Source organism: Hemiscyllium ocellatum, assembly GCF_020745735.1.
Source record: "Hemiscyllium ocellatum isolate sHemOce1 chromosome 27 unlocalized genomic scaffold, sHemOce1.pat.X.cur. SUPER_27_unloc_15, whole genome shotgun sequence".
NCBI classification, from domain to species: domain Eukaryota; kingdom Metazoa; phylum Chordata; class Chondrichthyes; order Orectolobiformes; family Hemiscylliidae; genus Hemiscyllium; species Hemiscyllium ocellatum.
The window spans coordinates 63,463-207,641 of record NW_026867482.1 but is presented as its reverse complement, the minus strand read 5'-3'; the positions used below and the strand labels follow the sequence as shown (position 1 = coordinate 207,641).

Below are 144,179 nucleotides of genomic sequence, written 5' to 3'. Positions count from 1 at the left end.
AACTTTGAACTTGTTCCAAAGGTCTGTTATGGGAGAAATGGAAAGGTGATGTGCTATCGGGACAGACAGAAATGGACACCGGAGAGTCTTCCCTCAGGTAAATTGATACGAGTGCCTTCTTGCGCAGCCTGTTTGGTGTTCAGAATTTGCCTTGACACAGCAATCCTGCAGAAAGTATTTTGTTACACGGGCGTCTGTTACTTTACCGCAGGAAATGGACAAAAACAGCAAGTCATGTGTTTCAACTTCACCAGTTCATTACCATCCTGAGAGAAGAGGTTTCACATGAGGTCAGAACACACCGACAGAAGAGCACGAAACAACTCAGAGCTCCACAAGGGAGCCAGCGCAACAGTGGAAATCTGACCCGAACCACTCTCTGCACGAAAACGTCCTTTATAATGTCATTTTATCTTCCTTTTTCTCGGTCCCACATGACTTGGAAAACTTCGGTTCTCTGAGGAAAGCTGACCCAATTTTGCAAACTACCTTCATTGCTGACATTCCTCAAACACCGCACAGCTCACGTCAACCTGTTCAACACTATCTCCAACCATTTCACTTCCGTGTTTTCAGCCTCGTTCGTACTCCAGACAGCCCAACCTCGTTTCATCAAGGTGCTTTTTGAGAGCCCCAAGTGTCCCAGATGAAGAGAATCCGAGTGAAACCTTCACTCACTGAGAGTCATCCCCACGACCCTGAGCTGAGGGCCTGCAGGCAATCCAACACGGAAGGGAAGGTTAAAACTCGTCTCTGACACCCGAGCGGCCAGTGACAAGCATTACCCTCCTCACCATAGGATACAGAGAACAGGAGAAGACCACGCAGATCTCCACAAGTGTATCAACTCGACTGTGCACATTGGATCAGTATATCACTGTGAAATATTTATGCCCCAAGCTTTTTTCGGAAGCAGATGAGAAGGCGAGGTGCAGAACAGAGCGCTTTTATACGGGAAAGCTGCTAAAGACGACATTGAGTGAATAGGAGAGAATGGGTTATGGTCCCAACACACACCCGTTGTGCCAGGGGTTACACTTCGGGTCCACTCTTCCTTCAATCGCAACACCCCACACCCACCTCCCATTGTGCCAAGTCACTTTCGCCTGCAACCGCCGAATGTGTAACACCTGCCCATTTACCTGCCCCCTCCAGAATATCCAAGGGCTCAAACATACCTGCCAGGTGAAGCAGCACTTTTGCCACAACCTAGTCCACTGCATTCACTGCTCGCAGTGTCGTTTCCCCAATGTAGCATGAAGCATAAACTAGGTGACTGCTTCGCAGAACATCCCGGTTCTGCCCGGAGGAAAAAGGCCCTGACCTGGCGGTTGTCTGCCACTTTAACACATCACCCTGTTCCCTGGCCAACATCTCTGTCTCAGGCTTGCAGCAGTGTTCTAGCTCCAGATGAAAGAACAACACCTCATTTTCCACTTGGAGACCTTCCAGCCCTCCGGTCTTCAATATCGAGTTCCAGAACTTTAGGGCTTGAACTCCCCCATGTCCTTGACCCCTACCACACAAACGACTCCTTGTTATCACCTCGTCTGCTATGACACACTACGTATTGTTAGCCACTAACAGTCTCCATGAACAGTTATTCGCCCTCTCACGCGGATCGTTATTCACTCCTACGTCCTTCCTATTGTTCTCTCCCTGTGCTGGCGGCAAACACAGCAATGTACATTGGAGACTCTGAGCCAGCTGAAACTTGCTCAGTGTGAAGTACATTCCACATTGCTCCAAGAATTGCAAGCAGCAAAGCGTTTCCAGAAAATCTGCTTGCCATTCTGTCCCCGGGGCGCTGATGTTTGTCTCATCCCCAGGAACTGGACTATCTCCACTGGTAGATAATTAAACCAGTTTATTTCTACTTGCACGTTGTTCTGGGAGGAGGGGGGGGGGCGGATTTAGGGTTGGTGGAGGGTAGAGTCCATTCGCTCTTCTGCTCTCTCTCTCTCTCTTTCTCCCTCTCTCCCTGAAACCCTTGGGGTGAGAGGTGTCAGTTATACTAACGCGGGGAACATGAACAACTTTGATTGTGAACTTTCTCCAAAGGTCTGTTATCGGAGAGATAGAAAGATGCTGTGCTGGCAGGACAGAAAGAAATGGACACCGAGGACTCTTCGCCCAGGTAAATTCACATTGTTGTGCATCCTTGTTGGTGTTCAGAAATCGTCTTCACGCAGCAATCTTACGGAAAGTCTATTGCAAAGTGGGCATCGCTTTCTTTGTTGCTACCGCGCAGCAGTTAACATCTGAGCCCCAAGTGTCGCAGATGAAGAGAATCCGAGTGAAACCTTCACTCACTGAGAGTCCTCCCCACGGCCCTGAGCTGAGGGACTGCAGGCAGTCCAACACGGAAGGGACAGTTAAAAATGAACCAGTTTTGCTCCCTCAGCCTCTCTGTCCCAGAGACAGGCAGTGGGACGGCATAAACACGTAGCACCATTCTCGAGTAGACACAAGCCGTTCAGCCCATCGAGTCCACGGCGACTGCCTGTCTCTCTCTCTCTGAGGTTACTCACAATCGGTGGGATCCGTCCGAATCGTTGGGGAACTGTGTCTGAGTCGTGATGAGGTATTTGACATGCTTGTCATTCACGTCTGAACCAGGGTGGCGAATCACTGCAGGGAATGGACGAAAACGCAAGGCATTTGTTTCAACTTGACCAGCTGATTGGCATCGCAGAGAACTGGTTTTGCGATTCAGTTCAGAGAAAACTGCTGAAGAACAGAATGCCACTGAGACTTCTAAAACCATGCCCCTTGAATGGAGTGGAGTTGGCGAGTGCACGGATATGCTACATGCCATTCAGAAGAGAGCGCCGATCCAAAGGAAAGCAGCTCGAGGTAGCATTGAACAATAGTAGAGGACGGTTTCGATCCAACGACCACGCTCCCGCTGCGCCACTCTGCTTGTGTGACCGCTGCCCACAGAGCACTTCAGGTTTTCATCTGGCACGCGGCATGCACGTTCGAGACTGATGTCAAAGACCTCCGCTGCTGTCGTGTAAAATGCTGTTTCGCAGACGTATGGAGGCTGTGTAAATAGAAACGTTTTTACTAAATTCCCACATTCTGTTGGTCGAACTGTGATTTCACACTGAATCACAGCATGTGTCGCAGCGCAGACGGAGGCCATGCGGCCCACCTTCGCTCTGCTGGTTCTACACTTAAGTCAACGTGTGTCTCTATTCGTTTCATTCTCTCGCCTTCCCAGCGTAAATCTGCACATCTGACAAGAAACAGAGCCATCACGAACAGTTTGCTTTTGAACTGGAGAAGGTTTCTCGTGAAATTAGCTTGAGGCTCGAGGTATGCAAGGTCAACATAACTTAGGTAAAACACGCAAACACTTGCCTCTTTAGCAGACAGTGAAAGGATTACAAGACGCAAATTAAACATTTTCGACAAGTGATACAGGGGACTGGGAAGATAAGTATTATAAACTGTGAACACCAATGTTCTGGAGCACAATACTTACATTCAAAGACCGAAAACATCCAGGTCCTGACTAATCAGATTGCATTGTGGTACTTTTCTGCAAAACTTCCACTTGTAATGTCCTACAAAAGAGTGACAAAACCCATCCCTGTCAGCCCAGGATAGAAAATCCGAAGGGATGAACGTTTGCTTATTTTCTGAAGACTCACAAAGCCAAGACTGGGTTTTGGTGATTGTTTCCTTTCCACTCCCAGGAGCCGCAGTGGTTGGGGCGGTGGGTTGGGAAAAGTAAAACGTGCCCGTCAGCAGCGTGTGGGGTTATTTCAGCTTCCTCTCATCTGACAACGCTGTGACTTGACTCCGATGTTCTCAGAGATATTTATTGACGCGAGACAATGAGAAGATTCTCATTCCCGCAGATCGGGAATTCAAACCGTTTGCCGGCTTCAGGACAATGAGAAAGATTAATTGGGGTGTGTGAAGAAGCTGTGAGCTGCATTTCAAACAGTTAGGTGGACTCAGATGCGTCATCCATTGCGCCCCGGCCCTTTGCGTATCTTACGCCACCATGCTGCAGAGTTCTGACGTTAACACGGACATGCGCAGCAATGGGAACAGTCACAAGGTCAACAACCAAAGATAATCAGCGTCACTGCTTCCCTTCCACAGTCACAACTTTGTGAAGCAGTATCTTTCACTGGCAAAGGAAACACCCTTGTCCTCAGGTGCCTGCTTCATTTCGATCACGATTTCCAGCCCCTCACTGTTCTAGTCTCATTTCCAAACACTTGGCTCATAGCCTCAAAAGAAGCTCTGCGTGTATCTGCTTGTTCCACCCGAACAGGCAGTGGGTTACAGTTTCCCACCACTCCCAATGTGAGTGAAATATTTTTCCCCCTCCACTGATTTGAATCTTAAAGAAGAAGCCGGGAAGCAAGCTCCCTTTCTTTTCGACGACATTTCACATTTTGTAGTCGGCAGGGTTCACACCTGCGTGGGGAAAGCGCAATGGATTTCAAGTCCATCGCATTAACCACTCCGCCCACGAATACAGAACCACACTGACAGCTTCACTTCCCAGGTCTGTCTGCCTGTGGAGCAGAGAAAGAGTGAATTATCGCAGAGTTTGTTTGAATCCAATCATTTCACAGTGATTCGAAAGGGTTAAATATCTGCACATGGCGAGTCTAGGTGTTTCATCGCAAAAGATGAAATGAACTTTCAGTCAAAAACAAAACACGAGACTGCAGGAGGAACTGAGAAGGTCAGGCAACATCGGTGGAATGAGAATCAGAGACAGCGTTTCAGAATTCCGTTTTCTCCGACAGGTACTGTCGAGTTTCTCTTTTTGTCTCGGCTTCTCAGCATCCGCATTCCCTCACGACAGACATGCATTCAATCCAGAAACCCCTTTGGGGAAAGGATTTCTGCTTGGGGAACATTTTCCTGAGCCCGTTAAAAGCGGACGGACTCAAAGCCAAGAACGGGCAGCAAGCACGCCGCCCCTGGGTGGGCTCGAACCACCAACCTTTCGGTTAACAGCCGAACGCGCTAACCAATTGCGCCACAGAGGCAGGTGCGAGTGTGGGCTGCACCATCGCTTAGGGGAGGCTGTTAGTGAGTTCATAATTCAGCCGGCCCCGCCGAGAATTACAATTGTCGTCTATCAGTTTTACTTTTACATAATAAAGCCTGGGACATTCATTGTGGAGACACCGGGGACAGTCTGCAGACACATCCATGTCACGAGGAACTAGCTTTGTGCTCCGGGGCCGTCGCCCTTCCAGCCTTTCAGTGTTTTGCCTGTTCCCGAGTTCTCTCATTGGCTCGGAGGAGAGAAGGGGTTTGAATTCCTGATGTGCAGGAACGACAATTCTTTCAATGTCTCAGATCAGTTCATACCCCGAGAACATCAGAGTCAATCTCCCGGCCTCTACAACAAGAGGACGTTGTCTGGACTGTCTCTGGACAATCGTTAGGATGAATGTAGATTGGTAAATGTATTTGGTGACAGTTCTGTTCTAGCCCTGTGAGCGGAACGTGGATCTGAAGGAATAAAAGGGTCATTAACAACATCGATCTGAAATTGGATACGTGACAAGAAACAGAGCCATCACTAACAGTTTGCTTTTGAACTGGAGAAGGTTTCTCGTGAAATTAGCTTGAGGCTCGAGGTATGCAAGGTCAACATAACTTAGGTAAAACACGCAAACACTTGCCTCTTTAGCAGACAGTGAAAGGATTACAAGACGCAAATTAAACATTTTCGACAAGTGATACAGGGGACTGGGAAGATAAGTATTATAAACTGTGAACACCAATGTTCTGGAGCACAATACTTACATTCAAAGACCGAAAACATCCAGGTCCTGATTAATCAGATTGCATTGTGGTACTTTTCTGCAAAACTTCCACTTGTAATGTCCTACAAAAGAGTGACAAAACCCATCCCTGTCAGCCCAGGATAGAAAATCCGAAGGGATGAACGTTTGCTTATTTTCTGAAGACTCACAAAGCCAAGACTGGGTTTTGGTGATTGTTTCCTTTCCACTCCCAGGAGCCGCAGTGGTTGGGGCGGTGGGTTGGGAAAAGTAAAACGTGCCCGTCAGCAGCGTGTGGGGTTATTTCAGCTTCCTCTCATCTGACAACGCTGTGACTTGACTCCGATGTTCTCAGAGATATTTATTGACGCGAGACAATGAGAAGATTCTCATTCCCGCAGATCGGGAATTCAAACCGTTTGCCGGCTTCAGGACAATGAGAAAGATTAATTGGGGTGTGTGAAGAAGCTGTGAGCTGCATTTCAAACAGTTAGGTGGACTCAGATGCGTCATCCATTGCGCCCCGGCCCTTTGCGTATCTTACGCCACCATGCTGCAGAGTTCTGACGTTAACACGGACATGCGCAGCAATGGGAACAGTCACAAGGTCAACAACCAAAGATAATCAGCGTCACTGCTTCCCTTCCACAGTCACAACTTTGTGAAGCAGTATCTTTCACTGGCAAAGGAAACACCCTTGTCCTCAGGTGCCTGCTTCATTTCGATCACGATTTCCAGCCCCTCACTGTTCTAGTCTCATTTCCAAACACTTGGCTCATAGCCTCAAAAGAAGCTCTGCGTGTATCTGCTTGTTCCACTCGAACAGGCAGTGGGTTACAGTTTCCCACCACTCCCAATGTGAGTGAAATATTTTTCCCCCTCCACTGATTTGAATCTTAAAGAAGAAGCCGGGGAGCAAGCTCCCTTTCTTTTCGGCGACATTTCTCATTTTGTAGTCGGCAGGGTTCACACCTGCGTGGGGAAAGCGCAATGGATTTCAAGTCCATCGCATTAACCACTCCGCCCACGAATACAGAACCACACTGACAGCTTCACTTCCCAGGTCTGTCTGCCTGTGGAGCAGAGAAAGAGTGAATTATCGCAGAGTTTGTTTGAATCCAATCATTTCACAGTGATTCGAAAGGGTTAAATATCTGCACACGGCGAGTCTAGGTGTTTCATCGCAAAAGATGAAATGAACTTTCAGTCAAAAACAAAACACGAGACTGCAGGAGGAACTGAGAAGGTCAGGCAACATCGGTGGAATGAGAATCAGAGACAGCGTTTCAGAATTCCGTTTTCTCCGACAGGGACTGTCGAGTTTCTCTTTTTGTCTCGGCTTCTCAGCATCCGCATTCCCTCACGTCAGACATTAATTCAATCCAGAAACCCCTTTGGGGAAAGGATTTCTGTTTGGGGAACATTTTCCTGACCCCATTAAAAGCGGACGGTTTCAAAGCCAAGAACGGGCAGCAAACACACCGCCCCTGGGTGGGCTCGAACCACCAACCTTTCGGTTAACAGCCGAACGCGCTAACCAATTGCACCACAGAGGCAGGTGCGAGTGTGGGCCGCACCATCGCTTAGGGGAGGCTGTTAGTGAGTTCATAATTCAGCCGGCCCCACCGAGAATTACAATTGTCGTCTATCAGTTTTACTTTTACATAATAAAGCCTGGGACATTCATTGTGGAGACACCGGGGACAGTCTGCAGACACATCCATGTCACGAGGAACTAGCTTTGTGCTCCGGGGCCGTCGCCCTTCCAGCCTTTCAGTGTTTTGCCTGTTCCCGAGTTCTCTCATTGGCTCGGAGGAGAGAAGGGGTTTGAATTCCTGATGTGCAGGAACGACAATTCTTTCAATGTCTCAGATCAGTTCATACCCCGAGGACATCAGAGTCAACCTCCCGGCCTCTACAACAAGGGGTCGATGTCTGGACTGTCTCTGGACAATCGGTAGGATGAATGTAGATTGGTAAATGTATTTGGTGACAGTTCTGTTCTAGCCCTGTGAGCGAAACGTGGATCTGAAGGAATAAAAGGGTCATTAACAACATCGATCTGAAATTGGATACGTGACAAGAAACAGAGCCATCACTAACAGTTTGCTTTTGAACTGGAGAAGGTTTCTCGTGAAATTAGCTGGAGGCTCGAGGTATGCAAGGTCAACATAACTTAGGGAAAACACGCAAACACTTGCCTCTTTAGCAGACAGTGAAAGGATTACAAGACGCAAATTAAACATTTTCGACAAGTGATACAGGGGACTGGGAAGATAAGTAATATAAACTGTGAACACCAAAGTTCTGGAGTACAACACACACATTCAAAGACTGAAAACATCCAGGTCCTGATAAATCAGATTGCATTGTGGTGCTCTTCTGCAAAACTTCCACTTGTAATGTCCTACAAAAGAGTGACAAAGCTCAGGATAGAAAATCTGAAGGGATGAACGTTGGCTTATTTTCTGAAGATTCACAAAGCTAAGACTGGGTTTTAGTGATTGTTTCCTTTCCACTCCCAGGAGCCGCAGTGGGGGAGAAAAACACCATCTGATTCACTCCTGTCCCTTTTTAGTGAAGGAAACTGCCGTTGCAGGAAAGGGTCCACTCAGTCATCCCAGCTGCATGCTTTACCTGGCTGTACCAGGGATTCAGTAACAAACGGACATTTCAGCTGACCAACAAAGAAAGTGGGGTCGGGGGGCTGGGTGCACTTTGAGCTGGAGGTGTTTTCTTTTAAAAGCACTTATTGTATACCTTTTTTCCTGGGGAATTCTGAAGCTGTAATAAAATAAGGTCGTAGTAAAGGTTACCTGAACATACCGCCAGGTTCAGACTCTGCGAGGTCCAACAGGTTTTTGTTTTAAAGCTGCTCATTTCTTTCAGCCTCCAGCACTAGTGTCATGTCTCAGAAGGATCAGTGAATGAGTAGCTAATCTTGTTAGAAATTGTATATTTTTCAGGACTACAGGTTCATTGTTTCATTTGCATTGCAAAGTTTACTGGCAACAGTTTGAGGTGTGGGCTGTATTCACTGGAAATAAAGTTTTAAAATCTCACAAACACCAGGGTATAGTCCAACAGGTTTATTTGGAGGCACTGGGTTTCGAAGTGCTGCTCCTTCATCAGGTAGCTGTGGAGTAGGATCACAAGGCACAGAATATAGTGCAAAAAGATTATAGTGTCATGCAACATAAGTGATGAATTGAAGAAACCTAGATTTCTGTTAAATCATTCATCTTTCAAAATGGATTGCAGATTTCGGCTAATTAATCTGTACATTCCAGAACTTCTTTTAAGTCACGTTTTCCAGGAAACTTAATGTTTTATAAAAGGAGGTAGCACCTCACGTCAAACAATGCATGAAAGCTGTGAGGTTAGAGTCTGTCTGTAACCCAATCTTGAGTCAGACTGGTTCTACTTCCAAATATATAATCCTGCAAATGCAAATTCACTCCAAATGCGTGAGTGCGTGCATGAGAGAGAGAGTGTGTGTGTAAGTGCGTGTGCATGCTGGGTAAAGTGTGTGTGTGAGATGGAATATAATCATGTGCGAAGATGTATGCATTGGTGTGAGTGGAGGGACATATTATTGTGTGTCTGAGAGAGAGCATGTCTACCGGAAAGGCTCTGCACGAGCGTGTGAGTGTGTAAGTGTGTGTGTGTGTGTGAGTGTGAGAGAGAGAGAGCATAACAGTGAAGTGGGGTTACCTGTCATGTGACATGAACCCAAGGTCGCGGTTGAGGCCATCCTCCTGGTTTGCCAAATTGGCTATTAGCCTTTGCTGGGCCACTAAAAGTGATTAAGCAGTTACACAACACACATGGGAGAGGGCAGGGTGGGACTTGTCTTTCGATTTGCAGAAGGTGGGACGTTCTGGGTGCTGGAAACTAGGGAAAACACACACTGGAGGACCTTCGGCACAGAGAGATGGAGCTGGAAGCCAGGCTGGAGACACGTTGGGGGAATCACTGTGGATACAGGCCGTTTGGCCCACCAAGTCCATACTGACCCTCGGAAGAACATACCCCACCCCCGACCCACCCGATAACCCCCACAGCTTATCCCTGAATTTCGAACGCCCAATCCATTCTAGCCAGTACATTTTTGGAACATGGGAGGAAAACCAAGCGCCCAGAGGAAACCCACGTAGACAGGGAGTGGGGGAGGGGTAGGAAAGGGCAAAATCCACACTGTCACCATGAGGGTGGGTTCAAACCCAGGTCCCTGGCGCTGCAAGGAATCCCCTCTCCAGCACTCGGCAACCGATTGGCTTCTGCCCAATCCTGGTGACACTCCAGTCAGTTTGAGGAAATCAATTTGCTTCCATAGAGTTTCCACGGGGCAGGGGTCGTTGTTACCCGCCAGATTCAACAATCCAATGAAAGGCTCGTCTACAGCGAGAACACTAGTCCACATTTCGCCAAAGAATTAAAGTTCTCTCTGCAATTAGAGCCCTTGAGCACTCCCACGCAGGCTGCGTGTATTCATGGGGATTCTCAATGCATGTTGATATTCGAAATTCCCCAATCCTGGGAAAAAAGATTGAGTGCATTCACCCTCTCCATGCCTCTCAGGATCTCTTCACCTCTATAAGCCCGCCCCAACCCCCCGAGGCTCTTATGCTCGAAATAAAAACGTCTTAGCTTGTCCAACCTCTCCCTGTTACTCAGACCTTGAGTCCTGGTTTCTTGTAAACGTCTTCTGCACTCTTTTCAAGTTTAATAACATCTTTGTTTCGCAAGATGATCAAAACGAATCACAATACTCCAAGTGTGGCCTCACCAATATCCTGATTAACTGCAACATAACTTGTCAACTTCTATACTCAATGCCCTGACTGATGAAGGCCAGTGAGGCTTAAGCCTTCTTCACTGCCCTGTCTACCTATGTTGTTGGACATATCGGACCTGCTCCAAACTGGATAATCTAACTGATGTGACAGGAAACCGCTTCCTTTCTTGAGACAAGTCTCCCAGAGAGAAGTTGCTGGCTGACTGTCTGAACTACTGAACCTCAGTGCCCTCCTGCCCTCAGGAGGGGGGTCCACATATTTGCGTAAAGTGGTGCTCGAAATTTTTATCATCTTTGGGATGGATCTCCATTCATTCAGTGCTATGGAGTCATGTAGGCCAGAAACATACCCTTCAGACCAACCAGTCCATGATCCCCAACTAAACTAATGCCCCCTGTCTGCTCTTGGCCTATAACCAGTTTGTTAATAGTTGTGTTTATTTTTTAACTGTAACGATTGGATAAAAAAATTGCTGATAATTGATTTTAGAGTGTTGCGGATTTATTTTTATCACTAGAACAGGTTACACCACTTTTCAGGCTAATTTTACCTAATGTAGGGCAAAATGTTCCTCTGGGTGTTTCTGTTTGAGATCTTGAATGCTGCTGTGATGTCCTGCTGAATGCAATGGAGTCAATATTAATCCTAGCCTCACTGTGGCTGTGGGTGAATTGCCTTAATTTGGCTCCTGACTCAGAAACTGCGCAGAGAATCAACTGCTGAAACAATGATTTACACTTTATTGTATGTAGCAACCAAAGATAACCCCCCCGCCCTCAAGTCACCAAGTTCAACCTCACTCCCAACTTGGGGATCACCCAATTGATGGCAGAATTTAACTGACTTTCCACCGACAATATCTGTCTCTGGAAGTGTTCAGGGATTCACTGCAGTGTTGTTCTTCCAAGTACTGCTGCTGCATCTTTCTGGGTTTAAATTCTGGTGGAGATTCCTCACTTTGAAATCTGTGGTGTGATGTTTCTTTAGATTCTAACACCACCTCCCCACATTGCTAGAGACCTCCAGTGTGTAGCATACCTTCTTAGCCTTGAGGTTTAGCTGTCTGCTTGAAACAGACTGTCCTGCAATTAACCTCTTGGTGTCAAGGCCATCCTTCCACAGACAGACTAACTTGTCCTTTTGTCACGAGTTTATTAAAAACTTATCTCATCTGTCCCAGGAAACAGCTTGTTGTTATACATCCTTCTTCCCAGGAATAGTTAACTAGCAGAAATTAGGCCATTCAGCCCATTGAATCTGCTCCACCATTCAATCCTGGCTGATAACTTTCTCATCCCCATTCTCCCTGTAACCCTTGATACTTAAGAATGATTATATGGTGGAGCAGACTCAATGGGCTGAATTGCCTAATTTCTGCTTCTGAGGGCTTATGATTTTGCAGTTTCTCAGTGGCCCTTTTGTTTCTTGGTCCAGAAAGAGTTATTGCTGACTCAGGTAGTTTGGAAAGTTCTGGAGTTTACAGGACCACACCATATTCCTCTCTGCATTGTCCAGGAATAACTATTCCTTCTGAGATATTGGAAATTCCAGAGAAACCTTGGTATCCCTGAATAAAATCGGTTTGTCAGAAAATCTCTGCTGCTACTCTGGAACAGAAGGATTATGGGGAGAAAATTCAGAAATCAGATGTGCAAAGAGACGATGGAGTTCTATTCCAGGATTCTCTCAAGGTAAACTTGAAGGTTGCATCACTAGTTGGGGAGGCAAATGCAATGATGGCATTTATTTTGATCAGACTTGAATATAAAGGCAGGAATGTACTTCTGAGGCTCTGTAAGGCTCTGGTCAAGCCGCATTTGGAGTATTGAACGCAATTTTGGGCCCCATATCTCAGGAAGGATGTACTGGCCCCTTTATTATTAACTATTCAATTCAGCTCATTGAATCAATTCTGCCATTTATTCAGATCACGTTAGCTCTGGTAAACATCAACTCCACTTTCTGGCTATTTCCACATAATCCTCAATTCCCTCACCAGTTAAACAAAAACTGACAGCCTTGAATGTACTTAACGACCCAAGCTCAACAACCCCCTGTAGTAACATGTTCCACAGATTTACTGCCCCCAGTAAAAATTCCTATCTGTCTTCAACATGCAATCTCTCATTTGCAGGTTATTCCCTCTGGTGCTAGACTCACCCACAAAGGTAAACTTTTCCACATCAAGCCTGTCAAGTCTCCTCAGAATCGTTTGTGTGAAAATAAGGTTACCTCTAAATCTTCTCACTTCTAATAAGTATAGGCGCAACCAATTCACTTCTCTTCATATGATATTCTTTTCATCCAGGTCAAACTTCTCTGGACTGCCACCAAAGTCAGTATATCTTTCCTTGGGTAAAGGACCCACCCAGTGTTCAGTTTCGGCCTGACTGTTGCCTGATAGAGGTTCACTATAACCTCCCGACTTTTATACTCTATTTAAAGGTCAACCTCCCATTTGCCTTCCCTATTACTCACTGAACTTGGATGAAGAGATGCATGGGTATGGGCTTCCAAATCCCTCAATTCAACAGCTTTCTCCATTTAACATTCAACACTGTTCCTCCTGGCAAAGTGCACAACCTCTTTTCTCCAAATTCTATTCCATTTGCCATTTGCTTAACCTGTCTATATACCTCTGCAGATATTTCATGTCTTCTCACCACCTGCCTTCCCATCAACCATCTTTTCTGCAATCTTGACAATAATGCATTCACTTTACTTATCCAAGTAAATAATTGTAAATAATACATATTGTAAATAATTTTGGCCCCAGCACTGATCCCTGTGGCAAACTACTGATTACAACTTGCTATCCTGAACATGCCCCTTATCCCAATTGTATCATTGGTTAGCCAATCCTCTATCCATGCCTCTTTGCTTATTATTTCATGAGATGTGAATATCATTGGGTCTGCCAACAACCCTTCCCAAACTATCCTTGAAAATGTGGCGCTGACCTGCCACTTAAATTGCTTCACATTATGATTTGGTCTGCAATAATGTTCAGGAGCGAGTTCCAGGTTTTTGATCAATAACAAAGAAGCAATGCGATATATTTCACAGTTGGAATGCTGTGTTCACACTTACCTGCTCTTAGTAGTTGAGGTGATGGCTTGGAAGTGCTTTTGAAGAGCCACCAATTAATCAAGCCAGAATGATTGATTGTGGCCAGAGATTCTGCTTTTTGACTTTCATCATCAATCTACATTCTTTCCAGCCAAGATTTTAGTCTGAAACTGCCACACAATTCCTCCTGTTATAGCTTCAATCAACTATAATAATATGACGATTCTTGGGATGATTTTTCACACCTGAGTGCAAAATAAATACAGGTCATTGTTTCCAGCTCTGCTGGAACAAAAAAACCCAGCAAATTGGTGGATAATTACAGTTAGTGCAAACAAAGCTAGCGATCGATAAAGACTAACCCTGTTTACTTCAATGGCCAAATTACATTTTGAAAACCAAGTACACTCAGACAACTTGTAAAAGTGGTTCATAGGAGGAGAAATGGGGCATTGAAGAGGAGTGAAATGATTGCTTTTGGTCACCGCCACCATTGTCTGAAAAAGATGTTGAAAGGATTCTTAAAAGGTGGGCAACAAAGTGGAGTGGTATAACATTTCAGACTCCGCAAAGTGTAAGATCACTTTCTAGTGGAAGAAAAAGACATTTCTTAATTCTCGAAGAACGGGGGAACAAATGGGGAATAAATCTGAATTGGGAACTCTTTCTTATTAAGGATGTTCCTTCACCACAGTCTTGGTTCAGAGCATAAGTTCTTCATCAGGAATGAAGGTTGGTCCAACGGGGCTGAGAGATAATTGGGAAGGGGATGGGGATGGAGGGGAGGTAGCTGTGAATGAAATAGGTCGATGGAGGTGCTGATTTATCGTGAGAGGTAAGACAGGAGGATGGAGCGAATAGGTGGGAAGCAAGATGAAAATGTAGGACAGCTCAAGAGACCAATGCCGAGTTGGAAGGTTGGATCTGGGACAAGGCGCGTGGTGTGGGAGTGAGGGTGAGGAGAAATATGGAAACTGGTGAAATCGATATTGATCCCATGTAGTTGCTGGATCCCAAGGCGAAAGATGAAGTGTTCTTCCTACAAGCGTCAGGGAGCTAGAGCTTGGAGGGGGATGCGGCACAGGACTTGCATGCCCTTGACGGATTGGGAGGGGAAGTTAAAGTATTCAGCCACAGGGCGGTGGGGTCGTTTAGGTTTGGGGACTTGGAGCTGTATTTTGAAATGTTCTGCAAGTTGGCATCCAGTCTCCCCAATGTGGCAGAGCAATGGACATATAAATAAATCTTATAAACAAATTGTATAAATTTTAGCATGCTGGAGTTATTATCTTTAATGAAGATAACGAAAATATTAATAAAATTGGGTGACTGTTTGAAACGGTTTGTTGGTCAGGCTCAACTCATCCCCTTGAAATGAGACAATGCCATTGATAGCGGTGAACTGCTCTTTTTGCTGTAAAACCACAAGTTATTGATTTATTTTCACAACTTACTGGTATTCACACCTGCACATTCAATGTCAAACTCTGACATCAGAAATGAAATTACAGCATTAATTTTGACTGACAATATTCGAACAAACAAATTAGTAGCACACAGTGAATACCAAGCCTGATAAATATGAAATCAAATTTGACCAAAAAAATACACAATCAAGATGGGAGATAATAAATGGGGGAAGGGCAGAAGGCAAGAAATGCAGCATCAAAGAAGGTGCTCCTCCAGGGAATGTATTTTACGAACTACAACTGCTAAATATAAACAAACACTCTGACATGACCCTCCGGTTTTAATGTGAACCAAAGCCCCATACAGTAGGTACCATTTAAATAAGTTAATAGATACAAGCCTTGAGCAAATCCAGCCCCGCTTTTGGAACTCGGAGTTTTCTCCAGCTCCGGGGGGTTGTTGAGCTCCTGGGCTCTAGCTGCCACTGCTCTACTGAAGAAGCTTTGGGAAGCAGATGCAAAGGCAAGATACAGAACAGAGCACCTTTGCCAAGGAAAGCAGCTTATGGAGACATTGAGCAATAGCATCACATGGTCTTGACCCCTCGGTTATGCGCCCAGCACACTCATACTGCACTACTCTGCTTCAGTGCTCCCAGTCGCAGGATTGTGGATCAGTTTAAAGTCGATCCTATATCTCTGATATCATCGCTGCACAAGGCAGTGAAGAAAGGTTTAATCACACGAACCTTCATCAGTTAGGGAATTGAGTATAGATGTTGGCAAGATATAGTGTAGTTATATAGAACGTTGATGAGGCTGCACCTGGAATATTGTGATCAGTTTTGGTCTCCTTGGTATCGTGTGATTTCTGACATCTTCAACTCTGGGTTTGTGTTGAACTTGATAGGATATTTTGTCCAACTCAGCATGTTTAAACAGTATCGCTCGCAGGGAGTCATTTGAAATATTTGAGGAGGTGAGTTCAACAAGATTGAAGTATTCAAAGTTACTTGGACTCTCTTTTAAACTTACATCGGGACCAGGAGTCAGAGACACATACAACATGGAAACAAAGCCTTCAGTCCAACTTTTCCATGCTGACCTGATATCCTAAATTAATCTAGTCCCATTTGACAGCACCTGACCCATATACTCTGGCAGCTCATTTCATGTATGTACCACCCTCTGCATGAAGAAGTTGACCCTTTAATATATTTCGCCTCTCACCCTAAACCTATGCCCTCTAGTTCTGGACTCCTCCATCCCAGGGAAGATACCTTGAGTTTTACCCTGTCCATCCCTCTCATGAATTTGTAACCTCTATTAGGTCACTTCTCTACTTCCGATGCTCCACGGAAAACAGCCCCAGCCTATTCAGACTCTCCCTGTAGCTCAAACTCTCCAACCCCCAGCAACATTTCGTAAATCGTTTCTCATAGAGAAGTCAACGTTTCAGCCCTGAAGAAGGGTTAATACCCAAAATGCTGACTACTCCACATCCTGGTGCTGCCTGGTTTGCTGTATTCTCCCGACCTCCTGCTTGCCTACTTCGGGTTGCAATAGGTAGTGGCTCGGTGGTTACCACCGCAGCCTCACTGTGCCACAGATCCAGGTTTGATTCCAGCCTTGAGTGACTGTCTGTGAGGAGTTTGCACATTCTGCCAGTGTCTGCGTCGGTTTTCTCTGGGTGGTCCTGTCCAAAGACATGCAGGTCTGAGGTTTGATGAAGGCCTTCCTGCACTTAGAGCAACTGAACAACCTCTCCCCCATGTGGACCCACGAGTGGGCCAGCAGGTCAGAAGAAAGACAAAGCCCTTCATGCACTCGGGTCAGGAGAACGGCCTCTCCTCGGTGTGGACCCACTGGTGTCTCAGCAGGTGGGAAGAACTGCTAAAGGCCATCTCGCACTCAGGGCATGAGAACAGCCGTCCTGGGTGTGGATCAACCAGTGCGTCCGCATGGCAGAGGAATCACTAAAGGCCTTCCCGCACTCAGGGCAGCAGGAGGGCCTCTCCTCACTGTGGACTCATTGGTGCTTCAGAACCGTTTCAAATTTCACAATATCCTTCTGATAGGAGTGAGACCAGAATTGCACACAATATTCCAAATGTATTCCACAATATTCCAGTGTCCTGTCCAGCCACAACGAAACTTCCCAACTCCTATACTCAAGTTAGAGGATTGTGAAAGTTTTTAAAACTCACAAAATAAAATACGAAAAAAAGGGAAGGACAAACCGAATTTTTGAAGTCAACTTGGAAGCATCATTGAGAAATCAGCGGACTGGGTTTATTAGGTACCTGTTCTCCTTAAATACACTGTATACATCTTTCTCTTCTGCTCTTCGTAGTTCACAAAACCATGCTGAGTATCCTTGATCACATTATTCCTATCCAGATGTTCATAAATCCTATCCCTTACAATTTTCTCTAAGACTTTGCCCACAACAGAAGTGAGACTCACCGGCCTATACTTACTAGGGTTATCCGTACTCTGCTCCTTGAACAAGGAAACCACATTTGCTATCCTCCAGTCTTCTGGCACTATTCCTGTAGATAACGAGGTCATAAAAATCAAGGCCAATGGCTCTGCAATCTCTTCCCTTGCTTCCCAGAGAATCCTAGTATTAATGCCATCAGGCCCAGGGGACTTATCTATTTTCACCCTTTCCAGAAATTCCAATACCTCTTCCCTACATACTTCAAAGCCATCAATTTTCAATATTCATATCGGCAACAATGTCCTGTTCCTGAGTGAATACTGATGAAAAGTATTCATTCAGTGTCTCCCCAATCTCTTCGGCCTCCATGCGCAACTTCCCACTATTATCCTTGACTGGACCTATTCCTACCCGAGTCATTCTTTTATTCCTGACGTACCTATAGATAGCCTTTGGGTTTTCCCTAATCCTACCAACCAAGTACTTTTCGTGTCCCCTCCTTGCTGCTCTTAACTCTCTCTTTAGATCCTCCCTGGCTAACTTATAACTCTCAATCGCCCCAATTGAATTTCACGCCTCATCTTTACATAGGCCGCCCTCTTCACTTTAACAAGGGATTCCAATTCATTATTAAACCATGGCTCCCTCACATGACCCTTTCCTCCCTGCCTCACTGGTACGTACTTATCAAGGACACTCAATAGTTGCTCCTTGAACAAGCTCCACATATCAATTGTCCCCTTCCCTTGAAGCCTAGTTTTCCAAGCCACGCATCCTAAGTCATGCCTCACCGCATCATAATTTCCCAGCCCCTAGCTATAAATCTTGCCCTACAGTGCATACTTATCCCTCTTCATCACCAGAGGAAAAGTCACCCAATTGTGGTCACTGTCCCCAAAGTGCTCACCTACCTCCAATTCTAACACCTGGCCTGTTTCGTTACCCAGAACCAAATCTAGTACGGCCTCACCTCTTGTTGGCCTGTCAACATATTGTGTCATCTAACGTACTAGAGCTATAGCTTTCCCAGTCAATATCTGGAAAGTTAAAGACCCCCATAACAACCACCCTATTACTTACACTCTTCTCCTGAATCACCCCGGCAATCCTTTCTTCTGCGTCTCTAGGACTATTAGGCCTGTAGAAAACTCCTCACCTTTCCTATTTCTAACCTCAGCCCAAACTACCTCAGATGGCGAGTCTTCATTCATCGTCCTTTCCACCGCTGAAATACTATCCTTTACAAGCAATGCCACACACACCCTCTTTTACCCCTACCTCTGACCCTACTAAAACATTTAAACACTGGAACCTGCAACAGCCAATCCTGTCCCTGTTCTACCCATGTCTCCGTGATAGCCACAACATCGAAATCCCAGGTACCAACCCACACTGCAAGTTCACCTTCCTTATTTCGTATACTTCTCACATTGACGTATATACACTTCAAGCCACCTGCCTGTTTAGAGGCAACCACCTTCGAGATTGATGCCATGTTCCTAACCTCCCTACACTCAAGGTCCTGCACCCTAAAGCTGCAGTCTACATGTCCCTGCAGAGTTAGTTTAAACCCTCCCAAAGAGCACTAGCAAACCTCCCCCAAAGGATGGTGGTGCACCTCAGGCTCAGGTGGAGACCATCCTGTTTATACAGATACCACCTTCCCCAGAAAGGACCCCAGTTATCCAGATACTGGAATCCCTCCCTCCTGCACCATCCCTGTAGCCATGCATTTAACTGTTCTCTCTCACTATTCCTCGACTCTCTATCACGTGGCACGGGTAACAAACCAGAGACAACAACTCTGTTTGTTCGAACACTGCGCTTCCAACCTAGCTCCCTGAAAGCCTGCCTAACATCCTCATGCTTCTTCCTACCTATGGCGTTGCTGCCAATGTGGACCACGACTTCGGGCTGCTCCCCAACCCCCTTAAGGAACCGGAAAACACGATCAGAAACGTCACTTACCCTTGCACCTGGGAGGCAACATACCAAAAGTGAGTCTCTCTCGCCCCCACGAAACCGGCTATCTGTGCCCCAAACTATCGAGTCCCCAATAACTCTTGCTCTGCTCTTCTCCAACCTTCTCTTCTGAGCAACAGGAACAGGCTCCATGCCAGAGCCCTGAACCCCACTGCTTACCCCGGTAAGTCGTCGTACCAACAAGAATCCAAAATGGTATACTTGTTCTTGAGGGGAACGACCGCAGGATGTCTCTGCATTGGCTGCTTTCTCCAAGACCCTCACTGTCACCCATCTGTCTGCAATCTTTGGAGTTGCTACTTTCCTAAAGAACCGATCTATGACCCCCTCTGCCTCCCGAATGATTCTAAATTCATCCAACTCCAGCTCCAGTTCGCGAACATGGTCTTGGAGGAGCTGGAGATGGGTGCACTTACGGCAAGTGTAATCATCAAGGACGACCATGGCATCCCTCCCCTCAAACATGTTGCAAGAGGAACATTGCACTGTCTTCACTGCCATCCCTCTAAAAGTAACCTTTAAGAAAAACTAGGTCTGAAGAATACAACAAGCAAAATGCAGCACTGACCTGCTTACCACAATGGGTCTTATTATAAGGTTAGAGGAGGAGGGCGGGTGGGAGGCACTATCACTGTAGTGCCTCGGGATCCTCTCTTTTTTCCCTATAAAGGCGCGCAGGAGAGTCGCGGAGATGTGACTTGACTCTCTAGTCTCCCCAGTGTTCTCGAGATCGGTGGAAGTCTTCTTACTGCCGCAGCCCGGGTTCGATTCCCGGGCAGCGAGGCAATTTTCAGCACAGCTACAAGCGTGGGTTTACGTCTCCCTGGTGGTCTAGTGGTTAGGATTTGGCGCTTTCACCACCGCGGCCCGGGTTCGATTACTGGTCAGGGAAGCAGTTTTCAACGGGTCTTAATGCGCTGTACAGTTGTTTCTTGATCTTCGTTGCTCCTGGGCACTGCAATGTGAAGTAGCTCGTTGAAATAGCATCCTGATGCAGATTTGTTTGCATGTGTTGGGATGATTGCTTCTGCAGCTACAAAAGAGTGAACAATCCTCACTCTCTCGGCGGAGCAGGTCAGGGCTGTTTGGCAGTGTCTGTTTGTAGACGCGGTTATGTTTGTTTAACAGTTTAAATTTAATATTTTTGTATCCATTGCTCCCGAAGCGATCTCTATCACATTGGGAAGACTGGAGAGTCAAGTCACATCTCTGGGACTCTCCTGCGCGCCTTTATCGGGAAAAAAAACCTACCCAGGTAAGCTTGCGCTACACCAGCTTCTGGGTCCGGTCCGCGCTTTTTTCCCTATAAAGGCGCGCAGGAGAGTCGCGGAGATGTGACTTGACTCTCTAGTCTCCCCAGTGTTCTCGAGATCGGTGGAAGTCTTCTTACTGCCGCAGCCCGGGTACGATTCCCGGGCAGAGAGGAAATTTTCAGCAGAGCTGCAGGAGCCCATCTCCGTCTCCCTGGTGGTCTAGTGGTTAGGATTTGGCGCTCTCACCGCCGCGGCCCGCGTTCGATTCCCGGTCAGGGAAGCAGTTTTCAGCGGGTCGACGGGCTATCCAATCGTCTGAAATACGCTGTACGGTTGTTTATTGATCTTCGTCGTTCCTGGGTGCTGCAGAGTGAAGTAGCTCATTGAAATAGCATCCTGATGCGGATTTGTTTGCATGTGTTGGGATGATTGTTACTGCAGCTGTAAACGAGTGAACAATCCTCACTCTCTCGGCGGAGCAGGTCAGGGCTGTTTAGCAGTGTCTGTTTGTAGACGCGGTTACCTTTGTTTTACCTTGTTTTTACCTTTGGAAAAAAGCGCGGAGCGGACCTGGAAGCTGGTGTAGCGCAAGCTTACCTGGGTAGGGTTTTTTTTCCCAATAAAGGCGAGCAGGAGAGTCCCAGAGATGTGACTTGACTCTCCAGTCTCCCCAATGTTACAGAGATCGCATCGGGAGCAATGGATACATCAAAAAAATTACATTTAAACTGTTAAACAAAGGTAACCGCGTCTGCAAACAGACACTGCTAAACAGCCCTGACCTACTCCGCCGAGAGAGTGAAGATTGCTCACTCGTTTGCTACTGCAGAAGCAAACATCCCAACGCATGCAAGCAAATCTGCATCAGGATGCTATTTCAAAGAGCTATTTTACACTGCAGCACACAGGAACGACGAAGATCAACAGACAACTGTGCAGTGCGTTTAAGACGAATAAAGAGCCCTCTGACCCGCTGAAAACTGCTTCCCTGACCGGGAATCGAACCCGGGCCGCGGCGGTGAAAGCGCCAAATCCTAACCACTAGACCACCAGGGAGACATGGACGCCTCTTGGTAGCTCTGCTGAAAATTGCCTCGCTGTCCGTGAATCGAACCTGGGCTGCGGCAGAAAGAAGACTTTCACCGGTACATCCATCAATATAATTTTCTTGTATCCCTTGCTCCCGATGCGATCTCTATAACATTGGGGAGACTGGAGAGTCATGTCACATCTCCGGGACTCACCTGCGCGCCTTTATTGGAAAAAAGCGCGGAGCGGACCTGGAAGCTGGTGTAGCGCAAGCTTACCTGGGTAGGTTTTTTTTTCCCAATAAAGGCGAGCAGGAGAGTAACCCGAGGCACTACCCGGGTAGTGCCTCCCTCCCGCCCTCCTCCTCTAACCTAATAATAATAACCAATGTGGTAAGCAGGTCAGTGCTGCATTTTGCTTGTTCTGTTCTTCAGACCTAGTTTTTTTTTGAAGGTTACTTTTGGAGGGATTGCAGTGAAGACAGTGTAATGTTCCTCTTGCGACAGGTTTGAGGTGGGGGATGCCATGGTTGTCCCTGCTGATTACACTTGTTGGAAGTGTACCCATCTCCAGCTCCTCCAAGACCGTGTTCAGGAACTGGAGCTGGAGTTGGATGAATTTAGAATCATTTGGGAGGCAGAGGGGGTCATAGATCGGTGCTTCAGGAAAGTTGCAACTCCAAAGATTGCAGGCAGACGGGTGACACTGAGGAGGATTTGGAGAAAGCAGCAATGCAGAGACCCCCTGCGGTCGTTCCCCTCAAGAACAAGTAACCCTTTTGAATCCTTGTTGCGTGGAGGACTTACCAGGGGTAAGCAGTGGGGTTCAGGCCTCTGGCACGGAGCCTGTTCCTGTTGCTCAGAAGGGAAGGGTGGAGAAGAGCAGAGCAATAGTTATTGGGTACTCGATAGTTTGGGGCACAGATAGGCGGTTTTGTGGGGGCGAGAGAGTCTCACGATTGGTATGTTGCCTCCCAGGTGCAAGGGTAAGCGACGTCTCTGATCGTATTTTCCGGGTCCTTCAGGGGGTGGGGGAGCAGCCCGAAGTGGTCCACATTGGCACCAACGACATAGATAGGAAGAAGGATGAGGATGTTAGGCAGCTTTCAGGGAGCCAGGTTGGAAGTGCAGAGTTAGAACAGTCAGAGTTGTTGTCTCTGGTTTGTTACCCGTGCCACTTGATAGCGAGTCAAGGAATAGTGAGAGAGAACAGTTAAAAGCGTGGCAACAGGGATGGTGCAGGAGGGAGGGATTCCGGTATCTGGATAACTGGGATTCTTCCTGGGGAAGGTGGGACCTCTATAAACAGGAGGGTCTACACCTGAACCTGAGGGGCACCAGTATCTTTTGGGGGGACGTTTGCTAGTGCTGTTTTTGGTGGGGTTTAAACTAACTCTGCCGGGACATGGGAACCGAGACTGTAGCTTTAGGGTGCAGGACCTTGAGTGGAGGGAGGTTAGGAACATGGCATCAATTTTACAGGAGATTGCCTCTAAACAGGAATGTGACATGAAGTGTTTATACTTCAATTTGAGAAGTATACGAAATAAGGTAGGTGAACTTGCAGCGTGAGTTGATACCTGGGAGTTCGATGTTGTGGCTATTGAGGAGACATGGGTAGAATAGGGACAGAATTGGTTGTTGCAGGTTCCAGTGTTTAAATGTTTTAGTAGGGTCAGAGGTGAGGGGAAAAGAGGGGGAGGTGTGACATTGCTTGTCAAGGATCGTATTCCAGCGGTGGAAAGGACGATGGATGAAGACTCGCCATCTGAGGTAGTTTGGGCTGTGGTTAGAGATAAGAAAGGTGAGGTCACCCTGTTAGGAGTTTTCTACAGGCCTAATAGTCCTAGAGATGTAGAAGAAAGGATTGCGAGGGTGATTCAGGAGAAGAGTGAAAGTAATAGGGTGGTTGTTATGGGAGTCTTTGACTTTCCAGATGTTAACTGGGAAAGCTATAGCTCGTGTACATTAAATGGGGCGGTGTTTGTCCAATGTGTGCGGGAGGGTTTCCTGACACAATATGTTGACATGCCAACAAGAGGTGAGGCCGTACTGGATTTGGTTCTGGGTAATGAACCAGGCCTGGTGTTAGAATTGGAGGTAGGTGAGCACTTTGGGAACAGTGACCACAATTCGGTGACTTTTACTCTGGTGATGAAGAAGGATAAATGTGCACTGCAGGGCAAGAGTTAAAGCTGGGGGCAAGGAAATTATGATGCGGTGAGGCATGACTTAGGATGCGTGGCTTGGAAAAGTAGTCTTTAAGGGAAGGGCACAATCGATATGTGGAGCTTGTTCAAGGAGCAACTATTGAATGTTCTTGATAAGTATGTACCAGTCAGGCAGGGAGTAAAGGGTCGTGTGAGGGAGCCGTGGTTTAATAATGAATTGGAATCCCTTGTTAAAGTGAAGAGGGTGGCCTCTGTAAAGATGAGGCATGAAATTCAATTGGGGCGATTGAGAGTTATGTTAGCCAGGGAGGATCTAAAGAGAGAGCTAAGAGCAGAAAGGAGGGGACATGAAAAGTCCTTGATTGGTAGGTTTAGGGAAAACCCAAAGGCTTTCTATAGGTATGTCAGGAATAAAAGAATGACTCGGGTAGTAATAGGTCCAGTCAAGGATAGTAGTGGGAAGTTGCGCATGGAGGCCGAAGAGATTGGGGAAACACTGAATGAATATTTTTCATCAGTATTCACTCAGGAACAGGACATTGTTGCCGATGTGAATACTGAGTCACAATCAATTAAAATTGATGGCTTTGAGGTATGTAGGGAAGAGGTATTGGAAATTCTGGAAACGGTGAAAATAGATAAGTCCCCTGGGCCCGATGGCATATATCCTAGGATTCTCTGGGAAGCAAGGGAGGAGATTGCAGAACCATTGGCCTTGATTTTTATGACTTCGTTGTCTACAGGAATAGTGCCAGAAGACTGGAGGATAGCAAATGTAGTTCCCTTGTTCAAGAAGGGGAGTAGAGATAACCCTAGTAACTATAGGCCGGTGAGTCTCACTTTTGTTGTGGGCAAAGTCTTAGAGAAAATTGTAAGGGATAGGATTTATGAACATCTGGATAGGAATAATGTGATCAAGGATACTCAGCATGGTTTTGTGAACTACGAAGAGCAGAAGATAAAGATGTATATCGTGTATTTAAGGAGAACAGGCACCTAATAAACCCAGTCCGCCGATTTCTCAATGATGCTTCCAAGTTGACTTCAAAAATTCGGTTTGTCCTTCCATTTTTTTCCTATTTTATTTTGTGAGTTTTAAAAACTATCGCAATCCTCTAACTTGAGTATGGGAGTTGGGAAGTTTCGTTGTGGCTGGACAGGACACTGGAATATTGTGGAATACATTTGGAATATTGTGTGCAATTCTGGTCTCCCTCCTATCAGAAGGATATTGGGAAATTTGAAAGGGTTCTGAAGCACCAATGGGTCCACAGAGAGGAGAGGCCCTTCTGCTGCCCTGAGTGCAGCACCCGGGACGTCTGTTCTCAAGCCCTGAGTGCAAGATGGCTTTAAGCAGTTCTTCCCACCTGCTGAGACACAAGTGGGTCCACACCAAGGAGAGGCGGTTCTTCTGCCCCGAGTGCATGACGGGCTTTGCTCTTTCTTCTGACCTGCTGGCCCACTCGTGGGTCCACATGGGGGAGATGGTGTTCAGTTGCTCTAAGTGCAGGAAGGCCTTCATCAAACCTCAGACCTGCACGTCTTTGGACACGACCACTCAGAGAAAACACACGCAGACACTGGGAGAATATGCAAACTCCTCACAGACAGACACTCAAGGCTGGAATCAAACCTGGATCTGTGGTACAGTTAGGCTGCAGTGGTAACCACTGAGCCACTACCTATTGCAACCCGAAGTAGGCAAGCAGGAGGTCGGGAGAACACAGCAAGCCAGGCAGCATCAGGATGTGGAGTAGTCAGCATTTTGGATATTAACCCTTCTTCAGGACTGAAACGTTGACTTCTCTATGAGAAAAGATTTACGGAACGTTGCTGGGGGTTGGAGGGTTTGAGCTACAGGGAGAGTCTGAATAGGCTGGGGCTGTTTTCACAGCAGCATCGGAGGTAGAGGAGTGACCTAATAGGCGTTTAAATTCATGAGAGGGATGGACAGGGTAAAAGACAAGGTATTTTCCCTGGGCTGGAGGAGTCCAGAAATAGAGGGTATAGGTTCAGGGTGAGAGGCGAAATATATTAAAGGGACAACTTCTTCATGCAGAGGGTGGCACATACATGAAATGAGCTTCCAGAGTATATGGGTCAGGTGCTGTCAAATGGGACTAGGTTAATTTAGGATATCAGGTCAGCATGGAAAAGTTGGACCGAAGGGTCTGTTTCCATGTTGTATGTGTCTCTGACTACTGGTCTTGATGTAAGTTTAAAAGAGAGTCCAAGTAACTTTGAATAGTTCAATCTTGTTGAACTCACCTCCTCAAATGTTTCAAATGACTCCCTGCGAGCGATACTGTTTAAACATGCTGAGTTGGACAAAATATCCTATCAAGTTCAACACAAACCCAGAGTTGAAGATGTCAGAAATCACACGATACCAGGGGGACCAAAACTGATCACAATATTCCAGGTGCAGCCTTATCAACGTTCTGTATAACTACACTATATCTTGCCAACATCTATACTCAATTCCCTAACTGATGAAGGTTAGTGTGCCTAAACCTTTCTTCACTGCCTTGTGCAGCGATGTTATCAGAGATATAGGATCGACTTTAAACTGATCCACAATCCGGTGACTCGGAGCACGGAAGCAGAGTAGTGCAGCATGAGTGTGCTGGGCACATAACACAGAGGTCGATTGGTCAAAACCATGTGATGCTATTGCTCAATGTCTCCATAAGCTGCTTTCCTTGGCAAAGGTGCTCTGTTCTGTATCTTGCCTTTGCATCTGCTTCCCAAAGCTTCTTCAGTGGAGGAGTGGCAGTGGCAGCTGGATCCCAGGAGCTCAACAGCCCCCTGGAGCTGGAGGAAGCTCCGAGCTCCAAAAGGGGGGCCCAACTGGAGGCTGGATTGGCTCAAGGCTTGTATCTATTAACTTATTTAAATGGTACCTACTGTATGGGGCTTTGGTTCACATTAAAACCGGAGGGTCATGTCAGAGTGTTTGTTTATATTTAGCAGTTGTAGTTCGTAAAATACACTCCCTGGAGGAGCACCTTCTTTGATGCTGCATTTCTTGCCTTCTGCACTTCTCCCATTTATTATCTCCCATCTTGATTGTATATTTTTTGGGTCAAATTTGATTTCATATTTATCAGACTTGGTATTCACTGTGTGCTATTAATTTGTTTGTTCGAATATTGTATGTCAAAATTAATGCTGTAATTTCATTTCTGATGTCAGAGTTTGACATTGAATGTGCAGGTGTGAATACCAGTAAGTTGTGAAAATAAATCAATAACTTGTGATTTTACAGCAAAACGAGCAGTTCACCGCTATCAATAGCATTGTCTCATTTGAAGGGGATGAGTTGAGCCTGACCAACAAACCGTATCAAACAGTCACCGAATTTTATAAATATTTTCGTTATCTTCATTAAAGATAAATACTCCGGCATGCTAAAATTTATCCAATTTGTTTATAAGATTTATTTATATGTCCATTGCTCTGCCACATTGGGGAGACTGGATGCCAACTTGCAGAACATTTCAGGAAACAGCTCTAGGACTCCAAACCTAAACGACCCCACCGCCCTGTGGCTGAATACTTTAACTTCCCCTCCCACTCGGTCAAGGGCATGCAAGTCCTGTGCCGCATCCCCCTCCAAGCTCTAGCTACCTGACGCTTGTAGGAAGAATACTTCATCTTCTGCCTTGGGACCCACCAACTACAGTTTCCGTATTTCCCCTCACCCTCACTCTCACACCACGCGCCTTGTCCCAGATCCAACCTTCCAACTCGGCATTAGCCTCTTGAGCTGTCCTACATTTTCATCTTGCTTCCCACCTATTCGCTCCACCTTCCTGTCTTACCTCTCATGATAAATCAGCACCACCATCGACCTATTTCATTCACAGTTACCTCCCCTCCATCCCCATCCTCTTCCCAATTATCTCTCAGCCCCGTTGGACCAACCTTCATTCCTGATGAAGAACTTATACTCTAAGTCAAGACTGTGGTGAAGGAACATCCTTAATAAGAAAGAGTTCCCAATTCAGATTTATTTCCCATTTGTTCCCCCGTTCTTCTAGAAATAAGAAATGTCTTTTTCTTCCACTAGAAAGTGGTCTTACACTTTGCGGTGTCTGAAGTGTTATACCACTCCACCTTTTTGCCTACCTATTAAGAATCCTTTCAATATGTTTTTCGGACAATGGTGGCGGTGACCAAAAGCAATCATTTCACTCCTCTTCAATGCCCTACTTCTCCTCCTATGAACCACTTTGACATGTTGTCTGTGTGTATTTGGTTTTCAAAATGTAATTTGGCCATTGAAGTGAACAGGGTTAGTCTTTATCGATCGCTAGCTTTGTTTGCACTAACTGTAATTATCCATCAATTTGCTGTTTTTTTGTTCCATCAAAGCTGGAAAAAATTATCTGTATTTATTTTGCACTCAGGTGTGAAAAGTCATCCCAAGGGTGGTCATATTATTATAGCTGATTGAAGCTATAACAGGAGGAATTGTGTGGCAGTTTGAGACTAAAATATTGGCTGGAAAGAATGTAGATTGATGATGAAAGTCAGAAAGCAGAATCTCTGGCCACAATCAATCATTCTGGCTTGATTAATTGGTGGCTCTTCAATGGCACCTTCCAAGCCATCACCTCAACTACCAAGAGCAGGTAAGTGTGAACACAGCATTCCAACTGTGAAATATATCGCATTGCTTCTTTGTTATTGATCAAAAACCTGGAACTCGCTGCTGAACATTATTGCAGACCAAATTATAATGTGAAGCAATTTAAGAGGCAGCTCAGCACCACTTTTTCAAGGACAATTTGGGAAGGGTTGTTGGCAGACCCAATGATATTCACATCTCATGAAATAATAAGCAAAGAGGCATGGATAGAGGAATGGCTAACCAATGATACAATTGGGATAAGGGGCACATTCAGGATAGCAACTTGTAACTAGTAGTGTGCCACAGGGATCAGTGCTGGGGCCAAACTTATTTACAATATGTATTATTTACAAGTATTTACTTCGATAAGTAAAGTGAATGCACTATTGCCAAGATTGCAGAAAAGATGGTTGATGGGAAGGCAGGTGGTGAGAAGACATGAAATATCTGCACAGGGATATAGACAGATTAAGCAAATGAGCAAACCTTTCGCAGATGGAATAGAATTTGGGGAAATGAGGTTGTGCACTTTGCCAGGAGGAACAGTGCTGAATGTTAAATGGAGATAGAGGGATTTGGAAGCCCATACCCATGCATCTCTTCCTCCAAGTTCAGTGAAAAATAGGGAAGGCAAATGGGAGGTTTACCATTAAATACAGTGTAAAGGTCGGGAGGTTATAGTGAACCTCTATCAGGCACCAGTCAGGCCACAACTGAACACTGGGTGGGTCCTTTACCCAAGGAAAGATATACTGGCTTTGGAGGCAGTCCAGAGAAGGTTGACTAGAATGAAAAGAATATCATATGAAGAGAAGTGAATAGGTTGGGCCTATACTTATTAGAAGTGAGAAGATTTGGAGGTAACCTTATTTTCACATAAACGATTCTGGGGAGACTTGATAGGCTTGATGTGGAAAAGTTTACGTTTGTGGGTGAGTCTAGCACCAGAGGGAATAACCTGCAAATGAGAGATTGCATGTTGAAGACAGATAGGAATTTTTACTGGGGGCAGTAAATCTGTGGAACATGTTACTACAGAGGGTTGTTGAGCTTGGGTCGTTAAGTACATCCAAGGCTGTCAGTTTTTGTTTAACTAGTGAGGGAATTGAGGATTATGGCGAAATAGCAAGAAAGTGGAGTTGATGTTTACCAGAGCTAACGTGATCTGAATAAATGGCAGAATTGATTCAATGAGCTGAATTGAATAGTTAATAATAAAGGGGCCAGTACATCCTTCCTGAGATATGGAGCCCAAAATTGCGTTCAATACTCCAAATGCGGCTTGACCGGAGCCTTACAGAGCCTCAGAAGTACATCTCTGCCTTTATATTCACGTCTGATCAAAATAAATGCCATCATTGCATTTGCCTCCCCAACTAGTGGTTCAACCTTCAAGTTTACCTTGAGAGAATCCAGGAATAGAACTCCATCGTCTCTTTGCACATCTGATTTCTGAATTTTCTCCCCATAATCCTTCTGTTCCAGAGTAGCAGCAGAGATTTTCTGACAAACCGATTTTATTCAGGGATACCAAGGTATCTCTGGAATTTCCAATATCTCAGAAGGAATAGTTATTCCTGGACAATGCAGAGAGGAATATGGCGTGGTCCTGTAAACTCCAAAACTTTCCAAACTACCTGAGTCAGCAATAACTCTTTCTGGACCAAGAAACAAAAGGGCCACTGAGAAACTGCAAAATCATAAGCCCTCAGAAGCAGAAATTAGGCCATTCAGCCCATTGAGTCTGCTCAACCATATAATCATTCTTAAGTATCGGGGTTACGGGGAGAATGGGGATCAGGAAGTTATCAGCCAGGATTGAATGGTGGAGCAGATTCAATGGGCTGAATGGCCTAATTTCTGCTAGTTTACTATCCCTGGGAAGAAGGATGTATAACAACAAGCTGTTTCCTGGGACAGATGAGATAAGTTTTTAATAAACTCGTGACAAAAGGACAAGTTAGTCTGTCTGTGGAAGGGTGGCCTTGACACCAAGAGGTTAATTGCAGGACAGGCTGTTTCAAACAGACAGCTGAACCTCAAGGCTAAGAAGGTAAGCTACACACTGGAGGTCTCTGGCAATGTGGGGAGGTGGTGTTAGAATCTAAAGAAACATCACACCACAGATTTCAAAGTGAGGAATCTCCACCAGAATTTAAACCCAGAAAGATGCAGCAGCAGTACTTGGAAGAACAACACTGCAGTGAATCCCTGAACACTTCCAGAGACAGATATTGTCGGTGGAAAGTCAGTTAAATTCTGCCATCAATTGGGTGATCCCCAAGTTGGGAGTGAGGTTGAACTTGGTGACTTGAGAGGGGTGGGGGTGGGGGGGTTATCTTTGGTTGCTACATACAATAAAGTGTAAATCATTGTTTCAGCAGTTGATTCTCTGCGCAGTTTTTGAGTCAGGAGCCAAATTAAGGCAATTCACCCACAGCCACAGTGAGGCTAGGATTAATATTGACTCCATTGCATTCAGCAGGACATCACAGCAGCATTCAAGATCTCAAACAGAAACACCCAGAGGAACATTTTGCCCTACATTAGGTAAAATTAGCCTGAAAAGTGGTGTAACCTGTTCTACTGATAAAAATAAATCCCCAACACTTTAAAATCAATTATCAGCAATTTTTTTATCCAATCGTTGCAGTTAAAAAATAAACACAACTACTAACAAACTGGTTATAGGCCAAGAGCAGACAGGGGGCATTAGTTTAGTTGGGGATCATGGACTGGTTGGTCTGAAGGGTATGTTTCTGGCCTGCATGACTCCATAGCACTGAATGAATGGAGATCCATCCCAAAGATGATGAAAATTTCGAGCACCATTTTACGCAAATATGTGGACCCCCGCCCCCCCCCCCCCCCCCCCACCCCCTCCTGAGGGCAGTAGGGCACTGAGGTTCAGTAGTTCAGACAGTCAGCCAGCAAGTTCTCTCTGGGAGACTTGTCTCAAGAAAGGAAGCGGTTTCCTGTCACATCAGTTAGATTATCCAGTTTGGAGCAGGTCCGATATGTCCAACAAAATAGGTAGACAGGGCAGTGAAGAAGGCTTAAGCCTCACTGGCCTTCATCAGTCAGGGAATTGAGTATAGAAGTTGACAGCTGAAAATGTGTTGTGGTCAAAGCACAGCAGGCCAGGCAGCATCTCAGGAATAGAGAATTCGACGTTGACAAGTTATGTTGCAGTTAATCAGGATATTGGTGAGGCCACACTTGGAGTATTGTGATTCGTTTTGATCATCTTGCGAAACAAAGATGTTATTAAACTTGAAAAGAGTGCAGAAGACATTTACAAGAAACCAGGACTCAAGGTCTGAGTAACAGGGAGAGGTTGGACAAGCTAAGACGTTTTTATTTCGAGCATAAGAGCCTCGGGGGGTTGGGGCGGGCTTATAGAGGTGAAGACATCCTGAGAGGCATGGAGAGGGTGAATGCACTCAATCTTTTTTCCCAGGATTGGGGAATTTCGAATATCAACATGCATTGAGAATCCCCATGAATACACGCAGCCTGCGTGGGAGTGCTCAAGGGCTCTAATTGCAGAGAGAACTTTAATTCTTTGGCGAAATGTGGACTAGTGTTCTCGCTGTAGACGAGCCTTTCATTGGATTGTTGAATCTGGCGGGTAACAACGACCCCTGCCCCGTGGAAACTCTATGGAAGCAAATTGATTTCCTCAAACTGACTGGAGTGTCACCAGGATTGGGCAGAAGCCAATCGGTTGCCGAGTGCTGGAGAGGGGATTCCTTGCAGCACCAGGGACCTGGGTTTGAACCCACCCTCATGGTGACAGTGTGGATTTTGCCCTTTCCTACCCCTCCCCCACTCCCTGTCTACGTGGGTTTCCTCTGGGCGCTTGGTTTTCCTCCCATGTTCCAAACATGTACTGGCTAGAATGGATTGGGCGTTCGAAATTCAGGGATAAGCTGTGGGGGTGTATGTTCTTCCGAGGGCCAGTATGGACTTGGTGGGCCAAACGGCCTGTATCCACAGTGATTCCCCCAACGTGTCTCCAGCCTGGCTTCCAGCTCCATCTCTCTGTGCCGAAATTCCTCCAGTGTGTGTTTTCCCTAGTTTCCAGCACCCAGAACGTCCCACCTTCTGCAAATCGAAAGACAAGTCCCACCCTGCCCTCTCCCATGTGTGTTGTGTAACTGCTTAATCACTTTTAGTGGCCCAGCAAAGGCTAATAGCCAATTTGGCAAACCAGGAGGATGGCCTCAACCGCGACCTTGGGTTCATGTCACATGACAGGTAACCCCACTTCACTGTTATGCTCTCTCTCACACTTACACACTCACACGCTCGTGCAGAGCCTTTCCGGTAGACATGCTCTCTCTCAGACACACAATAATACGTCCCTACACTCACACCAATGCATACATCTTCGCACATGATTATACTCCATCTCACTTTACCCAGCATGCACACGCACTTACACACACACTCTCTCTCTCATGCACGCACTCACGCATTTGGAGTGAATTTGCATTTGCAGGATTATATATTTGGAAGTAGAACCATTCTGACTCAAGATTGGGATACAGACAGACTCTAACCTCACAGCTTTCATGCATTGTTTGACGTGAGGTGCTACCTCCTTTTATAAAACATTAAGTTTCCTGGAAAACGTGACTTAAAAGAAGTTCTGGAATGTACAGATTAATTAGCCGAAATCTGCAATCCATTTTGAAAGATGAATGATTTAACAGAAATCTAGGTTTCTTCAATTCATCACTTATGTTGCATGACACTATAATCTTTTTGCACTATATTCTGTGCCTTGTGATCCTACTCCACAGCTACCTGATGAAGGAGCAGCACTTCGAAACCCAGTGTCTCCAAATAAACCTGTTGGACTATACTCTGGTGTTTGTGAGATTTTAAAACTTTATTTCCAGTGAATACAGCCCACACCTCAAACTGTTGCCAGTAAACTTTGCAATGCCAATGAAACAATGAACCTGTAGTCCTGAAAAATATACAATTTCTAACAAGATTAGCTACTCATTCACTGATCCTTCTGAGACATGACATTAGTGCTGGAAGCTGAAAGAAATGAGCAACTTTAAAACAAAAACCTGTTGGACCTCGCAGAGTCTGAACCTGGCGGTATGTTCAGGTAACCTTTACTACGACCTTATTTTGTTACAGCTTCAGATTTCACCAGCAAAAGAGGCATACAATAAGTGCTTTTAAAAGAAAACACCTCCAGCTCAAAGTGCACCCAGCCCCCCGACCCCACTTTCTTTGTTGGTCAGCTGAGTTGTCCGTTTGTTACTGGATCCCTGGTACAGCCAGGTAAAGCATGCAGCTGGGATGACTGAGTGGACCCTTTCCTGCAACGGCAGTTTCCTTCACTAAAAAGGGACAGGAGTGAATCAGATGGTGTTTTTCTCCCCCACTGCGGCTCCTGGGAGTGGAAAGGAAACAATCACCAAAACCCAGTCTTAGCTTTGTGAATCTTCAGAAAATAAGCCAACGTTCATCCCTTCAGATTTTCCATCCTGAGCTTTGTCACTCTTTTGTAGGACATTACAAGTGGAAGTTTTGCAGAAAAGCACCACAATGCAATCTGATTAATCAGGACCTGGATGTTTTCGGTCTTTGAATGTAAGTGTTGTGCTCCAGAACATTGGTGTTCACAGTTTATAATACTTATCTTCCCAGTCCCCTGTATCACTTGTCGAAAATGTTTAATTTGCGTTTTGTAATCCTTTCACTGTCTGCTAATGAGGAAAGTGTTTGCGTGTTTTACCTAAGTTATGTTGATCTTGCATACCTCGAGCCTCAAGCTAATTTCACGAGAAACCTTCTCCAGTTCAAAAGCAAACTGTTAGTGATGGCTCTGTTTCTTGTCACGTATCCAATTTCAGATCGATGTTGTTAATGTCCCTTTTATTCCTTCAGATCCAGGTTTCGCTCACAGGGCATGAACAGAACTGTCTCTAAATACATTTACCAATCTACACTCATCCTATTGATTGTCCAGAGACAATCCAGACAACGTCCTCTTGTTGTACAGGCCGGGAGGTTGACTCTGATGATCTCGGGGTATGAACTGATCTGAGACATGGAAAGAATTGTCGTTCGTGCACACCAGGAATTCAAACCCCTTCTCTCCTCCGAGCCAATGATCATTAATCTGCCCATTCCCACCGCTTCTTCTCCCATCATTACCAACAGCCCCAGGAAATCTCCAGTTAACCTTCTTTGCTCCAAAGCGAACATTCCCAACCTTGGGAATGTCTCCCCACAATGGAAATTCCTTATCCCTGGAAATGAAGCATGGCATACACTTGGGAAGAGATTTTGGCAAAATATTGTCAGTTAGGAAATGGAAAAATGTTCATGAAGCAAAACAGAAATCCCAGTCTCCAGCTTTTTGAACGTTTAGAAAGTCTTTGGGAAGCGGATTTAGATGAGAATGAAAGATGAACCGTCCGACTGAGCAGAGACAGTCCAGACACCGTCCCCTTGTTGAAGAGGCTGGGAGATTGACTCTGATGTTCTCGGGACATGAACTGATCTGAGACATTGAAAGAATTGTCGTTCGTGCACATCAGGACTTCAAACCCCTTCTCGCCTCCGAGCCAATGAGGGAACTTGCGAACAGACAAAACACTGAAAGGCTCGAAGGGCGACGGTCCCGGAGGAAAAAAACTAATTCCTCGTGACATGGATGTGTCTGCAGAAGGTGGGATCAGACTGTCCCCGGTGTCTCCACAATGAATGTCCCAGGCATTATTAAGGAAAAGTAAAAGTGATAGACGACAATTGTAATTCTAGGCGGGGTAGGCTGAATTATGTATTTACTAACAGCCACCCCTAAATCATGGTGCAGCGAAATGGCTTGCAGCGCCTGTCTCTGTGGCGCAATTGGTCAGCGCGTTCGGCTGTTAACCGAAAGGTTGGTGGTTCGAACCCACCCAGGGACGCTTTGCTCGCTGTTCTTCCTTGACTTTGAATCAGCGTGCTTTTAAATGGGGTCAGGAAAATGATCCCCCATCGAAAACCTTCTCCACAAAGGGGTTTCTGATTAATTAATTAATGCCTGACGTCAGGGACTGCGAATGCGGAGAAGCCGAGACAAAAAGAGAAACTCGGCAGGTTTGACAGCACCTGTCAGAGAAAACGGAATTCTGAAATGCTGCGTCTGATTCTCTTTCCATAGATGTTGCCTGACCTTCTCCGTTCCTCCTGCAATTTTCCATATTTGTTTTTAACTAAAAGTTAAAAGTATTTAGGGATGAAACACCTAGACTCGCCGTGTGCAGATATTTAACCCTTTCGAATCACCGTGAAGTGAATGGATTCAAAAAAACTCTGCGATGATTCACTCTTTCTCTGCTCCACAGGCAGACAGACCGGGAAGTGAAGCTGTCAGTGTGGTTCTGTATTCGTGGGCTGAGTGGTTAATGCGATGGACTTGAAACCCATTGCGGTTTCCCCACGCAGGTGTGACCCCTGACGACTACAAAATGAGAAATGTCGTCGAAAAGAAAGGGAGCTTGCTCCCCGGCTTCTTCTTTAAGATTCACGTCAGTGGAGTGGGAAAACTATTTCACTCACATTGGGACTATGAGCCAAAGATTTTCACACAGCTGAATACAACATTGTCTGAGTATATCTCTGGACATATTTGTAAAAGTCAGTGATTCTGTATCTCACTCTAACCGTATTGCGCTCCCATCTCTGTGTTAATGTCTGTTTTTCTGTGTTGATGTGACTATCTCTGCAAGCAATAGGACACAGATTACATCGGAGAGAAGTGTGAGTGTATCTGTCTGTGTATGAATGACAAATTCTGTCTGCAGTGGCACACATTGTCCCGGACGTGTGTGTCGGAAAGTTTCTTTATATCTGTCTGTGAATCTGATTTTGTGCCTGTGCGTGTTGGTGTATGCCCAGTTCTGCCTGCAATGGGACAAACTTTGATTCAGCACGTTTATAATGCATTCTTTCAAAGTCAGAGTTTCTCTCTCTCTCTGAGAAGTACAGTAACACAATGCCGCCTTCTGCTGGCCTACCCATGTGACATCACAAGCGCCACATTTCCCTGTTCCACTGCATCTGTTTCCTGGTCCTCTGCGGCGTTGGAGGGGGTTGGAGCTCCATCAGAATTTTATTGAGAACAGCAGGAACAGCATACAGCTGCCTGAGTCAGGTGTGAACTCAGAAGGTGGGATAACTGAATGAATCCTTTCCAGAAAAGCAGCAGGTAACAGCTTCTTACCTGTGTGTTTTCGTTGGGGTTTCAGAAGGTTTTTTTTTGAATGGACAAACCGTTTCCCACACACAGAGAGGGGAATGGCCTCTCCCCAGTGTGAACGTACTCATGTATCAGCATTTCATGTTTGTGTTTAAAGCTTTTCTCTCAATGTGAGCATTTGAAAGGTCTCTCAGTGTTAATCAGCAGAGAATGCCTTGTTACACTCAAAGCAGGGGAATGGCCTCTCCCCAGTGTGATCTCACTGGTGAGTCAGCAGGTAGGATGTGTCACTGAATCTTTCCCACACTTAAGGCAGATGAATGGCCTCTCCTTACTGAGTGCATTCTTGTTTCTCAAGGACGGGTGATTGATTGAATCCCTTCCCACAAACAGTAGATGAATGACTTATCTCCAGCGTGACTGCATCAATGAATTTTCAGCATGTAGAGACATTTGTTTCCCTCCCACAGTTTGCACATTTCCATGGTTTCTGTGGTGTAGATCATGTCTCTCCATATTGGATGATCAGCTGACTCCTCACCCAGACACAGGACAGGTTTCGTAGACTTATAGAATCCCTACAGTCCACAAGTCCACACCAACCCTCTGGGGATAAAGACATCCAAACCTATTCTCCTACCCCATTACTGAACATTTACCCTTGACTAATGCACCTAACCTACACATCCCTGAACACTGTGGGCAATTTTATATGGCCAATTGACCTAACCTGCCCATCTTTGAATTGGGAGAGGAAACCGGAGTACCCAGATGGAGCTGACGCAGACCCCGGGAGAATGTGCAAACTCCACAGAGACAGTCGCCTGAGGCTGGGATTGAGCCACGGTGGTGATACAATCTCTCCCTGCTGTGAATCGCGGGATGCTATTCAATCTGTGGAAATGGTGCAAGACTTGTCCATTTGTCACTGGGTACACTGATGTTTGCAAACTTTTACCACAGATAAACATTGACAATCCAATGGTTTTCAAATCCTGATTAATTGACTCACTTTAAGATCCTGATAAGGTATTTGCTTGGAATTCTCGCTGATAAATGTGCCCCTGTGATTCTCTGTAAAACAAACTTAAATCAGGAAAAATTAGAGATTGAGAAATCGTACTGTTTAAGATACTAAAAGGAGTTAAGAATCATAAAAACCTTATAGTGTGGAAGCAGGCCGTTTGAATCCACACCCGTCCTCTGAAGAGCATCCCACATAGATCCGTCCCATATCCCTGCATTCCCCACGGTTTACCTATCCAGCCTGCACATCCCTGCACATTATGGGCAATTTAGCATGGCCAACCCACCTAATCCAGATATCATTGAATTTTGGGAGGAAACAGGAGCACCGAGAGGAAACTACACAGATATATGAAGAAATTACTTACTCCACGCAATCACCCGAATCTGGAATCAAACCCAGGTCCCCAGAGCTGAGAGGCAGCAGTGCTAACCATTGGGTCACCATGGAGTTCTTTGAATCCAGCAATTTGTGTGAAAGTCACTCAAATACTGACCGTGAAACATTACTGGATTGTTATGAAAAACTCAACTAGCTGAGAAATGTCCTTCAGGGGAAGGGCGTGTTCTGGCCCTCCACAAGACTCAGCCCTCAATGAGAGTAAAGATAGTGAGAACAATGGGATACTTACAGACAGTTTCCTCCATCTCCATCACAGGAATAACTGACAGATCCTCACTTCAAGAAGATCAAGACCAGAGTGGATGAAGAATCATCACCTATAAACTCCGCTACCAGACACACTCTGTCCTCCTGGAGATACATGGTTTTGTTTCTTTAGAGAGAGGGAGAGAAGAGAGAGAGAGAATTGCCGCTTACTGACCTACAAGAACCAGCCGCTCCGAAGCCTCTCCTTCTCAGTGCAGGAGAGAAAAACGTTCCTCTTGGTTTGAGATTGCTGTGGGGAAATTCTTCAACTCTAACCCCGTGTAAAAGAATTTCCCAGAGTTCAGTACTAACTCGAATACAAACACTTCGCAGCAGGTTGTTCCTAAATCCATCCAATCCCTCCCTCCAGCTCTGTCTCTCACTTTTCAACTCCACCAGCTCAGACACCCGCACTGCGCATGCTCCATAAACAACTTGGCGCTGCCTTTTGTTCACTCTGATTGGCCTGGAGTCCCGCAAATTCCAGAATGTCGTCCTGAGCTGCCCCACTTTCTATTGGGCAGGAAATGCGGTCCGTCACACAAGAGCTGAAGCATAAAAGAGATATGTGTTCATCTCTGAGTCGGCTTGTGTTTATTGTCCATCCCTCGTTGTCTGGAGGGCGGTGAGGAGTCAACCACAATGGAGTCACATGTAAGTCTAACCGGAGAAAGGTGAGCCCAATGGTATCTTACAATAACTGACAGTCCAGATTTTTAATAACGTAACAGAACACCTCTATTTGGCCTGGTGAGATTTGAACACCTCCCACAGAACATTAACCAGGGTGAGCTAGGACTAGACCAGTTACATTGAGACAAAACCACTGTCTCCTGAGACAAGAATTTCCAGCTTTGGTCAACAAGAGGACACAATGTTTCAGGGAAATCTATTCAGAATTTCCAACATGAACTGACAGGAATAACTGCTGTAAAACTCCCTCACAGGATTTTAGGGAGAAGATTTACATATGAAAAGAAGAATCATAACCCATAAGTCCGTGTGTGAGTAAGAATAATATTTATTGTTACGTCATGGAGATCAAACCCTGTTAATTAAACTAACCGCCCAGAAAAGCTCATCTTGCCTCTTAATCTGTTAAAATGTGAGTGACAGAATTCCTAAATTGCACTATTTAAAGAAAATATTTTTCTAACTAATAGTGAACACTAAACAAAACTTATTCACAAATCCAACACCCCTTTCTTAAACTACTTACTATCTGACCCCAACTCGACACAACTTAATATGCTATTCTAATAACGTATTTATTAATCGTTACTTTAACTTAATCTCAAGTCCACACAGTCTCCTCTTCATTGATGTTTTCACTTTTCTAACTGCTGATCTTCCTGGGTGCTCTTCTTTTTACTGTGTGTTTCACGTGAAAAGGTACCTTTGATGGAGAGTGTTTTCAATTTCTCTGAGAGCAAAGTATTAGATCGGCAGTTGCTTCCCACTAACTTTCAAAATGCCGGGTTTATATCCCCCATAGGACACATTAAATTCTTATTTGATTGATTTCCAGGGATCAAAACCATAGAATTCGAATCTCATTGTCTTCTGGTATCCTGGGCATAGATTAAATTAATTAAATTTGAATTGTTGTCAAAACATCAAACAGAACACAGGTATCCATTTAAAAACCAATTGCTACATTTGAAACAGCCCGACCTTTTGCTAGTAGCTGTGGCTGTACTTTAACTTGAGAAAAACACTCTCTATCGAAAACTGACAATACATGCTCTGGACTTCGTAACATTGCATTGATCATTTGCCCTGGATTAACACGAAGACTCCAACACCATGATGAAACCATGTAAACGTGGTGACTATGGGAAGAGATTGTAGTTCCCCTGTCTAGCTGGAAATTGATTGATACAGTCACACTGGAAATAAGCTTTTGCCTGCTCTACATGTGGAAAGAGATTCACAGTGTATTCCAGCTTCCAGAAAAATGTGCTTATCACACTGAGGAGATACCGTTTAGCTGAACCTCCTGTGGAAAGTATTTCACACAGTCAGTCAACCTCACTGTGCACCAACGAGTTCACACTGGGGACAAGCTGTTTTTGTGCCCTGTATATGGGAAGGAATTTGCACGGACATCAAACTTGTTGTGACATCAGCGAGTTCACACTGGAGATAAATTATTTACTTGCTCAGAGTTTGCAAAGGGATTCGGATAGTCCCACAACCCGCTGATACATCAACACATTCATTCTGGTGAGAGTGTGTGAAAGAATTCACTTCTGCCGACACATCAATGAGTTCACTCTAGGGAGAGATCATTCACTTGCTCCGAGTGTAATACAAACTGCATTCAGTTTTCTCAGCTCTTCAGTGCAGTTACAACATTGGTATCTACCCAACAATCTGGAAATTTGCCAGATTGCCTGTGCACAAGTAGCAGTACACATCCAACTCAGGATTAATCGTCCTATCAGTATACTCCCGATTATCGATAATGCTATGTAACATATCGAATAACATCCTCTCAGCTGTGAGCTGCTGAGTGACCAGCTTGGGGACCACCAGGCTCACTCAGGTACTGACCACATTCAAGCCTTGGTTAAAACATGGACAAAAAAGCTTAATCCTTGAGGTGAGATGAGATTGGCAACCCTTGACCTCAAGGCTACATTCGACCCAGTGTGGCATCAAGGTGCTTTGATGAGATTCCAGGATGCAATTTACTACTGCGTACGTTATTCTCTATATAAATCACAACGATCCTCTTGATTAGGTTCCAGTCTGTAATTCATTCCCGAGTATGTTATTCTATATACAAACTATCCCGAACCCCTCAATTACATTATAGCCTGTATTACACACTCAGTTTTCTGTTATACTGGATGTAATCATCCTGATTCCCTCGATCAAATTTCCGTCTGGAGCTCACTTCTGATTGTGTTATTCTGTCAGTTAACAAACCCTATCTCTTGATTAGATTCCAGTCTATAAAACCCTTCCTTGAATTTGGCTACCTTTCAGAAAATTTCCGTGTTTATTAATTTTGAACTTTTTTTCAGCGACCAATCTATAATCGCTCTGTCTGATGTAAAATCACGGTCTTCCATGGCATATAATTTACCCAACATGGCATGCGATTGTTACCGCACCCCATTCTTAATGCAGGAGTCCCACGAGCACGCGCAATGCGTGCTTACAGGCACATGGGCTGGAGTTGGGAACATGCGCACTGATGGTCCGTAAGCCTGAAGGGAGAATGATGCCAATTTCGGTCCAACACTGACAGTGATGGTTTCGAGAAACTCCTCTCACAGATTAGATTAGATTACCTACAGTGTGGAAACAGGCTATAAGGCCCAACACCAACCCTCCGAAGAGAACCCACACAGACCCATTCCCCTACATTTACCCCTGCCTAATCCACCTAACGCTATGGACAATTTAGCATGGCCAATTCACCTAACCTGCACAGTTTTGGATTGTGGGAGGAAACCCACGCAGATACGGGGAGAATGTGCAAACTCCACACAGACAGTTACCTGAGGCGGGAACCACCGCCCGAGCCACCGCGCAGCCTTAACGGGCGGGGGGCATTTCCAGGCTTTTCCTCGAGTAATGTTTGAATGTTTGACTGGAGTTATGTGGTGAGTCTTTCTGACCTCTGTGTCATTCACGTGATAATTTTGGTGGTTTGTAGTTTGCTGCGACTGTTAAGCTGCACTCCTCAATCTTACTCATACATGGGACCTGAACGTCTTTCACATCTATTTGCTATAACTAATTGTGCTGTTCTGAGATCCAGACTTCAGACCCCTGGAGTTGGATTCTAGAGTGTGGTGCTGGAAAAGCTCAGCAGGTCAGGCAGCATCCGATGAGCAATCGATGTTTCGGGCAAAAGCCCTTCATCAGGAAACCCTGGGGTTCGATGTCAGTTTGAATGAGAATGTTGGGCATTTACTGAGCTCCCTGAGTTCAGAGGTTTAGAGCCGGAGAAGATGATAGAGATAGCGAGGGACAAGACTATGGGCAAAGACTGACATTTTATAATGGATCTGCTGCATCACCAGGAACCTGTGTGCATCAGCAGGCATAGCAATCATAGATTAAACGAACTTAGCGTGAGGAAGGAGAGAAGCAGCCGTGACCTGGAACGAAAGGAGGTCACTGGACCTGAAATGTTGACTGTACTGTCTGCCCATTGATGCTACCAGACCTACTGAGGTTCTCCAGCAATTTTTGTTTTTGTTTCTGTTTCAGATTTCCAGCATCCACAGTTATTTGTTTCTTATTCAGCAATTTGGATGATCTCAGATTTATGGAGAGTAGAATGTTTCAGGCCTTCAGGTGTGTGACAGAAGAATCAAAATCAAGAGGTGACAAAGGCATAGTGTAATTTTCAGAATCAGATAAAATGAGGTGGGGCAGGGTCAGAAATTATTCCTGAGATTTGAAGAGGTGGTCCCAATGAAAGTGTGGGCATGCAGCTGGTAGCTCATCTGAGAGGTAAAGCATTTACCAAGCTTTCAAGCGGCTACTTCAGCCTCACACATTTGGCATGAGGATAGATGGAAGTGGTGCTGGAGAGTGGTGTTTGCAGCGTGATTTGGACACAATGGATTTAAACTTCTCATTATTTAATTGTGCAAGAGTTTCAAGTATCTAGAATTGGGTGTTGGGCAGATGGAGGCAGTGCGAACCTCAGAGAGAAACTTGAGGACAATGATTTTCACATTTTCACTTTACTTGTTTTATTTCCAGCCAAGTTGACTCTCTCTGTCTGATGGTTGACAGGCTGGGAGATTATGGGTTGGGCCTTGATCGACTGAATGTTTTTTTAGATTAGATTAGATTACTTACAGTGTGGAAACAGGCCCTTCCGCCCAACAAGTCCACACCGATCCGCCGAAGCGCAACCCACCCATTCCCCTACATTTCCCCCTTTACCTAACACTACGGGCAATTTAGCATGGCCAATTCACCTGGCCTGCACATCTTTGTGACTGTGGGAGGAAACCGGAGGAAACCCACGCAGATACGGGGAGAACGTGCAAACTCCACACAGTCAGTCGCCTGAGTTGGGAATTGAACACGGGTCTCTGGCGCTGTGAGGCAGCAGTGCTAACCACTGTGCCACCATACCCCCCACCGTGTTCGGGAAGGTGTAAAAGGCCGGGGCGGGGTGATGGTGTGGGGGGGGTGGGGATGCGGTTGGGCGGGTGGGATAGTTGGCGGGGGGTGTCAAAGCTTCAATAGAAATCCAGCAGAACTGAGAACAGACAACACCTAGCTCTGTGGGAACGGGAGACCAACAGAGGACAGATAAATCAGGACCTGGAATCCAAACTGACATCAGACTACCATGTTATCAGTGCTTTGATTTGCATTGCCAACCCTCTACCTTTACCAAAGGTTTGATTTGATTTGAATGTCACGTACCCTCAATATTCAGGATCTAATCCTTGTCATCCTAAAACCACGTCTCTGTACTGACCCTCTGTACACACTTATTTTCTTCAGTCAATTCGTTCACTTTTCTTACAGTGCAGCAAATATTCAGACACAGTCTTTAGTTTCAATTTTTGTGATCTTTTCAATCCAGCTTTGATTGGTAGTACATTTATTCCCCTTGTCCCTTTGTTCTCTGACATTCACTTTTCACATTACTTCATTGCTCACCTGCCTTGATTTGGATTGCCCTTAATGTCCAGGGATGTGCAGGTTAGATAGGTTAGCCATGGGAAATGCAGAGTTATCGGTTCATAGTAATAGAAGCAGGAGTCGGCTATTTGGCGTGTCGAGCCTGCTCCACCATTCATTCAGATGAAGGCTGATCTATCCATCATCTGGGCTCCTCCTACCTGTATCATTCCATCTACCCTTAATTCCCCTCCATGCAATATCCTATCCAACTGTGTCTTGAATATAATTAATGAAGCTGCCTCATCTGCTCCCTTGGGCAGAGAATTCCACAGTGTCACACGAATTACAGCATGGAAAGAGACCCTTCAGTCCAACTCATCCATGTTGACCAGTTATCCTAAACAGTCTAGTCCCATTTGGTAGCACTTGGCCCATATCCCGCTATACCCTTCCTATTCATGAACCCGTCCAGATGCCTTTTAAGTGTCGTAATTATACTAGCCTCCACGACTTCCTCAAGCAGCTAATTCCATGCCCGCAACATGCTCTGCATGAAAGAGTTGTACATTGACTTCAGTGATTCGAAAGGGTAAAATATCTGCACATGGCGAGTCTAGGTGTTTCATCGCAAAAGATGAAATGAACTTTCAGTTAAAAACAAATCAAGAATATTCAGGAGGAACGGAGAAGGTCAGGCAACATCTATGGAAAGAGAATCAGACACAGCATTTCAGAATTCCGTTTTCTCCGACAGGTGCTGTCAAACCTGCCGAGCTTCTCTTTTTTGGCTCGGGTTCTCAGCATCCGCAGTCCTTTACGTTAGACAATAATACAATTCAGCAGCTCCTTTGTGGAGAAGGGTTCCGTTTGGATATCATTTCCCTGACCCCATTAAACCGCACACAGCCGCGAAGAAAAGGTGGAGCAGCGAACTAAACGGCCCTGGGTGGGCTTGAAACACCAACCTTTCAATTAATAGCCGAACGCGCGGACCAATTGCGCCACAGAGACAAGCAATGTTGGGGGCAGCGCCATCGCTTAGGGGAGGCTATTAGTAAATTCATAATTCAGCCACCCCGCCTAGAATTACAATTGTCGTCGATCACTTTTACTTTTCCTGAATAATGCCTGGGACATTCATTGTGGAGACACCGGGGACAGTCTGATCCCACCCTCTGCAGACACATCCATGTCACGAGGAACTAGTTTTCTGACTCCGGGACCGTCGCCCTTCGAGCCTTTCAGTGTTTTGCCTGTTCCCGAGTTCCCTCATTGGCTCGGAGGCGAGAAGGGGTTTGAATTCCCGATGTGCACGAACGACAATTATTTCAATGTCTCAGATCAGTTCATGTCCCGAGAACATCAGAGTCAATCTCCCGGCCTCTTCAACAAGGGGACGGTGTCTGGACTGTCTCTGCTCAGTCGGACGGTTCATCTTTCATTCTCATCTAAATCCGCTTCCCAAAGAGTTTCTAAAGGTTCACAAAGCTGGAGACTGGGATTTCTGTTTTGTTTCATGAACATTTTTCCATTTCCTAACTGACAATATTTTGCCAAAATCTCTTCCCAAGTGTACGCCATGCCTAATTTACAGGGATGAAGAATTTCCATTGTGGGGAGACATTCCCAAGGTTGGGAATGTTCGCTTTGGAGCAAAGAAGGTTAACTGGAGATTTCCTGGGGCTGTTGGTAATGATGGGAGAAGAAGCGGTGGGAATGGGCAGATTAATGATCAGAAGAACCAATTGCCACTGACCAGAGTCAGTTACCAGAGGACAGGAATTGAAGTTCTTGAATGAAAAGCAGCACTTGCGCCTAATAAACACAGAGAATACTGCAGAAAGCCGACAGGTCGTGCATCATCTGTGGAAAGGTAAACAGAGCTGACGTTTTGAGTCTGGTACGTTGTTTGTTCCGAACTCGAATTTCCTGCATGGCAATCAATTCCCAGACATGAGAAAACGGGACTTTATTGAGACGGGTTTTGTGAAGTTTGAGCGATAATGCAACCAACAGGAAGTCATTTAAAATCGCCGGCGAAGAAAGCATAGCCAGCAGGTTACCACCCTGGGTGGGGGAGCCCCAAAGGATCTCTACGCCAGCACCTTAAGTATTCGGCCACAACTACACGCCCAAAGTTATGATCTAAAATTTCTCATGGAATTGCTCTAACAGGAAAGGTGAGTACTGGACTTGTCCTGTCCGCGCCATAGACCCAACGTATCCTGTTCCCCTGGATTTGATCAGGACAGAGGAGGCTGATGGGAGATCGATTTGAACTACACACATTGATGAGGGACAGAGCGGGTGGGAAGGATCCATTTCCGTGCGCAGAGAGATGAATAATCAGGTTCGAAACTAAGGAGCCACTTCAAGAAAATTGGTGTTAAGTCAGCAAAGCTAATGTAGAACTGTTCACAGAAAATGTGATGAAAGTCTCTCGAGTTATTTCGATGAGAAGTGTTCATGATGCTAATACAATCGAAAGGATGAAGGTAGATTGGTAAATGTATTTGGTGACAGTTCTGTTCTAGCCCTGTGAGTGAAACCTGGATCTGATGGAATAAAAGGGACATTAACAATATCGATCTGAAATTGGACACGTGACAAGAAACAGAGCCATTATTGACAGTTGGCTTTTGAACTGGAGAAGGTTTCTCGTGAAATTAGCTTGAGGCTTGAGGTATGCAAGGTCAAGATAATTTAGGTAAAATACGGAAACGCTATCCTCATTAGCAGACAGTGAAAGGATTACAAGACGCAAATTAAGCATTTTCGACAAGTGGTACAGGGGACTGGGAAGAAAAGTATTATAAACTGTGAACAACAAAGTTCTGGAGCACAACACTTACATCCAAAGACCGAAAACATCCAGGTCCTGATTAATCAGATTGCATTGTGGTGCTTTTCTGCAAAACATCCACTTGCAATATCCGACAAAAGAGTGACAAAACCCATCCCTGTCAGCCCAGGATAGAAAATCCGAAGGGATGAAGGTTTGCTTATTTTTGAAGATTCACAAAACTAAGACTGGTTTTGGGGACTGTTTCCTTTCCACTCCCAGGAGCCGCAGTGGTTGAGGCGTTGAGTTGGGGAAAGTAAAATGTGCCCGTGAGCAGGCGTGTGAGGCTATTTCAGCTTCCGCTGTGACTTGACTCCGATGTTCTGAGGGACATTTATTGACGCGAGACAGTGAAAAGATTCTCATTCCCGCAGATCGGGAATTCAAACCGTATGCCGGCTTCAGGACACTGAGAAAGATTAATTGGGGTGTGTGAAGAAGCTGTGAGCTGCATTTCAAACAGGTAGGTGGAGACATTGCGCCCCTGGCCCTGTGCGTATCTAACGCCACCATGCTGCAGAATTCCTGTCCTCTGGTAACTGACTAACACGGACATGCGCAGCAATGGGAACAGTCACAAGGTCAACAACCAAAGATAATCATCGTCACTGCTTCCCTTCCACAGTCCCAACTTTGTGAAGCAGTATCTTTCACTGGCAAAGGAAACACCCTTGTCCTCAGGTGCCTGCTTCATTTCGATCACGATTTCATGTCCCTCACTGTTCTCGTCTCATTTGCAGACACTTGTGTCAAAAGAAGCTCTGCGGATATCTGCTTGTTCCACCCGAACAGGCAGTGGGTTGCAGATTCCCACCAGTCCCAATGTGAGTGAAATAGTTTTCCCCCTCCACTGACTTGAATCTTTAAGAAGCCGGGGAGCAAGCTCCCTTTCTTTTCGACGACATTTCTCATTTTGTAGTCGGCAGGGGTCACACCTGCGTGGGGAAACCGCAATGGGTTTCAAGTCCATCGCATAAACCACTCAGCCCACGAATACAGAACCACACTGACAGCTTCACTTCCCAGGTCTGTCTGCCTGCGGAGCTGAGAAAGAGTGAATCATCGCAGAGTTTGTTTGAATCCATTCACTTCAGTGATTCGAAAGGGTTAAATATCTGGACACTGCGAGTCTAGGTGTTTCATCGCAAAAGATGAAATGAACTTTCAGTTAAAACCAAATCTAGAAATTTCAGGAGGAACGGAGAAGGTCAGGCAACATCTATGGAAAGAGAATCAGACGCAGCATTTCAGAATTCCGTTTTCTCCGACAGGTGCTGTCAAACCTGCCGAGTTTCTCGTTTTTTGTCTCGGGTTCTCAGCATCCGCAGTCCCTTACGTTAGACAATAATACAACTCAGAAACCCCTTTGTGGAGGGGTTTCCGTTTGGATATCATTCGGCTTACTTTACCCAATTACAGTTCACACAGCCGCGAAGCCAAGGAAGAGCAGCGAACTAAGCGTCCCTGGGTGGGCTCGAACCACCAACCTTTCGGTTAACAGCCGAACGCGCTGACCAATTGCGCCACAGAGACAGGCGATGTCTGAGCCTGCGCCATCGCTTAGGGGAGGCTATTAGTGAATTCATAATTCAGCCTGCCCCGCCTAGAATTACAATTGTCGTCTATCACTTTTACTTTTCCTTAATAATGCCTGGGACATTCATTGTGGAGACACCGGGGACAGTCTGATCCCACCCTCTGCAGAAAGAGAGGGGGAAGAAACAGAACAGACATGAACTGTTGATCTCCGTTGTAACTCATAACGTAAAATCCTTGTAGTGCGATCACTTCCCTTAAGCATGAAAAGAAGACGTTAGCAGCCCGTCACCTTGTGGCGAAACTGTAGCGCGTCTGACTCCAGATCAATAGGTTGCGTGTTCAAATCGCGTCAGGCTTACTAAAAGTCTGCTTCTTACATTTCAAATCAAGAATGATTACGTTCACTCCCGATATCTGTTGAGCCAAATCTTCGTTGCGGAAACTTTCGATCACACGTGAGGCTTTGCTGTCAGTTTGATTTGTGAACACTGTGTCAGGGAGGTGGTGTGCCCAGTGTTTCGGTAAATGCTCAGCTCCCCACAATGTGAGAATGAAAACACAGCCGCTTCGTTCAGTTGGTGACAGCGCGGTGTGAATAACATTATACCGATGTTTTTACAACATAATCTAGAGATTACCAGTTGTGTGTTTCAATCTATCAGGAGGTCCCAGCTCATCCTGTCATAGCAGAGTGACAGCGAGTTCAGATAGAAATGTTTACCACCAACAACAAATTCTTTCCTCTCACTGGACACTGTTAAAATTATCTTTATTCAACAGAAGGAGCGGAAACTACAGTCTGACGGCCCCTCTCCACATTAACGGTGAGCCTGAATTTTATAAACGGTGTCAGTAAAATCCAATGGACGACACTGATTTGGTTTAATAGGTTTTTTTTGCCAAGCATAATTCACCGAGAGGATGCTGCTGTGTGAAACAGTGTGGGGAATTACTGCAGGGCCTCCTGCACATGGAACACACCGAAACTGATGTGTTTCACCTTCACCAGTTTATTCCGATCTCGGAGAAGAGAGGTTTGATGATTCGGATCATAGGAGGCCGACAGAGAGCAGGAGAAGAGCACTCAGACCTTCACAAGCTTGTCACCACAGTTGGGTCATCGTGGCCCGTGTATCAGTATGGGACAGTAATCTGCATCTACTGACTGGAAGCACAGCAAATTGGAGTGCTGGTGGGACTATCACACAGGAGAAAACGGCTTCGACAGATCAACTGGAGTGGCTCCCAATGCGCAACTCCGCTCACCTCAACTGAATAACTGTAAACAACTTACTCAGTGATTCAAATGAATACTCGGTTTTGAATCTGCATTGTGGCATGGACCTTCGAGAATGATGTCAAAACACCTTCATTGCTGTGATGGAGTATCCTGTTGGGCAGAATATATCCGTTGTCAAATTTCCTACGTTCTGTTGGTCCCACTCCGGTTTCACTCAGAATCACAAAATGTGTGACAGCGCAGACTGAGGCCTGCAGCCCACCTTAGCTCTGCTGGTTCAACACAATATGTAAATAAGTGTCTCATTCTGTCGCCTTCTCCCTGTAAATCTGCACATTGTTACATTGAACATGCCCACCGAATTCCCTTTTGTGTCCATTGAATCTGCCTCTTTGTCACTGTCAGACAGCAACTTACTGACCCCACTCCCTGTGCGAAAACGGTCTTCCTAATGTCACTTTTACTTATTTTCCTGATGACTTTCAATCTCTGCCAAATCGTTCTCGATCCTTTCAGGCCTGGGAGCATTTTCACTGCATTATTGCCTCTGTCTAAAACCCTCATGACGTGGAAAACTTCAATGAGGCCAGCTTTCAGCCGTCTGTTCTCCAAAGTGAGTTGCCCCAAACTTTCCAATCTCCCTTCATTGCTGACATTCCTCAGAACGATACCATTCACGTTAACATGTTCAGCGCCGTCTGCAAACACTTCACTTCCCCGCTTCCTGAAGTATCACACTCAGAATTGAGCGTAATACAGGTGGAGGATTCATTCAGACTCGGATTGCGCCGGCGAAAAATCTGCAGTACTTGTTTTCACTTTGAACATGCGTTTCCCTTCGCTGTGTTCACTGCAATGGCAGCTTTTGCGCCGTCCCTAATTCAGGCAGTCCGATCTCATTTAACGAAGCGTCTTTTTGAGAAAATTGATCGGGTATTTTTGCTCTGGTCAATTTAAGAAAAGATGGTTCGCCTGGGATTGGAACCCGGGAACTCTCACACGTCTGCATTCGCGAGAAGACCCAAAGCTAGAATCATATGCCAGACTAACGAGCCACCAGCCATGGGTGCAGCCACCTCCTGAAGCACCTGTGACTTGCTCAGTACGAAATACATTGTACATTGCTCCCAGAATTGCAAGCAAGGAAGAGTTTCAAGAACATCTGCTTCTCAATCTGTCTCTGCTCCCAGGACGCTGCTGTTTGTCCCGTCCCCAGGGACCGGACTCTCTCCACTGGTGGATAATTGAACCATTTTATTTCTCCTTGCAAGCTGTCCTGGTGGAAGAAGGAGCCCACACGCTCTTCTGCTCTCTCTCACTAGTTGTTGAGGCAGGATAAGTCAGTTACAGAAATGCGTAGGAAATGGGGAACTTTGAGCTTGTTCCAAAGGTCCTGTTAACGGAGAGACCGAAAGATGCTGTGTTGTCGGGACCGAGAGAAATGGAGACCCTTCCCTCAGGTAAATTGATATGAGTGCATTTTTGTGCAGCCTGCTTGGTGTTCAGAATTTGTCTTGACACAGCAATCCTACAGAGAGTCTTTTATTACACGGGCGTCGGTTTCTTTACCGCAGGAAATGGACAAAAACAGCATGTGTTTCAACTTCACCGGTTCATTGCCATCTGAGAGAAGAGGTTTAACACTTGAGATCAGAACACACCGACAGAAAACTGGACAACACGACTCAGAGCTCCACAAGCGTGCCAGAATAACTGTGTAAATTTGAATTGTGTATCGATGTGACACATTGAGCTCAGATACACGAAGTTTTGGGAAGCAGATGACAAGGTAAAGGAGAGAGCAGAGCGCCGTTATAGGGAAGAGCTGCTGAAGACGACATTGAGTAAATAAGTGAAAATGGTTTCCCTTCTGGGTTGTGATCCTAACATGCACCCGCTGTGCCATTCTCCTGCATTGCACGGCAGCTTTCCCGAGTACTCAGTGAAAAGTATTCAGCTTTTCAGTTGGCGTGTGTCTTGCACGTTCGAGAATGAAATCAAAAGATCTTCACTGCTGTAGTGTCATGTGCTGTTGTGCAGACATATCGCCGATGTGCAAATATAAACTCAGGGGGTAATGTACACTGGAGACTCTGGAGACAAAGAAGAAACCATGATCTCATTCGACGTGACAGCACTGTTCACTTCAATTGACAAAACCCTAGCCAGAGAAACAATAGCCAACCTACTGGACATACATAACAGAACACAGGAGGCCGAACCTATCAACAAGGACGGCATACTTAAACTACTGGACCTGTGCCTCACTACACACTTTACATTCAACAATCAGATATGCGAACAAATCAACGGAACACCCATGGGATCACCAATCTCGGGACTCATAGCAGAGGCAGTTATGCAAAGGTTAGAACAAACAGCCCTACCACAAATCCAACCCAAACTCTGGATCAGATATGTCGATGACACCTTTGTAATCATCAAAAACACAGAAATAGAAAAAACACACAGAATCATCAACGCCACACTCACAGGAATCCGATTCACGAGAGAAGAGGAAAACGATAGCCAACTCCCATTCCTAGACGTGTTAGTAGAGAGAACACCTAACGGAGAATTCACCACAAGGGTACACAGGAAACCAACACACACAGACCAAGTCCTAAACTATGAAAGTAACCACCCCAACACACACAAACGAAGCTGCATCAGGACACTATTCAAAAGAGCCACAACACACTGCAGTACACCAGAACTGCGAAAAGAGGAAGAGGAACACCTATACAAGGTATTCGCAAAAACGGATACCCACGCAACTTTATCACCAGATGCCTAAGAGATAGACCACGGAACGAGGATATGCCACAACCAAAAGGACTAGCCACACTACCATATGTCAGGAGCGTCTCAGAACTGACAGCCAGACTACTGCGACCCTTAGGACTCATAACGGCACACAAACCAACAGCCACGCTCAGAGAACAACTCACTAGAACAAAGGACCCAATACCCAGCATGAGCCAAACTAACGTAGTTTACAAAATACCATGCAAGGACTGCACAAAACACTATATAGGACAAACAGGAAGACAGCTAACAATCCGCATCCATGAACATCAGCTAGCTACAAAACGACACGACCAGCTATCCTTAGTAGCCATACACTCAGACAACAAGCAACATGAATTCGACTGGGAAAGCACTACTATCATAGGGCAAGCCAGACAGAGAACAGCCAGAGAATTCCTAGAAGCATGGCATTCATCCCCAAACTCCATCAACAGACACATCGACCTGGACCCCATATACAAACCACTACAACGGACAGCTGAAACTGACACCTGGAAGCGGCAAGAACAAACCACTATAAATACCGGAAGAAACATCAAAGAAGCGCTTCGCAGGAGGCTCCAGAGCACTGATGATGTCTCCTAGCCAGGGGATGAAACGTTTGCAACAAAAACTTCCAGCTCGGCGAACAGAACCACAACTCTGAGCCAGTTGAAACTTGCTCAGCGTGAAATACATTGCTCCAAGAATTGCAAGCAGCAAAGCGTTTCCAGAACATCTGCTTGTCATTCTGTCCCCGGGGCGCTGATGTTTGTCTCATCCCCAGGAATTGGACTCTCTGTACTGGCAGATAATTAAACCATTTTGTTTCTACTCGCAAGCTGTTCTGGGGGTGAGGGAAGAGTCCATTCGCTCTTCTGCTGTCTCTCTCAATCACTTGAGGTGAGAGAAGTATCTGTTACACTAATGCGTGGGAAGTGAGTAACTTTGAATATGAATTTCCTCCAAAGGTCTATTATCGGAGAGATAGAAAGATGCTGTGCTGGCGAGACAGAGAGAAATGGACACCAAGCACTCTTCCCTCAAGTAAATTCACATTGTTGTACAGCCTGCTTGGTGTTCAGAAATCGTCTTCACGCAGTAATCTTACAGAAAGTCGATTGCAAAGTGGACATCGCTTTCTTTGCTGCGACTGCGCAGCAGTTAACATCTGAGTCCCAAGTGTCCCAGATGAAGAGAATCCGAGTGAAACCTTCACTCACTGAGAGTCATCCCCACGGCCCTGAGCTGAGGGACTGCAGGCAGTCCAACACGGAAGGGACGGTTAAAAATGAACCAGTTTTGCTCCCTCAGCCTCTCTGTCCCAGAGACAGGCAGTGGGACGCCATAAACACGTTGCACCATCCTCGCGCAGACACAATCCGTTCAGCCCATCGAGTCCACGGCGACTCTCTGCCACTTGCCTCTCTCTGAGGTGATTCGCAATCAGTGATATCTGTCCTCATAGGAAGGAACTGTATCTGAGTGGTGATACGGTTTCTAACATACTGATCGTCTTGTCATTCACGTCCGACCCGGCGTGGCGATTAATGCAGGGAATGGATGGAAGTACAAGGCATGCGGTTCAACTTTATCAGCTCATTGGCATTGAGAAGAAGTGGTTTTGCGAATCAGTTCATAGGAAACCGACGAAGAACAGGAGAAGACCACTCAGACTACCATAAAGCATGTTACTTGAATCGTGTGAGTTTCCCGAGAGTATCGGTATGATACAGGGTATTCAGACACTCAGGCAGTAGGTGCAAAGGCAAGATATAGAATATAGCACAGCCCCAGTTCAAAAGGAAGCCGCTCAAGGAGACATTGCACTACAGCGGAGGATGACTTCAACCCATTGACCTCGGGGCTATGAGCCCAGCACACAACCACTACGCCACTCTGCTCCTGCACGCCGAGTGTTTTCCACAGGTCCCTTCGAGACTGATGTCAAACATCTCCACTGCTGTCCTATCATATGCTGTTGCGCAGATGTATGGAAGCTGTGTAAATATAAACTTTTTCCTAACTTCCCACATTCTGTTGGTCGAATTGTGATTCCATTCTGAATCACAGCATGTGTCACAGCACAGACGGAGGCCATGCGGCCCACCTTCGCTCTGCTGGTTCGACACAGTAAGTAAACGTGGGTCTCTATTCGTATCATTCTCTTTCCTTCTCCATGTAATTCTGCACAGTGTTACTTTAAACATGACCACCGAATTCCCGTTTGCGTCTATTCAATCTGCCTCTTTGTCAGTGTCAGTTAGGGATTTACTGAATGCAACCACTCCCTGTAAGAAAGCGTTCTTTCCAATGTCACTTTTAGTTCTTTTCCTCATGACTTTAAAACTCTGCCGAATTGTTGCCGATCCTTTCAGGCGTGGGAGCATTTTGACTACATCACTTTCTCTGTCTAAACTTTGCATGACTTGGAAAGCTTCAACCAGGCCAGATTTCAAACTTCTCTTCTCCGAGGAGAGCTGTCCCAAATTTCCAATCTTGCTTCAGTGCTGACATTCCTTAAACACGGCACCACTGACGTCAATGCAATATTCCATCATTTCACTTCCTTGCCTTCTGCCCAACTTGTACTCCAAGCGGTAAAAACAATGACTGCAGATGCTGGAAACCAGATTCTGGATTAGTGGTGCTGGAAAAGCACAGCAGTTCAGGCAGCATCCGAGGAGCAGTAAAATCGACGTTTCGGGCAAAAGCCCGCACTTTAGCGAAGGTACTTTTTGAGAAAGTTAACCGGGCACTCTTGCACAAGTCAGGAAACGTGGGCTCCTCCTGGATTTCGCGCAAGTCTACGTAGTCGAAGACACAAAGCGAGAGTCATACCCCGAGACCAACGAGCCACACCGAGAGCACACAAGCACCCCCGCTCCACCTCTTTAACCAGCTGAGTCTTGCTCAGTGTGAAATACATTTGACATTGCTCTGAGAATTGCAAGCGGGAAAGAGTTTCCGGAACAGCTGCTTCTCATTCTGTCTCCCTCCTGCTGTTTGTCCCGCACCCAGAAACCGGGCTCCCTCCACTGGCAGAAAGTTAAACCGTTTTGTTTCGCAACTTTTCTCTGACACCGGAGTGAACCTTGATAAGCATTGCCTTCCGCAACATAGGGTACAGAGAACAACAGAAGACCACTCAGACCTCCACCAGTGTGTCATCTCAATTGTGCACATTGGGCCAGTGTATCAATGTGAAATATTTATGTCAAAGTTTTTTGGGAAAGAAAAGAAAAGGCGAGGTGCTGAACAGTGCGCCGTTCTACGGAAAAGCTGCTAAAGACGACATTGAGTGAATAGGAGAGATGGTTTCCCTTCTGGGTGATGCTCCCATCATGCACCCGCAGACAGATCGCCGTCCTGCAAGTATAAACTCTGTCTAAGTTGCGCCATTCTGTTTTTTTCGAACTGTGATTTCGCGCAAAAGTACAAAATGTCAACACTCACAATGTTCAAACTTTACAAAGTTCTCAGAGATATATTTAGCGAACACCTGGAAGAAATTCTCACAAAAGTACCTGGGGAATTTCGGTTTGAGGGCTGTTGAACTTTAAGTAGAATGAAGGGCCACAAGAAAAATTACATTTAAACTGTAAAACACACGTAACCGCGTCTACAAACAGACACTGCCAAGCAGCCCCGACCTGCTCCGTCGAGAGAGTGAAGACTGTTCACTCGTTTGTAGCTGCAGAAGCAATCATCCCCACACATACAAACCAATCTGCCTCAAGATGTGATTTCAACGAGCTACATCACACTGCAACACCCAGGTACGGTGAAGATCAATAAACTACTGTAAAGCGCATTTCAAAGGAATGAACAGCCCGTAGGCCAGCTGAAAACTGCTTCCCCGACCGGGAATCGAACCCGGGCCGCGGCGGTGAGAGCGCCAAATCCTAACCACTAGACCACCAGGGAGAGACAGAATCCCCCGTCTCTCTCTGCTGAAAATGGCCTCGCTGCCCGGGAATCGAACCCGGGCTGCGGCAGTAAGAAGACTTTCACCGGTACATCCATCAATGTAATTTTTTGTATCCCTTGCTCCCGATGCGATCTCTATAACATTGGAGAGACTTAGAGTCAAGTCACATCTCCGGGACGCTCCTGCGCGCCTTTATTGGAAAAAAAGCGCGGAGCGGACCCGGAAGCTGGTGTAGTGCAAGCTAACCTGGGTAGGTTTTTCTTCCTATAAATGCGCGCAGGAGAGTCCCGCAGATGTGACTTGACTCTCCAGTCTCCCCAATGTTATAGAGATCGCATCGGGAGCCATGGACACAAAAACTTACATTGATGGATAAAAAAAAATTAAATTTAAACTGTAAAACACACGTAACTGCGTCTACAAACAGACACTGCCAAGCAGCCCCGACCTGCTCCGTCGAGAGAGTGAGGACTGTTCACTCGTTTTACTGGATTTTACTGACACAGTTTATAAAATTCAGGCTCACCGTTATTGTGGAGAGGGGCCGTCAGACTGTAGTTTCCGCTCCTTCTGTTGAATAAAGATAATTTTAAAGTCTGGTTGAAGATTTGTAGCTCGGGTGTCCGTTGTTGTGGTTCTGTTCGCCGAGCTGGAAGTTTTTGCTGCAAACGTTTCGTTCCCTGGCTAGGGAACATCATCAGTGCTGTTGGAGCCTCGTGTGAAGCGCTGCTTTGATGTTTCTTCCGGTATTTATATTGGTTTGTTCTTGCCGCTTCCGGGTGTCAGTTTCAGCTGTAGTAGTTTGTATGTGGGGTCCAGGTCGATGTGTCTGTTGATGAATGTTCTTGCCGCTTCCGGGTGTCAGTTTCAGCTGTAGTGGTTTGTATATGGGGTCCAGGTCTATGTGTCTGTTGATGGAGTTTGTGGATGAATGCCATGCCTCTAGGAATTCCCTGGCTGTTCTCTGTCTGGCTTGTCCTATGATGGTCGTGTTTTCCCAGTCAAATTCATGTTCCTGGTTGTCTGAGTGTATGGCTACTAGGGATAGCTGGTCGTGTCGTTTTGTGGCTAGCTGATGTTCATGGATGCGGATTGTTAGCTGTCTTCCTGTTTGTCCTATATAGTGTTTTGTGCAGTCCTTGCATGGTATTTTGTAAACTACGTTAGTTTGGCTCGTGCTGGCTATTGGGTCCTTTATTCTAGTGAGTTGTTGTCTGAGTGTGGAAGTTGGCTTGTGTGCTGTTATGAGTCCTAAGGGTCGCAGTAGTCTGGCTGTCAGTTCTGAGACGCTCCTGACATATGGTAGTGTGGCTAGTCCTTTTGGTTGTGGCATGTCCTCGTTCCGTGGTCTATCTCTTAGGCATCTGGTGATGAAGTTGCGTGGGTATCCGTTTTTGGCGAATACCTTGTATAGGTGTTCCTCTTCCTCTTTTCGCAGTTCTGGTGTACTGTGGATGCTGTATATCAGAAACAAAAAACAGGAGTTGCATGTGACCCTTCCACAGAACTGATGGTGATTGGGAAAATGTCGGTTTATATGCAGGAGATATTGTGGGAGGAAGGCGGAGATCAGGACAGAGCCCAAAGCGAAGGAAGAACTGATGGACAGAAAAAGACGTTGATAACGATCTGCGTGGGAGGGTGAACAACTGTTAATGGAGACTGTTCGTGGCTAAGTATAGGTAGTATGTAATGACAGACTATGTGATAACAAGGCTTGGTGTGTGTGTTAGGGACGAGGATACTATGGAATTCAGGCCCTAGAATTATTGAATTCGATATTGGGACCGGAGGGATGTATGGTCCCCAAGTGGAATATTCGGTGCTCTTCGTTCTGCTGGTGCTGAGCTTCGCTGGGACAATACAGCAAACCTGAGACAGAGATGTTAGTCAGGGAACAGGGTGGGGTGTGGAATTGGCAGGCAACTGGAAGCTCAGGGTCTTTTTTGCAGGCAGAACGTAGATGTTCTGTGCAGCAGTCACCTAGTTTATGCTTAATTTTCCCCAATGTAGATAAGCCCATATTGTGAGCAGCAAATACAGTAGACTGGGTTGTGGGTAGTGCAGGTAAAATGCCGCTTCACCTGGAAGGTAAGTTTGGCCCCTTAGATAGCGAGGAGGGAATAGGTAAATGGGCTGGTGTCACACATGCGGCAGTTGCAGGCGAAAGTGCAACTCAACCTGCAAGTTTACATTGAGAAAATCCTGGACTTGAACTCCCAAGTGTCTTTGCACTTCGGATTTCTTCATTTTCTCCCCATAATTCCTCTGTTCCAACAGTGACTATCTGGTGTCAGGGCAGCACCAGTGATTTCCTGACATATGGATTGTATTTGGGGATACCAAGGAATGTCAGGAACTGCGAGTATCTCAGGAGCAATCGTTATTCCTGAGGGAGGCAGAGAGGAATGTGGTGTGGTCCTGTAAGCTCCAGAACTTTGATAACTTCATGAGTCAGCAATAACTCTTTCTGGACCAAGAAACGAAAGGGCCAATGAGAAACTGCGCCATGGAAGTTAACAAATAACATACATTAACTCGCTGTCACTCTGCTATGACAGGAGGAGCTGGGACCTCCTGATAGATTGAAACACACAACTGGTAATCTCCAGATTATGTTGTAAAAGCATCGGTATGACATTATTCACATCGCACTGTCACCAATTGAACGAAGAGGCTGTGTGTTTAAACCCCGTGATGAACAGCTTGTGTTTTCATTCTCACCCTGGGGGGAGCTGAGCATTTACCCAAACACTGGGTGGCCTCTATTCATGTTTAAGGGAAGTGATCGCACTACAATGATTTTATGTTATGAGTAACAACTGAGATCAACAGTTCATGTCTCTTCTGTCTCTCGCCCCTCTCTTTCTGTCTCTCGAAACAATTTCCAACTCTCTCTCAATAAAAATCTGAAAGAATTGCGGATGCTGTATATCAGAAACAAAAAAACAGGAGTTGCATGTGACCCTTCCACAGAACTGATGGTGACTGGGAAAATGTCGGTTTATATGCAGGAGATATTGTGGGAGGAATCAAGGACAATGAAAATGAAATGTCAAGGCTACATGAGAAAAACAAACCAGTGAAGTTGCTGAATGACTTTCTGCTGTCCTATTCAATAAAAAAAGATGATACGAAATACAGAATATAACTTCAGGGCTATATTAGAATGTGAAAAATAATAGCCACAAAGCTTTTACGAAAGTGAATAATATCATATATACACCATATGAAGCAACATATGTCTACATTTTATATCAACGTGCCAATCCCTTAGATTCTGCTCCATGAGTAATTACCCTTTTAATTCTGAACATGAGGAAAGAAGCAATCTTTTTCCATAATGCAAATTGTATTTAAATAAACGTGTCAAACTGAGGGGGAAAAAATAATATACCGTTAAGACGAACAGAGAGCATCTGACACCTTTGCAGAGTCTGCTCCCTCCCTGGATTCACTTCAGTTGCAAAAAGTGAATAGTGTTTCCTCCCTCTCTCCCTCCCTCCCAGGATGAGGAATGGAAAGGGCGAAGATATTGCTTTGCTCCCACGATTTCTCCATGATGTGGGAATCCTTGTCTCTCTCCAACTTTGACAATCGGTTGAAAGACCACTCATGTACAGAACGTGTTGCATGTATTGCTGCTGCAAATGGGGTGTTGCTATTTCAAGCTGTGTACCCGCTTAAAGTTCTTCCCACACTCAGTTCATTGGAACACTCTCACTCAGGTATGCATACCTTAGTCTCACTGATGTTTGAAACCTTGTGAAGTAGACGGGACAAGAGAGAAATTTTTAAAAATTCTACTAGATTCAAAGGTCGATGATATTCCCGTGCCAATGAATTGTTTGTCCCTATCAGACCTTGTTTTGAGATTTCTGGCTGTAAATCCTCTCTTTCCCGTATCCAGTAAAAGGAGATTATAGAAGACATTGCTGTCTACACAGTATAGAAATTCAAAACAGACAATTCTGGTTTCTGTGGAACATTCTTTCTTTTCTCCTTCCCTAAAAAATCTGAATCTTAATGCTGCAGTCTCCCTCCATTCTTACTCTGCTGTAGCTATTATCACCCTCATTCCCGTTCTCCTAAAAATGCAGAAAAATGTTGACTGACAGATCTATGCTCGCCTACTCCTGCCCTGGACACAGGCTGGAAGAGACTGGGACAGGAGTGGGCCATTCAGCTCATGGGGCTTGCTCTGCAATTCCACAAGATCATGTCTGTGCTGCTGTAGCCTTAACTCCATTTCCTGCCTGCTGTCTATAACCTTTCATATCCCTGTCACTCAAAGTTATGTTCAATTCAGCCTTGAAGACATTCCATGGGCCAGTCTCCATTATTCTCTGTGGGGAAGCAATCCACACATTAACAAGAGAATAAATCCATCATTTCTGCCTGTTATTGGGAGAGCCCTGATTTGTAATCTGTGTAAGTGAGCTCTAGACTTTCTGACTAGGAAGCATTTTATCAGAACCTGTGTTGATGAGACGACCCTGAGAGTTTTATTGGTTTAAAATGATGTTACCCCTCATTTTTCTCAAAGCCAGTGACTGCTTACCCAATCTGCTCAACCTCTCTTCATAAGACAATCCTCTTCATGCCAGGAATCAGTCGAGTGAACCTTCTCTGAACTACTTCCAATTCCCTCCTGAAGGAAATGACCCAGAAATGCACAGAATATTTGAGCTCTGGTCTCACCAATACCATGAGCAGCTGGAACAAGCCGTCTCATCCTCTAAACTCTACCCCACTTTCATCTCCTGCAAAGTCAACAAGTTAACCTCAGAATGTGAAAATAAAAGGAAAAGGAGAGGGTGAGAAAAGAGTGTGTGGTACTCACAGATATCATACAGAAGAAGGAAGTTGCAGTCTGGGGTGAAGCTCAATCTTCATTCAGAGATAGAGGCGCAGCAGCAGCAGCTTCAGGAACTCATGGTCCAACTTCTGCAATCAGACAATAGGGGGTTCTGCTTGACAGGAAGACTGAACAACCTTCCGGTCCTCCAGGAATTCCAATTGGTCAATCTCCAGTCACAGCCCACAATGGTCTTTATGATGCGAGGGCGGTTGACCAAGACGAGACAGGCAGTTTAAAATACATGGACATCACTGGCTGGCACTGAGGCTCCAAGGCCTTCAAATTTCTTCGTCTCCTGGAGTCCCCTCTAGTACCCCTCCAATGACACACTCATTCATTTGGCTGAACTGGGTCTCACCCTCAATAATTTATGCTTTGAATCCTCCCACTTCTGCCAGACCAAAGGGGTAGCCATGGGCACAGGCGTGGGCACCAGCTATACCTGTCTCTTCGTCGGGTACACAGAAAAGTCAGTCTTCCGCAGCTACATTGATGACTGTATCGGTGCCACCTCGTGCTCCCACGAGGAGGTTGAACACTTCATCAATTTCACCAACACATTCCGCCTTGACCTCAAGTTCACCTGGACCATTTCAGACACCTCCCTCCCTTTCCTTGACCTCTCCCTCTCCATTAACGGTGACCGATTCAACACGGACATCTTCTGCAAACCCACCAACTCCCACAACTACCTGGACTACACCTTCTCCCATCCTGCCTCGTGTAAAAACGCTATCCTTTATTCCCAATTCTTCCGCCTCCACCACATCTCCTCCCAGAAGGACCAGTTCCACCACAGAACACACCAGATGGCCTCTTTCTTCACAGACCATAATTTCCACTCCAATATGGTCGATGATGTCCTCCAGCGTATCCTATCCACTTCCAAACCCAACCCACTCTCCAATATTAGCACCATCTGTCACCACTGCAAGAATTGGAAAACCTGCGCCCACAGCTCCCCTCTTACCTCTGTCCAATGCCCTGGAGGAGACTTCTACATCCATCATAGATTCACCTGCACTTCCACACACATCATTTCCTGTATCCATTGCTCCTGATGCGGTCTCCACTGATGCTGGACCCACAACCCAGAGGTCGAAAGATCGAAACCATCTTCTGCTATTGTTCAATCACACGTCGAGCTGCTTTCCTTTGGATCGGTGCTCTCTTCTGCAAGCTGCATTTGCATCGACTTACCCGAATGGCATGTGGCATGTCGATGCACTCGCCAAATCCACTCCATTCAAGTGGCGTGGTTTTAGAGGTCTTAGTGGCATTCTGTTCTTCGTCGGTTTACTCTGAACTAAATCGCAAAACCAGTTCTCTGCGATGCCAATCAGCTGGTCACTGGCCGCTCGGGTGTCAAAGAAGCGTTTCAAAACAAAATGGTTGAATTATCTGCCAGTGGAGAGAGCCCGGTTCCTGGGGACGTGACAAACAGCAGCAGGGAGACTGAATGAGAAGCAACTGTTCGAGAAACCTCAAATGTATTTCATAGTGAGCACGTCTCAGGTCACTCGAGCGGTGTGGGGCATTCATCGCGCGCCGGCTCTCTGGCTCATTGGTCTAGGCGTATGATTCTTGCTTAGAGTGCTTTATTGCGATGAGTTGCGAGAGGTCCCGGGTTCAAATCCCAGAGGAGCCTGCGGTCTCTCAAAAACTAGACTTGGGCAAAACTGCCTGATTAATTTTCTCAAAAAGCACCTTGGTGAAACGAGGTTGGGCTGTCTGGAGTACGGACAAGGCAGAAAACAGGGAAGTGAAATGGTTGGAGGTAGTGTCGAACAGGTTGACGTGAGCTGTGCGGTGTTTCGGGAATGTCAGCAATCAAGGTAGATTGGAAAATTGGGACAGCTCTCCTCGGAGAAACGAAATTTTCCAAGTCATGAGGGACCTAGAAACAGGAAATAATGTTGTGAAAATGCTCCCCCACCTGAAAGGATCCACAACAATTCGGCAGAATTTTAAAGTCACCGGTGGAAGAACGTTTTCGTACAGGGAGTGACTAGGGTCAGTAAGTCCCTGTCTGACATTGACAAAGAGGAAGAGTCAATGAACACAAAAGGGAATTCGGTGGTCACGTTCAGATGTGCAGATTTACGCTGAGAAGGCGAGAGAATGAAACGAATAGAGACACACGTTGACTTAAGTATAGAACCAGCGGAACGAAGGTGGGCCGCATGGCCTCCGTCTGCTCTGCGACACATGTTGTGATTCAGCGTGAAATCACAGTTCGACCAACAGAATGTGGGAATTTAGTAAAAACGTTTCTATTTACACAGCCTCCGTACGTCTGCGAAACAGCATATCACACGACAGCAGCGGAGGTCTTTGACATCAGTCTCGAACGTGCATGCCGCGTGCCAGATGAAAACCTGAAGTGCTCTGTGGACCGCGGTCAGAGCGTGGCAGCAGAGTGGCGCAGCGGGAGCGTGCTGGGCCCATAACCCAGAGGTCGATGGATCGAAACCATCCTCTGCTATTGTTCAATGCTACCTCGAGCTGTTTTCCTTTGGATCGGCGCTGTCTTCTGAATGGCATGTAGCATATCCGTGCACTCGCCAACTCCACTCCATTCAAGGGGCGTGCTTTTAGAAGTCGCAGTGGCATTCTGTTCTTCGGCGGTTTCCTCTGAACTGAATCGCGAAACCAGTTCTCTGCGATGCCAATGAGCTGGTCAAGTTGAAACAAATGCCTTGCATTTTCGTCCATTCCCTGCAGTAATTCGCCACCCTGGTTCAGACGTGAATGACAAGCATGTCAAAAACCGCATCACGACTCAGACACAGTTCCCCCACTATTAGGACGGATACCACCGATTGTGAATAACCTCAGAGAGAGAGAGAGAGACAGGCAGTCGCCGTGGACTCGACGGGCTGAACGGCTTGTGTCTGCGCGAGGAAGGTGCTACCTGTTTATGCCGTCCCACTGCCTGTCTCTGTCTTCAGTGTTGGACTGCCTGCAGTCCCTCAGCTCAGGACCGTGGGGAGGACTCTCAGTGAGTGAAGGTTTCACTCGGATTCTCTTCATCTGCGACACTTGGGGCTCAGATGTTAACTGCTGCGCGGTCGCAGCAAAGAAAGCGATGCCCACTTTGCAATAGACTTTCCGTAAGATTGCCGCGTGAAGACGATTTCTGAACACCAACAAGGATGCACAACAATGTGAATTTACCTGGGCGAAGAGTCCTCGGTGTCCATTTCTTTCTGTCCTGCCAGCACAGCATCTTTCTATCTCTCCGATAACAGACCTTTGGAGAAAGTTCACAATCAAAGTTGTTCATGTTCCCCGCATTAATGCAACTGACACCTCTCACCCCAAGGTTTTCAGAGAGAGAGAGAGAGAGCAGAAGAGCGAATGGACTCTACCTGCCCCCCACCCTACATCCCTCCCCACCCCGCAGAACAACGTGCAAGTAGAAATAAACTGGTTTAATTATCGAGCAGTGGAGATAGTCCAGTTCCTGGGGATGAGACAAACATCAGCGCCCCGGGGACAGAATGACAAGCAGAAGTTCTGGAAACGCTTTGCTGCTTGCAATTCTTGGAGCAATGTGGAATGTACTTCACACTGAGCAAGTTTCAGCTGGCTCAGAGTCTCCAATGTACATTGCTGTGTTTGCCGCCAGCACAGGGAGAGAGAACAATAGGAAGGACGTAGGAGTGAATAACGATCCGCGTGAGAGGGCGAATAACTGCTCATGGAGACTGTTAGTGGCTAACAATACGTAGTGTGTCATAGCAGACGAGGTGATAACAAGGAGTCGTTTGTGTGGTAGGGGTCAAGGACATGGGGGAGTTCAGGCCCTAACATCATGCAACTCGATATTGAAGGCCGCAGGGCTGTAAGTTCTCCAAGTGGAAAATGAGGTGTTGTTCTTTCATCTGGAGCTAGAACACTGCTGCAAGCCTGAGACAGAGATGTTGGTCAGGGACCAGGGTGATGTGTTAAAGTGGCAGGCAACCGCAAGGTCAGGGCCTTTTTCCTGCGGGCAGAACCGGGATGTTCTGCGAAGCAGTCACCCAGTTTATGCTTCTTGCTACATTGGGGAAACGACACTGTGAGCAGCGAATGCAGTGCACTAGGTTGTGGCAAAAGTGCTGCTTCACCTGGCAGGTATGTTTGAGCCCTCGGATATTCAGGTGGGAGCAGGTAAATGGGCAGGTGTCACATATTCGGCGATTGCTGGCGAAAGCGACTTGGCACTATGGGACGTGGGTGTGGGGTGTTGCGAGTAAAGGAAAAGTGGACCCGAAGTGTAACCCCCGGCACAACGGGTGCGTGTTGGGACCATAACCCATTCTCTCCTATTCACTCAGTGTCGTCTTGAGCAGCTTTCCCGTATAACAGCGCTCTGTTCTGCACCTCGCCTTCTCATCTGCTTCCGAAAAGAGCTTGGGCATAAATATTTCACAGTGATATACTGGCCCAATGTGCACAGTCGAGTTGATACACTCGTGGAGTTCTGCGTGGTATTCTCCTGTTCTCTGTATCCTATGGTGAGGAGGGCAATGCTTGTCACTGGCCGCTCGGGTGTCATAGAAGAGTTTCAAAACAAAATGGTTGAATTATCTGCCAGTGGAGAGAGCCCGGTTCCTGGGGACGTGACAAACAGCAGCAGGGAGACTGAATGAGAAGGAGCTGTTCGAGAAACTCTTTGTTGCTTGCAATTCTTAGAGCAATCTCAAACGGATTTCATAGTGAGCAAGTTTCAGCTGGCTCAGAGTCTCCAACGTACATTGCTGTGTTTGCCGCCAGCTCAGGGAGAGAACAATAGGAAGGACGTAGGAGTGAATAACGATCCGCGTGAGAGGGCGAATAGCTGCTCATGGAGACTGTTCGTGGCTCACAATTCGTAGTGTGTCATAGCAGACGAGGTGATAACAAGGAGTCGTTTGTGTGGTAGGGGTCAAGGACATGGGGGAGTTCAGGCCCTAAAGTTATGGAACTCGATATTGAAGACCGGAGGGCTGTGAGGTCTCCAAGTGGAAATTGAGGCGTTGTTCTTTAATCTGGAGCTAGAACACTGCTGCAAGCCTGAGACAGAGATGTTGGCCCGGAAACAGGGAGGTGTGTTAAAGTGGCAGGCAACCACAAAATCAAGGCCTGTTTAGTGAAACTGACACCTCTCACCCAAGGGATTCAGAGAGAGAGACAGCAGAAGAGCAAAAGTGCTACATCACTTTTCCACAAAAGCATCTTCGTTATACGAGATAGGACTGACAGAAGTAGGGGGATGGGGCTGAATTACCAATGCAGCGAACACAGCGAAGGGAAACTCTTGTTCATAGTTAGAACAGGTATTGCAGATTGTTCGCCCACACAATCCGAGTCTGAATGAATCCTCCAGCTGCGTTATTGCTCAAATCTGAGAGTGAAATTTCAGGAAGAGGGGAATTGATGTGATTGGAGATAGCGCTGGACAGGTTGTCGTGAATTGTGCCGTGTATGAGGAATGTCAATAATGAAGGCAGATTGGAAAGTTGGGACAGTTCTCCTTGGAGAACAGAAGTTTGAAATCTGGCCCAGTTGACGTTTTCCAAGACATGAGGGATCTAGACAGAGAAAATAATACAGTGAAAATGGTACCACGTCTGAAAGGATCGCCAACAATTAGGCAGAGTCTTGAGGAAAGGAAGGTAAAATGACATTATGAAGAACGTTTTCGTGCAGGGAGTGGTTCGGGTCAGATTTACACAGTTGCGCTGACACCCTTGTGGAGCTCTGAGTTGTCTTGTCCTCTTCTGTCGGTGTGTTCTGACCTCAAGTGTGAAACCTCTTCTCTCAGATGGTAATGAACTGGTGAAGTTGAAACACATGACTTGCTGTTTTTGTCCATTTCCTGCGGTAAAGAAACAGACGCCTGTGTAATAAAATACTTTCTGCAGGATTGCTGTGTCAAGGCAAATTCTGAACACCAAACAGGCTGCACAAGAAGGCACTCGTATCAATTTACCTGAGGGAAGACTCCCCGGTGTCCATTTCTGTCTGTCCCGATAGCACATCACCTTGCCATTTCTCCGATAACAGACCTTTGGAACAAGTTCAAAGCTGTCATTTGATGCATTCGTGTCAATGACGTCTCCTCCCCCATGTGATAGTGAGAGAGAGCAGAAGAGCGAATGGGCTCTGCCTTCCACCAGCACAGCTTGCAAGTAGAAACAAAATGTGCCAGAAGACTGAGGTTGGCTAACATGGTGCCACTGTTTAAGAAGGGCAGTAAGGACAAGCCAGGGAACTATAGACCAATAAGCCTGATGTTGGTGGTGGGCAAGTTGTTGGAAGGAATCCTGAGGGACAGTATTTACACATTTGGAAAGGCAAGGACTGATTAGGGATAGTCAACATGGCTTTGCGCATGGAAAATCATGTCTCATGACCTTGATTGAGTTTTTTGAAGAAGTAACAAAAGAGGATTGATAAGGATAGAGTGGTGGACGTGATCCATGTGGACTTCAGTAAGGTGTCCGAGGTTAGATCTCATGGAACACAAGGAGAACTTGCTCAAAGCTAGAAGACAGAGGGTGGTGGTGGAGGGTAGATTTTCAGAGTTGAGGACTGTGACCAGTGGAGTGCCACAAGGATCGGTGCTGGATTCACTACTTTTCATAATTTACGTAAATTATTTTGATGTGAACATAGGAGGTATAGTTAGTGAGTTTGCAGATGACACCAAAATTGGAGGTGTAGTGGACAGCGAGCAAGGTTACCTCAAATTTACAACGGGATCTTGATCAGATGGGCCAATGGCTGAGGAGTGGCAGATTGAGTTCAATTTAGATAAATGTGAGGGGCTGCATTTTTGGAAAAGCAAATCAGAGCAGGACTTATACATTTAATGGTAAGGTCCAGGGGAGTGTTACTGAACAAAGAGACCTTGGAGTGCAGGTTCATAGCTCCTTAAAAGTGGAGTTGCAGGTAGATAGGATAGTGAAGAAGGTATGCTTTCCTTTATTGGTTAGAGTGTTGAGTATAGGAGTTGGGAGGTCACGTTCAGAAAGGATGAACAAGGATATTGCCAGGGTTGGAGGGTTTGAGCTATAGGGAGAGGCTGAAGAGAATGGAGCTATTTTCTCTGGAGCATCAGAGGCTAAGGGGTAACTGTGTAGAAGTTTATAAAATCATGGACAGGGTAAATTAGACAAAGTCTTTTCCTGGGGCGGGGGAGTCAAGAACTAGAGGACATTAGTTTAATGTGAGGGGGCAAAGATGTAAAGACCTCCACCATAACCACCGTATTATTCTTATTGATAACTGAAATCTCCTTACAAATCTGTTTCTCAATTTCCCGCTGACTCTTAGGGGGGGTATATAATACCATCCAAATAAGGTGATTATCCCTCTCATTTCAGTTCCACCCAAATAACTTTCCTGGATATATTCCCAAGAATATTCTGCTTAAATACAGCTGTAATACCAACCCTTATCAAAAACACCACTCCCCACCTCGCCTGCCCCCTTTTCTACCCTTCCTATAGCATTTGTATTGTGGAACATTAAGCTCCCAGTCCTGTCCATCACTGAGCCACGTTTCTGTGATTGCTGTCATATCCCATGCCCTGACTTCATCTGCATTTCATGTTAGGCCTCTTCCATTGAAGTAAATTCAGTTTAATTTACCAATCCTAACTTGTTCTCTGCTTTGTCCCTACCTACCCTGACTGCTTGACTCACTCCTTTTCCCAATTGTACCAGTCTCAGGTTGATCTCTTTCCTCACTATTCCCGCCTAACTAGTTTAAAACCTCATGAGCAGCTCTCACAAATCTCCCTGTCAGTATATTAGTCCCCTTCCAATTCAGGTGCAATCTGTCCTTCTTGTACACGTCACTTCTACCCCAGAAGAGATTCCAACAATCCAAAAATGTGAGCCCTTCTCCCCTGCACAAGGTCCTCAGTCATACATTCATCTTCTCTATCCTCCTATTCCTACCCTCACTAGCTCATAGCACCGAGAGTAACCCAGATATTATGACCCTCGAGGACCTTCTTATTTCAATTCCTGCGTAATTTTCTTTGACCCTTCAGAATCTCATCTTTTTCCCTTCCGATGTCGTTGGTTCCAGTGTGTACAATGACGACCTGCTTGTCCCTCTCCCCTTTCGCAGCATTCTGCATCCTCTCTGAGACATCCTTGATCCTGGCACGAGGGAGGCAACACACCATTCTGATTATTCGCTGCTGGCTGCAGAAATGTCTGTCTGTGCATCTGACTAGAGGGTCCCCTGTCACAATCGAACACTTGGACCCCAGCATGCCCCTCATTACATTAGAGCCAGTCTCAATACCAGAAACTTGGCTGTTCATGCCACGTTCCCCTGGGAGTCCATCACCCCATACATTTTCCAAACCAGTATACTTGTTTGAAACGGGGATAGCCACAGAAGATTTCTGCACTAACTGTTTACCTCTCCTACCTTTCCTGGTGTTACTCCATCTATCTGACTGTATCTGCAGCTTTTCTCCCTTCCTATAACTATCTATTACACCCCCTAGCTCTTGTAAATTCCTCATTGCCTCGAACTGTCGCTCCAACAGATCCAGTCGATCTGATAGGATTCATGATCAAGGACACTTGCTGCAGACAATCCTCAGTAACGTGGAAACTCTCCCTAATCTCTCGTTTCCGACAGGAAGGGCATATGGCTCTACTAAAGGCCATTTTTGCTCATCCAAAATCTACAGACCCAGACAACAACAATTTCTTTTTGCTCTTAAAAAGATGTGCTCCAGGCTAAGTTAGCACTTATCACTTATAATTTTAAAATTTAATCAAGAGGAATTTTAATAAAACACTATAATCAAGAATGAACCCATTCTGCTCACTTCTGAACAGGCTGAAAATTGAATTAAAAAAAACTACGTTCGAACCCAAAAGAAAACCAACTTTCAGGGGCAGGGGGCGGGCACAACTATCGCCCCGCCTCCTATTGTTTCCGAATTCTTGGAGGACTCCTCCAGCCACGCCCCCTGAATTGACGAAGACGTCACTCATCAGGACCCCGCCCCTATACGAGCTGGCGCATGTGCAGTGTAGCTCCCGCAGCGGGACGGCGGCCGAAGGAACAAGGACCGAAACCGCTGGGTCCAGCAGCGCGTTCCGGGTCCGGGGATCCTTCTTCAGAACACGGACAGGTCTCAGAGACATCCCGGGGGAGGTCACCAGGCCCAAGCGCCAAGACCTGGCTCCTGCTCCCGGGGAGAGGAGATGGCGAGACAGGGTAGGATTGGAAACCGCGGGAGGAGGGAGACTGGGGAGTTTATAAACTTCTCGGGGGAGGCCTGAGGTCTCCAATGAAAGCCGCACAGGCCCACTGTTGACTTCACCGGCGAAGGACCCCTCGGGTTGCCCGGGCAACCGACGGCCATCTTTGTGAGGGTCAGGCGGAAGTTGTCTTTGGGCCGGGCTGGCGGGCGGCCATCTTGGTGAAGGCACCGTTCGCCGTCATTTCCGGGAGGTAATTCCAACCTCGGGGCAGCCTTTGTATCAACTAAAATTTCCTCATCTCACTCTCTGGGAGACCTGGCCCTGAGCTCGGTCTGTGTGCCCTTAAAACAGGAAAAGGAAGTGGGAGACAGGTCCAGAAAAAAACAACACTTAGATGGGTTGTGAATTTGAGGTGAATTAATGTGATAATTTGTGCCACTGGAACAGAATGTGGGTGTTTCCGAGATGGCAGTGAGCAGGAGGGCATTGACGTGTTGGTGTTAGTTTCAGTTTGTAGACAAGAGAAAAGGGCGAACACCAGGAGTGGAGGAAAGACATGAGGATGGATTTGAATTTCAATGCAGGGGGAGGAATAATGTGTAGGATTCGAATTTAATACAGTCAGCAAATAGATAGGAAAAGTGTTCTGTAGAAAGTTGAACTGTCCCCTCAGTCTTTTTTCCATCTTGTGCGCACAGTGATGTCTTTTGGACATTTCTTTTACAGGATGATGCGAGTTTCAGATGGGAAACTCAAGACAAACATCATAGCATGGAAACAGACCCTTCAGTCCAACTCATCCATGCTAACCAGATATCCCAACCTAATCTAAATCCACTTGGCAGCAGCTAGCCCATATCCCTCCGAACCCTTCCTAGTCATATACCCATCCAGATGCCTTTTACATGTTGCAATTCTACTAGCCTCTACCACTTCCTCTGGCAGCTCATTCCACACATGCACCATCCTCTGAGTGAAAAAGTTGTCCCTTGGGTCTCTTTTATATCTTTCCCCTCTCACCCTAAGTCTATGCCCTTTAGTTCTGGATGTCCCCCACCCCAGGGAAAAGACTTTGTCTATTTATCCTATCCATGATTATGATTTTATAAACCTCTCTATAAGGTCAGTCTCCAATGCTTCAGGGAAAACAGCCCCAGCCTATTCAACTTCACCCTATAGCTCAAATCCTCCAAACCTAGCAACTTTTTGTAAACCTTTTCTGAACCCTTTCAAGTTTCACAACATCCTTCCGATAGGAAGGAGACCAGAATTGCATGCAATATTCCAAAAGTGGCCTAACCAATGTCCTGTACAGCTGCAACATGACGTCCTAACTCCATTAATTAATACTCCAACTAATAAAGGAAAGCATGTCAAACACCTTCACTATCCTATCTACCTGTAACTCCACTTTCAAGGAGCTATACACCTGCACTTCAAGGTCACTTTGTTCAGCAACACTCCCTGGGACCTTACCATTAAGTGTATAAGTCCTGCTAAGGTCAGCTCAAGATTTGACAGTTGGATGACTTGGGCCATAGTCTGGCGTTTGGATCACCAGGTGCTGGGGATTTGTAAACTTTTAATCCCATCAATTTCCCCCAACACCATTTATACACAACTGCTCATTTCCTTCAGTTCTGCTCTCAATGGACCATGTGTTCCCCAACATTTTGGGAATGTTACTTGTGTCCTCCTTTGTGAGGATCAGAGCAACGTATGTGGTGAATTGGTCTGCCATCTCTTTATTCCACATGAGACCTTTGCCTGTTTCTCAGTGTAATTGTTTTCACTAATGCTATTTTTGCCTCTTCACTTACCCCATTTCCCCTTTTCATCAATCCTTCTGTTGAAACCTGAACTGCTCCCAGTCTTCAAATCTGCTGCTTTATTTTTAGCCAATTCGTACGCCACTTCTTTGGATCCAGTGCGATCCTTAATGTCCCTTGTTAGCTCTGGCTAGGCCACGTTTTGTGTTTTATTTTGTCAGACAGGATGGAACAACTGTTCCTTCTGGTGCTATTTAAATGTTTGTCATTTCTTTCAATAATGTTCCCTCATTTGTTGTAGCCTGTTCTTGTTTCTGCCATTGCTTTAGATTGAAGTCCCCAGTCTCTGAATCAACTGTGTTCCTCTTCATTTTAATGGAATGTTCTCTCACTCAGTTCTTCACTCTTCTACAAGGGGCCTCTCACAGCTACATTGCTGATTATTCCCTTCTCGTGGAGGAATTAACACTTTGGAATTAAACCGCCATTATCCAACAGAACCACAGCCACTTCTGCAATATTGTGTCTCCCTCCTATTGGAAGGATGTTGTAAACATGAAAGGGTTCAGAAACGATTTGCTAGGATGTTGCCAGGGTTGGAGGATTTGTGCTATAGAAAGAGGCTCAACAGGCTGGGGCTGTTTTCCCTGGAGCGTCGGAGGCTGAAGTGTGACCTTATAGAGGTTTATAAAATCATGAAGAGCATGGATAGGGTAAATAGGCAAGGTCTTTTCCCTGGGGTGGGGTAGTCCAGAATGTGAGGGTAATTGGTTCAGGGTGGGGGAGAGGGGCAGGTGTAAAACTGACCAAAAGGGCAATTTATTAACCCAGAGGATGGCACAAGTGGTGGAGGAAAGTACAATTACAACATTTAAAAAGGCATCTGAATGGGTATATGAATAGGAAGGGTTTAAATGGAAAATGGCTAATGGGATTTGAATGATTTGTAACATAGACAATTGGTGCAGGAGTAGGCCATTCTGCCCTTTGAGCCTGCACCACCATTCAATACGATCATGGCTGATCATCCTTAATCAGTATCCTGTTCCTGCCTTATTTCCATAACCCTTGATTCCACTATCCTTGAGAGCTCTATCCAACTCTTTCTCAAATGAATCCAGAGACTGGATCTCCACTGCCCTCTGGGGCAGAGCATTCCACACAGCCACCACTCCCTGCTGAAGAAGTTTCTCCTCATCTCTGTCCTAAATGGTCTACCCTGTATTTTTAAGCTATGTCCTCTGGTTTGGCACTCACCCATCAGCGGAAACATGTTTCCTGCCTCTAGCGTGTCCAATCCTTTAATATTCTTATATGTCTCAATCAGATCCCCTCTCAGTTTTCTAAACTCTAGGGTATACAAGCTCAGTCGCTCCAGTCTTTCAGCGTAAGGTAGTCCCGCCATTCCAGGAATTGACCTCGTGAACCTATGCTGCACTTCCTCAATAGCCAGAATGTCTTTCCTCAAATTTGGAGACCAGAACTGCACACAGTACTCCAGGTGTGGTCTCACCAGGGCCCTGTACAGCTGCAGAAGAACCTCTTTGCTTCTATACTCAATCCCTCTTGTTATGAAGGCCAGCATGCTATTAGCCGCCTTCACTACCTACTGTACCTGCATGCTTACCTTCATTGACTGGTGTACAAGAACACCCAGATCTCTTTGTACTGTTTGGTACAGGCGTGTTGGACCAAAGGGTGTTTCTGTGCTTTATGTCTATGACCCTGGCTTTCCAACGATGTTTGCCACGTCTGTATGTTCAGTTTTTCTGTTGTCGGTGTTAATGCCTCGATGTCTCATTTTGTTCCCCCCTTCCCGGGTCGTTAACCATTTTGTGTCTGGTTCTTCCTCAAGAAGCTGCATTGCAGTTTCACCCTGAATTGGCACTTTTTTTTTGCTTCCCAAAATCAGACCTGCTCACTCTCCGCAATATCCCAGTGTTGTGAAAGATATTAACTTCCAGGTGGAGTTATCCAAAATGCAGAGAGATGTCAGTCTTGGCTTTTTTGCTTTTCAGCCCCTGGAAGATCCTTCAGGAGAATTAGTTAGAGCGGAGTGAGATGGTGCTTTCAGTTTTGTGGAATACAAAAGAGTATTCCGTAGAAAGTAGAATTCCTTGTTCAGAATTTCTACCCTGGACAGACAGTGATGACCTTTGTAATCTCTTTTTACAGAGTATTGGAAAATCTGAAGACGGAAGTTTCAAGGTCAACAGATGAAGGGCTTATGCCCAAAACGTTGACTCTCCTGCTCCTCGGATGCTGCCTGACCTGCTGTGCTTTTCCAGCGCTGCAATTTTCGACTCTGACTCTCCAGCATCTACAGTCTTCACTTTGATGTCAATGTCTGACAGTCACTCAGTCCATCGGGACCGCAACAGTTTTCAACTATGAGTCTGTGAGAAGGAGGAAAGCTTTTTGGTTCTCATTTGAGTACGTTTTCAGCATCAGTGGGATTGGATGAGAGACCCAACTGTTGCAGCGCACTGAATGAGGAGTGTGTAGCAGCTATACGGCCTGGAAAGAGGAATTCACGACGTGTTTGTGCGCGACTGAAGCTTTGGCCATGGAGAAACCCGAGGAATCCCGCCCCGTGGAGAAACCATGGAAGTGTGGTGACTGTGGGAAAGGCTTCCGTGCTCCGTCTGCCTTGGAGATTCGTCGGCGCAGTCACACCGGAGAGGGGCCGTTCTTCTGCCCTGAGTGCAGGAAGGCCTTCAGCAATTCCTCCGCCCTGCAGGCCCACCAGCAGCTCCACACAGGGGAGAGGCCGTTCCCCTGCACTGAGTGCGGGAAGATCTTTAGCAATTCCTCCATCCTGCTGAAGCACCGGCGGGTACACACAGGGGAGAGACCCTTCAGCTGCCCTGAGTGCGGGAAGGCCTTTACACAGGCGTCCATCCTGCTGACCCACCGGCGGATCCACACTGGGGAGAGGCCGTTCTCCTGCCCCGAGTGTGGGAAGGGATTTAGTCAGGTGGGCAACTTGCATGTGCACCAGCGGGTCCACACTGGGGAGAAGCCCTTCACGTGCCCTGAATGCGGGAAGGCCTTCAGCTATTCCTCGGACCTGCTGAAGCATCAGCGCGTCCACACCGGGGAGAGGCCCTTCAGTTGCCCCGAGTGCGGGAAAGCCTTCAGCGATTCCTCCGACCTGCTGAAGCACCGAAGGGTCCACACGGGGCAGATGCCCTTCAGCTGCCCCGAGTGCAGGAAGGCCTTTAGCGATTCCTCTGCCCTGGTGAAGCATCGGCGAGTGCACACGGGGGCGAGGCCCTTCAGCTGCCCCGAGTGCGGGAAAAGCTTTGCCCGGGCCTCCAACCTGCTGACCCACCGGCGGATCCACACGGGGGAGAGGCCCTTCAGCTGCCTCGAATGCGGGAAGGGCTTCACCCGCTCTTCCCACCTCCGGAGCCACCAGCGAGTTCACGTGCCATCGCAGGGTGATTGAAGGAGTGACGGCCAAGTGTCATTATCGACTGGACGATCAACCCAGTTCCAGGGACTTCCGGGTTCAATTCCCACCGCGACAGATGGTGGAATTGGAATTTGGTCAGAAATCTGGAGTTCAGAATCTAACGGTGAAACCATTTTAGGGGTGTGGGGGTGGAGAAACCCCCATCTGATTCACTCAGTTGTCCCAGCTGCATCCTTTACCCGGTCTGGACTGTACGTGACTCCAGACCCACAGCTGTGCACCCACTCCCGCCCCCCAAAAAAGCCCCTGGCAAAGGAGCGGGGAGAAACTTACTTGGACACAGGGTATGGGTTGAAATTGCTGAGTGAGGCAATACTTCCTCCGGGTTACGGCTGTACCAAGGATCCAATTACAAAGAGACAACTCCGTGCTGCCCAATATTAAAGGAAGGGGGGGGCGGGGGTCTGTGTGCACTTTGATCTTGAGGTGTTTTTTAAAAAATCTACTATGCTTTCTCTGCCTTTTTGCTGGGGGTGGTGGAATCTGAAGCTGTAACAAAGTTGGGTCACAATAAAGGTTACCTGAAGTTACCCCCTGGCTCAGACTCTCATTGAAAGCTTTGAGCTCCAAGAGGTTTTGTTTTAAAGCTGCTCATTTCTTTCAGCCTCCTGCAGAGTTTCCAATGTCGTGTATCAGATGGAGCAGTGAATGAGGAGCCAGTACCGTTAGAATTTTTTCCGGAGTGCAGAGTGCACCATGTCATTGGCATTGTAAGGTTTCCTGGCAGCACCAGGAGCTGTGGGCTGTGTTCACTGGGAACGATGTGGAAGTGCCGGTGTTGGGCTGGAGTGGATAAAGTGATAAAATTACACAGCACCGGGTTATCATCCAACAGATTTATTTGGAAGCAGTAGCTTTCGGAGTGCTGCTCTTTCATTGGGTAGTGATGGAGCAGGAACATATCGCAACTGATCACAGTGTCATACTACTGATAGGATATATGGAACAAATCAAGATTGTAGTTTAGTCTTTCAGCTTCTAGAATGGGTTGTGGGTTATGTAATTAATATGTAAAGCTCAGAAGTACTTTTGAGTCACATTCTTGAGATGACTTAAGGTTTTATAAAAATCAGTGACATCTCAGCTGAGTACGTGAAGGATGTGAGGTTTGACTCTGTCTGTATCCCAATCTTGAATTTCCAAAGTAGGAATTTATAAAATATTACATGGATTGACTGCCTGCAGATTGTGTGCTTTTTTGATCAAAATTGAATGTATCTGCAAATGCAAATTTACCCCATAGACCTGTGTGTGTCTGTGCGCATGTGACTTTGTGTGTGAGAGTTTGCCTGTGTGCATGCTTGGTAATGTATGAGTGTGATGAAGTATAAGCCTATGAGAGGGTGAGAGTGGGTGGTATGTGTCTCTGTCTGAGAGACAGCGTGTACACGAGAACGGTATAGATAAAAGTGAGGAATTGCATTTTGCTTAAAAAAAAAGGGAGGACTAGTAGCAGTTACTGGCAGGGCCCTGGGTTATGTTGTAGAACAGAGACATGGGGGTGTGGTTCAGGTACATAGTTCTTTGAAAGTTGCATCACTGGTAGACAAAGTGGTGAAGAGTTGTTTAGCCCACTTGCCTTCATTGTACACACTGTTGAATGTTGGAGTTGGGACATCATTTTGAAGTTGTACTTTTAGAACACCAAGTGCAGTTCTGGTCGCCCTGTTATGGGAAGAATACTATTACAGAAGGTTCGGTAAAGATTTACCAGGATGTTGCCAGGACTGAAGGGTTTGAGTTATAAGGAGAGGCTGAGACTTTATTCACTGGAGTGGAGGAGGTTGAGGGGTGACCTTATTGAGATTTGTAAAATCATGAGGGGTGCAGGCAAGGTGACTCGCAAAAATAGTGAGGAGCATGTTTGGTTAGGTCGAGTCACAGGGGAAATTAAATATTGGCTGTACCGTGTCTTTTTCTCCTATTGGCATTTGACACTTAAATTTGTCATTAATCACAGCATTGCCACAGAGTGGACAGCGCACGCTCCTCGGTGTCAGCAAGAACGGCGCATGCTCCTAGCTGTCCGCTGCAACGGGGCGCGATCTTCTTTAGAAGCCAATGAGGAGCCTTGGAGGACCGAACAGAGGGTAGTCCTCCTGCCAATGAGAACATCCCCTATTGTCTGAATGCGGAAGTTGTAACTGAAAGGGGCACAGGCTGGACTGAGAACCGGTAGGGGTGGGCTGCCTTAGAGTGGTTGGAAGGTGGGAGGCTTGCTGTGTCTGTATTGTCTGCAATTCTGTATGTAACTGTATTGTTTAATGTACAAATGTCATTGTCACTGTCTTGTCATATGTGGAACTGGGATTTGAGGTTTGTCCTCATCTCCCTGTAAAATGGTCAAACGGTAGGGTTTGGGGCCTAGCTTTGCTGCTCCTTTCCCTTGTAAAATTGCTGTCTCTTGTACAGCTGTAAATGTTTATTGTAAACTGTTTTGTAATTTGTTTAATAAAATAAAAAATGCGGAAGTTGTCCCATGAGCTTCTGAAGCTGCTGCTGCACCTCTCTCTCTGAATGAAGATTGAGCTTCACTCCAGACTGCAACTTCCTTCCTCTGATTAACATCTGGGAGTACGGCACTCTCTTTTCAATTTCTTATTTCATTGTGGGCTTCAATTGTTGACTTGCAGCAACTGAATGTAAAGGCAGTGAATCCACGGAGGAGCAGTCTCAGGAAATGTTGATCCAGGTCTGTGTCTCAATTGGCAAACACAGTCCCACAGTGTGAAGTTGTTATAGCCTTTGCTGTGGGGAAGAAAACAGCAGAAAGGAAGTGCATTGTTTAATTGGTGATATATGGGGATGTGGAGAAGGGGAGGACTGCAGGTGTTGAAGATCAGAGTCAAAAAGTGTAGCACTGGAAAAGCACAGCAGTCAGGCAGCTTCCAAGGAGCAGGAGAGTTGAAGTTTCGGGCCCGAGCCCTTCATTAGGAATGATGTGTGGATGTACAAAGGGGTCTCAGTGTCCTTCTACACCAGTCACTGCCTGTTGTCAGACAGGTGCAGCAAGCAATCAGCAAGGCAAGTGTTATATTAGCAAGAGGAATTGAGTTCAGAAGTGGGGATGCCTTCCTGCAGTTAGGTTGGGGGAGGGGGTCATTGAATATATTCACGGCTGAACTCATCTGATTTTTGAACAACAAAGAGGTGGATGATTCTGGGGGAACACAAGAAAATGGTTTCAAGGCCAGTATAGAACAATTACAAGTCGGACGGCACAGAAACAGACCCTTCAGTCCAACTAGTCCGTGCTGACTATGTTTACAAACTAAACTCATTCCACCTGCCTGTGTTTGGTCCATATCCCTCCAAACCTTCCGGCTTTTGCTGCTCCTTGGATGCTGCCTGAACTGCTGTGCTCTTCCAGCACCACTAATCCAGAATCTAGTTTCCAGCATCTGCAGTCATTGTTTTTACCTCCCTCCAAACCTTTCCTATTCATGTCCTTATCCAAACATCTTTTAAACGCTGTTACTGTACCTGCATCCACCATTTCCTCTGGACATTCATTCCACACACAAACCACTCTCTCAAAGGAAAAAGGTGCTCCTCATATCTCTTTTAAAATCTCTTCACCTCGCACTTTAAAATTTGCTCCTAATCTTGAAACAACTCCTGCCATTCACCTCATCTATGCCCCTCATGATTTTTATAATTCTCCTATAATGTCGCATCTCCACTTCCTGTGTTCCATTGAAAACATCCCAGCCTATCCACCTAGATGTAGGTAAATTAATATCCAGTTATGATCTGTTCAAAACTGGTGCAGGCTCAAAAGACCAAATGACCTACTCCTGCTCCCAACTCTCTCACTATGTCCAGGACAGTAAGAGACTATAAGACAGGAGCAGATATTTGGCCATTCACCACATCGGGTCTGCTCATACCATTCAATCGTGGCTGATCGGTTTGTCAACTCCATTCACCTGCTTTCTCCCAATACGTCTCGATCTCCTTGATACTCAAGAACTTACCTATCTCAGTTTTAAATATACCCAGTGACCTGGCCTCCACAGCCTTCTTGTCAAGGAATTCCATAGATTCACCACTCTCTGGCTGAAGTTTTTCCTTTTCTCCATTCTAAAAGGTCTTCTGGTCCTAGTCTCTCTTACCAATTGAAATATCTTCCCAATGTCCAGGTCGTTCAGTATTAGGTATGTTTCAATTAGATCCCCCTCCTGGTGAGTATGGCCCTGTTAATCAGCATGAACCAGACCTTTCAGGATGTGGTACAGCAGGGATTAGGTTCAGCTAACTGAAAATGGAGGGAGAGTGTGTGGGATGGAGATCTTCAGCTTCTCTGGAATAAGGGATGAAAGAGATATAAATCAGAATTGATCGGATGGGCTGATCGGCCAAAGAGTGGCAGGTTGAGATTAATTTAGAGAAATGTGAGGTTTGCATTTTGGTCAAGCAATCCAGGCAGGACTTGAACAGTTAAGGGGAGTGTTGCAGAACAAAGAGACCTTGGTATGCTTTCCTTTATTGGTCAGAGCATTGAGTACAGGATTTGGGAGTTCCTGTTGCGGCTGTGCAGGAACAGGAACATGTGGTTAGGCCACTTTTGGAATACTGCATTCAGTTCTGGTCTTCCTGCGATAGGAAAGATGTTGTGAAACTTTGAAAGGGGTGGGAAAACTTTTATAAGGCTTGTTGGCAGAGTTGGAATGTTTGAGGTACAGGGAGAGCATGATAGGCCAGGGATATTTTCCCTGGAGCATCAGAGGCTGAGGGGTGACCTTATAAAAGTATATAAGGGGCATGAATCAGGGCAAGGTATTTTCCCCAGGGTAGGGGAGTCCAGAACTAGAAGAACATAGGTCTGAGGTGAATGGGGAAAGGGAAGTGAGCAGAAACGTTTTCACGCAGAGGGTAGTGGAGGTGTGGAACCTGCTGCCAGAGGAAGTGGTGGAGGCTGAAATAATGACACAATATAAAAGGCATCTGCATGTATGAATAGCAAAGGTTTAGAGGAATGTGGGCCAAATGCTGGCAAATGGAACTGTGTTAATTTAGGATGTCTGGCTGGCGTCTGTCTAGGTTAGGGTGGATTAGCCATAGGATGTGCAGGTTAGGTGCATTAGTAAGGGTTAAATGCTGAGCAATAGGGGTTGGGGATTGTGTGTGGATGGGTTACCCTTCGGAGGGTCGGTGTGAACTCCCTGGGCCGAGTGGCCTGCTTCCATACTATGGAGCTTCTCCGATGGGAAGATGGTTTGCAAACTGCGCAGGCGCACTGCGGACCAGACGGCCGCCGTTCGGAGCATGCGCAGTGTGGGGGCTCCCGCTGCCGGCCTCGCTCCATTGGTGATGTCACAACACGGAAGTGGCCATGTCAGTTTCAGAGTGCAACTCCTTCCCTCTGGGGAACTCTGCATCCAGGGAGGGAGGGGGAATCTGTTCACTTGTAGCAACTGGAGTGAATCCAGGGAGGGTGCAGACTCTGCAAACTAAAGGTGAGGAGAGACGGATAAATTGGGGGGGGGGTGACCTGAAAGACTTTTATAAAATGAAGAGGGGCGGGGAGAGGGTAATTAGACAAGGTCTTTTCCTTGGGATGGGGGAGTCCAGAGCTGGAGGTTAATAAGTTAAGGGTGTGGACGGGGGTGATTTAAGCGGCTTAAAGGGGTATTCTTTTTACGCAGAGGGTGGTGCATTTATGGAATGAGCTGCCAGAGGAAGTGGCTCAGGCTGGTACAGTTGCAGTATTTTAAAAGTCATCTGGTTGGGGATATGAATAGGAAGGGATCAGAGGGATTTGGGCCAAGTGCTGGCAAATGGGACTAGATTAATTTCAGATATCTGGTCAGCACCGAAGAGTTTGATCCAAGTGTCTGTTTCTGTGCTGTATGTCTGTGACTCTGGCTTTCCACAAACATTTGCCACATCTTTACCTTCAGTTTCTCTCTGGTGTCTATGTTAATTCCTTGATGTCTCATTTTGCTCCCCCGCTTCCCGGGGATGTTAACCATTTTGTGTCTAGTTCTTCTTCAAGAAGCTGTATTGCAGGTTCACCCTGAATTGACACTCTTCCCAAATCAGACCTGCTCACTCTCAGCAGGATCCTAATGTTGTGAAAGATATTAACTTTCAGGTGGAGGTATCCGAAATTCAGAGAGATGTCAGTTTTGACGTTTTTGCTTTTCTGCCCCTGGAAGATCCTGAATCAGCACTTTCAGGGGAATTAGAGTGGAGTGAGACCAGAGGGGGAGAGAGAGTGGGATGATGCTTTCAATTTTGTGGAATAACAAAAGAAAAGAATGTTCCGCAGAAAGTAGAATTAATTGCTTGTTCAGAATTTCTACTCTGCACTGACAGTGATGACGTTTGTAATTGCTTTTTACAGAGTATATGAAGATCTGAAGACAGAAGTTTCAAAATCAACAGGTGAAAGCCTTATGCCCAAAACATTGACTCTCTGGCTCCTTGGATGCTCCCTGACCTCCTGCGCTTTATCAGCACTGCACTTTTCAACACTGACTCTCCAGTGACTGCAGTCCTCACTTTGACGTCAATGTCTGACAGTCACTCAGTCCATTGGGAAAGCAACGGTTTTCAACTCTGATTCTGTGAGAAGGAGCAAAGCATTTTGGTTCCTGTTTGAGTAGGTTTGTAGCATCAGTGGGACTGGATGAGAGACCCTACCATTGCAGTGCACTCAGTGAGGAGCGTGTAATAGCTGTACGGCCTGGGAAGAAGAATTCACATTGGGGAGGGTCTCCACACGTGTGCAGCTAAAGCTTCGGCCATGGAAAAGCCCAAGAAATCCTGCCCTGTGGAGAAACGATGGAAGTGTGGCGACTGTGGGAAAGGCTTCCGTACTCCGTCTGCCCTGGAGGTTCATCGGCACATCCACACAGGGGAGAAGCCGTTCTCCTGCCCTGAATGCGGTAAGGGCTTTACCCAGGACTCTACCATGCTGACCCACTGGCGTATCCACACAGGGGAGCGGCCCTTCAACTGCCCCGAGTGTGGGAAAGCCTTCAGGAATTCTTCGAACCTGCTCAGGCACCAGCGGCTCCACACTGGGGAAAGGCCCTTCAGCTGCCCCGAGTGCGGGAAGGCCTTTGTCCGGGCCTCCCACCTCCTGACCCACCAGCGGGTCCACACAGGGCAGAGGCCCTTCAGCTGTCCTGAGTGTGGGAAGAGATTTACCCAGGCCTCCAACTTGCGGACCCACCAGCGAGTCCACACAGAGGAAAGGCCCTTCAGCTGCCCCGAGTGCTGGAAAGGCTTCACCTGCTCCTCCCGCCTGCGGAGGCACCAGCGAGTTCACGTGCCATCGCAGGGGGATTGAAGGAGCGACGGCCAAGTGCCATTATCGACTGGACTGTCAACCCGGTTCCAGGGACTCCGGGGTTTGCATCCCGCCCCGACAGATGGCAGAACTGGTATTCGGTCAGAAATCTGGAGTGCAGAATCTAACAGTGAAACCATTTTCGGGGGTTGGGGGTGGAGAAACCCCCATCTGATTCACTCACGTCTTTTTTAGGGAAGGAAACTGCCGTTGTGGGAAAGGATTCACTCAGTCGTCCCAGCTGCATCCTTTACCCGGTCTGGCCTACACGTGACTCCAGACCCACAGCAGTCTGGTTGACTCTACACTGCCCTCCACCCGACTGGCAAATGCATGGAGAGAAATTTACTTGGAGACAAGGTATGGGTTGAAATTGGTGAGTGAGGCAGTATTTCCTACGGGTTACGGCTGTAGCAAGGACCCAATTACAAAGGGACAATTCGGTGCTGACCAATAGTAAAGGAAGAGAGGGGGGTGGCAATGTGTGCGGTTTGACCTTGAGCTGCTTATTTAAAAAAAACAGCAACTTTTTCTACGCCTTTTTGGTGAGGGGGGGAGGTGCGGGGGTGGAATCTGAAGCTGTAACAAAGTTGGGTCACAATAAAGGTTACCTGAACTTACTGCCAGGCTCAGGCTCTCATTGAAAGCTTTGAGCTCCAAGAGGTTTTTGTTTTAAAGCTACTCATTTTTTTTGCAGCCTCCTGCACTGAGTTTCCAATGTCGTGTATCAGAAGGAGCAGTGAATGAGGAGCTAGCATCGTTAGAAATTGTAAATTTTTCGTGAGTGCAGGTACTGCATCGTTTCATCAGAATTGTAAAGTTTACTGGCAGCACCAGGAGTTGTGGGTTGTGTTCACTAGATACGCGTATCTTTACAATTAAGAATACCTAAAATGATATATTCAGAAACATAGTTGAAGTCTGAAAGCATTTTAAATTTTTTAAAAGGGCTGTTGAAACCTTTCTGAAACTTGCACTGAATTATATGCAGTTTAACCACAGCTCAGGACAGGTTGGAAGGGGTGAATGGCCTGTTCCTAGTCTTGTGAAATTGGTTCTGACTATGTAGAAATAGAGTCATAGAGTTGTACAGCATGGAAACAAACCCTTCAGTCCACGCCGACCAGATATTCTAAATGAACCGAGTGACCCATTTGCCAGAATTTGGCCAATGTCCCTCTAAACCCTTCCTATTCATATCCCCATCCAGATGCCTTTTAAATGCTGTAATTCTATCAGCCTCCACCACTTCCTCTGGCAGCTCATTCCATAAACGCCATAAACGCACCACCCTCTGCGTGAAAAGGTTGCCCCTTAGGTCCCTCACAAATCTTCCACCCCCTCCCCCCAACTCTATGCCCTCTAGTTCTGGACTCCCCCCTACCCCCAACCCTGGGGAAAAGAGATACAAAAGTTCATTTACTCCCCCCACAGGATAAAGAGTTGCCCAGAGGGAGGGGGTTTCACTCTGAACCTCACAAGACCAGTTCTGTGCAGTGACATCAACTATGGAGTGAGGGGGTGGGGTAAGGTGTCTGGGTAATGGGGTGGGGCCAAGCTGAAAGCAGTCCATACACAATTTGCAAAAATCCCAACCCGAGGAATCCACCCGAGGCAGATGGGAAATGGAAGCCTTTCCCACAGTTGCCACACTTCCACGGTTTCTCCACGGGGCGGGATTCCATGGCTGAAGCTTCAGTTACACACAAACGTGTGTGGAGCCCCTCCCCACCCAGAATTCCTCTTCCCAGGCCCTATAACTGTTTCAGGCTCCACACTCAGTGTGCTGTAACAGTAGGGTCTCTCATCCAGTCCCACTGATGCTGAAAACCTACTCAAACAGGAACCGAAAAGCTTTGCTCCTTCTCACAGACTCATAGTTGAAAACTGTTGCAGTCCCAATGGACTGAGTGACTGTCAGACATTGACATCAAAGTGAAGACTGTAGACGCTGGAGAGTCAGTCGAAAAGTGCAGCGCTGGAAAAGCTCAGCAGGTCAGGCAGCATCCGAGGAGCAGGAGAGTCAATGTTTCAGGCATAAGGCCTTCATCTGTTGATTTTGAAACTTCCGTCTTCAGATCTTCAAATACTCTATAAAGAGAGATTACAAAGGTCATCACTGTCGGTGCAGGGTAGAAATTCTGAACAAGCAATTCTACTTTCTGTGGAATATTCTTTTCTTTATTATTCCACAAAATTGAAAGCATCATCCCACTCTCCCTTCCCCTCTGTTCTCACTCCGCTCTAACTAATTCCTCTGAAGGTGCTGAATCAGGATCTTACAGGGATAGAAAAGCAAAAATATCAAGACTGACATCTCTCTGAATTTTGAATAGTTCCACCTGGAAGTTAATATCTTTCACAACACTGGGATACCACTGAGAGTGAGCAGGTCTGATTTTGGGAAGCAAAAAAAGTGTGTCAATTCGGGGTGAATCGGGAATACAGCTTCTTGAGGAAGAACCAGACACGAAATGGTTAACGTCCCCAGGAAGGTGGGAGCAAAATGAGACATCAAGGCATTAACACCGACATTAGAGAGAAAGTGAACCTATTGACGTGGCAAATGTTAGTGGAAAGCCAGAGTCATAGAGATGTACAGCACAGAAACAGACCCTTTGGTCCAACTCATCAGTACCAACCAGATATTCTAAATTAATCCAGTCCCATTTGTCAGCACTTGGCCTATGTCCTCTAAACCCTTCCTATTCGTATACCCATCCAGATGCCTTTTAAATACTGTAATTGTACCAGCCATCACCACGTTCTTTGGCAGCTCAATCCTTACACGCACCACCCTCTGAATATAGGAGTTGCCCTTTAGGTTCCTTTTAAATCTCACCCTCACCCTGAACCTAAGACCCATCCAGGGAAAAGACCTTGTCTATTTACCCTATCCATGCCCCACATGATATTATAAAAGTTTGTAGGGTCACCCTCAGCCTTTGGCGCTCGACAGAAAACAGCTCCACCCTGTTCAGCTCAAACCCTGACAACATCCTTGTCAATCTTATCTGAATCCTTTCAGGTTTCACAACATCCTTCCTCTAGCAGAGAGACCAGAACTGCACACAATACTCCAAAAGTAGCCAAACAAATGTCCTGGAGAGTGCACAACGTAACCTCCCAACTCCGATACTCAGAGGACTGGAAAAGTTTTCAAAACCCACAAAAGACAACCGGGAAAGAATGGAGGGACAAACCGATCTTGGACATCGGGGGGGGAGGGGGGGTGGCGGATGGGAATGAGGGATGGAAGCTGAATGTGCTGGAGCCAAGGCAGAGGAAGAACAGAGGATGAAAAACCGACTTGAAGGAATACTGCATGTGCTGTACTTGTACCTGTTGCAGTTACTGGTGGGAATCGGGTTCATTTTAAACATTGAAACAGAAAACTATCTACCCCTCCGCCTTCCCAACGTCGATCCTTCCGTCCCTCCTCACCCGGGTAACTAAGACACATACCTGAGTTAGTGGAGTCTCCTCCCTCCCTGGATTCACTCCAGTTGCTACAAGTGAATAGATTTCCCCTCCTCCCATCTCTGTCTCCCTCCCGGGATGAAGAGTTGCCCAGACAGAGTGAGATTCACTTAAACGGACAGGGCCACTTCCCTGCTGTGACATCAACATATCAAGAGGCGAGTCACAGTTTGCAAAACCCCTTCCCTTCAGAGAATCCCCACAGTGTGGAAGCAGGCCACTCGGCCCAAAAACTCCATACCGACCCTCTGAAGGTTAACCCACCCACACCCATTCCCCTACACCTGTTGCTCTACATTTACCCCAGCTAACCTGCACATCTCTGGGCACTAAGTAATTCAGCATGGCCAATCCACCTTAACCTGCACATCCCTGGGCACTATGGGTAAGTTGGCAAGGCAAATCCGCCCCCCCACCACCTAACCTGCACATCCCTGGGCACTATGGGTAATTTGGCATGGCCAATTCCCCCGGACCTGCACATACACACACACACATCTATGGGGGTGAATTTGTGTGTGTGTGTGTGTGTGTTTGCATGAGAGAGAAAAAAAATCTACATCAGTTTATCTCTGCCTATTTGCTAACAGGTGCTTTATTTCTGTTGGTGTAAATATTGTTGTAAATCATAGCTGGGTGCTAACAGTTAGATGGAAGGGAGACAAAATTCCCCAAGTAGGGCACCATGAGAATCCTGGGAGAGCCCCATTTCTGGTTTACTTCTGAATGAACAAACATTAAGCATGAACACCTATTTATTTCTAATTTTGTTTCATTTTTCTTGTTTAATTCTCTGTTATGACTACACTCTGTGCCTGGATGGTTGACAGGCTGGGAGATTGTGGGTTGGGGCTTGATTACTGAATGTTTTATTGTTCCAGAAGGTGTAATAGGGAACAGGGAGATCGACAGAGGACAGAGAAATCAGGCCCTGAAATCCGAGGTGACACCAGTGTACCCTGTGCTCAGTGCTTTGATGACCTTTGCCAACCCTCTGCCTTTACCTCAGTTCCCATCTGATTACCCCCTCGATATTCAGGATCCAATCCTTGTCATCCTGAAGCCATGTCTCTGTTAGGAGTCTCAGATCATAATTATTCTCTTCAATGTGTGCAGTTAATTCATTCACTTTTGTTACAATGCAGCACCCATTCAGACACACTGTTTTTAGATTCAAGTTTTGTGACCTTTAAAATCCAGTTTTGATTGCTGGTACATTTACTCCCCTTGTACCTTTCTATCATTCTCTGATGTTTATTTTCCACATCACTATACTGCTCACATGCCTTGATTTGGATTGGCCATGCTAAATTGCCCAGAATGTCCTGGGATGTGCAGATTAGGTGGGTTAGCCATGGGAAATGAAGGATTATAGTTTGATAGTAATAGAAGCAGGAGTTGGCCATTTGGCCCATCCAGCCTGCTCCACCATTCATTAAAATCATGGCTGATCTATCCATCGACTCAGCTCCTCCTCCCTGCATTGTCCCAACTACCCTTCATTCCCCTACCATTGCAAATACCCATTCAACTCTGTGTTGAGTTTAGAGTCATAGCAATGTTCAGCATGGAAACAGACCCTTTGGTCCAACCCGTCCATGCTGACCAGATATCCCAACCCAATCTTGTCCCACCTGCCAGCACCCGAACCATATCTCTCCAAACCCTTCCTATTCATATACCCATCCAAATGCCTCTTAAATGTTGCAATTGCACCACTCTCCACAACTTCCTCTGGCAGGTCATTCCATACACACACCAGCCTCTGTGTGAAAAAGTTGCCCCTTTAGTCTTTTATATCTTTCCCTTCTCACCCTAAACCTACGTCCTCTAATTCTGGACTCTCCACCCCAGAGTAAAGATTTTATCTATTTATCCTATCCATGTCCCTTATGATTTTATAAACCACTATACGGTCACCCTTCAGCCTCTGACGCTCAAGGGAAAACAGCCCCAGCCTGTTCAGCCTCTCCTTATAGCTCAAATCCTCCAACCCTGGCATCATTCTTGTACATCTTTTCTGAACCCTTTCAAGTTTCACAACATCTTTCTGATATGAAGGAGACCAGAATTGCACGCAATATTCCAACAGTGGCCTAACCAACGTCCTCTACAGCCGCAACATGACTTCCCAACTCCTGTACTCAGTACTCTGACGAATAAAAGAAAGCATACCAAACGCCATCTTCACTATCCTATCAACCTGTCACTCCACTCTCAAGGAGCTATGAACCTGCATTCCAAGGTCTCTCTTAGTGAAGATGCCTCTCCTGCTTCCATGGGCAGACAATTCCATAGATTCACTACTCTTTGGGAAAAGCGGTTCTTCCTCATCTCGGTCCTAAATCTGCTCCTCCTAATCTTGAGGTCTTATCCAGCAGCAGAAATAACTTGATAGCGTAGGGCTTCATCCCCACCATGCAACAAATTCCCATCTTCCATCAAAGTCCCGGATGTAGTTACTCACTCAGTTGCTGTCTCACAAATGCAAGATTTCATTGTAACTTCTGCTCCCATTAAGGGCAAAACATCTTTGAAAGCTGCTCTGAAACTCCAGCCTTCACAATCACACTTCTGCTTTCACTGAAGAAGATTAGAGTCATACAGCACGGAAGCAGACCCTTTGGTACAACTCATCCATGCTGACCAGATATCCAAAATTAATCTTGTCCCATTTACTAGCATTAGGTCCACATCCCTCTGCATCTGGATGGGTACATGAATACGAAGGGTTTTGAGGAATATGGACCACATGCTGGCAAATGGAAGAGATTGATTTCGGATATATGGTTGGCAGAGACGAGGTGGGCTGAAGGATCTGTTTCTGTGATGTATGACTCTAACTGTCTTCGGTGAAAACAGAAGTGTGGTTGAGAAGATGGGACTTTCAGAGCAGCTTTCAAAGATGATTTGCCCTTACTGGGACGAGAAGAAGTTACAATGAAATCTTTCATATGGGAGACAGCGAGCAACTAAGTGAGTACATCCGGGATTTTGGTGGCAAGTGGGAATTCATTGCACTTTGAGGATGAAGCCCAATCCTATCCAGTCATTTCTGCTAGTGGCTGAGACAAGGCCTCAAGCTTTGGGGGAGTAGGTTTAGGACAGAGATGAGGAGGAGGAAGTGAGGGCAGTTGCTTTTCCCAGAGAGTAGTGTATCTGCGGAATTCTCTGCCCGAAGAAGCAAGCTCCAAAATGCCCCGGTCCTAACTCTTCGACTTGACATACCCGTGAATGTAAACTCTGAAGTGTTTTGGTTAACTGATGCAAATATTTCCACTTGTTCAACAATCCAGTGTCAGCTGTTTCAGTCATTAAGATGGTTTTGATTCATCTACTAAGAAAATCTATTCCTATGAGACAATATTCATGACAATGTACGCGAGGTGATACTATATATGCAAGTTGTAGACAATTAAAAAAGGCCGACCAAGCAAGGAGGTGGTTAACAAACCCAGGGCATCCCTCTTAGAGTATGCATCATGTTTGTTTACAAATTAAACACAATTCAGATCTTTTCCTAGCTGCTTTCCGAAAATCTGGGTGCCACCAGGTTTGTGAGTGTGTCCAATAATGTACGTAATCAACAGAAATAGGCAGCAGCAAAGAATGAACACAAACCCGTCCAGCAGGGGGCACCCACATTTTGGTTTGAGTATTGAGGGAGTACCCTTTTTGAGGCCCCTATGATATCAGTACCATACCCAGGCTAATCTGCATTGAAACCAGATTATAAAGTTTTAACCTTTCTGCAAACTTCTGCCTGTGTGTGTGTCTCTGTAACATTTTCCAACTTTCTTCATATCTCAGTTTGTCAGCTTTTGTTTATTCCTTCCTTCCTTCCTTCCTTCCAAGGGTAATGAGGCACTCACATTCCAGAACAGCCCAAGTTAGGGAGTTGAGCCTCCTAAATCCTGGCTGTGACACATTGCTGCTTAACCAAGTGTGCAAACTCTAAATACCTCTCAGCTGTTCCATTTGCAAATCGAACACTGAATTCAAGGCAAGTTGTTCATGTCTCTGCATTAGTCCACAACCCGGGGAAATACAACGGAGTCTTTAATAGTTGCCCAATGTGTCCTGTATACCAAATTCATTCAAGTCTGGACGTCCTGAAGCGAGCAATTATACTTCAGATTTCTACTCGCCAATTAAAACTAATGTTGGGCACTCAAACAGATCGGAGGCATCTTGAAGCATGCCACGGTCCTCAGTGTGGGTCCAGGGCTTATCAAATAGGGTTTCACCTCTCGTAACCCTGGGGCAAGCCAATTCATTATTACTAACTTTGGAAAGCGCAAGTGCTCTCAGCAACATTACATCCAGACACTAGGACCCTGTTGAGTTCTCTCACTAGTATCTTGTGGCTGAGTGGGGAGAATTGTATCAACATTTCTAACAGCACTTTTGTCCATGGCCAGCTTTCCTCTTTATTTTGGACACAACAAAAGTAGCAACCACCCTCTATATTTCATCTCTCAAAGGATATCAGCCAGTGACCTGAGAGGACCAGGGTATCTCCTGCCTGACTCGCCAACTGTGGGGGATGGAAATAAAGCCCCATGTCAGGAAAGTATTTGTTTATCAGGAAGCAGTACAGCTGCAAGGCCAACCGTCTGGGCTGAGCCTGGGAAACACAAGCTTTAGCAAACAGGCACTAAGCTGAGATTCGAAATGGTTTCCAGGTTTAATATGTGACAAAATGGCTGACCCAAATCTAACAATTCTCCCACATCATCGCAGGGAATAAAACAAGAAAAATGAAACAAATGAGAAATAAATAAGCGATCGTCCTTAATGTTTGTTCATTACGAAGTAAACAAGAATTAGGGGTCTCCCAGGATTCTTAGGGTGCCCTACTTGAGGAATTCTGTCCAACAAGTTTAATTGGAAGCAGTATCTTTCGGAGTGCAGTTCCTTCATCAGGGGATTGTGGAATATAAGATTGTAAGACACAGAATTTATAGCAACAGTTTATAGTGTGATGTAACTGAAATTATATATTGAAAATGACCTGGATTGTTTGTTAAGTCTCTCATCTGTTCGAATTACCATGATAGTTTCAGTTCTTTCAAATGTAAATCACAAAACTTTTTTAAATAACTAAATCCTCAAGTGAACTTTACCAATTGGTGTCACGTCAGCCCAGATAATGTATTGAAGGTGTGAGCTCCCCTGTGTGAGACTGTCTGTGCCACAATGGTTAAACTGACTTATAGAATCTTACATGGATTCATGCAGTTTTTGAGCAAAGTAAGACATAATTCTGCAAGTACAAATTCACCCAACAAATTTGTTTGTATGTGTGTGGGGATGTATATTTGCAGATACATTCTATGTGCATTTTTTTAAGAAAAAATCTGCAGGCAGTCAATACATGTAATAGTTTGTAAATTCGACTTTGGAAACAGAACCAGTCTGACACCAGATTGGGATACAGGCAGACTCTGACCTCACACCTTTAATGCATTGTCTGAGCTGAGATGTGAGCTTTTGCTATAAAACCTTGTTATCTCGAGAAGGTGACAACAAGAAGTTCTGGGATTTACATTGTAATGAGACCTGCAACCTATTTGAAAAGGTGGAAGACTTAACAATCCAGGCTTGTTCAGTATACCATTTCAATGGCAGGACACTGGAATGTTTTGCTCTAAATTGTGTCTTAGGATCTTATCCTCCACAGCCACCTGATGAAGAGGCAGCACTCCAAAAGTTCCTGCTTCCAAAGAAGCCTGTTGGACTACAGCCTGGAGTTGTGTGATTCTAGAATCTGGTTCCCAGCATCTGCAGTCCTTGTTTTTACCTAGTTGATTTAACCCTTGCAAGGATGCCTGCCTTGAAGAAGTTTTCCTCCTCTCTCTACAAGAATCTCAGGGAGTCCCTCTCCCACTGCAACTCTCAGATCATTTCCTCTGCCCTGAAGCTCTTCAACTATGTCCTGAAACAGACTCACTACCACAGCCACATTTGCTTCCTCAGTGCCTGCCTCCGTAACCAACTCATCCTACACAGATTCCAGACCATCTTTAAACCAGTAGAGTTCGGATCCGAATAGGCCAATCCACCCTCCTATCTGGCCTATCACCTTCATCCCCACCCCCATTCACCCATTGTAGTCTTTGCTACCATCCCCCACCCTCCTCCCTGACCTATCCCCTCCATTCACACCCCCATTTACCTATTGTACTCTATGCTACTTTTTCCCCACCCACACCCTCCTCTCATTTATCTCTCCACCCTGCAGGCTCTATTCATGATGAAGGGCTTTTGCCCTAAACGTCGATTTTCCTGCTCCTTGGATGCTGCCTGAACTGCTGTGCTTTTCCAGCACCATTCTCATCAAAAGTGGATTGGCCATGTTGAATTCCCCATAGTGCCCAGGGATGTGCAGGTTAGGGTGGATGGCTATGCTAAATTAGGCATAATGTGCAGGTAAGACGCATGACTCAGGGTTAAATGTAGGGGAATGAGTGTGGTGGGTGACCCTTGGGAGGGTCGGTGAGGCCGAGTGGCCTGCTTCCACACTGTGGGGATTCTCTGAAGGGAGGGGGTTTTAGAAAGCGTGTTCTCCTCCCGTTCTGCTGCAGGCGCAGCGCATGCGCAGTGCGGCGTCCCGCTGTCGGTCTTGCCCCGCCCCCTGCACCGTCCCTTTTCCTCGCCCCGCTCCCTTGTGACGTCACAACGCGGAAGTGGCCCTGTCAGTTTCAAAGTGAATCTCCCTCCCTCTGGGTAACTCTTCATCCTGGGAGGGAGGCAGAGATGGGAGGAGGGGAAACTGTTCACTTGTAGCAACTGGAGTGAATCCAGGGAGGGAGGAGACTCCACAAACTCAGGTATGTGTCTTAGTTACCCGGCTGAGGAGGGACGGAAGGATAGAAATTGGGAAGGGAGAGGGCTGGATATCTTTTCTGTTTTGATGTTTAAAATTCACCCGATTCCCACCAGTAACTGCAACAGGTACAAGTATAGCACATGCAGTATTCCTCATTGCAGCTTCAAGCCGGTTTTGCATCCTCTGTTCTTCCTCCACTTTGGCTCCAGCACGTTCAGCTTCCTTCCCTCATTCCCTTTCCCCCGCCCTGATGTTCCAAGCTGACCCGCAAAAGATCGGTTGGTCCTTCCATTCTTTCCCGGTGGCGCCCATTACTCTTGTCTACATCTTGCCTTATCCGGCCATGTGCGTGAACAAAGTGTTAGCGTATATCCTCTTTCACTGCCAGGTGCTTCCTTGTTTGCGAAAGCAACATTTCCTCCCATTTTTCGCCGACACTGAGCCTTCTGTCCTCCTTGATTGCGTTTTATTTTGTTTTTGCAGAAGCAGGAAACAGATGCTTATAACTGTTTGTACGAGCATATCTAGTTTAACCTACAACCCCCGCCTCACAGCACCTTTATCTGTTTGTCTGTAATATCTACCATTGTTTGCAGGCACATTTCATTCTTGTATGCACATTTTAGCTAATGCAAAAGCAATTATATATTTCCTTCACATAATTTTAACTCTTGTTAACTCCACTCTTGGCTGAAACAATTATACCCTGGCGTTAGTTCATTTACCTTGCAGAAGCAATTATGGTTGCAGAAGTAACACTGTAGTTGTTGTGGGAGGAAACCCACGCACACATGGGGAGAATGTGCAAACTCCACACAGCCAGCCGCCCCAAGGCTGGACTTGAACCAGGGACCCTGGTGCTGTGAGGTAGCAGTGCTAACCACTGGGCCACCAATGAGTATCCCCAGAGTGCCAGAAGAATCTGCCGACTTCCTCCCAGAGTCCAAAGATGCGCAGGTCAGGTGGACTGGCCATGCTAAATTGCCCATAGTGTTAGGTGTATTAGTCGGAGGGAAAATGGGTCTGGGTGGGTTACTCTTCCGATTCACCGATGCTGAGGCAAACCTTCTTCATTGCCTTACAGCATCCTGTTACCACTTGGTGAGCCCAGGTGTCCCTATCTTTAAGTTCTTTCTTCTTTCTGAGCCTTCCTGCCTGTTTATTTCCTCGTGCAGGAAATGTACACAATAATATAATAACAGAAGAATATTCCACAGAAAGTAGAATTGCTTGTTCTGAATTTCTACCCTGCACTGATAGTGATGACTTTTGTAATCTCTTTTTGCAGAGTATTTGAAAATCTGAAGACTGAAGTTTCAAAATCAATGGATGAAGGGCTGACGCCCGGAACATTCACTCTCCTGCTCCTCGGATGCTGCCTGACCTGCTGTGCTTTTCCAGCGCCACATTTTTTGACTGACTCTCCAGCGTCTGCAGTCCTCACTTTGATGTCAATTTCTGACAGTCACTCAATCCATTGGGACCACAACAATTTTTGACTGTGATTTCTGTGAGAGGGATCAACACCTTTTGGTTCCTGTTTGAGGACGTTTTCAGCATCAGTGGGACTGGACGAGAGACCCCACTGTTGCAGCGCACGGTGTGTGGAGCCTGAAACAGTTATAAAGCCTAGGAAGTGGATTTCACGGTAGGGAGGGGCTCTACACGTGTCCGTGAGCAGCTGAAGCTCTGGCCATGGAGAAACCTGAAGAAGCCCGCCCTGTGGAGAAACCGTGGAAGGGTGGTGACTGTGGGAAAGGCTTCCGTGTCCCGTCTGCCCTGGAGACTCATCAGCATAGTCACACCGGGGAGAGGCCATTCCCCTGCACCGACTGCGGGAAGGCCTTCAGCACATCCTCCCACCTGCGGACCCACAAGCGGGTCCACACGGGGGAAAGGCCCTTCACCTGCTCTCAGTGCGGGAAGGGCTTCAGTACTTCCTCCAATCTGCTGACCCACCAGCATGTCCACACCGGGGAGAGGCCGTTCACCTGCTCTCAATGCGGGAAGGGCTTCACCTGCTCCTCCACCCTGCAGAGCCACCAACGGGTCCACACGGGGGAGAGGCCCTTCAGCTGCCCCGAGTGCAGGAAGGCCTTCAGCACTTCCTCCAACCTGCTGGCCCACCAGCGGGTCCACACCGGGGAAAGGCCATTCACCTGCTCTCAGTGCGGGAAGGGCTTCACCTGCTCCTCCCGCCTGCGAAGCCACCAGCATGTGCACACAAGGGAGAGGCCCTTCAGCTGCACCACGTGTGGGAAGGGCTTCACTTGCTCCTCCACCCTGCGGAACCACCAGCGTGTCCACACCGGGGAGAGGCCGTTCACCTGCTCTCAGTGCGGGAAGGGCTTCACTTACTCCTCCACCCTGCGGAACCACCAACGTGTCCACATGGGGGAGAAGCCCTTCAGCTGCCCCGAGTGTGGGAAGGGCTTCACCTGCTCCTCCACCCTCCAGACCCACCAGCGTGTCCACATGGGGGAGAGGCCCTTCAGCTGCTCTCAGTGCGGGAAGGCCTTTACCCATGTCTTCTCCCTGATGAGGCACCAGCGGATCCACACGGGGGAGAGGCCTTTCAGCTGCGCAGAGTGCGGGAAGGCCTTTACCCAGGCCTCCACCCTGCTGACCCACCAGCGGGTCCACACGGGGGAGAGGCCCTTCAGCTGCCCAGAGTGTGGGAAGGCCTTTACCCAGGCCTCCAACCTGCTGACCCACCAGCGGGTCCACACCGGGGAGAGGCCATTCACCTGCTCTCAGTGCGGGAAGGGCTTCAGGTATTCCTCCCACCTGCTGATCCACCAGCGGGTCCACACGGGGGAGAGGCCCTTCAGCTGCCCCGAGTGCGGGAAGGGCTTTAGCACATCCACCATCCTGCTGAGGCACCAGCGGATCCACACCGGGGAGAGGCCGTTCATCTGCTCTCAGTGCGGGAAGGGCTTCACCTACTCCTGCAACCTGCGGAAGCACCAGCGAGTTCACGTGCCGTCTCAGGGGGATTGAAGGAGTGATGGCCGAGTGCTATTGTCGATTGGACTATCAACCCGGTTCCAGGGACTCCCGGGTTTGAATCCCGCCACGACAGATGGCAGAATTGGTATTCGGTCAGAAATGTGGAGTTTGGAATCTAATGATGAGAGCGTTTTTTTAATCCTTGTGCTGTTTACCCTCACTATTTTTTTAATCCTTGTGTCTTTTATTCTTGCTTTTACCTGTGCAACTGTTTATAGTAACGTGTAAACACTAGTGAAGGAGATTATGCACCAGCATTTTATGTTCCTCAGTCATTGATTAGTAAAGCAGGTTGTGCACTAAGCCTTGTTAACATCGATATAGTTTGTTCATTGGAAAAGTAGACTTTTTATTATTTCGAGTCATAGAGATGTGCAGCACGTAAACAGACCCATTGAGTCGAACCTGTCCACGCCAACCAGATATCCTACATTACTCTCGTCTCCTTTGCCAGTACTATATCCCTCTAAACCATTCCTATTCATATACCCATCCAGATACCTTTTAAAGGCTGTAATTGTACCAGCCACCACCACTTCCTCTGGCAGCTCATTCCATCCCTGCACCACCCTCTGCATGGAAACATTGCCCTTCAGGTACCTTTTGGTACCAACTATGTCCTCTAGTTGTGAAGGTCACCCCAACACAGAGGAAATGACTTAACAACATTGAGTAGCCAGCCAAATGCAAAAGCAATCAAATATCGAGCCACATGGGGGAAAAAATATTGCTCTGCCCTTTTTGATCTCCGATAGGCATTTGGAAACTTAAAATCTGTCAAAAACACCAGCATTGCTACACCTCATATTGTGTACACTCCTCGGTGTCAACAAGCAGGGCACATGTTTGCCAGTGTCACCAAAACACTGGGCGTGTTCCTCGCTGTCGGCAGAAAAGGGACGAAACCTACTTTTGATGAACAAATAAGGATCACTGGAGGACCGGAAGGAGACTTGTCCTCCTGCCATTCGGAGCTCCCCTATTGGTGAATGCGGAAGTTGGGCCATGAGGTTCTGAAGTTCCTGCCCCTCCCCTCTCTCAATGAAGATTGAGCTTCACTCAGACTGCAGCTTCCTTCCTCTGTCCATCATCTGTGAGTACAGCACTCTCTTTTCTCACCCCCTTTTCCATTAACGTTTCATTCTGGGGTTCAATTGTTGACTTGTAGCAACTGAAAGGAATGGAAGTGAATCCAGCGAGGGCACAGACTCTGGAAAAGTTAGTCCAGGCCTTTCTCTCAATTGGCAAAATAGACAGGCAGGAGACTGGAAGAACGCAGCAAGCTAGGCAGTATCAGGAGGTGGAGAAGTCGAGGTATCTGGTGTAATCTTTGTTCAGGATTGGAGGTGGGTATAGGGAGAGCTGTGGATCAAGGGTGATGAAGTGAGGATAGGTGGAGACAGGTAGAAGGTACAATAGGTGCAGGAGTCGGCTCTTCTGCCCTTCGAGCCAGCACCACCATTCATTATGATCATAGCTGATCATCCTCAATCAGTATTCTGTTCCTGCCTTATCCCCATAATCTGGTTGGTGAATGGGAGGAAGGAATCTAGTTGGCAGGGAAGAGTGGAAGGGGCTGGGAAGTGAGATTATTTGAAATTGTAGAATTCAGTGTTGAGTCCTCCAGGCTGCGGACTGTTCAGACAAGATGAGGTTTTGTTCCTCCAATTTGTCAGAAAGGGGGTGGGAAGGGGCATTAAAATGGGTGGAGACTGGGAAGTCCGCAAAGCCTCTGTGGACCCAGCTGTGACGCTCGGCAAACCATTCCAAGTTTACGCTCGGTCTTCCTGATGTAGAGACGACCACAACTGGCAAAGCACAGTGGGTCGAGCAGTAGGACAGTCGTAGTTTGGGGCACAAGCCCTTCATCAGGAATGATGCGTGGATGTTCAGAGGGACATCAGCGTCCTTCTGTGCCAGTTGTCAGACAGGTGCAGCAGGCAATGAGCAAGGCAAGTGGTGCATTAGCAAGAGGAATTAAGTTCAGAGGTGGAATGTCTTCCAGCAGTTAGGAGGTCATTGAATATATTCCAGGCTGAGTTCACATGATTTTAATGTGGATGCTTGTGGGGGAAGGCAAGAAAATGGTTTTAAGACCAGTATCCAGTTTTAAGACAGTTCCAGAGTCAGACAGCACAGAAACAGATTCTTCAGTACAACTAGTCAATGCTGACTACGTTCTCAAACTAAACCAGTCCCACCTGTCAGTGTTGTGGCCCGTATCCCTCCAAACCTTTCCTATTCATGAACTTATCCAAATGTCTTTTTAACGTCGTTACTGTACGTGCATCCGCCACTGCCTCTGGACATTTAGTCCTCACGTGAACCACTCTGTATAAAAAATTGTGCCCTTCAAGTCTTTTTATAATCTCTTTCTCCTGTCACCGTCAAAATTTGCTCCCTAATCTGAAACCCCAACCCTAGGGGAAGGACACCTGTCGTTCACCTCATCTCTCCCCTCATGATTTTATAAATCTTGATAAGGTCACATCTCCACCTCCAATGCTCCAGTGGAAAAGTCCCAGCCCATCCACCTAGATGAAGGTAGATCCATATCCAGTCATGATTGGTTCAATGCTGGTCCCAATTCTCTCTCGGTGTCCAGGACAGCAAGAGACCACAAGACATAGGAGCAGAAATTAGGCCACCAGGTCTGCTCATTCTATTCAATCATGGCTGATAAGTTTCTCATTTACATTCTTCCGCGATAAGCAAAGTGAAAATGGAGCGAGTGTGGGATGGAGATTTTCAGCTTCCAGGGAATGAGAGAAAGAGTTCACTATAAATTAGAATTTATGGGATCAGCTCATGAGCCAAGGAGAGTCAATTGAAGTTTAATTTAGAGAAATCAGAGGTTTGCATTTTGGTCAAGCAATCCAGGCAGGACTGACACAGTTAAGGGGAGTATTCCAGAATAAAGAGACCTTGGAATGCTGGAGTCTCAGGTGGACAGAGTAGTGAAGGCAGCGTTTGGTTTGATTTCCTTCATTGCTCATGGCATTGACTATAGGAGTTGCGAGATCATGTTATTCACCCTTCCCACTCGAATGTGTGCTATCTAACTGCTTAACTGTTTTTAGTGAGTATAGTCCACACCTCCCGCTGCTGCCATAACGTGGTTTGTTTGGAAGCCCTAGCTTTCAGAGTGATTAGATTTACTTTAGATTTTATTACTTAGTGTGAAAACAGGCCCTTCAGCCCAAACCGACCCTTCGAAGAGCAAACCACCCAGACCCATTCCCCTACATTTACCCCTTCACCTCACAATATGGGCAATTTAGCATGGCCAATTCACCTAACCTGCGCATCTTTGGATTGTGGGAGGAAACCGGACCACCGGAGGAAACCCATGCAGACACGGAGAGAATGTGCAAACTCCACCCAGACAGTTGCCCAAGGAGGGAATTGAACCCAGATCTCTGGCGCTGTAAGGCAGCAGTGCTAACCAACAGTGCTGCTGCTGCTTCAGGTGGTTGTGGAGAATACGATGATTAGACGATTTACAGCCAAAGGAATCCAGTGTCATGGAGATGTGATACATTCAACAATTTAGATTAAATCGTTCATCTTTTAGAATGGGGTTCTGTTCTTTGGTATGTTAATCCCAGAACCTGTTTCAAGTAATTTTCTCAAGAATGTAATTTAAATGCAGAGCTTTTCTATCAAAAATGTCAGGCTGACTCGACGTTAGGACCCAGACAGAATTCACACCTATTGAAGAGTAGGCTGGGACTTTTATTCACTGGAGCACAAGAGATTGAAAGGTGAAGGTGTCGGGTGCCTCATTAGCGAGTTTGTAGATGACATTTAGATTGATGGAATATCAGATAGTGAAGGGGACTGTCAGACGATCCAGCAGAATATATAGATTGGAGAGTTGGGAAGAGAAATGGCAGATGGAGTTCAATCCAGACAAATGCGAGATGATGCATTTTGGAAGATGCAATTCAAGAGCAAGCTATACAGTAAATGGAAAGGTCCTGGGGGAAATTGATGTAGAGAGAGATCTGGGTGTTCATGTCTATTGTTCTCTGAAGGTGGCAATGCATGTCAGAGTGGTCAAGGCAGCATACAACACACATCATCAGACAGATTGAGTAAAAGAGCTAGCAGGTCATGTTAAAGATATAAAAGATTTGGGTTTGGCCACATTTGGAATACTGCATACAATTCCAGTCGCCAGATTTCCAAAAGGATGTGGATACTTTGGAGAGAGTGCAGAGGAGGTTCGCCAGGATGTTGCCTGTTATCGAGAGCGCTAGCTATGAGGAGAGGTTGAGTAGATTAGGATTATTTTCATTGGAAATAAGGAGGTAAAGGGGGGGGGGGGGGGTTCTGACTGAGGCCTATAAACCATGAGAGATGTAGACAGGGGTGGATAGGAAGAATTATTTTCCCAGAGGGGGAGACTTAATTACTCAGGCTCACAAGGTCAAAGTGAGAGGGGAAAGGTTTGAGGGAGATATACGTAGAAAGTTTTTTACGCAGAGGGTGGTGGGTGCCTCGAATGCATCGCCAGCGGAGGCGGTAGGGGTGGGATCGACAGCATCATTTAAGATGTATCTAGACAGATACATGAATGGGCAAGGAGCAAAGGAATACAGATCCTTAGAAAATAGGTGACAAGTTTAGATCGAATATCTCGATCAGCAGAGCCTTGGAGGGCTGAAGGGCCTGTTCCTGTGCTGTAAGGTTCTTTGTTCTCTTTTATAGAGGTTGACAAAACCATGAGGGGCAAAGATAAGGTGAACAGCATGCGTTGTTTCAAGATTAGGGAGCAAATTACGATGAGAGGAGAAAGATTTAAAAAACATACGAGGAGCACTTTTTTTTAAAAAAGTGGTTTGTGTGTGGAATGAACGTCCAGAGGAAATGGTGGATGCAAGTTGAGTAACAACGTTTAAAAGACATTTGGATAAGTACCTGAATAGGAAAGGTTCGGAGGAATATGGGCCAAACGCAGGCAGGTGGGACGAGTTTAGTTTGTGAATATAGTCAGCATGGATCAGTTGGGCTGAAGGTAAAAACAATGACTGCAGATGCTGGAAACCAGATTTTGGATTAGTGGTGATGGAAGAGCACAGCAGTTCAGGCAGCATCCGAGGAGTCCAATTTAGTTGGGCTGAAGGGTCTGTTTCTGTGCTGTATGACTAATTGTTCTGTACTGGTCTTAAAATCATTTTACTTGCCTTCCCCCATCAACATCCACTTCATTGTTGTTCTAAAATCAGATGAACTCAGCCTTGAATACATTCAATGACCCCCTAACTGCAGGAAGACATCCCCACTTCTGAAATCAATTCCTCTTGCTAATATACCTCTTGCCTTACTGATTACTTGCTGCACCCGTCTGACAACTGGCAGTGACTGGTGTGGATGGATGCTGAGGCCACTTTTTACATCCACACATCATTCCTGAGGAAGGGCTCGTGCCTGAAACGTCGATTCACCTGCTCCTCGGATGCTGTCTGACCTCTTGTTCTTTTCCAGTGCCACACTTTTCGACACTCATCTCCAGCATCTGCAGTCCTCACTTTCTTCACATCCCAATATATCACCATTTAAACAACGTACCTCCTTTTGGCAGTTATTTTTTTCATTAGAGGCTATCACTTCACACTGTGGGACTGCATTTGCCATGTGTTTGCCAATTGAGACACAGACCTGGACCAACGTTTCCCGACTCTGTCCCCTCCCCGGATTCACTCGCTTTCTTTTCAGTTGTTGCAAGTCAACAATTTAACCCCAGAATGAAAAAGATGAAATGGAAGAGAGTGCCGTACTCACAGATGGTGGATAGAGGAAGGAAGTTGCAGTCTGAAGTGAAGCTCGATCTTCATTTGGAGAGGAGCAGCAGCTTCAGAACCTGATGGTCCATCTTCCGCATTCAGACAATTGGGGAGCTCTGATTGGCAGGAGGACCAGGCTCCTTGTCTGGCTTCTCATTGGTCCATTTGAAGAAGGATTTGCATACAGCGAAGAGCATGCGCGGCTTTCGCTGAACCAGCACAGAGCAATAGAAATGTACAGCATGGAAACAGACCCTTCAGTCCAACCCGTCCATGCTGACCAGATATCCCAACCCAATCTAGTTCCGCCCCTCAACATCTGGCCCACATCCCTCCATACCCTTCCTATTCATATACCCATCCAAATGCCTCCTTAAATGTTGCATTTGCACCAGCCTCCACCACTTCCACTGGCAGCTCATTCCATACATGTACCACCATCTGTGTGAAAAAATTGCCCCATAGGTCTCTTTTATATCTTTCCTCCCTCACTCTAAACCTATGCCCTCTAGTTCTGGACTCCCCGACCCAAGTGAAAAATCTGTGTCTATTTATCTTGTCCATGCCCCTCAATATTGTAAACCTCTATAAGATCACCCCTCGGCCTCTGACACTCCAGAGAAAACAGCCCCAGCCTGTTCAGCCTCTCCCTCTACTGCAAATCCTCCAACTCTGGCAACATCTTTGTAAATCTTTTCTGAACCCTTTCAAGTTTCCTAAGTTTCCAATAGAAAGGAGACAGAATTGCACGCAATATTCCAACGGTGGTCTAACCAATGTCCTGTACAGCCGCCACATGACCTCCCAATGCCTATACTCCATATTCTGACCAGTAAAAGAAAGCATACCAAACGCCACCTTCACTATCTTATCTACCTATGACTCCACTTTCAAGGAAGTATGAACCTGCACTCCAAGGTCTCTTTGTTCAGCAACGCTCCCAAGGACCTTACCATGAAGTGTATAAGTCCTACTAAGATTTGCTTTCCCAAAATGCAGCACCTCGCATTTATCTGAATTAAACTCCGTTTGCCACTTCTCAGCCCATTGGCCTATCTGGTCACGGTCCTGTTATAATCTGAGGTAACCCCCTTCGCTGTCCACTACACCTCCAATTTTGGTGTCATCTGCAAACTTACTAACTGTACCTCTTATGCTCGCATCCAAATCATTTATGTAAATGACAAAGTAGAGGACCCAGCACCGATCCTTGTGGCACTCCAGTGGTCACAGGCCTCCAGTCTGAAAAATAACCCTCCACACCACCCTCTGTCTTCTACTTTTCAGTCAGTTCTGTATCCAAATGGCTAGTTCTCTCTGTATTCTTTGAGATCTAACCTTGCTTATCAGTCTCCCATGGGGAACCTTGTCGAACGCCTTATTGAAGTCTATATAGATCACATTATTGCTCTACCTTCCTCAATCCTCTTCGTTACTTCCATAAAAAACTCAATCAAGTTTGAGAGACATGATCTCCCAGCACAAAGCCATGTTGGCTATCCCTAATCAGTCCTTGCTTTTTCAAATACATGTACATTCTGTCCCTCAGGATTCTCTCCAACAATGTGCCCACCACTGATGTCAGGCACACTGGTCTATAGTTCCCTGGCTTGTCCGTACCACCCTTCTTAAACAGTGGCACCACGTTAGCCAATCTCCAATCTTCTGGCACCTTACCTGACATGCACAATATGCTCCATGATGGATTTAAAGTGTCCAAATGACACAATTTCTCCCCCACCCACTTGACACAACCGTGCAGGCTCCTCGCTATTTGATGTTCATGTTACTTAGAACCCTCATGATTATATCAATGAGGTTACCCCTCAACCTCCTGTGCTCCAGTGAAGACAGCCTCAGCTTCTCCTTATAACTCAAACCCTCCAGTCCTGACAACATCCTGGTAAACCTTTACTGAACCCTCTCTAGTAGAATTCTTCATATTACAGGGCCACCAGAAGCGTTCTCAGTACTCTACAAGTGACTTCACCAACATCCTGTACAACTTCAACATGATGTCCCAACTCCTTTATTCAATGGTGTGAACAATTAAGGTAAGTGTGCTGAATGCCTTCTGAAGCACCCTTTCAACCAGTGATGCAACTTTCAATGAAGTATGTACCTGAACCCCGCCCTCCATATCCCTCTGTACAAGCCCTGCCCTTCCTTATTTTAGGAAAATGCAATCCCTCACTTTTATCTATACTTCTCTCATACACACGTTCTCTCTCAGACATACACAGAGTCTCTCAGGCCTCTCTTCCATCACACTCACTTTACAAAGCATGTGCACACATACCCTTACGTGCACACACACAACGATAGGGTGCATTTGCAGAATTGTATTTGCAGATATATTCAATGTCGCACAAAAAGCATACAACATGCAGGTATTCAATCCATGTAATATCTTATAAATTCCTAGTTTGGAAATAGAACCAGTCCGATTTAAGATTGGGATACTGACACACCTTTCATGCATTGTCTGAGCTGAGCTGTCATCTGTTGTTTTTAAAAAAAACCTTAAGTTACCTTGAGCATGACTTAATAGTAGTATTGCGATGTACACATTAATGAACTAAAACCTGCAACCCATTCTAAAAGATGAAAGACTTACCATCAATCTACATTTGTCAATATATCATATCTGTTGCATGACAGTGACCTTTTGCTCTTAACTCTGCATCTTATGATCCTGCTCCACAGCTACCCGATGAAGGAGCAGCACTCCAAAATCTAGTGCTCCCAAATAAAACTGTTGGACTATAACCCGGTGTTGTGATTTTTAAACCATGTCCCACCTAGTCCAACAGCAGCACCTCCACCTTCTTTCTAATGAACACAGCCCATACCTCCCGGTGCTGCCAGTAAACTGCCGATGAAACGATGCAGTGCCTGCACTCCTGAAAAGTTTATAATTTCTAACAAAACCAGCTACTCATTCACTGCTCCATCTGACACACTACTTTGGAAACTTATTGCAGGAGGCTGCAAGAAATGAGCAGCTTTAAAACAAAAACCGCTTGGAGCTTTCAATGAGAGCCTAAGCCCAGCAGTACGTTCTGGTTACCTTTTTGTGGCCCAACATTGTTACAGCTTCAGATGCCCCCAGCAAAAGGGCAGAGAAAGAGTAGCTGTGTTTTAGACAGCTCAACAACAGAGGGAGGAGCAAGGGGCAGGGCACGACGCCTACGTTGCCTTGCACAGTTTACAAAAACCCCTTCCCCTTCAGAGGCTCCCCACAGCGTGGAAGCAGGCCACTCGACCCAAAGGCTACACACCGATCCTCCAAAGGGTAACCCACCATGCAATTCCCCTACCCCTATTGCTCAACATTTACCCCTGACTAATGCACCTAACCTGCACATCCTTGAGCACTATGGGTATTTCAGTACTGTCAATCCACCTGAACCTGGACAACTCGCATATGCAAACCAGATATCCCAACCCAATCTAGTCCCACCTGCATGGGGCCCATATCCCCCCATTTGCCTTTTAATTGTTGCAATTGTAGCAGCCTCCACCACTTCCTCTGGCAGCTCATTCCATATACGTACCACCCTCTAAATGAAAAGGTTGCCCCTTAGGTCTCTTTCATATCTTTCCCCTCTCACCCTAAACCTATGACCTCTAGTTCTGGACTCTCCCATCCCAGGAAAAGACTTTGTCTATCTATTCTATCCATGCCCCTCATGATTTTATAAACCTCTATAAGGTCACCACTAGGCCTATGACGCTCCAGGGAAAACAGTCCCAGCCTGTTGTCTCTCCCTATAGCTCAAATCCTCCAGTCTTGGCAACATCCTTGTAAATCTTTTCTGAACCCTTAAGTTTCATATCTTTCTCATAGGAAGGAAACCAGAATTGCACGCAATATTCCAACTGTACAGCAGTAACATGACTTCCCAACTCCTGTACTCAATATTCTGACGAATAAAGGAAAGCATACAAAACACCATCTTCACTATCCTATCTACCTGCGACTCCACTTTCAAGGAGCTATGATCTTGCAATCCAAGGTCTCTTTGTTCAGCAACACTCCCTAAGACCTTACCATTAAATGTATAAGTCCTGCTAAGATTTGCTTTCCCAAAACACAGCACCTCACATTTATCTAAGTTAAACTCCATTTGCCACTTCTCAGCCCATTGGCCCATCTGATCAAGATCTCATTGTAATCTGAGGTAACCTCCTTTGCTGTCCACTACACCTCCAATTTTGGTGACATCAGCAAACTTACTAACTATACCACTTATGCTCACACCCAAAAAGTAGGGGGCCCATTATCTATTTTCCAAATGGAATTTACAATATATTACACGTATTGACTGCTGCGGATTGTGCAGTCTTTCAGCAAAAGTAGAATGTTTAGGGTGCAGGTTTGCTCGCTGAGCTGTAGGTTTGATATCGAGACATTTCATTACCTGGCTAGGTAACATCATCAGTGGCGACCTCCAAGTGAAGCGAAGCTGTTGTCACCTGCTTTCTATTTATGTTTGTCCTGAATGGGGTTCCAGGGGTTTGCAAGGACTGCCACAAACACTACGTAGGACAAACAGGAAGAAAGTTAGCCACCAGGATACACGAACACCAGCTAGCCACAAAAAGACACGACCCTCTATCCCTTGTAGCCCTACATACAGATGAAAAAAACCACCACTTCGACTGGGACAACATCCATCCTGGGACAGGCTAAGCAAAGACATGCCAGAGAATTCCTAGAGGCCTGGCACTCCAACCACAACATCATAAACAAACACATAGATCTAGATACCATCTATCAACCCCTCAGAAAATGAACAGGAAATGACATCACCACAAACCCCAGGAACCCTATCCAGGACAAACAAATAGAAAGCAGGAGACAACAGCTTCGCTTCACTTGGAGGTCGCCACTGATGATGTTACCTAGCCAGGTAATGAAACGTCTGGATATCAAACCTACAGCTCAGCGAGCAAGCCTACACCCTAAACCTCAACCTGAGCTACAAACCTTCACAAACCTTGCAAAGTAGAATGTATTTGCAAACATCATGCTGCAAACACAAACTCACCCCCATGGATGAGCTATCTCGTGTGTGCATGAGATAGAGAAACAGTCTATTTCCGTGCTGTTTATCTCTATTTGATAACCGATGCTTTATTTCTGTTGGTGTAAATGTTGTTGTAATTCATTGCTGGATCCTAATAGGTGTAAGAGTGACAGAATTCCTCAAGTAGGGCACTGGAAGATTCCTGGGAGACCCCTATTTCTGGTTAACTTCCTCATGAACAAACATTAAGCACGTGCACCTCTTTATGATTTTGTTTCATTTTTCTTGTTTGATTCCCTGCTATGACTACACCTTGTATTAGGATAATTGACAGGCTGGGAGATTGTGGCTTGGGTCTTGACTGAATATTTTATCGTTCCAGAAGTTATAAAAGGCGGGGTCAAAGCTTTAGCAGAAATCCAGCAGAGCTGAGAACAGACCAACATCTTAGTCTGTGGGAACAGGGAGATCAACAGAGGATTGAGAAATCAGGTCCTGAAACCAGACCACCCTGTGATCAGTGCTTTGATTAGAGGCATCCTTCTACATCAGTCAATGCCAGTTGTCAGACAGGTGCAGCAAGGCAATTGGTATATTAGCAGGCTGAACTGAGATTAGAAGTGGGGATGTTTTCCTGCAGTTAGGGAGTCATTGAATTTATTCAAGGCTGAGTTCATCTGATATTTGAACAATAAAGTGTGGATTTTATGTTGTGTGCATGAGGGTTTTTTGTGGTTTATGTGTTGGATGCAGGTACAGTAACCACATTTAAAGTGGAAGGCAAGAAAATGGTTTTAAGACCACGACAGAACAGTTACGGTCAGACAGCACAGAAACAGACCCTTCAGTCCAACTATTCCATGCTGACTATGTTCTCAAACTAAACTAGTGCCACTTGCCAGTGTTTGGCCCATATACCTCCACACCTTCCCTATTCATGTACTTATCCACATGTCTTTTAAACGTTGCATCATAACATGTATCCACCACTTCCTCTTTACATTCACTCAATACATGAAACACTCTGTAATAAACAAACTTTTCCCAATTCTGTCCATTCCATGGATTCATTCTCTTTCCTTTCAGTTGCTGCAAGTCATAAATTGAAGCCCAGAATGAAAAAAATGGAAAAGGAGTTGTGAAGAGAGTACCCTACTCACAGATGGTTGACACAGTAAGGAGGGTGGAGTCTGGAGCAAACCCGAAATGTCGATTTTCCTGCTCCTCGGATGCTGCCTGACCTGCAATACTTTGCCAGCACCACTCTAATCTTAACCCTGATCTCCAGCATCTGCAGTTCTCACTTTCTCCTGTAAGAAATCAGCAGTTTTAAACCAAAAACCTGTTGCAGTTTAAAGCTCTCATTGAGAGTCTGAGCTCAGTGTGAAGTTCAGGTAATCTTTATTGTGACCCAACTTTGTTACAGCTTCAGAATCTCCCAGCAGAAAGGCGTAAAAAAAGTAGCAACTTTTTAAAAACAGCTCAAGGTCAAAGTGCAACCCCTCACTTTCTTCATTATGGGTCACTACTGAATTGTCCCTTTGTAATTGGATCCTTGGTATAGCCTTAACCTGGAGGAAGTATTGCCTCACTCAGCAATTTCAACCTGTATCCAAGTAAGTTGGATGAGCAGCGTAGAGTCAACCAGACTACTGTGGGTCTGGGGTCACGTGTAGGCCAGACCGGGTAAAGGATGCAGCTGGGATGACTGCTCTAATAACTGCTCAAGTCTTCCCTCAAAAAGAACTGAGCGAATCAGATGGGGGTTTTCTTCCACCCCCACCCCACCGACAATAGTTTCACCGTTAGATTCTGAACTCCAGATTTCTGACCAAATTCCAATTCCACCATCTGTCGCGGTGGGAATCGAACTCGAGAGCCACTGGAACTGGGTTAATAGTCCAGTTGGTAAAGGCACTCGGCCGTCTTTCTTTCAATCCCCCTGCAATGCTGGTAGGTCAGCAAGGAGGCGGCCTGGGTAAAGGCCTTCCCGCACTCGGGGCAGCTTAAGGGCCTCTCCCCCATGTGGATCCACTGGTGGGTCTGGAGGTTGGAGGAATCGCTGAAGCCCTTCCTGCAGTCAGGGCAGGGGAACGGCATCTCCCCAGTGTGACTGCGCCGATGAGTCTCCAGGGCAGACGGGAAACAAGCCTTTCCCACAGTCGCCACACTTCCATGGTTTCTCCATGGGGCGGGATTCCTCGGGTTTCTCCATGGCCGAAGCTTCAGCTGCACAAACGCATGTGGAGCTTCTCTCCACCGTGAATTCCTCTTTCCAAACCGTAGAGCTGTTACACGCTCCTCACTCAGTGCATTACAACGGTAGGGTCTCTCATCCAGTCCCACTGATGCTGAAAACGTACCCAAACAGGAACCAAAAAGCTTTGCTCCTTCTCACAGAATCATAGTTGAAAACTGTTGCGGTCCCGATAGATTGAATGACTCTCAGACATGGACGTCAAAGTAAGGACTGCAGACGCTGGAGAGTCAGTCAGAGTCAGAAAGTGCGGCTCTGGAAAAGCACAGCAGGTCAGGCAGCATCCGAGGAGCAGGAGTGTCAACGTTTTGGGCATAAGGCCTTCATCTGTTGATTTTGAAACTTCCATCTTCAGATCCTGAAACGTAAAAAGAGATTACAAAAGTCATCACTGTCAGTGCAGGGTAGAAATTCTGAACAAGGAATTCTACTTTCTACGGAATATTCTTTTCTTTTGTTATTCCACAAAATTGAAAGCACCATCCCACTCTCTCTCCCCCTCTGTTCTCACTCTGATCTAACTAATTCCCCTGAAGGTGCTGATTCAGGATCTTCCAGGGGCAGAAAAGCAAAAAATTCAAGACTGACATCTCTTTGAATTTTGGATAACGCCACCTGAACGTTAATATCTTTCACAACATTGGGATACTGCTGAGAGGTGAGGAGGTCTGATTTTGGGAAGCCAAAAAAAAAAAATGAGTTTGTGCCAATCCCTTCAGAGAATCCCCAGAGTGTGAAAGCAGGCCACTCAGCCCCACAAATCCACACCAACCCTCTGAAGGGTATCAGACCCACACCTATTCCTCTACATTTAACCCCTGATTAATGCACCTAACCTGCACATCTCTGCATGGTCAATCCATCCTAACCTGGACAAAAGTTAAAAATCACAACACCAGGTGAGTGTTCAACAGGTTTATTTGGAAGCACTCGCTTTCAGAGCGCTGATCCTTCATCAGGCAGTTGTGGAGAATAAGATCATAAGACACAACTTATAGAAAAACATTATAGTGTCCTGCCACCGAAATGATATATTGAACAAACCTGGATTGTCAAGTTTTTCATCTTTTAGACTGGGTTGCAGCTATCATTCACATGTAAGTCCCAGACCTTCCTGCAAGGCACCTTATCAAGATAACTCGAGGTTTTATCGCAAAATGTGACATCTCAGTTCACACAACGCATAAAAGGTGTGAGGTCAGAGTCTGTCTGTGTCTCAGTCTTGAGTCAGACTGGTTCTATTTCCAAAGTGGAATTTACAAAATATTACATGGATTGACTGCTTACAGATGGTGTACTTTTTGAGCAAAATAGAATGCATCTGCAAATATCATTCTGCAAATACAAATTCACCCCCATGGACTTGTCATGTGCGTCTGTGCATGAAAGAGAGAAAAAGTCAATGTCCGTGCTGTATAGCTCTATGCCAATTTGATAACAGATGCTTTAATCCTGTTGACGTAAATATTGTTGTAAATCAGAGCTGTATACTAACAGTTCAATGTAAGAGAGAAAGAATTCCTCAAGTAGGACACCATACCAATCCTTGGGAGAGCCCTATTTTTTTGGGGGTGGGGGGAGGAATCAAAGCTTCAACAGAAATCCAGCAGAGCTGAGAACAGACCGACATCCACATGCCTTTTAAATGTTGTAATTGTGCCAGTCTCCACCACTTCCTCTGGCAGTTCGTGCCATACATGCACCACCCTCTGTGTGAAAAGGTTGCCCCTCAGACCCCAGTTAAATCATTCTGCCCTCACCTCAAACATATGTCTTCTAGTTTTCTTGGACTCCCCTACTCTGGGGAAAAGACCTAGGTTTCCCCCCCACTATCCATGCCCATTACAAAGGTCTATAAGTTTACCCCTCAGCCTCTGATGCTCCATGGAAAATGTCCCTGGCCTATTCAGCCTCTCCCTATAGCTCAAATCTTTTCTGATCCCTTTCAAAGTTTCATAACAGCTTTTCTACAGCAGGGAGACCAGAACTGAACGCAGTATTCCAAAATTGGCTTAACCAACATCCTGGACAGCCACAACATGAGCTCCCAACTCATCTACTCAATGCTCTGACCAATAAAGGCCATCCTACCAAATGCCTCATTCACTATCCTGTCCACCTGAGACTCCACTTTCAAGGAACTATGGAACCTGCACTCCAAGGTCTCTTTGTTCTGCAACACTCCCCTTAACTGTGTCAGTCCTGCCTGGATTGCTTGACCAAAATGCAACAACTCACATTTCTCAAAATTTAATTCCATCTACCACACTTTGGCCCATCCGATCAATTCTAATTTATAGCAAACTCACTTTTCTCTCACATTCTCTAGAAGCCGAAAATCTCCATCCCACACACTCTCCCTCCAGTCTCAGTTTACTGAACCTAATCCCTGCTGTACCTCATCCTGAAGGGTCTGGTTCATGCTGATTAATAGGCCCACACTCGGGAGGGGTGGGGGGTTCTAAATGAAACATACATAATCCTGAACAGCCCGGACAGAGTGGACATTATGAAGATGTTTCCATTGGTAGGACAGACTCAGACCAGGGGGCAGCGCTTCGAGTAAAGGGAAGTCCTTTTAGAAAGGAGAAACTTCTTCAGCCAGAGAGCGGTGAATCTGTGGAATCTATTTCCATAGAAGGCTGTGGAGGCCAGGTCACTGGGGATATTTAAAACTGAGACAGATAGGTTCTTGAGTATCAAGAGGATTGAGGGTTACGGGGAGAATGGGGTTGAGAAACCTAGCAGCCACGATTGAATGGGGTGATGGACTGAATGGCCTAATTTCTGCTCCTCTGACTTAGGGCCTCTTGCTGTTCTGGACACAGAGGGAGAGAGTTGGGAGCAAGACGCAGGCCATTCGGTCTTTCGAGTCTGCACCAGCATTGAACAATTCATAACTGGATATGAATATACCTACAGCTAGGTGGATAGGCTGGGACTTTTTTCACTGGAACACATGAGGTTGAGAGGTGACCTTAAAAGAGGTTCATAAAATCATGGAGGGTAGATGAGGTGAACCGCAGGTGTCCTTTCCCTAGGATGGGGGTTTCAGGATTAGGGAGCAAATGAGGAAGGTGAGTGGAGAAAGATTTTCAAAAGACTGGAGTAGCGCCTTTTTTTTTTAAAGAGTAGTTTGTGTGTGGAATCAATGTCCAGACACGGTGGTGGATGTAGGTAGAGTAACAAGGTTTAAAAGACATTTGGATAAGTACATGAATAGTAAAGGTTCAGAGGAATATGGGCCAAATAATCTAATCTAATGATGTCCCAACTCCTGTACTCAGCATGTGAACAATGAAGGCAAGTATGCTGAGCACCTTCTTCACCCCCGTCTACCAGTGATTTAACTTCCAAGAACACTGAACCTGAACACCTCCAGGTCTCTGTTCTACAACATGACCCAGGGCCCTACCATTACCTGTTCAACTCTTGCCCTCCTTTATTTTAGCAAAACGCAATCCCTCACTGATATCCATACCCCTCTCATACACACATGCTCTCTCTCAGACATACACATACACCAGCCCCTCAAAACTCTCACAGACTCATACTCCATCACAATCATACTTTATCAAGCAGGCACACATGCAAATACACACTCACAGCGCACAGTCTTATACACAAACTCACACACACACACTTCCCTGAAGGGAGTTTCCCTGAAACGTCAATTTTCCTGCTCCTCGGATGCTGCCTGACTTGCTGAAGCACCACATGCTCAATCCTAAATTTATTACCCTCTAGTACTGGACTGCCCCATCCAAAGGAAAATACGTCTATTTACCCTATCCATGCCCCTCATGATGATATACAAGTGTATAAGGTCACTCCTCAGACTCTGGCAAACTACGGAAAACAGTCCCAACCTGAACTTCTGTCTCTCCTCACCCAGGTAACCAAGACACATACCTGAGGTCGCAAAGTCTGCTCCCTCTCTGGATTCACTCCAGTTGCTACAAGTGAGCCTGCTCCGTCATTCATTAAGATCATGGCTGATCTATCCATCGTTTCATCTTCTCCTCCCTGCACTGTCACAAGGAACTCCTTAATTCCCCAACCAGGCCAAATCCCACCCAACTGTGTCTTGAATATACTTAATGAAGCTGCCTCTATTGCTTCTTTGGCCAGAGTATTCCCTAGATTTTGATTAAGGGCTTTTGCCCGAAACATCGATTTTCCTGCTCTCCAGATGCTGCCTGACCTGCTGCGCTTTTCCAGCACCACTCTAATCTAGACTATTCCATAGATTCACGACCCTCTGGGAAAAGCAGTTCCTCCTCATCTCTGTCTGAAAGCTACTCCCTCTAACCTTGAGGCCTAGTCTCACCCACCAGAAATTACTGGACAGGTTAGGACTTCATCCCCACAGTGCAATGACATTGGGAAGATGTTTCCATTGGTAGGAAGACCTTTAGGAACAGAGATAAGCGATGTCTCCTTTTCTGCCGACAGCGAGGAGCATGGACAATGTACTGGTGACACCAGCGAGCAGGTGCGCTATTGTTCACACCGAGGAGCAGGCACAATGTGCTCTGTGGCGATGCTGGTGTTATTGACAGATGTTAAAATGTTCAAATGCCAAGAGGAGAAATAAAGGATAAAGCCACAGTTCTTTTTCCCCATGTGGCTCAACATTTTATCGCTTTTGTCTGGCTGCTCAACTTTTTTTTAATGTTTTTTCCCTAGAGTAGGGGTGAGGTTCACGACTAAAGGGCATAGGTTTAGGGTGAGAGCAGAAAGATATTAAAGGTTCCTAAGGGGCAACTTTTCCATGCAGAGGATGGTGCACGTATGGAATGAGCTGCGAGAGGAAGTAATGGAGGCCGTATAATTACAGCATTTAAAAGGCATCTGGATGGGTATATGAATAGGAAGGGTTTAGAGGGATATGTACCAAGTGCTGACAAATGAGACTAGATTAATTTAGGATATCTGGTTGGTATGGACAGGTTGGACCAAATGGGTGCGTTCATGTGCTGTACATCTTTATGATTCTAAATAATAAAAAAAGTATATTTTTCCAAATACCAAACTATCTCCATGTTAACAAGGCTTAGTTCACCACATACTTTACTAACCATTCTCAACAGGTCCTGCCCCTTCAATGACTAAGAACATATATATGCTGGTGCATAATCTCCTTCACTACTTTTTACACACTACCCTCAGCAATTGTACAAGTAACAGCAAAGGGTAAACAGCACAAGGATTAAATAAAACAGTGAGGGTAAAAAGTACAAGCGCCAGTAAAAGCAGATGGAAAGTGAGTGTAAAATGTGACTATGACAGGACAGGCCCCACATTCCTTCCCCTCCGTCCCCCCCACAACCTGCCTCACCTTTCACCTCCCGGGCCCAGTACCTTCCAGGTGGCCCCATAGTTGACACAGGGGCCGCCCCACGACCAGTAGAACTCCACCACCCAGGCGGCCGACCAGTTCCCAAGCAGGGCCTTAACCCCATCCGCCTCCAGAATGGTCACCGGCTCCTGCCTGCTGTACAGCCGGCCGGTGTGGCCGTGACACAGCAGCTGCGCCAGGAAGGCGGCGGTGACCAGTGACGGGGGTCTGCCCCGGGCCGCACGGCGCCATTTTCCTAACGGCCGCCGCTTCCCCGCTCGAGCGACTTCTCCTCCCAACCGCCTTCACCCCCGCGTGACGTCTGCACGGGGGGGATGGGCGGGGCCGGGGGAGCCTCACCGTCACCAAGCAACAGCCACCTCGCGCTACAACTGCTCATTCACAAAAACAAACTCTCCTGTCTCGCTCTGCAGCTGCAGGGGGGGACACTGCCACGTTTCGAGGAGCCCTGTCTGCATTGGGAAAGCTCACCGCTCCATTTAAACAGATATTCCGACATCTAACGGAACGGCCTCATATCTAAAGGGGGAAATCTGTATTTTAAAGGGACATGGACATTTTAACGGGTATTTCCGCAAATACAGAGATGTAGATGGACGAGATTACATTTCAAAGGGATGAGACACATTCAAAGGGATATCTTAATATGTAAGCTAACGCAGTTATATCTAAATGAATCTACATTTCGAAGAGACGTTGCCCTATTTATAAGTAGAGACAATAGGTGTGAATTCTGTCTGTGTCCCAATGTTGAGTCAAACTGACATTTTACTTAGAAAAGCTCTGCACTTAAATTACATTCTTGAGAAGGTAATTTACAGAATAGAGTGTAGGTTAGGGAGAATTGGCCGTGCTAAGTTACCCATAGTGACCAGGGATGTATAGGTTAGGGTGGATTGGCCATGGGAAATACTGAGAAAGGGGTTGGGTATGGGTGGGATACTGTTCAGAGGCCAGAGTGAAATATTTGGGCTGAATGGCCTGCTTCCACATTGTCGGAATTCGAGACCCTCCCCACAAAGGGGCATTTTATCTGCATCTATCTTGTCAAGCCCCTTTCAGAATTCGACTGGTTTCAATAGAGGTATACAGCACAGAAACAGACACTTCGGTCCAATTCGTCCATGCCGACCAAGATTCCAAACTAAACCAGTCCCACTTGCCTGCATTTGGCCCATTTCCCTCTAAACCTTTCTATTCATGTACCCATCCAAATGCTGTTTCAATGTTGTAACTGTACCTGCAACTACCACATCCTCAGCAAGTTCATTCCACATGCAAATCACTCTTTTTCAAAATGTTGCCCCTCCGCTTCCTTTTAAATCTCTCTCCTCACATTTAAAAAAATACCCTCCGAGTTTTGAGCTCCCCGCCGCGAAGCAAGAGCCATTTTCTATTCACCTTACCTCCACTCATGATTTTATCAATGTCAATGAGGTCACCCCCAACCTCATGTGCTCCTCAAGTCCCAGCCTCTCCTTATAACTCAAACCCTCCAGTCCTTACAACATCCTGTTAAATCTTTATTAAACCCTCTCTAACAGTATTCTTCCTATTACAGGGCCACCAGAACTGTACTCAGTACTCTGAAAGTGGCCTCACTAACATCCTGTACAACCTCAACATGATGTCCCAACCCCTATACTCAATGGTGTGAACAATGAAGGCAATGTTGCTAGATGCCGTCTGAAAACCATCCTGTCTAGCAGTGATGCAACTTCCAAAGAACTAGGTACCTGAACCCCCTGCACCCCCACCCCCTGCCCAACGACTGTCTGTTCTACAACACGACTCATGGCCCAACCATTATCTGTACAACCCTCTGCGTTTATTAAGCGTCTCTCTCACACACATACTCTATCTCAGACAGACAGGCACACACCCCTCAACACTCTATCACACTCGCAGCCTCATACTCCAGCACACTCTCACTTTCCCAAGCATGCACACACACACTTCTGCGCACTCTCACACACAAACTCACATGCACACACACTCACTTTCTCATGCATACACACACACTACTCTATGGGTTGAAATTGTACTGGCAGAATTATATTTGCAGATACATTCAATTTTGTTCAAAAAGCACACAATCTGCAGGCAGTCAATGCATGTAATATTCTACAAATTCCGACTTTGGAAACAGAACCGGTCTGATTCAAGATTATAATACTGACAGACTCAAATCTCACACCTTTAATGCATTGTCTGAGCGGGGACGTCTTTTTTTTATAAAACCTTAAGTCATCTCAAGAACATTGTTACATATTAATGAACCAAATCCCGCACCCATTCTAAGAGATGAAGCTGCATGACACTGATCTTTTGACATCAGTTCTGTGTCTTATGATGCTGTTCCATGAGGCTTATGTATTGATGAAGCAAGATGGTACATAGTAGGCGATAGAGAAGGATACAGATCAGCTAGGAAGGATTTAAAGACAGAGTTAAGAAGAGCAAAGAGAAGATGTGCAGGTTAAGTGTATTTGTCAGGGTAATGTAGAGCGGGATGGGTGGGTTCCCCTTCAGAGGGTCGGTGTGGACTCGTTGGGCCGAGTGGCCTGTTCCCAATCTGTGGGGATTCTCTGAAGCGAATGAATATTAACAAACGGCGCAGGACAACGCAGGCGCTTGGCCACGCCCACCCGTCCCTTCCGTGACGTCACAACACGGAAGTGACAATGAATGAAAATCCCTCGTCTGGGCAAATCCTGGCGCGGGAAAATCTGTTTACTTGTAGCAACGGGAGTGAATCCAGGGAGGGAGCAGACTCTGTCAGCTCAGGTATGGGACATAATTACCAGGTGAGGAGGACAGAGATTGGGAGGAGGAGATATCTTTTCTGTTTTCCTTTTCAAAATGCACCCGATTTCCACAGGTAAATGCAACAGCACATGCAGCTTCAAGCCGGCTGTGCATCCTGTGTTCTTCCTCTGCCTTGGCTCCAGCACTTTTGGCTTCCTTTCCCTTCTCCACTCCACCATCCCCCCTCCCCCCGGTGTTGATACCTCAATGTTTTCCCGGTTGTCTTTTGTGGGTTTTGAAAACTTTCCCAATCGTCTGAGTACAGGATTTGGGAGATTACGTTGTAGCTGTCCAGGACATTGGTTAGGCCACATTTGGAATATTGTGTGCAGTACTGGTCTCTCTGATGTAGGAAGGATGTCATGGATGTTGTGAAACTTGAAAGGGTTCAGAAAAGATTGGCAAGGATGTTGTCAGGGCTTGAGCTGATCAGGATGGGGCTGTTTTCCCTTGAGTACCAGAGGCTGAGGGGTGACCCTACAGATTACTATAAAATCATGAGTGGCATGGATAGGATAAATAGACAAGGCATTTCCCTGGAAGGGGGAGTCCAGAAGTAGAGGGTAATAGATTTAGGTTTGGGGGAGATTTAAAAGGTCCCTTATATTCAGAGGGTGGTGTATGTAAAGAATGAGCTGCCAGAGGAAGTGGTGTAGGCTGGTACAATTACAGCATTTAAAAGGCATCTCGCTGGGTATATGAATAGAAAGGGTTTAGAGGGATATGGGCCATGTGCTGTCAAATGGGACTAGATTGATTTAGGATATCTGATCAGCATAGATGAGTTGGACCGAAGGGACTATTTCTGTGCTGTACATCTGGTAGACAATGGTCCTCAAAATTCTGTTCCCAGTAGGCTCTCCCTTAGCTCTATTGCACATGATAGCCGACGCAATTTAGTCCCAGCTGCCAGCACCCGGCCCATATAGGGGCCAAGTGATGGCAAACGTGACTAGGTTAATTTAGGATATCTGGTCAACTCAGACAGATTGAGCTAAAGGGTCTGTTTCTGTGCTGTGTGACTCTAATTGTCTTCAGTGAAAGCAGAAGTGTGTTGTGAAGGCTGGACTTTCAGAGCATGTTTTGCCCTGACTGGAAGTAGCTGAAAATGTGTTGCTGGAAAAGCGCAGCAGGTCAGACAGCATCCAAGGAGCAGGAGAATCGATGTTTCAGGCGTGAGCCCTGAAGGGCCCTGCAATCCTCACTTTCTTCTGACTGGGAAGCAGAAGACTTTGACCGAAGTGTGTTAGAGCGGAGTGAGAACAGAGGGGAAGGGATAGTGGGATGGTGCTTTTAATTTTTGTGGAACAGCAAAAGAATATTCCACAGAAAATAGAGTTGTTTGTTCTGAATTTCTACCCTGCACTGATAGTGATGACTTTTGTAATTGCTTTTTGCAGAGTATTTGAAAATCTGAAGACTGAAGTTTCAAAATCAACAGATGAAGGGCTTATGCCCGAAACATTGACACTTCCTGCTCCTCGGATGCTGCCTGACCTGCTGTTTTTCCAGCGCCACATTTTTTTGACTGATTCTCCAGTGTCTGCAGTCCTCACTTTGATGTCAATGTCTGACAGTCACTCAATCCATCGGGACCACAACAATTTATGACTGTGATTTCTGTGAGAGGGATCAACGCTTTTTGGTTCCTGTTTGAGGACGTTTTCAGCATCAGGTGGGACTGGACGAGAGACCCCACTGTTGCAGCGCACTGTGTGTGGAGCCTGAAACAGTTATACGGCCTGGGAAGGGGATTTCACGGCAGAGAGGGACTCTACACGTGTTTGTGTGCAGCTGAAGCTGTGGCCATGGAGAAAGCTGAGGAATCCCGCCCTGTGGAGAAACCGTGGAAGTGTGGTGACTGTGGGAAAGGCTTCCGTGTCCCATCTGCCCTGGAGACTCATCGACGCAGTCACACCGGGGAGAGGCCATTCCCCTGCACCGAGTGCGGGAAAGCCTTCAGACATTCCTCCCACCTGCTGGCCCACCAGCGGGGCCACACGGGGGAAAGGCCCTTCAGCTGCCCAGATTGTGGGAAGGCCTTCATATATTTCTCTGCCCTGTTGGCCCATGGGCGGATCCACACAGGAGAGAGGCCTTTCAGCTGCCCTGAGTGTGGGAAGGCCTTCAGGTCTTCCGCCACCCTGCGGACCCACCAGCGTTTCCACGCGGGGGAAAGGCCGTTCAGCTGCACCGAGTGCGGGAAGGCCTTCAGGTATTCCTCCACCCTGCTGAGCCACCAGCGTGTCCACACGGGGCAGAGGCCCTTCAGCTGCCCTGAGTGCGGGAAGGCCTTTACCCATGTCTCCGCCCTGCGGACCCACCGGCGTGTCCACACCGGGGAGAGACCCTTTAGCTGCCCTGAGTGCGTGAAGGCCTTTACCGACATCTCCTCCCTGATGAGGCACCAGCGGGTCCACACCGGAGAAAGGCCCTTCACCTGCCCCGAGTGTGGGAAGGCCTTTAGCAACACCTCCTCCCTGATGAGGCACCAGCGGATCCACACAGGGGAGAGGCCCTTTACCTGCTCTCAGTGCGGGAAGGCCTTCAGCAGTTCCTCCACGCTGCTGACCCACCAGCGGGTCCACACCGGGGAGAGACCGTACACCTGCCCTCAGTGCGGGAAGGGCTTTACCTGCTCCTCCAACCTGCGGAGCCACCAGCAGATCCACACCGGGGAGAGGCCCTTCAGCTGTCCAGAGTGTGGGAAGGCCTTTCGTGATTCCTCCACCCTGCTGATCCACCAGCGAGTTCATGTGCCATGGCAGGGGGATTGAAGGAGTGGCGGCCGAGTCCCATTATCGACAGGGTAGGTGTGGTGTGTGCACTTTGACCCTGAGCTGTTCAAAACGCAACTACTTTTTCTCTGCCTTTTTGCTGGGGGGATCTGAAGCTGTAACAAAGTTGGGTTGCAATAAAGGTTACCTGAACTTACCAGCGGGCTCAGACACTCATTAAAAGCTTTGAGCTCCAAGAGGTTTTGTTTTAAAGCTGCTCATTTCTTTCAGCCTCCTGCACTAAGTTTAGAACATAGAAAAATCCAGCGCAGAACAGGCCATTCGGCCCTCGATGTTGCGCCGACCTATGAATTATTCTCAGCTCGTCCCCCTACACTATCCCAAAATCAATTTGTGGGCAGCACGGTGGCACAGTGGTTAGCACTGCTGTCTCACAGCGCCCGAGACCCGGGTTCAATTCCCGACTCAGGCGACTGACTGTGTGGAGTTTGCATGTTCTCCCCGTGTCTGCGCGGGTTTCCTCTAGGTGCTCCGGTTTCCTCCCACAGTCCAAAGATGTGCGGGTTAGGTGAATTGGCCATGCTAAATTGCCCGTAGTGTGAGGTAAGGGGTAAATGTAGGGTATGGGTGGGTTGCGCTTCGGCGGGTCGGTGTGGACTTGTTGGGCCGAAGGGCCTGTTTTCACACTGTAAGTAATCTAATCTAACCATGCACTTATCTAAGGATTGTTTAAATCTCCCTAATGTGGCTGAGTTGACTACCTTAGCAGGACTAGCCTCTGTCATCTGTCTTAAAGCTATCACCCCTCAATTTGTAGTTATGCCCTCTCGTACAAGCTAACGTCACCATCCTAGGAAAAAGTCTTTCTCTGTCTACCCTATCCAATCCTCTGATCATCTTTTATGTCTCTATCAAATCCCCCCTTCGCCTTCTTCTTCCCAATGAGAACAGACCCAAGTCTCTCAGCCTTTCCTCATAAGACCCTCCCTCCAGACCAGGCAACAAACTGATAAATCTCCTCTGCTCCTTTTCCAATGTTTTCCACATCCTTCCTGAAATATGGGGACCAGAACTATACACAATATTCCAAGTGTGGCTGCACCAGCGTTTTGTATAGTTGCAGCATGATACTGCAGTTCTGGAACTCAATCCCTCTACGAATGAAACCGATCACACCGTATGCCTTCTTTACAGCACTATCCACCCTGGGTGGCAACTTTCAGGGATCTATGCACGTGGACTCCTAGATCACTGCCTTCCTGTTATTCTTCCCAAAGTGAATCACCTCACATATAGCTGCATTGAACTCCATTTGCCACCTCTCAGCCCAATTCTGCAGTTTATCCAAGTCCCCCTGCAACCTGTAACATTCTTCCAAACTGTCCAGTTCTCTACCGACTTTAGTGTCGTCTGCAAATTTACTAATCCATCCACCAATGCCTGCATCTAAGCCATTTATAAAAATGATAAACCGCAGTAGTCCCAAAATAGATCCTTGTGGCACACCACTAGTAACCGGACTCCAGGCTGAATATTTTCCAAAAACCACCACTTGCTGCCTTCTTTCAGAAAGCCAGTTTCTAATACAAACTGCTAAATCACCCTCAATCCCATGCCTCTGCATTTTCTTCAACAGCCTGCCATGTGGAACCTTATCAAAGGCTTTACTGAGGTCCATGTACCACGTCAACTGCCCTACCCTCATCTACATGCTTGGTCACCTTCTCAAAAAACTCAGGGGTTTGTGAGACATGACCTGCCCTTGACAAAACTATGTTGACTCTCTGAAATCAAATTGTTGCTTGCTAGATGATTATAAATCCTATCTCTAATATTCCTTTCCAAAAGCTTTCCTATAATACAAGTAAGGCTCACTGGTCTATAATTACCTGGGTCATCTCTGCTGCCCTTCTTGAACAGGGGCACAACATTTGCAATCCTCCTCTCTGGTACTAAACCCATACACAATGACGACTCAAATATCAAAGCCAAAGGCTCTGCTATCTCCTCCCTAGCTTCCCAGAGAATCCTCGGATAAATCTCATCTGGCCCAGGGCACTTGTCTACTTTCACTCTTCTAGAATTGATAACACCTGTGTGCAACTAACCTCGATCCTTTTGAGTCTAATATCTCGTACCTCATTCTTCTCCTGTACAATATTCTCCTTTTCCTTGAGTGAAGACCGATGAGAGAGATTCATTACCACCTCTCCAATCTCCACAGGGCCCACACTCAACTTCCCACTTCTGTCTTTGATTGGCTCTCTTCCTACCCTAATCGTTGTTTTATTCATCAGATACCTACACAAAGCTTTCGGGTCCTCCTTTATTCTATGTGTTAAAGACTGCTCATGTCCTCTCTTTGCTCTTAACTCTCTCTTTAAATCCTTCCTAGCTGATCTGTAGCTCTCCATCGCCTCATCTGAACCATCTTGCCTCATCAACACATAAGCCTCCTCCTTCTTTGTAACAAGAGATGCAATTTCTGTTGTAAACTGCAGTTCCCTTACCTTATCACTTCCTCCCTGCCTGACAGGCACATATCTATCAAGGACACACAATATCTGTTCCTTAAACCAACTCCACATTTCAATTATCCCCATCCCCTGCATTGTGCTACCCTATTCTATGCATCCTAAGTCTTGCCTAATTACATTATAATTGCCCTTGCCCTATCGATAACTCTTGACCTGTGGCATGTTCCTATCTCTTTACATCGCTAAATGAAATCTAACTGAATTATGGTCACTCTCTCCAATGTGCTCACCTACCACTCAATCAAACACCTGGCCTGGTTCATTACCAAGCACCAGATCCAGTGTGACCTCCCCTCTTGTCAGCCCTTCGACATACTGTGTCAGAAAACCCTCCTGCACACACTGGACAAAAACTGATCCATACGATGTACTAGAGTGAAAGCATTTCCAGTCAATGTTGGGGTAGTTAAAGACCCCATAATGCCCACCCTGTTCCATTCACTCCTACCCAGAATAATTTTGCTAATCCTCTCTTCCATTTCCCTGGAACTCTGCAGAGTCCTATTTAAAAAAAACTCCAAGCAGTGTGACCTCTCCTCTCCTGTTTCTAACCTCAGCCCACGTTACCTCAGTGGACAAGTCCTCATCAAAAGTTCTGTCAGCCACCGTTTTCCTATCCTTGACTAACAAGGCCACGCCACTCCCTCTTTTGTCACCTTGCCTGTTCTTAATGAAAGATCAAAACCCTGGAACCTGCAAAATCCATTCCTCACCCTGCTCTATCCATGTCTCCGAAATGGCCACAACATCCAAGTCCCAGGTACCTAGCCGTGCTGCAAGCTCACCTACCTTATTGCGGATACTCGGGCATTGAAGTAGACACAGTTCAAACCACTTCGCTGTCTGCCAGCACATTCCTGTGACCCTGAAATCCTGTCCCTGTCTTCCCTACTCTCATCCTCCTGTGGACTGCAGCTACACTCCTCGTTCCCATTCCCCTGCTGGGCTGGTTTAAACCCCAGCCGAATAGCACCAGCAAATTTCCCACCAAGGATATTTCCCACCTGGTTCAAGTGAAGACTGCCCTGTTTGTACAAGTCCCACCTTCCCCAGAATGAGCCCCAATTATCCAAAAGTCTGAAACCCTCCCTCCTGCACCATCCTTGCAGCCACGTGTTCAGCTGATATCTCTCCTTATTCCTTGCCTTGCTGTCACGTGGCACGGGTAACAAACCAGAGATAACCAATCTGTTTGTTTTAGCCCTCAGTTTCCACCTTAGCTCCCTGAAATCCTGCCTTACTTCCCTCTCCCTCATTCTGTGGGAGATTAGAAATGTTTTTGCAGATGGGTGACGGGGTGTAGTGGGGGAAGGGAAGGGGAACATTATCCAAACGGTCGCGGAATTCTTGTAGCATGTAGCATACTCCAGGCTAAGACTTTAATGAATATAGAGGGACTTTTAAAGAAAATAGTTTTAAGCTAGGAAATAACTTTAAAGTGTTGTAGTTGACCACAAAAAGAAGGAACAGGGGCATTTCACAATAAAGCTTATAGTATAAGAGAAAGTGGACAAAACAACAAGCCATAACAAACAAGGAACAAAAAATGCAGACAAGGACAGCAGGTTGGCCAGATAAAAAAACAACTAACAAGTGAAGTAATCGGCTTATGATAGGATGGGAAAAATGAGGCGTGATTCCGCAACTTGTAAACTGAATAAGAAAGCTAACGTGCTCTGTTTGGTGAGCATTTCTGCTTGATTGCAGAAGCGTCCGGTACCTGCAAGACTGTAATAAATTGTTTTTGTTTCCAAGGCTTTGTCTCAGGCTGATTGATTTATGAGTGAGTTCAGTTTCTCACATTTCTACCTTTGTCATTGATACCTACATGGACCATTACTTGGGGCTGGAAACCCTCTCCCTTCAGGACCTCAAAGATACGATTCGAGACATCAGGCACCCTGGCACCTGGGAGGCAACACACCAACCGCGAGTCTTGTCCGTTCCCAACAAACCTTCCATCTGACCCTCTTACTATCGAGTCCCTAATGACTAACCCTCTCCTGCTTTCCCTCCTTCCCTTCTGGTGCAACAGGGGACAGGCTCTGTGCCAGAGACCTGGGCCCCAGTGCATACCCCTGGAAGGTCATTTTCCCGCCTCAACAGTACCCACTGACTTATACAGCAAGAAGGAAATAAAAATAAGTCGTCCCTCCTCTCCCAGGAACCTCTGCTCTCCGACTGCAAATTTAAAACCTCAAATCAGTGACTCCCCACTCCTGGGTTGCTGCTGCCACTGAAAAACAGAAAATGTCACCTTTATTTGTGGTTAGCACTGCTGCCTCACAGCGCCAGAGCCCCGGGTTCAATTCCCCTTCCACATCTGCGTGGGTATCCTCCCACAGTCCAAAGACGTGCGGGTTAGGGTGAATTGGCCACGCTGAATTGCCCCGTAGTGTTGGTTGACGGGGAATTGGGCTGGGTGTTTTGCTCTTCGGCGGGTCGGTGTGGACTTGTTGGGCCGAAGGGCTTGTTTCCACACTGTAGGGATTCTGATCTAATGTTCTGGAATTTATATATTGATGAAGTAAAACCTGCAACCTATTTTAAAAGATGAAGGACTCAGCAGTGATCTAGATTTGTTCCAAATATTGCGTCGGTTGCATGACACTGTGATGTTTTGCTATTAATTCTGTCTCTTATGATCCTGCAGCACAGCTCCCCGCAGAAGGAGCAGCGCTGCAGAAGCTAGTGCTTCCAAATATACCTGGGTGGGCGGGGTTTAGCCTGGGGGCGGGTTTTAGCGGGAGGGCGTTGCTCATTGGTGGGGCGTGTCTCGTGAAAGGAACGTGCGCTAGTAGGCGGGGCGAGGCTCAGCGGGAAGTAAAACCTGGAAGGGGCCATCCCAACGAGGTTGGAGACCTTTGCCAGTCCAATTTCTGACGAGCACCAACGAACCAGGCTCTACCCGTGACAAGGCTGAAAGGGAGGGAACATCACTGGAGGCTGCACGCTCCTGGGAGTGACAGGCACGCGTAACACTAGTTAGAGCAAGAACATAACCAATCATTGCTTCAGTCATGTGGTGGACGTGGACTGAGAAGGGAGCCGAATCGTTCCAAGGGGTACGGAGAGGGTGACCAGAGAGACTCTCTGCTGGAGATAGTCGTGTCTTGCCCGCAGACACAGATCCCATCTGGAATAAGGTCACAGGGATTAGCATAACCAGGAGAGGCCAGACTCGGCCATTAATTTGGCAAGTTTAGTCTTGAGTCTGGTTAAAACATTCACCAAGGCCAGCCACCTGAGGGTAAGCACCATGCAGTTGCCGACAAATACAAAGCTGGGAACAGAGTTCTCCGTTAATATTACCTACAAAGTGTGGTCCATTGTCCGAGCCAGTGCACGCAGGTATACTGAAGGAATTATTTCCTTAAATAAAATCTTCACCACAGTCTCAGCAGTCGCATTAGGAGGAGGGTAGGCTTCAGTCCACTTCGAAAAGACATCGATAATAAGCACAACATATTTATAGCAACTCAACTCATTTCTACAACTCGATGAAGTCCAGTTGAAGTGTCTCCAAGGGACCCTCCAGCAAGGGAGTTCTCGTAGAGATACTTGAACTAAGAGGTGGGGGAATCGCCTACCCGCTGACCTGTATGATCACGGACAACATCCTGATCGGGAAAGCCACTGACTGAGTATCGATGCGATCTGGAACGATGTGAGATTATCCTGATGTCACCTAGTGCACCAGACCAGACGCTTTCAACGTGGAGTCGCTTGAGCGATGGCGTGAGCTGCCAGAGGAAGTGGTGGGTGCTGGTAAGATGACAAGTTACAAGGCTCCTGGACGGGCATCTGAATATGAAGGGTTCAGATGGGTCAGGGCCAAGTGATGGCAAATGCGACTATAGTAATCGAGATGTACAGCACGGAAACAGACCCTTCGGTCTAACTCGTCCTTGCTGACAAGATAGCCAACCCAATTTAGTCCCAGCTGCCAGCACCCAGCCCATATAGGGGCCAAGTGATGGCAAACGTGACTAGATTAATTTAGGATATCTGGGCAGGTTGGGCCAAAGGGTCTGTTTCTGTGCTGTGTGATTCTAATTGTCCTCGGTGAAAGCAGAAGTGTGGTTGTGAAGGCTGGACTTTCAGAGCATGTTTTACCCTGACTGGGAAGCAGAAGAGTTTGACTGAAGTGTGTTGGTGTTAATGCCTTGATGTCTCATTTTGCTCCCACCTTCCCGGGGTCGTTAACCATTTTGTGTCTGGTCCTTCCTCAAGAAGCTGCATTGCAGGTTCAACTTAATGGTCACTTTTTTTTTGGTTCCCAAAATCAGACCTGCTCACTCTCAGCAGTATCCCAGTGTTGTGAAAGATAGTAACTTTCAGGTGGAGTTATCCAAAATTCAGAGAGATGTCAGTCTTGATGTTTTGGATTTTTCTGTCCCTGTAAGATCCTGAATCAGCACCTTCAGGGGAATTAGTTAGAGCGGAGTGAGAACAGAGGGGAAGGGAGAGTGGGATGGTGCTTTCAATTTTGTGGAACAGTAAAAGAATATTCCACAGAAAGTAGAATTGCTTGTTCTGAATTTCTACCCTGCACTGATAGTGATGACTTTTATAATCTCTTTTTGCAGAGTATTTGAAAATCTGAAGACTGAAGTTTCAAAATCAACGGATAAAGGGTTTATGCCCGAAACATTGACTCTCCTGTTCCTCGGATGCTGCCTGACCTGCTGTGCTTTTCCAGCGCCAAATTTTTCGACTGACTGTCCAGGGTCAGCAGTCCTCACTTTGATGTCAATGTCTGACAGTCACTCAATCCATCGGGACAGTTTTTGACTGTGATTTCTGTGAGAGGGATCAACGCTTTTTGGTTCCTGTCTGAGTATGTTTTCAGCATTAGTGGGACTGGACGAGAGACCCCACTGTTGCAGCGCACTGTGTGTGGAGCCTGAAAGAGTTATATGGCCTGGGAAGGGGATTTCAAGGCAGAAAGGGGCTCCACATGTGTTTGTGAGCAGCTGAAGCTGTGGCCATGGAGAAACCTGAGGAATCCCGCCGCGTGGAGAAACCGTGGAAGTGTGGTGACTGTGGGAAAGGCTTCCGTGTCCCGTCTACCCTGGAGACTCATCGGTGCAGTCACAGTGGAGAGAAGCCATTCCCCTGCACTGACTGCGGGAAGGCCTTTAGACATTCCTCCCACCTGCTGGCCCACCAGCAGGACCACACGGGGAAAAGACCCTTCAGCTGCCCCGATTGTGGGAAGGCCTTCATGTTTTTCTCCGCCCTGTTGGCCCATCGGCAGATCCACACGGGGGAGAGGCCCTTCAGCTGCCCAGAGTGCGGGAAGGCCTTTACCCAGGCCTCCACCCTGCTGAGGCACCAGCGTGTCCGCACGGGGGCAAGGCCCTTCAGTTGCCCTGAGTGCGGGAAGGCCTTCAGCGATTCCTCCACCCTGCGGAGCCACCAGCATGTCCACACAGGGCAGAGGCCCTTCAGCTGCTCTCAGTGCGGGAAGGCTTTTACCCACGTCTCCTCCCTGCTGACCCACCAGCGTATCCACACGGGGGAGAGGCCATTCACCTGCTCTCAGTGCGGGAAGGGCTTCACCTACTCCTTCAACCTCCAGACCCACCAGCGGGTCCACACCGCTGAGAGGCCCTTCAGCTGCCCAGAGTGCGGGAAGGCCTTTACTCAGGTCTCCACCCTGCTGAGGCACCAGCAGGTCCACACCGGGGAGAGGCCCTTCAGCTGCCCCGAGTGCGGGAAGGCCTTCAGCAATTCCTCCGCCCTGCTTACCCACCAGCATGTCCACACGGGGGAGAGCCCCTTCAGCTGCCCAGAGTGCGGGAAGGCCTTTACCCAGGCCTCCACCCTGCTGAGGCACCAGCGTGTCCACACGGGGGAAAGGCCCTTCAGCTGCCCTGAGTGTAGGAAGGCCTTCAGCGATTCCTCCACCCTGCGGAGTCACCAGCGGGTCCACACCGGGGAGAGGCCGTTCACCTGCTCTCAGTGCGGGAAGGGCTTCATCTGCTCTTCCAACCTGCGGAGACATCGGCATGTCCACACGGGGGAGAAGCCCTTCAGCTGCCCCGAGTGTGGGAAGGCCTTCAGCAATTCCTCCGCCCTGCTGGCCCACCAGCGGGTCCACACTGGGGAGAGGCCGTTCACCTGCTCTCAGTGTGAGAAGGGCTTCACCTGCTCCTCCACCCTGCAGAGCCACCAGCGGATCCACACGGGGGAGAGGCCCTTCAGCTGTGCTCAGTGTGGGAAGGGCTTCACCTGCTCCTCCCATCTGCAGACCCACCAGCGGATCCACACGGGGGAGAGGCCGTTCAGCTGCTCAGAGTGCGGGAAGGCTTTTACCCAGGTCTCCACCCTGCTGAGGCACCAGCGTGTCCACACCAGGGAGATGTCCTTCAGCTGCCCCGGAGGTGGGAAGGCCTTCAGTGATTCCTCCACCCTGCTGACCCACCGGCGGGTCCACACCGGGGAGAGGCCATTCACCTGCTCTCAGTGTGGGAAGGGCTTCAGGTATTCCTCCCACTTGCTGACCCACTGGAGGGTCCACACGGGGGAGAAGCCCTTCAGCTGCCCCGAGTGTGGGAAGGCCTTCAGCACATCTTCCTCCCTGCTGAGGCACCAGCGGATCCACACCGGGGAGAGGCCGTTCATCTGCTCTCAGTGCGGGAAGGGCTTCACTTACTCCTCCCAACTGCGGAGCCACCAGCCAGTTCACGTGCCTTCACAGGGGGATTGAAGGAGTGACGGCCGAGTCCCATTATCGATTGGAATATCAACCCAGTTCCGGAGATTCCCAGGTTTGAATCCCGCCACGACAGATGGCAGAATTGGTATACGGTCAGAAATGTGGAGTTTGGAATCTAACGATGAGACCATTTCAGAGAGGGGGTGGTGCAGGGGAGAAAGCCCCCATCTGATTCCCTCTCTCCCTTGTTAGGGAAGGGAACCGCCATTGTGGGAAAGGATACACTCAGTCGTTCCAGCTGCATCCTTTACCCGGTCTGGCCTACACGTGACTCCAGACCCACAGCAGTCTGGTTGACTCTACACTGCCCTCTCCACACTGGCAAAGGAGCGGGGAGAAACTTACTTGGAGACAGGGTATGGGTTGAAATTGTTGAGTGAGGCAATACTTCCTCCGGGTTACGGCTGTACCAAGGATCCAATTACAAAGGGACAACTTGGTGCTGACCAATAGTAAAGACAGTGAGGAGGGGACAGGGGAGGTGTGGTGTGTGCACTTTCACCTTGAGCTGTTCAAAAAGCAACTACTTTTTCTCTGCCTTTTTGCTGGGGGGATCTGAAACTGTAACAAAGTTGGGTTGCAATAAAGGTTACCTGAACTTACCACCGGGCTCAGACTCTCATTGAAAGCTTTGAGCGCCAAGAGGTTTTTGTTTTAAAGCTACTCATTTCTTTCAGCCTCCTGCACTAAGTTTAGAACATAGAACAATCCAGCGCAGAACAGGCCCTTCGACCCTCGATGTTGCGCCGACCTGTGAACTATTCTCAGCTCGTTCCCCAACACTATCCCAAAATCATCCATGCGCTTATCTAAGGATTGTTTAAATCTCCCTAATGTGGCTGAGTTGACTACCTTAGCAGGTAGGGCATTCCACGCCCTTACCACTCCCTGGATAAAGAACTTGCCTCTGACATCTGTCTTAAATCTATCACTCCTCAATTTGTAGTTATGCCCTCTCGTACAAGCTAACATCATCATCCTGGGAAAACGTCTTTCTCTGTTTAAACTATTTAATCCTCTGATCATCTTGTATGTCTCCATCAAATCCCCCCTTAGCCGCCTTCTTTCCAATGAGAAAAGACCCAAGTCTCTCAGCCTTTCCTCATAAGACCTTCCCTCCAGACCAGGCAACCTCCTGGTAAATCTCCTCTGCACCTTTGCCAATGCTTCCACATCCTTTCTATGATGGGGCAACCAGAACTGGACACAATATTCCAAGTGTGGCCGCACCAGTATTTTGTATAGTTGCAGCATGATATTGTGGTTCCGGAACTCAATCCCTCTCCCAATGAAACCTCACACACCGTATGCCTTCTTAACAGCACTATCCACCTGGGTGGCAACTTTCAGGAATCTCTGTACATGGACTCTGCACATCCACACGACCAAGGATCTTTCCATTGCCCAACTACTCTGCCATCCTGTTATTCTTCCCGAAGTGCATCACCTCACATTTAGCTGCATTGAACTCCATTTGCCACCTCTCAGCCCAATACTGCAGTTTATCCAATTCCCCCTGCAATCTGTAACATTCTTCCAAACTGTCCAGTACTCCACCGACTTTAGTGTTGTCTGCAAATTTACTAATCCATCCACCTATGCCTGCATCTAAGTCAGTTATAAAAATGACAAACAGCAGTGGTCCCAAAACATCCTTGTGGAACACCACTAGTAACTGGACTCCAGACTGAATATTTTCCATCAACCACCACTTGCTGCCTTCTTTCAGTTTCTAATCCAAACTGTTAAATCACCCTCAATTCCATGCCTCTGCATTTTCTCCATCAGTCTACCATGTGGAACCTTATCAAAGGCTTTACTGAAGTCCAAGTATACCACATCAACTGCCCTACCCTCATCTACATGCTTAGTCACCTTCTCAAAAAACTCAGTGAGGTTTGTGAGACACGACCTGCCCTTGACGAAATCATGTTGACCATCTGAAATCAAACTGTTACTTGCTGGATGATTATAAATTTTATCTCTTGTACCATCTTGCTTCATCAATACATAAGCCTCATGGAACAGCATCATAAGACACAGAACTGATGTCAAAAGATCAGTGTCATGCAACTGATAGAATATATTGAACAAACTTAAATAGTCTTCATCTCTTAGAATGGGTGTGGGCTTTGGTTCATTAATATGTAACAATGTTCTTGAAATGACATAAGGTTTTATAAAAAAAGACATCTCCGCTCAGACAATGCATTAAAGGTGTGAGATTTGAGTCTGTCAGTGTTCCAATCTTGAATCAGACTGGTTCTGTTTCCAAAGTCGGAATTTGTAAAATATTACATGCATTGACTGCCTGCAGATTGTGTGCGCTTTTTGAACAAAATTGAATGTATCTGCAAATATAATTCTGCCAATACAATTTCACCCCAAAGAGTAGTGTGTGTGTATGTGCATGTGAGAGTATGTGCATGCTTGGGAAAGTGTGTGTGTGAGATGGAGTATGAGACTGCAAGTGTGTGAGAGTGTGTTGAGGAGTGTGCGCCTCTCTGAGAGGTGTGAGGGAGAGGCTTAATAAACGCAAGGGGTTGTGCAGATAATGGTCGGGCCATGAGTCACTTCTAGAACAGACAGACATGGGGAGGTGGGGGATGGTGGTGTTCAGGTACTGAGTTCAATGGAAGTTGCATCATTGGTAGACAGGGTGGATTAAGAAGGCATTTTGCAACATTGCCTTCATTGTTCACACCATTGAGGATAGGGGTTGGGACATCATGTTGAGGTTGTACAGGATGTTGGTGAGGCCATTTTCAGAGTACTGAGTACAGTTCTGGTGGCCCTGTAATAGGAAGAATACTGTTAGAGAGGGTTTAATAAAGAGTTACCAGGATGTTGTAAGGACTGGAGGGTTGAAGTTATAAGGAGAGGCTGGGACTTTATTCACTGGAGCACAGGAAGTTGGGGGGTGACATTATTGAGATTGATAAAATCATGAGGAGTGGAGGTAAGGTGAATAGAAAATGGCTCTTGCTTAGCGTAGGGGAACTCAAAACTAGGGGGGGCATTTTGTTTAATGTAAGGAGAGAGATTCAAAAGGAACCGGAGGGGCAACATTTTGAAAGAGGCTGATTTGCATGTTGAATGGGAGGGGGGGGGGGTGTGTGTGTGGGGGGGGGGGGGGGGTGACGGGGGAAACGGGAGAAACAGTGGGGCCTGTCCTGTCATAGTGACATTTTACACTCACTTTCCATCTGCTTTTACTGGCGCTTGTGCTGTTTACCCCTCACTGTGTTTTTTATCATTGTGCTGTTTACCCCTCACTGTTTTTTTAATCCTTGTGCTGTTTGCCCTTTGCTGTTACTTGTACAATTGTTGAGGGTAGTGTGTAAAAAGTAGTGAAGGAGATTATGCACCAGCATGTATATGTTCTTAATCATTCAAGGGGCAGGACCTGTTGAGAATGGTTCGTAAAGTATGTGGTGAACTAAGCCTTGTTAACATGGAGATAGTTTGGTATTTGGAAAAATATACTTTTTTATTATTTACAATCATAAAGATGTACAGCACATGAACACACCCATTTGGTCCAACCTGCCCATGTCAACCAGATATCCTAAATTAATCTAGTCCCATTGGTCAGCACTTGGTTCATATCCCTCTAAACCCTTCCTATTCAGATACCCATCCAGATGCCTTTTAAATGCTGTAATTATACGGCCTCCATTACTTCCTCTCGCAGCTCCTTCCATACATGCACCATCCTCTGCATGGAAAAGTTGCCCCTTAGGTACCTTTAATATCTTTCTGCTCTCACCCTAAACCTATGCCGTCTAGTTGTGAACCTCATCCCTACTCTGGGGAAAAGACATCAAAAAAAAAGTTGAGCAGCCAGACAAAAGCGATAAAATGTTGAGCCACATGGGGAAAACGAACTGTGGCTCTACCCTTTATTTCTCCTCTTGGCATTTGAACATTTAACATCTGTCAATAACACCAGCATCGCCACAGAGCACATTGTGTCTGCTCCTCGGTGTGAACAACAGCGCACCTGCTCGCTGGTGTCACCAGTACATTGTCCATGCTCCTCGCTGTCGGCAGAAAAGGAGACATCGCTTATCTCTGTTCCTAAAGGTCTTCCCTTTATTCTTAAAGCTGTGTCCTCTGGTCCTAGTCTCTCCTACCAATGGAAACATCTTCCCAATGTCATTGCACTGTGGGGATGAAGCCCTACCCTGTCCAGTAATTTCTGGTGGGTGAGACGAGGCCTCAAGGTTAGAGGGAGTAGCTTTCAGACAGAGATGAGGAGGAACTGCTTTTCCCAGAGGGTCGTGAATCTATGGAATAGTCTAGATTAGAGTGGTGCTGGAAAAGCACAGCAGGTCAGGCAGCATCCGGAGAGCAGGAAAATCGACGTTTCGGGCAAAAGCCCTTCATCAAAATCTAGGGAATACTCTGGCCAAGGAAGCAATAGAGGCAGCTTCATTAAGTATATTCAAGACACAGTTGGGTGGGATTTGGCCTGGTTGGGGAATTAAGGGGTTCCTTGTGACAGTGCAGGGAAGAGAAGATGAAACGATGGATAGATCAGCCATGATCTTAATGTATGACGGAGCAGGCTCACTTGTAGCAACTGGAGTGAATCCAGAGAGGGAGCAGACTTTGGGACCTCCGGTATGTGTCTTGGTTACCCGGGTGAGGAGAGACAGAAGGACAGGCTGGACTGTTTTCCGTAGCTTGCCAGAGTCTGAGGAGTGACCTTATACACTTTTATATCATCATGAGGGGCATGGATAGGGTAAATAGACGTGGTATTTTCCTTTGGATGGGGCAGTCCAGAACTAGAGGGTAATAAGTTTAGAATCGAGCGTGTGGTGCTGCAGCAAGTCGGGTAGCATCTGAATAGCAGGAAAATTGACGTTTCAGGGAAACTCCCTTCAGGGAAGTGTGTGTGTGTGAGTTTGTGTATAAGATTGTGCGCTGTGAGTGTCTATTTGCATTTGTGTCTGCTTGATAAAGTGAGATTGTAATGGAGTATGAGTCTGTGAGAGGGTGAGAGTTTTGAGGCGGTGGTGTATGTGTATGTCTGAGAGAGAGCGTGTGTGTATGAGAGAGGTATGGATATAAGTGAGGGGTTGCATTTTGCTAAAATAAAGGAGGGCAAGACTTGAACAGGTAATGGTAGGGCCCTGGGTCATGTTGTAGAACAGAGACCTGGGGGTGCTCAGGTTCATTGTTCTTGAAAGTTACATCACTGGTAGAGGGGGGTGAAGAAGGTGTTCAGCACACTTGCCTTCATTGTTCACATGCTGAGTACAGGAGTTGGGACATCATGTTGGAGATGCACACAGAAAGTACATTACTCAGAGGGTGATAGGTGCCTGGAACGCATTGCCAGCAGAGGTAGGGACGGTAGATTCATTCAAGGTGCATCCGAGCAGTAGGACAGTCGAAGTTTCGGGCACAAGCCCTTCATCAGGAATGATGTGTGGATGTTCAGAGGGGCATCAGTGTCCTTCTGTGCCAGTTGTCAGACAGGTGCAGCAGGCAATGAGCAAGGCAAGTGGTGTGTTAGCAAGAGGAGCTGAAAATGTGTTGCAGGAAAAGCGCAGCAGGTCAGGCAGCATCCAAGGAACAGGAAATTCGACGTTTCGGGCAGAAGCCCTTCATCAAGAATTAGTAAGAGGAATTGAGTTCAGAAATGGGGATGTCTTCCTGCAGTTAGGGGGTCATTTGAATAAATTCAAGGCTGAGTTAATCTGATTTTTGAACGAGAAAAAAGTGGATGTTTATGGAGGAAGGCAAGAAAATGGTTTTAAGATCAGTTTAGAACAGTTCCAGAGTCAGACAACACAGAAACAGACCCTTCAGTCCAATTAAACCGTGCTGACTGTGTTCACAAACTAAACTAGTCCCACCTGTGTGTATTTGGCCCATATCCCTCTTAACCTTTCCTATTCACGTACTTATCCAAATGTCTTTTAAACCTTGTTACTGTACCTACATCCACCACCGTGTCTGGACATTGATTCCACACACAAACTACTCTCAAAAAAAAGGCGCTCCTCCAGTCTTTTGAAAATCTTTCTTCACTCACCTTCCTCATTTGCTCCCTAATCTTGAAACCCCCATCCTAGGGAAAGGACACCTGCGGTTCACCTCATCTACCCTCCATGATTTTATGAACCTCCTTTTAAGGTCACATCTCAACCTCATGTGTTCCAGTGAAAAAAGTCCCAGCCTATCCACCCAGCTGTAGGTATATTCATATCCAGTTATGAATTGTTCAATGCTGGTGCTGACTTGAAAGACCGAATGGCCTAGTCTTGCTCCCAACTCTCTCACTCACTCTGTGTCCAGGACAGCAAGAGGCCCTAAGTCAGAGGAGCAGAAATTAGGCCATTCAGTCCATCAGGTCTAATCACCCCATTCAATCGTGGCTGCTAGGTTTCTCAACCCCATTCTCCTTTAACCCTTGATCCCCTTGATACTCAAGAACCTATCTGTCTCAGTTTTAGATATCCCCAGTGACCTGGCCTCCACAGCCTTCTATGGAAATAGATTCCACAGATTCACCGCTCTCTGGCTGAAGAAGTTTCTCCTTTCTAAAAGGACTTCCCTTTACTCTAAGGCTGTGCCTCTCGTCTGAGTCTGTCCTACCAATGGAAACATCTTCGCAACGTCCACTCTGTCTGGGCTGTTCAGGATTATGTAGGTTTCATTTAGACCCACCCCCGCCCCCTCCCGAGTGTGGTCTTATTAATCAGCATGAACCAGATCCTTCAGGATGAGGTGCAGCAGGGATTAGGTTCAGTAAACTGAGACTGAAGGGAGAGTATGTGGGATGGAGATTTTCAGCTTCTAGAGAATGAGAGAGAAAAGTGAGTTTGCTATAAATTAGAATTGATCGGATGGGCCAAAGTGTGGTAGATGGAATTAAATTTTGAGAAATGTGAGTTGTTGCATTTTGGTCAAGCAATCCAGGCTGGACTGACACAGTTAAGGGGAGTGTTGCAAAACAAAGAGACCTTGGAGTGCAGGTTCCGTAGTTCCTTGAAAGTGGAGTCTCAGGTAGACAGGATAGTGAATGAGGCATTTGGTAGGATGGCCTTTATTGGTCAGAGCATCGAGTAGATGAGTTGGGAGCTCATGTTGTGGCTGTCCAGGATGTTGGTTAAGCCAATTTTGGAATACTGCGTTCAGTTCTGGTATCCCTGCTGTAGGAAAGATGTTATGAAACTTTGAAAGGGGTCAGAAAAGATTTGACCTATAGGGAGAGGCTGAATAGGCCAGGGACATTTTCCATGGAGCATCAGAGGCTGAGGGGTAAACTTATAGACCTTTGTAATGGGCATAGGTAGGGGGGGGGGGGAACCCTACCTTTTCCCCAGGGTAGGGGAGTCCAAGAAAACTAGAAGGCATATGTTTGAGGTGAGAGCAGAATGATTTAACAGGGGTCTGAGGGGCAATCTTTTCACACAGAGGGTGGTGCATGTATGGCACGAACTGCCAGAGGAAGTGGTGGAGACTGGCACAATTACAACATTTAAAAGGCATGTGGATGTCGGTCTGTTCTCAGCTCTGCTGGATTTCTGTTGAAGCTTTGACCCCCCCCCACACCCAGAAATAGGGCTCTCCCAAGGATTGGTATGGTGTCCTATTTGAGGAATTCTTTCTGTCTTACATCGAACTGTTAGTATGCAGCTCTGATTTACAACAACATTTACATCAACAGGACTAAAGCATCTGTTATCAAATTGGCATAGAGCTATACAGCACGGACATTGACTTTTTCTCTCTCTCATGCACAGACGCACATAACAAGTCCATGGGGTTAAATTTGTATTTGCAGAATGATATTTGCAGATACATTCTATTTTGCTCAAAAAATACACAATCTGTAAGCAGTCAATCCATGTAATATTTTGTAAATTCCACTTTGGAAGTAGAACCAGTCTGACTCAAGACTGGGACACAGACAGACTCTGACCTCACACCTTTAATGCATTATGTGAACTAAGATGTCACATTTTGCTATAAAACCTCGAGTTATCTTGATATGGCGCCTTGCAGGAAGGTCTGGGATTGACATGTGAATGATAGCTGCAACCCAGTCTAAAAGATGAAAGACTTGACAATCCAGGTTTGTTCAATATATCATTTTGGTGGCAGGACACTATAATGTTTTTCTACAAATTGTGTCTTATGATCTTATTCTCCACAACCACCTGAAGGATCAGCGCTCTGAAAGCGAGTGCTTCCAAATAAACCTGTTGAATACTCAACTGGTGGTGTGATTTTTCACTTTGTCCAGGTTAGGATGGATTGACAGTGCCCAGAGATGTGCAGGTTGGGCGCATTAATCAGGGGGTAAATGTAGAGCAATAGAGGTAGGGGAATAGGTGTGGGTCTGTTACCCTTCAGAGGGTCGGTGTGGATTTATGGGGCTGAGTGGCCTGCTTTCGCCGCTCTGGGGATTCTCTGAAGAGAAGGGATTGGCACAAACCCATTTTTTTTTTTTTGGCTTCCCAAAATCAGACTTCCTCACCTCTCAGCAGTATCCCAATGTTGTGAAAGATATTAACTTTCAGGTGGAGTTATCCAAAATTCAGAGAGATGTCAGTCTTGGCGTTTTTGCCCTTCTGCCCCTGGAAGATCCTGAATCAGCACCTTCAGGGGAATTAGTTAGATCAGAGTGAGAAGAGAGGGGGAGAGAGAGTGGGATGGTGCTTTCAATTTTGTGGAATAACAAAAGAAAATATTCCGCAGAATTCCTTGTTCAGAATTTCTACTCTGCACTGACAGTGATGACTTTTGTAATCTCATTTTACATTTCAGGATCTGAGGATGGAAGTTTCAAAATCAACAGATGAAGGCCTTATGCCCAAAACATCGACTCTCCTGCTCCTCGGATGCTGCCTGACCTGCTGTGCTTTTCCAGCACTGCACTTACTGATTCTGACTCTCCAGCATCTGCAGTCCTTACTTTGACATCCATGTCTGACAGTCATTCAATCCATCGGGACCGCAACAGTTTTCAACTATGATTCTGTGAGAAGGAGCAAAGCTTTTTGGTTCCTGTTTGGGTACGTTTTCAGCATCAGTGGGACTGGATGAGAGACCCTACCATTGCAGTGCACTGAGTGAGGAGCGTGTAACAGCTCTACGGTTTGGAAAGAGGAATTCACGGTGGAGAGAAGCTCCACATGCGTTTGTGTGCGGCTGAAGCTTCGGCCATGGAGAAACCCGAGGAATCCCGCCCCGTGGAGAAACCATGGAAGTGTGGCGACTGTGGGAAAGGCTTGTTTCCCGTCTGCCTTGGAGACTCATTGGCGCAGTCACACTGGGGAGAGGCCGTTCCCCTGCCCTGACTGCGGGAAGGGCTTCAGCGATTCCTCCTACCTCCAGACCCACCAGTGGATCCACACATTGCGGGAAGGCCTTTACCCAGGCCGCCTCCTTGCTGACCTACCAGCGGGATCACGTGGCATTGCAGGGGGATTGAAAGAAAGACGGCCGAGTGCCTTTACCGACTGGACTATCAACCCAGTTCCAGTGACTCCCGAGTTCGATTCCCACTGTGACAGATGATGGAATTGGAATTTGGTCAGAAATCTGGAGTTTAGCATCTAATGGTGAAACCATTGTCAGTGGGGTGGGGGTGGAAGAAAACCCCCATCTGATTCACTCAGTTCTTTTTGAGGGAAGACTTGAGCAGTTATTAGAGCAGTCGTCCCAGCTGCATCCTTTACCAGATCTGGCCTACACATGACTCCAGACCCACAATAGTCTGGTTGACTCTACGCTGCTCATCCAACTTACTTGGATACAGGTTGAAATTGCTGAGTGAGGCAATACTTCCTCCAGGTTAAGGCTTTCTCAAGGATCCAATTACAAAGGGACAACTCAGTGGTGACCAATAATGAAGAAAGTGAGGGGTTGCACTTTGACCTTGAGCTGTTTTTAAAAAATTGCTACATTTTCTACACCTTTCTGCTGGGAGATTCTGAAGCTGTAACAAAGTTGGGTCACAATAAAGATTACCTGAACTTCACACTGAGCTCAGACTCTCAATGAGAGCTTTAAACTGCAACAGGTTTTTGGTTTAAAACTGCTGATTTCTCACAGGCGAAAGTGAGAACTGCAGATGCTGGAGATCAGGGTCAAGATTAGAGTGGTGCTGGCAAAGTACTGCAGGTCAGGCAGCGTCCGAGGAGCAGGAAAATCGACATTTCGGGTTTGCTCCAGACTGCACCCTCCTTACTGTGTCAACCATCTGTGAGTAAGGTACCCTCTTCACAACTCCTTTTCCGTTTTTTTCATTCTGGGTTTCAATTTATGACTTACAGCAACTGAAAGGAAAGAGAATGAATCGATGGAATGGACAGATCAGGAAAAGTTTGTTTATAAACAGTATGTTTCATGTATTGAGTGAATGTAAAGAGGATGTGGTGGATGCATGTTCAGATGCAACATTTAAAAGACATGTGGATAAGTACATGAATAGGGAAGGTGTGGAGGTATATGGGCCAAACACTGGCAAGTGGCACTAGTTTAGTTTGAGAATATAGTCAGCATGGAATAGTTGGACTGAAGGGTCCGTTTCTGTGCTGTCTGACCATAACTGATCTGTCGTGGTCTTAAAACTATTTTCTTGCCTTCCACTTTAAATGTGATTACTGTACCTGCATCCAACACATAAACCACAAAAAAACCCCTCATGCACACAACATGTGCGGCACGGTGGTTAGCACTGCTGCCTCACAGCGCCTGAGACCCGGGTTCAATTCCCAACTTGGGTGACTGACTGTGTGAAGTTTGCACGTTCTCCCTGTGTCTGCGTGGGTTTCCTCTGGGTGCTCCGGTTTCCTCCCACAGTCCAAAGATGTGTGGGTCAGGTGAATTGGCCATGCTAAATTGCCCGTAGTGTTAGGTAAGGGGTAAATGTAGGGGTATGGGTGGGTTGCGCTTCGGCAGGTCGGTGTGGACTTGTTGGGCCGAAGGGCCTGTTTCCACACTAAGTAAGCTATAAAAATCCACACTTTATTGTTCAAAACTCAGATGAACTCAGCCTTGAATAAATTCAATGACCCGCTAACTGCAGGAAGACATCCCCATTTCTAATCTCAGATCAGCCTGCTAATATACCACTTGCCTTGCTGCACCTGTCTGACAACTGGCATTGACTGATGTAGAAGGATGCTGCTAATCAAAGCACTGATCACAGGCTGGTCTGGTTTCAGGACCTGATTACTCTATCCTCTGTTGATCTCCCTGTTCCCACAGACTAAGATGTCGTTCTGTTCTCAGCTCTGCTGGATTTCTGCTAAAGCTTTGACCCTGCCTTTTATAACTTCTGGAACAATAAAATATTCAATCAAGACCCAAGCCACAATCTCCCAACCTCTCAATTATCCTAATACAAGGTGTAGTCATAGCAGGGAATCGAACAAGAAAAATGAAACAAAATCATAAATAAATAGGTGCACGTGCTTAATGTTTGTTCATGAGGAAGTAAACCAGAAATAGGGATCTCCCAGGAATCGTACAGTGCCCTACTTGAGGAATTCTGTCACCCTTACACCTATTAGGATCCAGCTATGAATTACAACAACATTTACACCAACAGAAATAAAGCATCGGTTATCAAATAGAGATAAACAGCGCGGAAATAGACTGTTTCTCTATCTCACGCACACACGAGATAGATCATCCATGGGGGTGGGTTTGTATTTGCAGCATGTTTGCAAATACATTCTACTTTGCAAGGTTTGTAGCTCAGGTTGAGGATTAGGGTGTAGGTTTGCTCACTGAGCTGTAGGTTTGATATCCAGATGTTTCATTACCTGGCTAGGTAACATCATCAGTGGCGACCTCCAAGTGAAGCGAAGCTGTTGTTTCCTGCTTTCGATTTATATGTTTGTCCTGGATAGGGTTCCTGGGGTTTGTGGTGATGTCATTTCCTGTTCATTTTCTGAGGGGTTGATAGATGGTATCTAGATCGATGTGTTTGTTTATGGCGTTGTGGTTGGAGTGCCAGACCTCGAGGAATTCTCTGGCATGTCTTTGCTTAGCCTGTCCCAGGACAGATGTTGTCCCAGTTGAAGTGGTGGTTTTCTTCATCTGTATGTAGGGCTACGAGGGATAGAGGGTCGTGTCTTTTTGTGGCTAGCTGGTGTTCGTGTATCCTGGTGGCTAACTTTCTGTTTGTCTTACGTAGTTTTTGTGGCAGTCCTTGCAAACCCCCGGAGTATGGGTCTGGGTGGTATACGCGTCGGCAGGTCAGTGTGGACTTGTTGGGCCGAAGGGCCTGTTTCCACACTAAGTAATCTAATCTAATCTAAAAAGATTTACAAGGATGTTGCCAAGACTGGAGGATTTGAGCTATAGGGAGAGACAGAACAGGCTGGGGCTGTTTTCCCTGGAGCGTCAGAGGCCGAGGGGTGACCTTATAGAGGTTTATAAAATCATGAGGGGCATGGATAGGATAGATAGACAAAGTCTTTTCCATGGGATGGGAGAGGTTTAGGGTGAGAGGGGAAAGATATGAAAGAGACCTAAGGGGCAACCTTTTCATTTAGAGGGTGGTACGTGTATGGAATGAGCTGCCAGAGGAAGTGGTGGAGGCTGCTACAATTGCAACATTTAAAAGGCAACTGGGGGGATATGGGCCCCGTGCTGGCAGGTGGGACTAGATTGGGTTGGGATATCTGGTCAGCATATATGAGTTGTCCAGGTTCAGGTGGATTGACAGTACTGAAATACCCATAGTGTCCAGGGATGTGCAGGTTAGGTGCATTAGTCAGGGGTAAATGTTGAGCAATAGGGGTAGGGGAATTGCATGGTGAGTTACCCTTTGGAGGATCGGTGTGTAGTCTTTGGGTCGAGTGGCCAGCTTCCACACTGTGGGGAGTCTCTGAAGGGGAAGGGAGTTTTGTAAACTGTGCAGGCAACGCAGGCATCATGTGGGGGCCTGCTGTTGGCCTTGCCCTGCCCCTTGCACCTCCCCCTGTTGTTGAGTTGGCTAAAAAACAACTACTCTTTCTCTGCCCTTTGAATCTGAAGCTGTAACAATGTTGGGCCACAATAAAGGTAACCAGAACGTACTGCTGGGCTCAGGCTCTCATTGAAAGCTCCAAGCAGTTTTTGCTTTAAAGCTGCTCATTTCTTGCAGCCTCCTGCACTAAGTTTCCAATGTCGTGTATCAGATGGAGCAGTGAATGAGTAGCTGGTTTCATTAGAAATTATAAACTTTTCAGGAGTGCAGGCACTGCATCGTTTCATCGGCAGTTTACTGGCAGCACCGGGAGGTATGGGCTGTGCTCATGAGAAAGAAGGTGGGACAAGGTTTAAAAATCACAACACCGGGTTATAGTCCAACAGTTTTATTTGGAAGCACTAGCTTTCGGAGTACTGCTCCTTCAGCGGGTAGCTGTGGAGCAGGATCATAAGACACAGAGTTAAGAGCAAAAGGTCACAGTGTCATGCAACTGATATGATATATCGACAAATGTAGAGTGATGTTAAACATTCAGCACACTTACCTTAATAGTTCACACCATTGAATAAAGGAGTTGGGACATCATGTTGAAGTTGTACAGGATGTTGGTGAAGTCACTTGTAGAGTACTGAGAAGGCTTCTGGTGGCCCTGTAATCAGAAGAATACTATTAGAGGGTTCAGTAAAGATTTACCAGGATGTTGCCAGGACTGGAGGGTTTGAGTTATAAGGAGAAGCTGAGACTCTCTTCACTGGAGCACAGGAGGTTGAGGGGTGACCTCATTGAGATTGATATGATCATGAGGGTTCTAAGTAACATGAACATCAAATAGCGAGGAGCCTGCACGGTTATGTCAAGTGAGTGGGGGAGAAATTGTGGCATTTGGACACTTTAAATCCATCAGAAACAGCATCTCCATAGAGCATACTGTGCATGTCAGGTGAGGTGCCACAAGACTGGAGGTTGGCTAACGTGATGCCACTGTTTAAGGGTGGTAAGGACAAGCCAGGGAACTATAGACCAGTGTGCCTAACATCAGTGGTGGGCACATTGTTGGAGGGAATCCTGAGGGACAGGATTCTACCTTCATCTAGGTGGATGGGCTGGGACTTTTTCACTGGAGCATTGGAAGTGGAGATGTGACCTTATCAACGTTTACAAAATCATGAGGGGAGAGGTGAGGTGAACGAAGGGTGTCCTTCCCCCTTGGGTTGGGGTTTCAAGATTAGGGAGCAAATTTTGACGGTAACAGGAGAAAGAGATTTTAAAAAGACTTGAAGGGCACAATTTTTTTTTTACACAGAGTAGTTCACGTGAGGACTAAATGTCTAGAGGATGTGGTGGATGCAGGTACAGTAACGTCATGAATAGGAAAGGTTTGGAGGGATATGGGCCAAAACACTGCCAGGTGGGACTGGTTTAGTTTGAGAACATAGTCAGCATTGACTAGTTGTACTGAAGGGTCTGTTTCTGTGCTGTCTGACTCTGGAACTGTCTTAAAACTGGATACTGGTCTTACAACCATTTTTTTGCCTTCCCCCACAAGCATCCACATAAAAATCATGCGAACTCAGCCTTGAATATATTCAATGACCCCCTAACTGCTGGAAGACATTCCCACTTCTGAACT

At 46.5% G+C, this 144,179-nt stretch overlaps 2 protein-coding genes, 1 long non-coding RNA gene and 7 other non-coding genes across 10 annotated transcripts; 4 read left to right on the top strand and 6 right to left on the bottom strand.

Moving 5' to 3' along the window:
- Positions 1 to 4,950: 4,950 nt before the first annotated feature.
- trnan-guu (transfer RNA asparagine (anticodon GUU)) lies at positions 4,951 to 5,024 on the bottom strand. Its single transcript has one exon. It is a non-coding gene; the product is annotated as a tRNA-Asn (tRNA).
- Positions 5,025 to 7,253: 2,229 nt separating this feature from the next.
- Positions 7,254 to 7,327, bottom strand: trnan-guu (transfer RNA asparagine (anticodon GUU)). Its single transcript has one exon. It is a non-coding gene; the product is annotated as a tRNA-Asn (tRNA).
- A 13,608-nt stretch (positions 7,328 to 20,935) lies between these two features.
- Positions 20,936 to 21,007, top strand: trnae-cuc (transfer RNA glutamic acid (anticodon CUC)). Its single transcript has one exon. It is a non-coding gene; the product is annotated as a tRNA-Glu (tRNA).
- A 704-nt stretch (positions 21,008 to 21,711) lies between these two features.
- Positions 21,712 to 21,783, bottom strand: trnae-uuc (transfer RNA glutamic acid (anticodon UUC)). Its single transcript has one exon. It is a non-coding gene; the product is annotated as a tRNA-Glu (tRNA).
- A 13,649-nt stretch (positions 21,784 to 35,432) lies between these two features.
- Positions 35,433 to 35,506, top strand: trnan-guu (transfer RNA asparagine (anticodon GUU)). Its single transcript has one exon. It is a non-coding gene; the product is annotated as a tRNA-Asn (tRNA).
- Positions 35,507 to 48,369: 12,863 nt separating this feature from the next.
- On the bottom strand, positions 48,370 to 48,443 carry trnan-guu (transfer RNA asparagine (anticodon GUU)). Its single transcript has one exon. It is a non-coding gene; the product is annotated as a tRNA-Asn (tRNA).
- Positions 48,444 to 56,334: 7,891 nt separating this feature from the next.
- trnae-cuc (transfer RNA glutamic acid (anticodon CUC)) lies at positions 56,335 to 56,406 on the bottom strand. The gene has a single exon. It is a non-coding gene; the product is annotated as a tRNA-Glu (tRNA).
- Positions 56,407 to 70,295: 13,889 nt separating this feature from the next.
- LOC132807357 (gastrula zinc finger protein XlCGF26.1-like) lies at positions 70,296 to 83,029 on the top strand. The gene is made up of 3 exons (XM_060821588.1): positions 70,296 to 70,494; positions 74,426 to 75,674; positions 82,570 to 83,029. The coding sequence occupies exons 2-3, from the start codon at positions 74,817 to 74,819 to the stop codon at positions 83,026 to 83,028; spliced, it is 1,317 nt and encodes a 438-aa protein (XP_060677571.1). The 5' UTR covers positions 70,296 to 70,494; positions 74,426 to 74,816; the 3' UTR covers position 83,029.
- Positions 83,030 to 83,348: 319 nt separating this feature from the next.
- LOC132807345 (zinc finger protein 850-like) lies at positions 83,349 to 130,143 on the top strand. The gene is made up of 5 exons (XM_060821574.1): positions 83,349 to 83,404; positions 94,629 to 96,319; positions 119,176 to 120,348; positions 128,134 to 128,402; positions 128,487 to 130,143. The coding sequence occupies exons 2-5, from the start codon at positions 95,036 to 95,038 to the stop codon at positions 129,586 to 129,588; spliced, it is 3,828 nt and encodes a 1,275-aa protein (XP_060677557.1). The 5' UTR covers positions 83,349 to 83,404; positions 94,629 to 95,035; the 3' UTR covers positions 129,589 to 130,143.
- On the bottom strand, positions 108,556 to 115,067 carry LOC132807360 (uncharacterized). The gene is made up of 2 exons (XR_009641960.1): positions 114,770 to 115,067; positions 108,556 to 109,786 (listed from the first exon to the last, which is right to left on the bottom strand). It is a non-coding gene; the product is annotated as an uncharacterized LOC132807360 (long non-coding RNA).
- Positions 130,144 to 144,179: the final 14,036 nt, after the last annotated feature.

What these genes read in the sequence shown, in the direction of transcription:
- LOC132807357 (XM_060821588.1), top strand. Translation starts at nt 74,817, where the DNA reads ATGGAGAAACCCGAGGAATCCCGCCCCGTGGAGAAACCATGGAAGTGT. An exon ending in ACCTCCGGAGCCACCAGCGA is followed by an intron (nt 75,675 to 82,569) that starts GTTCACGTGCCA and finishes TCTGCCCTGGAG; the next exon opens with GTTCATCGGCACATCCACAC.
- LOC132807345 (XM_060821574.1), top strand. Translation starts at nt 95,036, where the DNA reads ATGGAGAAACCTGAAGAAGCCCGCCCTGTGGAGAAACCGTGGAAGGGT. An exon ending in GGAAGCACCAGCGAGTTCAC is followed by an intron (nt 96,320 to 119,175) that starts GTGCCGTCTCAG and finishes AATGTCTGACAG; the next exon opens with TCACTCAATCCATCGGGACC. An exon ending in CGTATCCACACGGGGGAGAG is followed by an intron (nt 128,403 to 128,486) that starts GCCATTCACCTG and finishes CACCGCTGAGAG; the next exon opens with GCCCTTCAGCTGCCCAGAGT.